At 32.5% G+C, this 102,045-nt stretch overlaps 6 protein-coding genes and 2 long non-coding RNA genes across 11 annotated transcripts; 5 read left to right on the plus strand and 3 right to left on the minus strand.

The window, feature by feature from the left end:
• The first annotated feature begins 8,936 nt into the window (after positions 1–8,936).
• Positions 8,937–9,986, plus strand: LOC146919741 (ethylene-responsive transcription factor ERF011-like). Its single transcript, XM_085713165.1, has one exon. The coding sequence runs from the start codon at positions 9,111–9,113 to the stop codon at positions 9,642–9,644; it is 534 nt and encodes a 177-aa protein (XP_085569291.1). The 5' UTR covers positions 8,937–9,110; the 3' UTR covers positions 9,645–9,986.
• A 2,197-nt stretch (positions 9,987–12,183) lies between these two features.
• LOC146919742 (CBS domain-containing protein CBSX1, chloroplastic-like) lies at positions 12,184–17,201 on the minus strand. Its single transcript, XM_085713161.1, has 8 exons — positions 16,829–17,201; positions 15,279–15,366; positions 15,093–15,157; positions 14,307–14,355; positions 14,068–14,120; positions 12,823–12,938; positions 12,584–12,641; positions 12,184–12,493 (listed from the first exon to the last, which is right to left on the minus strand). Exons 1-8 carry the CDS (start codon positions 16,997–16,999, stop codon positions 12,419–12,421), a joined length of 675 nt encoding a protein of 224 aa, XP_085569287.1. The 5' UTR covers positions 17,000–17,201; the 3' UTR covers positions 12,184–12,418.
• A 12,520-nt stretch (positions 17,202–29,721) lies between these two features.
• LOC146919743 (uncharacterized) lies at positions 29,722–30,048 on the minus strand. The gene has a single exon (XM_085711066.1). It carries the CDS (start codon positions 30,046–30,048, stop codon positions 29,722–29,724), a length of 327 nt encoding a protein of 108 aa, XP_085567192.1.
• A 14,897-nt stretch (positions 30,049–44,945) lies between these two features.
• AP2 (Integrase-type DNA-binding superfamily protein) lies at positions 44,946–48,527 on the plus strand. 2 transcript variants are annotated; one of them, XM_085713162.1, is made up of 10 exons: positions 44,946–45,748; positions 46,023–46,048; positions 46,241–46,271; positions 46,392–46,479; positions 46,582–46,727; positions 46,855–46,917; positions 47,028–47,116; positions 47,207–47,373; positions 47,471–47,698; positions 48,148–48,527. In XM_085713162.1, the coding sequence occupies exons 1-10, from the start codon at positions 45,237–45,239 to the stop codon at positions 48,352–48,354; spliced, it is 1,557 nt and encodes a 518-aa protein (XP_085569288.1). In that variant the 5' UTR covers positions 44,946–45,236; the 3' UTR covers positions 48,355–48,527. The 2 variants fall into 2 exon arrangements, with proteins under 2 accessions (XP_085569288.1, XP_085569290.1); XM_085713164.1 differs by having other exon boundaries at positions 46,873–46,917.
• A 5,400-nt stretch (positions 48,528–53,927) lies between these two features.
• Positions 53,928–56,929, minus strand: LOC146919745 (uncharacterized). The gene is made up of 8 exons (XR_015010686.1): positions 56,703–56,929; positions 56,017–56,087; positions 55,821–55,892; positions 55,223–55,415; positions 55,015–55,125; positions 54,574–54,841; positions 54,373–54,486; positions 53,928–54,217 (listed from the first exon to the last, which is right to left on the minus strand). It is a non-coding gene; the product is annotated as an uncharacterized LOC146919745 (long non-coding RNA).
• Positions 56,930–68,216: 11,287 nt separating this feature from the next.
• Positions 68,217–68,875, plus strand: LOC146919746 (uncharacterized). The gene is made up of 2 exons (XR_015011596.1): positions 68,217–68,268; positions 68,360–68,875. It is a non-coding gene; the product is annotated as an uncharacterized LOC146919746 (long non-coding RNA).
• Positions 68,876–74,424: 5,549 nt separating this feature from the next.
• On the plus strand, positions 74,425–78,255 carry LOC146919747 (filament-like plant protein 7). 2 transcript variants are annotated; one of them, XM_085713166.1, is made up of 6 exons: positions 74,425–74,637; positions 74,811–74,937; positions 75,106–75,250; positions 75,524–77,321; positions 77,431–77,488; positions 77,575–78,255. In XM_085713166.1, the coding sequence occupies exons 2-6, from the start codon at positions 74,842–74,844 to the stop codon at positions 78,028–78,030; spliced, it is 2,553 nt and encodes an 850-aa protein (XP_085569292.1). In that variant the 5' UTR covers positions 74,425–74,637; positions 74,811–74,841; the 3' UTR covers positions 78,031–78,255. The 2 variants fall into 2 exon arrangements, with proteins under 2 accessions (XP_085569292.1, XP_085569294.1); XM_085713168.1 differs by having other exon boundaries at positions 74,425–74,608.
• Positions 78,256–83,839: 5,584 nt separating this feature from the next.
• Positions 83,840–98,051, plus strand: CLF (SET domain-containing protein). Of its 2 annotated transcripts, none has more exons than XM_085713169.1 (18): positions 83,840–84,130; positions 85,021–85,122; positions 85,237–85,559; positions 88,528–88,689; positions 89,472–89,556; positions 89,723–89,878; positions 89,965–90,012; positions 90,081–90,152; positions 90,237–90,584; positions 90,739–90,929; positions 93,760–93,895; positions 93,996–94,219; positions 94,406–94,537; positions 95,394–95,487; positions 96,742–96,789; positions 96,894–97,022; positions 97,113–97,190; positions 97,287–98,051. In XM_085713169.1, the coding sequence occupies exons 1-18, from the start codon at positions 84,059–84,061 to the stop codon at positions 97,476–97,478; spliced, it is 2,592 nt and encodes an 863-aa protein (XP_085569295.1). In that variant the 5' UTR covers positions 83,840–84,058; the 3' UTR covers positions 97,479–98,051. The 2 variants fall into 2 exon arrangements, with proteins under 2 accessions (XP_085569295.1, XP_085569296.1); XM_085713170.1 differs by having other exon boundaries at positions 95,397–95,487.
• The last annotated feature ends 3,994 nt before the right edge of the window (positions 98,052–102,045 follow it).

Genomic DNA, 102,045 nt, shown 5'->3' on the forward strand with positions numbered 1-102,045 from the left:
CAAACGACAAGTTCGCTCTAAGAGAACAGTCTGCACTCTCCCACATGATGTGGTGATAATCCAACAAGCAAGTTCGATCCAAAGAAACAGCTTGTATCAACCCTTTTTGTCTATGCCTTCAGCCAAACAGCCAGTTCAATCCAAAGAACAGTTTGTGTCTGCCTATCTGTTTGTATCTCCAACCAAGTGTCAAGTTCGATCCAAAGAACAACTCGTATCTGCCTATGTGTCTATATGGACCTTTGATCATGACACATGTCAAGATCTTATTTTGACAGTTTTACCATTAAAAATGGCGTCTTTTCCAATATTAGAGAACGTGGCCCACTAACTAAGATTGTGGGGTCAGTATTTAAAGGAAATTTGAATTAGTTTTGAATTAAATACTGACATCATTCATTTCGATGGAGAATGTTAGTTATTTTTTTTCAAAAACGTCTTTTTCTTCTTCGGCGAAATCGAAAATGGCGTTTCTGGGGGGCAATTTGTTAGCCAATATATTTTACTAGCTGTAATAAATGTGGTCAAAGTATAGTTGACCTAGATTTAAAGAAGATTCGAACAGAGTGTTGTATTGAAAGCAAATTTAGGTTCGAAGATGGTAGAAGACTTCGACAGAGCAGTTTTCGAAGGTGGTTATCAACAGTTGTTATACCCTAATTTTGGACCTAAAAATATTAGCTCAATTCCTCTTTTCTTGCATTATAAGTCATTTGAACTGTCTCTGATCAATTGCATCTTTCTCTGTATTTCATTTCAATGTTATTTGCAAAATTTACATGCAAGGGTATTTTGGTCATTTCCTATGTCAAATCTCTCTCAGCCTTTCAAAATTTTGTTTGAGTCCTTTCAATTAGTGTGAATAAGTCCTCATTTCAATTCTATGTCAAAATCCATTTTAAAAATTGCATTTGAAGTCATTTTTGAGTCAGTTTTGCCCCTAGGGGCATTTTAGTCTTTTCATGTGTTAAAGCCCTGTTTAAATCCTAAAAATTGTCTCTGAGTCTTTTAATTTTGCTTGTATGAGTCTTTGATTCAATTTCTGTTAAAAATCCATTTTTTAAATTTCATCTGAGTCATTTTTAGTCGTTTTCAGCCCCAGGGGCATTTTGGTCATTTCACACGAAATTTCGGCAGAGAGGTACTTTAAAGTACCTCATTTAGGCCATTGGTTCATTTTAGTCCGTTTTGTCAAATTTTAATCGTTTCACTTTACGTTTTTTCCAATTTCCCAATTTTATTCAAATTTTATTATTATTTGCATTTCAGTCCCTCAAAATTTTAAAAATTACATTCAAGTCCCTTTAATTTTCTTTTTAGGCCTTTTAATTTTGTTATTTTGCAATATTAGTCCTCTTTTGTCCAAATCATCTATTATGTACACGTGTCAGGGTCTTAGTGGTCCACAGAAGTTTGTTACAAGGGTATGCCACATGTCAAAATCCCATTGGTCCAGTCCATACATGTGTCAGCTATAAAAGCCAACTCACCAGTCAAAGTCAGCAACCACCATTCATTTCTGTACACATCATCAAAAACAGAAATTCCATTCTCTCTCCACCACAAAAAGATCAAAACGCAGAAAAACTCAAGAACATGATGAACAAATTCATCATCTTCAAACCCTAATTCATCAAATTTCCCCAGAAATCATCACAATTCGTCACTAACATTCATCATCAACATGAATCACCATTGAACCGCAATCAAAAATTCCAGAGAAACAAACACCATTAGAGTTAGTTACGTATTGTAACAAACCCTAATTTGTCCAATTTTTCTGTCAAAATTCATGAGTCAAAACTCTAAGTTCAATCTAACCGATCAGAATCAATAGCAGCTCTCAGATACATCTTCATCATTGAGCAAGAATCACGCGAACGTTGCAATTCAAGTGCGAGTTCGTTACGGAGCGTGACAAACTCAAGCACCGATCACAGAAGGCGCGTGCGTGAGTCAGAGAAGAAGAGGAATCAAAGCGAAGGCGAACCGGTTCATCATACTCGTTGAAAACGAAGAACACGAAGAGAGAGAAGAGGAAGAACCTCCAAAGGTTGAACTCAGATACTTACCAGAAGCCAGGACGAGGCAACAACTTGCTCTATCGTCTTCCTTCGTCATAACCTCCAAATATTCATCAGGTAAACCTCTTTCTCTCTTTTATTCTTATTTCGTTTTTGTTCGAATCTGTTTCTTTAGATCTAGTAGGATCCAAGGCTCGTCTGAAAATTCTAAGGCCGGATTCGTCATCGCCACAAAAAAAGATTTCAGAAAACATGAAAATATTTCGAATCGGAGAAGTTTGAGTCACCGGCGCCGGAAACCGTCGTCGGTAACCGTCGCCGGAGTTCCTTCTCTCATCGGAGAAGATGACCGGCCTTAGAACAAAGAGGAAGAAGGAGAGTTGCAGACTCTCTCTCTCTAGATGGACTTAGAGAGAGAAGTTGGAATGGGAAATGTGAGTTGGACCGGTTCTGTGGATTTTATACTCCCCCTGAACCGGTTTAACCCACACCAAGCCCTAACCCGGTCCATTTCCTCCCTGGAGCCCATTCTGTCTGGCCTGTGCATATGCTGCTCTTTGCGCCCCCCATCCCTGCGTGTTTCTTGCTATTTCTGCTATTCGTACCCCCTGTTGTGTTAGATTTTCATGATAAGAGTCCTAAAATTTTTTACGTGTCTTTAATCATTTTTTCTTGACTTTTTTGCGACATTATTATGTGGTGAATCTTGATAAAAAGTATGTATAGCATTTTTCCTTATTTTTGTTAGAATTAGCAATTTTCTTGCACTTTTTGGTCCAAAAAACCTTTAAAAAATTTCTAAAAAAATTCATATAGGCTTCTTGATATTTTTGTAGCATTTTGCGATAATTTTCACATGTTAAAATTGGTTAAAGAATAAGGTGTTGATTTTCTTGCTATTTTTGTCATATTTTGTGCTAAAAATGAGTGAAAATTTGCTTGATTTCAATTCCAATCCTTGATAAATGTTTGTGGTTCATGATGGATGATTTTATGAGGGTTTTTACTACTGTTTGAATGTGTTTTTTACTGGACATGTGCATGTGATGATTGGTTGCTTGCTTGGCAAGTTTTGTTTTGTGAATAAATGGTGCAAATAAGTCTAAATTCACATAAAAATGCAAAGTTCGTAATGACACTTGGATCCTCATTTTAAGACCTGGATTTTTATGCCTTGAAAATATGTTGAATGGTGAGGGTTATAGGTCATACTCAAGCTTTGCATTGGTGTTGAGATTTTAGGCCTATTTCTCATTGTTTTTGCTTGTTTTTATCTTAATTTTCATTATTTTTGTTATGATAGCTTTGACTTGCTTTATATCTTGTGCTACTAACCATTTGTTCATTGTTTCATACATCATGAGCATTCCATACTTCATCATCTCATTCACTTTAATTTCTTGCACTTTAAGTTTCAATTCCATACAAAATTAGAATGTAAATACTTAGGAGTTTTTGTATATTACTTTTATGCACTTTTAATTCCTTGGCAAAGAGGCCATAGAATGTATCTAGGGTGTGATGTAAAGGACAATGGACTCTAATGATGTACACCGACACAAGCACCGACACACGCACACACATCACTATATAGTTAGAATATGCATGTTTAGATGTATGTTTAGGATTGTATGTTTAGATGAATGTTTAGGCTTTAGACTTAGAAAAAACCAATTTTCCAAAAAAATATGAACAAACTTCACTCAAACTATTTTCTTAATAAACCTTGGGGTCCAAAACCCCATTGAATTTTCCTTTTATTTTCTTAATCAAATTTCAATGAAAATAATCCTACTTTGACTTGTTTTTACAAATAACTAATCAAACCCCACTTTTTACAATCTCATGCCCTTGAGGCCTCTTTCTATTCTTCAAACTCCATTTTCAAACTTAAAATCAACCAACAAAAACAAAAAAACATTTTTTGGAAGAGAACTACGGTGGATTTGATCCCTTAAACGGGTACGTAGGCAAGGAACAAAATTCCTTCAATTCAACTAAAATAAAAATTTAAACACATTCTTCTCCCTCCAATTCTTCACTTAGAACATCCTTAGGTCTAATAAATACTTTTCAAATAGCATTTAAAAATAAAGCGTGCGCGTAGAAATTAAAGACGGTTCCTATAGGATACTATAGTCGTTATGGGTGCCTAACACCTTCCCGTAGCGAAAACAACTCCCGGACCTCGATTCTCAAGGGTTTTGCTTACTTTTTCCCTTCCCAAGAAAAAATAAGATATCACCGGTTTAAAAGGTTCAAACGTAATCAATGTTTGACACCCGAAAACCAAGATAAAACAACAGTTATTCTTTAAGTCAGTTTGTATTTTAAGTTTGTTTTCAAATAAGCAAAACTGTCGACTTGTGGCAGTTGTAGTTTGAATTTCAAAGAAGTGTAGTTATTTCTAGACTTAGTATAAATAGTAGTTTTTCATAGGAAAAACGGGTCACAATTCCATCATACAAACTTACACTCAAAGTATCCGTATGGAAGCGAGAAACGAGTCACAAGTTGCAATGTATGAATCTGTGTACCAACTTTTGTTTAATCAATACAATTTACCCTTTTTTTTTTAAGTGTTCTTGCACTTTACTTTATTAAGTTCGATTGAGTTCAAGTGGATTGAATTCGATTGTTTTTATCATATTTCTTATATTTTCGACACCAGAGACACAGAATTTCTAACAACAAGAACAAACACAATATGTCCTAAGATTTACTGGTTGATCTTGCAAGTTACCATTTGTAAACCAGCGGTTGTTTACGAAAATCCAACGTAAACAATATGTCAATATGACATTGGTCTTTAAGTGGACAACACATTATACCAGAGTTTCAACAAAGTCAAACTTCGACTTAACGTGACACCTAATAGACAAGATTCAATTTGCCTTAAAATTTTTAACTATCAATTTAATTTTTACAAAGCCTAACTTGATCCAACATATTTTCATCTTAGACTAGTAAGTTACTTTTTAATTCTCCTAAAAACCTTTCACCGTTTCTAAATACGTGTCGTATTTTTACAATGTACACTATTTACATAATTTAGTTAGACCATATTTTTTAACTACTATCTCCGTCCTTAATTATAGAGCCCTTTTGAAAAAATAACGGGAATTAAGAAAATTGATATTAGCGATAAATTGGTTTGTAATTACTACTATTATTTTTACAATTTTATGCTGATTGAAGAAAAAGATATAAAATAAATATGGGTATGTTGGTAAAGAATTAATTAATGTATTTGAAAATATTCTCAAAATAGACAATAAAAAATAAAAATATTTGAAGAAAAAGATATAAAATAAATATGGGTACGTTGGTAAAGGGGTCTTATAAAATAGACAAAAAATATTCTCAAAATAGTATTATATTTAGGGACGAAGGTAGTAGTATATAAATACAACTATTTCTCTAAAAAAATACATATATTCTCAAAATATGTTGTTTAAATGAATATTTTTCAAACACTATCAAAAGTTTATAATTTTTTTTTTAAAGATTAAAGAAGCTAAATAGCCCACCTAAATTAGCACCATAAAGATTAAAGAAGCTAAATAGTCCACCTAAATTAGCATCAGAGAGAATCTAAATTAGCACCGGAGAGAATCGAACCTAAGACCTTGCGAAGGAGCACACTCCCAAGACTCAAGCCAATACCACCAGGTCAATCAAAGTGGCTTTTATAATTTTTTTATTACAAAGAATAAAAAACATTAAAGGTCAAAGTTATATTTTGACATGTCTAAAATATAGCGTTGAATGTGACATGTATTTAGAAACGGAAGGAATAGTCTAATGAATAAATTTAATTTCAAATAATAAAGCTTGTGAATGAATAATTAAAGAGGCAAGCACACACTACTCTAATAATAGGAAATTTAACCGTCCATTAATATGATTAGCCGGGCAACAACTTTAGACCATATGGGCCATTGATATTTCCATATTTCATAAAACCCCTTATTATGCACATGACAACAAAAGTTTTTGAAGGAGAAAATTGGAAATATTGTCCTATCGTAATTGCGTGGAGGGAAAGTCAATTGCTAACGGTATCTATCCACCGACCACCGACCTACCTCTCTGCCCACTCAGAATTATTAAAAAAGTATCACATAATAATAATGAAAATGAAACAGATTATTTTATATTTTTAGTATATAGTTTTCTTTCCTCCTGATTAAATTATCTTTGAAATCTTTATTTGATTAACCAACAAAAGACATCAACGAACCCACTTAAACATCATACACCAGATTGGCATTCATTAAAATCTATTTTTTGTGCCACTAACACAGTAGCAACTTGTTTTTGTTTTTTAGAATCATGCCTGACGGCAACAACTCTTCTTTTTAAAACATAGATACAGATAGAATATCCATTAATTTATTCACTGTACTCACAAGATACATTAATCAACGATAAATATTTGATTAGACAAATTCGAAATAAAACATCTATATCCTCCATTAATACTGTTAAATGAACTTAACATCAACTGCAAAATTTAGCTCACGAGATTAAGGTGTTCAAGCACATGTAATATATAATTTATCGGTCCTAAAAATGTAAGGAAAAATGAGTCAATATAAGTTGATGTATTTGTTACAATTTTTGAACTAAATACATAATTTTTGTTGATCAATTTTTGCTTATATTATAGGACGGAATCTAAAAACTCAAAAACCTTAACAATACGGATCTTCAATACAACTTCGATATTTAACCTCACACTCAGCATGAAACTTGGTTTCAATCCCCACATTATTATATATTATCCATCCATCTATATAATATCATGTTAAATGAGTTGAATCTTATTTTAGGAGGTAAATAGACAAATTTTATATCCCTTATTTCATATAGTTTAACACCAAAGAGATAAAGATAATTTAGAGACTAATTGATAGTCTAGTCTTCAAACAACAAATAAGAAAGAATGATCTATGTGCAGTGTCTTCTACACATGAATCCAATCAAATCATGTTAAATTGATATTTTAGAAACTTATCTTTAATGATTATTATATCATAAAGTGATTTGATTTTATGCATGTGTAAAAAATACACTACCAATTAGGGATGGCAATGGGTACCCATGGGGTTGGGTACTATAGTACCCATCCCTATACCCGCATTTGTAAAAAATGCTCATACCCATGTCCGTACCCTCGTGGGCAACAATTTTAGTGCCCTTCCCCATACCCTATGGGTACTTAAGTGCCCATACCCGCACCCATTACCCGCATTTTAGCCATGAAAAGATAATAAAAAGCACTACAATTGAAATAAAACTATGATCCAATTTTTTTTAAATCAACTCACATAATAATATGAATCGTAGTATTTAGCCAAATAAAAAACATCCAAAATATTCTTGGAAAGAAAAAAAAAATAGACACCTTACATCAGTTATACGTTAAAAAGTTGTAGTTGCATGTTAAAGTCATAATAAATTGTTACTAAAGTTTTTATTAAGTTGTTTTAGGTTTAGGGTTAAACTTAAATAGATAAATAAATAAATTAATCGTACACCAAAAATAAATAAATTATTTATCATATTATATAAATACATATATGCGGGTTGCGGTGCTGGTTAGTACAGTTCCCATACCCATTCAAATTTGCGGGTAATTACACATACCCAACCCCAGACCCACGAAAGCGGGGTTTTACCCTACCCATAGCGGGTATTTTTTGCGGGTGCCCATAAGATCTGGGTCCAATTGTCATCCCTACTACCAATGTATAAAAATTAAATACAAAATAAAATACACATTTCATTGTATTGATAGAAGAAATTAATTTTTATACTTCAACGATGTAAGTATTTTTATAAATGTATTCAATTAAATCATATCAAATAAATATTTAAAAAGATATTTTAAAAACTGATTTAGAAAAGTGATACCACAATGTGATTTTAATTTATATACGTGCAAAAAAAATATACTCCCTCCGTCTCGTTTTATCTGAGCCAGTTTGGTTTTTCACACAGATTAAGAAAAATGTATAAATAAATGGGAAAGTGAAATATATTGTATTGAGAATGATGAAAGTAGTATTAATTAGAGTTATATTGTATTGAGAATGATGAAAGTTGTATTGAAAATTATTGAAATGACTCAGTTATTTTGGGACACTTTTTTTTAGAAAATGAGTCAGATATTCCGGAAAAATGTCTATGTATACAGTTTAAATCCTTAATGAAAAGTAGGAACTAAGAAAGTGATTAAAATAAGAAAGTAATTAATTAATAAACATAAGGAGGTGGACGCCATGCAATGCAAATGAAAGGAGGAAGCAAGCAATATTTTGCGCAACCTGCGTTTTAAAGGGACGGCTTCAAATTAAAATAAAAAATTCCAAAGATGAAAGGGACAGGTACTAATAAACAAAAACATGATATTTGTTTTTCTTTGAGAGAAAAAAAAGGCAAGAGTGACTTTGTCGGTGAATTAAATCCGTAAATAAAAATATAAATATATAGCCATTATCCTATTGGTAATTGATTTAGCATTAAAATATAAAATTTGAATAAGATGATAAAAGATCTTTCCCAGCTTAACTAAATGTTTTAATTCTAATATACGATAATGTTAACCAATGTCCTTAGAATATTAGAGCATCGATTAAAGAATTAAATATAATATTATTACATTAGAAATTATGCAATCAATGTCCCAAAAGTCTAAAAAGTATCAAATTTAAATTTTTCAAATTTCCTTAGCTAATGTCTCAGAGATACTTGTTAGTATGATCCAACTTAAAAAAAAAAAGTGTAATTTTATCAACGTAGAATATTAGTCTTTATGATTGCGCGTAGAAGATATCTAATGCATATGAAAAAATATAAAAAGGTTTGTGTTTATTTATAAGAAAAACCAAACCAACGTGGAGGCTTACCCAGATGACAAACTTGAGTGGGAGAGAGTCACAACATAATTATAAGAGTCTCTCTCTCCCAAAAAACCCAATAACATAACAGTTTCTTTTACTCTTTAGATTTTCATGAAGATTCACTCTCTCTCTCTATAACAAACTCAAACAACAAACAACGAGAGAGAGAGAGAGAAACATGGACGGTGGAAGAGGAAAAGGAGAGAGAAAGAGAAACGGTGGCGGTGGTGTTGATGGAGAGAGAAGATACAAAGGAATTCGTATGAGAAAGTGGGGAAAATGGGTAGCTGAAATTCGAGAACCAAACAAACGTTCTCGAATTTGGTTAGGTTCCTATTCTACCCCTATCGCCGCCGCTAGAGCTTACGACACCGCCGTTTTCTATCTCCGGGGACCATCAGCTCGTCTCAATTTCCCAGAGCTACTCGCCGGTGAAAACAACGCCGTCGTCGGTGGTGGTGGTGATATGTCGGCGGCTACTATTAGAAAGAAAGCTACTGAAGTTGGTGCTAGGGTTGATGCTCTTCAAGCAGATGTTAATCATCATCATAATCATAATCATCATCACCTTCAGCATAACCGGAACCATCATCATCGCGTGATGCCGGTTCCGGAGTTACTTGAAGGTGATGGTTCTGGTGATTTTGCTGAGAGAGTTGATTTGAATAAGATTCCTGAACCAGAGAGTTCTGATGAGTGGGATGTTAATTGATATTGGAAGAAAAAAAGTTTGAAGAATCGGAAAAAAAGTGATTCTTCTTCCTTTTTCGCGTTTTGGACTATGGTTGCTAACGTGCGCCGTGGAAGTTGTTTAACGGCTGAAGCAAAAATCTTCTTGTTGATGATGCCTTTGGTTGGTTGGTTGGTGGTATGGATTAGAGTACTGTTTTTTCTTTTATTTTTCTTTTCTTTTTTTAATTTTAATCTTTTTATTTTCTTTTGCTACTTTTTTTTTAATTTTACAGAAGAAATTTTGGCATTGTAAAAATGTTAAATGTAAATTAATTATGATTATTATTATGATTATTAATTAATAGTTAGTAGTGATGAGAAACTTTATGTTTCTTTTGTTTTTTTATCTATCTTTGGAATGGTTGAAAAAAAACTTTGTTTTTTATTTTCTTTTTTGAAGAATTTCGGTGGAAATTATGAATTTTGGAGGAACATGGGTTTATTATGAGTGAGGTGCGATACTTTTGAGAATGGAGATAAGAATGATGGGAAAGTAAAGGATTAGAAATGGGTAGGGACTTGTCTCATTAAAAAAAAAGTTGTGACATTAATATTGTGACACAATTCGCAAATATCTGAATTATGTTCGATCTTGATTGATGCGTACAAGAGTGTGTATTAAACATAACGCGACACAATTTCAAACATAATGCAACACAATTTCAGATAATTAGATAACTGCGTCATGCTTGATCGACAAACATGACCTAGGTCTGATCATCGACTTAATAAATGATGATAACAAATTTAACAAATAATGGTAACAAATTCATGTTCGATCCTTAATTGATGCATATAAAAGTGTCTAGTCAACAATGGTTCAACACAAATTGTTGATATGTAAATCATATTTGATCCTATCATACAAAATAGTGTCTAATATCTGAATTTGGAGGGATTAGTCTCTAATTTTTGAGGCAATATAAGAGAATTGGTGGGACATGAATGGCCTACGATGCCAAGTAGTTGGGTGCAAAGAAGAGAGTGAGCCATGCTAACCACTAAAGCAATAATATAAGTACTAAAAAGGTGATAAGATATAGAGTTAGGTATTTTTCTGGTTCTTCACTATTTCTTTCCATTCTTGATTATTATTGTATTCGTGAAGAGGAAAGAAATGGAAATGGAAATGGAAATGGGCCAGTAAGGAAAATGCTCTGTCCACTGCTTTCTTCTGTTTTGATAGTGATTGATAATGGGGTCGGTTTAATCGGTTTTGTCGTCTCGGATTATATATTAGTCAATCTATTCTCACACAACAATTGTATCGAAAACTATATACTAGTATATACATAAATAAATAACATAAAAAGAAGAGAAAATTAGAGAAAGATATGTTTCCATGTGAAGGCAAAATTACAGCTCTTAACAAATAATTTTTTTTCTTCCTTATTTGAGTCTGATATGAGCTGTACCCCATATAATATAACATATTTTTGATAGGTTCACTAGGAATAGGATTATCTATCTTGAGCCCTTCTATGTTGTAGCTAAGGAATAGGATTAATCCATCATTAGCGGAGAATTAGAGTATTTTAGTTGTGCTGGTAGTACTGTGGATTACATCGAGCTTAACGTAAGTGTGCCATTGTTTAATTAATTAATTCATGAAAAAGTTAATTTACCACGTTAATGAACAAAGATTTTAGATGCATGTAGGTGATTGAACAAGACAAAAGAGAGAAAACAAAAATTACAGAAAGGCAAGGATACGGTAAAAGACAAATGTCAAATTGAAAACTTGGTGAAATAGACAAGAAACGAAAGCTCGTTTATCAATAAGTTGTTTTTTTCTAAACTGAAAGGGTGCCTAAATGCAAATAACATGAATGGTCAAATTAGGTAGCAAACAAAGATCTTTTTGGAGGGTGAAAATTTTGAAATTACTACTATTGTCCTAAAAAAAATGATTTTTATTTAACTAAATTTGATGTATTTAATCTAAATTTTAAATCAAATTAATCAATTTTTATCGACCAAGTTTTCTCTTGTATTAAGAATATAAAAATAAATTGATTAGAAGTGTTTGAGTTTGAAACGTAGTTCAAATGATTGGTTGAACTTCCGACGTACTAGGCCTCCTTTCTCATACTAACGGGAGGATTAAAAACAAGAGACTCGCTAACGCATGGCGTAAGAGTCCTTTAAAAAAAATTGTGCTAAGAGCACATGCTAAAGAATTTAAAAGTAAAAATATATTAAAAAAACATATTTTAATTTTTTAACTTTTAAGTAGTTGAATGTACGAGATTTAAAATAATATTTCTATATTAAATTCTTTAAGATATCCCCTTGTAAAAGACAATGCAAAAACTAACCCTTAATTATCTTAGTTTATAAAATAAAAATAATAGACCCCAATCTGGTACTCTCAAACATGATGGGCCAAGACATGTCATTCGTTTCAGCTCAACCACATAAAAGATATATTGAACGGTTTTCTATTCTTACAAGTCAGTAGAGGGAATATTAATGCTAGTTGATATTTATGTCTTGAATTATCCTTAGCCCGTGGAACATGATTAATACAACAAATTCACATTTCAACATCATTATCACCAAGGTGGTCCTTATCAATGTGAACATTCGGAATAATAATTGTCTATTACATTTCTGTGATAACAATATAATATAAGATATACATGCCTAAGCCAAAATTTTACTTCTAATTCAAGCAAAGCTTGTGTGAACACTTCAATAGAATCAGTGCTTGAAATCAAACAACAAATCTTTGGAATGATCTTCTAAATCCTATCATGCTTTCTTTTGGCTGTCTCGTTTCATTTGAAGCGCAGCTCTTACAACATTTCCTCTAGTGATAATCCCAACCTTCATGTATCACATAAAAACATTAACCTTTACAAACATGAAAACAATGAAAGGAAAACCCAAAGATAACAGAAGAAAGGGGTTTCTTACCAATCTACCCTCAGCATCTACAACTGGAAGGCGTCGAAATTTTGTTTCCAGCAACAATCTGATGAAAAATATTCAACAAAGGTCAGTTTTTTCAGTGACAGTTAAAAAAACATTGATGACACGCATAAAATTCAACGGTTTGAGGAATTTTTGTACAACCTTAATTAAATAGTGAAAACAAAATGAATATAAAACATGTTTTCAAAATGAACAGACACCAAGGAAAAGGATAGAAGAACCTAGCAGCATCCTCAAGATTGGTGGTCTCGCGAACAACCATAGGAGCAGTGGTCATCAATTCACCGATCACCTTCCCGTTGGTCTTACTCAGCAATCTCTGAACTTCATTGAAAGTCTGCATGAAATTATGATATTAGACAAATCCACCTTTAAGACCTAGGTAGGGATTAATTCATTATTAGAGTCTATAATCAACGCAGAACATTAAGTTTAATGCAAGCAAGCATTACCATCTAAGAAACATAAACATTTACAACGAAAAGACTTTGTCCGTGCTGAACATGTTTCTATGATATGTTTGGTTAAATTAGTTATTAGAATAGCAGCTACAAGCAATGCAGAAAATCTAGTTTAACGTAAACATTACCATCTATGGAGCATGCAATTAATTTTTTTTCTTTCGTTTCCACCCATATTATTGAAGAGTGGGTTTTAGATTGTTCCAAATTAAATCATGGTAAATGAGGCAGCACGGGGAGGAGATGTGACATGCCTACACCAGCAATAGATAGTTTATAATTTGTCTTGGGACTTATCAACACACGTCCATCACGCTTAGGACTGGACAGCTGGAGTGTGACCTTGGGTTAGCCCTAACTCAACCCTACAAACCGATTTGTAAGGTGAGGTTTTCCCACAACTTGTGAACATATTCTCAAGCCATATCTTATCCAATGTGGGACTTCTCAACAGAAATGTCTAGCAGTCAGTTTAACACGAACCTTGAGAAGTTGCTTACAAGTTTTATGAAGGAACATGGTATATATTTGGATTGAAACACTGTCCCTTTGCAGTAAAATTCCTTTTACCAAAAAAGTAGCATAATTTCAAACCATAATGAGCAACCAAGTGGTAACTATTGTGAAAGAGGACTTCACACACATGCAACTTCATTTTCCTTCTACTTCAAAAATGCGTAATTAAATCACACTCATATAATATTTCATTGAAAAGATATACAAGCACTTGACTGAGCTTGTTGGAAGGGGGAGGGATAGGGATTGCGAACTGCAAAATTTCCTATAGTTGGGACACAGGTAAAACACCAAGATATGTATTGTTAGTGTACTAGGTCTGACTACCAAAACATCAGCTCAGTAAAACTCCTCTTGTTGGGTAATAATAAGTATTAACAACACAAAGTTCTGGTTCCTTAACGTAAATATGCAATGGAGTCCAGAAAGTATTATAACACAATACTAGTAAATATAAATTAGCTATTAGTTAAAGAAGCTTTAACATACTTTCCAAGTACTGTCAACATCTGGAAACAAGCTGTTATCTGTTTGCCCTTGACCTGAAACCAGCATTGCACATTTTATTTCGGCTTAGAACTCCAACTTTGGAATAGAAACAAATTAAAAATGCCAAAAAAAGGTTCATAGTATCCTCTGAAATGAAAATGCTGTAAATTTCTGAAGGTGGTGAAAATCAAGTTTCCAACAAATGAAAACAGATAAGATTTTTTTTTAAATCAATTTACCTGAAATGGAGTCCAGAGCTAACAGGTCGTAATCTGAAACAACACCAACCTACAAAGCATAAACAACCTTCAGAAATAATTTTCATGATAATTTATCCTGCAATATTGTGCTAACTGCATCAAATTTGTTTATCTAAATGAAGAACAGAACGAACTAAGTCATAAGCATTTGTGAAGACATTCAAAGGTTAAAATCGTCAGATTCAATTGTGGGAAGGATATATTGCCTCTAAACTATATTTGTTGAACTGATTAGCGGTTTTCCTCTAAATGAAAGTATAGCTCGAAATTAATGTGTCAAATAAATACTGTACTTTAGTTAATAAAACATGCAGTATGCATAGAGGATCTTTTGCTTAATTAAAATCAGCTTTAACAGAATCTTAGCCAGCGGCATTTACTGAAGTTTTGTTTCTGTTTTTTCACGTTGTCGGTTTCTTAAAACGGTATCTTCTTACTCAAATCAGAGTTAGGTCTTGAAAATTTTCCTTTGTTAAAAATCCAAAGCCGCATAATATAGCAGGTGTCTTGACAATAAAGGAATGAATTAAAGGACAGCAGATTTTGAATGAGGAAAAGTTACGCTGAGAGGCTCCCACCATCACAACATTGTTTAACTACATGTGTTAGTCATACTCTTATTTCACTTTATGATTTGTTTGACAAATGTTCATAAAGTGTATTTATATATTTAAGACAAACTGAATATGGAAAGAGCAATGATATATGGAAAACCACAAGTTTTATCAATAGATATACTAGAGAAAATGGATAGGCATAACTCACTAGCTTCCAGTTATCATCAATCACGGGAAAACCAGTTATTCTGTGCTCAACAAGAGAATCCAAAGCTGTTGCAAAATAAATGTTAGAAATTAAATATAGAATCTCATGTCCACCAAAACTAACTACCCAAAAGAAGGGAAGAAAAGATTGTCCCAAAATGAGACTTCAACAAGGTATGAAGCACACCTTCATCCACAGTTGTTGTGGGCTTCACTGTATGTAACTCATCTTTCTTTGTCATAAAGTCACCGACGGTGTAGACCCCATTTTTTGGCTGCACATTATGTCAAAACACATGTTGTGTCAAACTAGGGTTAATACATTTAACAAATGACAACACTAGACCAAATAATAATAAGAATACAAAATTAAATTGGTTTGATTTGGCTACCCCAAATAGGAACTACCTTCCTCAAATTGGTTTGATTTGGCTACCCCAAATAGGAACTACCTTCCTCTATTAGAAACAGTCGGATATAAATTGATGACGTTGTTTTTTGACTGTATGTCACTCCTCAAAGACTAAGGCTAAATATTGAACTTTTGAGTTAATAGGTAAAAGGAAGATAATAAGAGGTCCGAGTATTATTGATGATGGCCTAATAGTAGTGTGATACAAAAGACTCCGTACTAATCTCTATTTACAGGAATACACAAACTCAGTCCTAAATCAATAACAAATCAAAATAATAATAAATAATACAAATTCTGATCCTAAGAGTCAAGAGATACTGTAGATTAATATAAAAGATATTTTATAATATTCTTCTAACAGTTAGATAAAAAGTAGCAGATGGTGAATAAACTAGCAGGTAGCGTCGAACTAACAAACAAATATAAAATGATATAAAAAGGTATTTTAGTTGACATTTAAAAAATTTCAATTAAGTTAACAAGGGGAAAAATAGATATGTTATAAGCTATAAGCTCAAACACTACTTAAAATAACATCTCAAAAAGCACTATAGGGTCTGTTTGGTAAGGCATATTTTTTAGCTTACAGCTTATGTCTTATAAGCTCATTTGACTAAAAAAGACTTGTTTGATAACCATCAGTTCCTCACGAGCTTATAGCAATTTTTTATAGCTTTAAACTTATAGCTTACCATTATTTATCTCAACTTTACCCGATGCAATCTTGCTTGAGGAAAAAAAAAATTAAATATATAATTTTTAAGTCATTTCCTATTTATAAGTTAGTTCAACCGCTTACTTTACCAAACATTACAAAGATACTCCATCAGTTAGTTTATTTATCCGCTATCATCTAACTTATCAGCTCGTGGCATAAGAAGACTACCAAACAACTCTACTTTGACTGTATGAGCTTATATGTTGTAAGACATCTGCTATAAACTAGGGGTTCGGCTTTGCTAACTAGGGGTCCGGCCTTGCTAAACAGAGCCTAATTCTTTCTTCATATTTTGGGAAACAAATAAATAACTCTAAGTCTTGACAATCAATCAATACAAGCTATCGTCCCTTTGGGAGAATTGCAAAGTGAAGCATTTCAACCATTTTGGCACAAACACTCTACCTCCTCAACAAGCAACAATAGAATAAAGTATCTTAATAATCATAATTTAAAAGCACAGCGAAACAAATTTCCCAATTTTTTCAAGAAATTGCTAAGCAAGTAAAGTAAGCATAAATAAATAAATATATTTCAAATCCTAACTCCCAAGTTATCAACTACACCAAATTTATACGTGAGGATAAGAAAAGAAAAAACATACCGGAACGGAATTAGCGGTGAGAGTGTTAGCAGCAAAAAGCGGGGAGCCACGAAGCTTTGAAAAATGAGCGGAGGAGTGGAAGCATCGGAAAGCGACGGCGGCGCGTGGATTGAAAATAGGACGGGGAGTGGCGGAGGAGAGTGTAGGGAAAGGAAGAGTGAGCGAGTCCATAATAGCTTTCTAGTTGAATTGCGATTATGGACCAGAAAACAAAGGAAGAAGAAATTGAAGGGGGTTTTGGTGGGTTTTGTTTTGAGTTGAGTTGAGTTGTGTTGTTAAGACAAAGTATCTTCTCTTCTAATCCGCAGATATAGTTGTTGTTGTTCTTACCTCACTCTCCACTTGCCTGTGTTGTACCGCGACAAAGACAAACAACAGAAACTCAAGCTGCACCGTAACTTAACTTCTTCTTTTTTAAGTGAATAGACTATTTTATCCTCAAATTTGTATACACAGTCACAGATCAATTTTATCTTCCATTTTTTTTTCAATAATAAATACGCCCATGAATTTTATATCAATCAATTTAACCCATCCGTCAAGTATCATCGTTAACAAGGTTGACGTTGAGGTCCAAGTCAGCTTCAATGTGTGCATGACGAATTTGATAAAAAATTAAATTAAATTTTTTTTGACTTTTTTTAAAATGAAAGTCATTACAGATTGTTACACTATCAAATCGATTTCTGAATTATTCATTAAAAATCAAGTTGATTCGTGAATTATGTCACTCACTATAAAATCGATTCCTGAATATATTATATTATCTTCCAATTTATCTTTGATACCGTGAAATAAATGCTTAAAACTAACATAACGTGTTTGACTATTATTTATTACTTTTTGCATGTTTAAAATATTATGTGACCATTTAAAAAAATTGTGTTTGTGAAAATAGTTTAGAGTCTGAAGCATAGACAAAGTTCAGTTTTAAGTGCAACTGATAAATATAGAGAGAGAGAGAGAGAGAGAGAGAGAGAGAGAGAGAGAGAGAGAGAGAGAGAGAGAGAGAGAGAGAGAGAGAGAGAGAGAGAGAGAGAGAGAGAGAGAGAGAGAGAGGAGAAGAGAGAGAGAGAGAGAGAGAGAGAGAGAGAGAGAGAGAGAGAGAGAGAGAGAGAGAGAGAGAGAGAGAGAGAGAGAGAGAGAGAGAGAGAGAGAGAGAGAGAGAGCAATTATATTGGTTCCTCCCACAAACTGCAATTAGTCCATTCCTATTGCATTTCCAAGAGATTTCCACGGTTATCATTATAATTACAAATATCGCAAGCACACAAGCAAGATACTTCTTTTGCTCAAACACACAAACAAGAGGTTTCTACAGTCTGTCTTAATCAAATAAAAGATTGTTTGATTTTACACTTGATATAGAATCAAAGGTGTAATACAATAAAGTTCAAATGGACTTTAAGACTTATGAATTTTTAAGATATGAAAGTTTATAAGAAATTCTCTAAGTGTTTGTGCGCTATTGATTTTGACAAAGTAAAGGTACTTGTGAAAATTCAGAGTGTTATATCTTTTCTTCAAGTCCTTATATAATATAACTTTAAGCTTGAATTCAAAGACATTGAAATGTTTCTTAATCTGGTTAATGACGTTGAAAGTGTATTCAAATACCTTTGTTTCATTTGGAATTATCTATTTCATTCTTTTTGTCCTTGAATTTGTCTTTGCACGTCATTCAGGAAGAAGATAAATTGTACTATTAGAGGCAAAAAGCAACCCTTCTTGATAAGATGACAAACTAGTCAGAGACTTATGATGTTGATGTGGCTTCATAGTCATGACATTTTTATAGTCTTCTGACCTTCAGATGCTTGACCTCTTTAGAGTGTGTTCCAAATCTTCAGCTTCTCACTTGTTTCAAATGTGCTTCGGAACGTGCCGAACGTGACTTATACGTCACATATGTTATATTTCAGCGTGACTTAAGTAACGTTTGGTTTAACACCTGCGTGACTTAAATCACGTGGGGGTATTTAGGGTAGTTCAGTTGGGAGCAAAGCAATTTGAATTTTGCTCTGCACCCTGCACGTTTTGCTTGCACCCAGCAAGCCTACCAAAAATGCCCTTGCGCGAGTTAAGTCACGTAGCATGACTTAACTAACGCACGTTGTTTTTATGCGTGACTTAAGTCACGCACTACGCGAGTTAAGTCGCGCAAATAAGACTGATTTTTTACTTTTTTTTTAATGCCCTCTTGAGGTCAAAACTTATTTGATACCCTCTTCGGTATATGCCAAATAGCTCATGGTAAAAATAGCGACCAGTCCTGGGGAAAACGACATCAAGATGCCCTTTTCCCGACCGGACTGACCACTACTTCCCCCATAAGCCACTGGTATATACCTAAAGCAGTATAACCACCCTAGAAACTAATACGAAACAAAGAAGAAGAACAAGAAGAAGAGAAAGAGGGAGGAGAGTGGGATGAGAAAATGTGAGGAAAAGAGGAAGTATGTGAGGGTTTTTATAGGGGGTATTAGGTATATAGCAATTAATGAGTCAAAAAAACGTGGTCAAAACAAGTGGAAAACGTGTAAAAAACAGTCAAGACCATTGACTACCGTCCAAGAAACGTTTGTGCTTCAGTTTTTAGAACCGGCCAACTTACGCAAGTTAACTTGCGCAGAGTTTATAACGTGTGTGACTTAAGTCATGCACAACTTATAAGGTGCGTTAGTTAAGTCACGCAGCGTGACTTAATTAACACAATATATTTTTTATAATAAAGTAAAAAAATAAATTAGAAGAATAAAGTCAAATAAATATTGCGACAGCGTGAATTCAAATAAATATTGCGATAGCGTGAATTCAAATAAATATTGCGATAGCGTGAATTCGAATAAATATTGCGTATCGAATAAGTAAATTATAATATGTACACAACATTAATTCAAATAAAAATGGCGTATTGAATAAATAAATTCGATAAGTGCACAACATTAATTCTTAGACAATTTTATTTAGATATAATTTCATCTACGTTACAATACATTGTGGTATCATTACATTACATTACGTAAAAGACATGTACGTCAACTATCATTACATTACATTCGGAAATGTACCTTCCAACTACAACAATTATCTTACCTCTGAATGGGGTCAATTCAAACTAGCTAAAAAGCAGGACTCCGGCATTCGTCCATAAGTATTATTGTTCCAATCCATATGTTAAATTCTTGTTGGTCTTGGTTTTAAATGATAATATCTAAGTGCCACCGGAATGAGGTCCAGACCTTGACACTTTGATACCATCATTTAAACGAAGCCAACAAGAAATTAACATTTAGAATGGAACAAAAACACTCCCGGGCGAATGCCGCTGTCCTGCCATTTAACTAGTTTGAATTACCCCATCCAAAGGAAGACAATTGTTGTAGTTGGAATGTGCATTCCAACTACAACAATTGTCTTACCTCTGAAATGGGGTAAATTCAAACTTGCCAAACAACAGGACTCAAGCATTTCGCTCAACATTCATGCTTTCCTTTGAAAATAATAAATTTTTGTTAGGCTTGATTTAGATGAATGTATTCCAGTGTCACCGAAATGAGGTCCATTCCTTGACACTTAATACCTTCATCTAAACCAGCCAAACAAAAATTTAATCTTTTCAAAGGAAAAACATGAACGCTGAGCGAAATGCTTGAGTCATCGCCGTTTGGCAAGTTTGAATTACCCCATTTCAGAGGTGAGACAAATGTTGTAGTTTGAATGCACCTTACCCTAACTAATGACGATCTTCTGGCGGAATCAAGTTGTTGATGATATCTTCAGTTGATCTCAGCAACGTCACCCACATATCGATCCACTGGAACTTGGTGTGCTCCCAAAACATACTCGTCACGTTTTCGTCGTTCTTTAACTCCACCCAAGTGAATGATACACTCCCCTCGTCGAGCTTTGGACGTTTATATCGAACATTTTGCACCCTCCTTGTGTCTCTTGGGTTGACTCCTTGGTTGAATTCATTCAGTTGATCCTTGAGATCTCTTAGCGTTACATCAAGGCACCGAACCTTCAACCTCTGAGGTTCTCCGCCGTTGAATGTTGCATGAACGTCGATCCACCCGGCCATTATTTCAAATCTACACACATAGAAATTAAAAATAATCAATGAAAAACTCACTCAAACATTTAATCAAACACTTGGTGTGCATATTATACATAAACCCTAAAAATGATAACTACAATATGAACATGCAAACATCTAAATAATTAAGCAATATTACTCATTTGCATGTAACATTGTAGCATATCTTGCAAAAATAATCAAAATTTAAACAAACCCTAATTCTAAAAAAATTCTCTAAATAAATCTCAAAACTACAACATAAACATGCAAACATCTAAACATTTTAAGCAACACAAGTCATTTACATCCTAACATTGTATGATTTCCTTCCAAAAACACCAAAATTTAAACAAACTCTAAATCTAAAAAATTTCTAATTTAAGAGAAAAAATCTAACATGCAAACATAAAAGGTTAATGGTGTTTGATCATGAGAACTTACTTGTTATTGGAGTGTTGTTTGATTTGAACTTGAAGGAATTTTGGAGTTGGGTGATTTGAGAGAGATTTTTGAGATTTTAGATGAGAAATGAGGTGCTCTGCCTTGTATAAGAAAGCACGCAGCGTGAGTTAACTAACACTGCGCATGTTAACTCATGTAGCGTTAGTTAACTTGCGCAGAAATTAACACTTGCGCAAGGGCATTTTTGGTAGGCTTGCAGGGTGGAGAGCAAAATTCAAGCAATTTTCTTTTTTTTGGTGAATGAATAGGTACTTCAGCCCAAAGACATATATTTCTGCTGGGCCCAAATAGATTTTTTTTGAACACCCAAATAGATTGATTTTGAAAGTTGCTATTCTCACTTCAAAAATTGCTATGACACATGGAAATTACAAATATAACTCCAACTTCAGCTAATTACCGTTCGGATAGCGAACTGCCGTTGTGCCAACTAATGCAGGTTGCTCAACTGCACTTAAGTGCATTTCCTACTTACTGCTGATAATTGTTCATGTATTTGATCTCCCCTTGTACTAGTATTTTTCCAATAGGAAAAATTCCATATCTATTCATCCAATCCAATGATTATTTCCTGAAAAATCAGTTAGAATAGCTGATTTTTTTTCACTAGATTTCGTTCCTCTCTTTTTTATGTATTTGATTTGATGATGTTGGTTGTTTGTCATGTGACAAGTTTCAAAGGGGAGAATAATGTCTCTCTAAAGCTGGGAATGGGGGGATTGGTAATTAATGTTTTCTCCTCTTTTTGACAATCTTTTGTTGCTTCCTTACAACTATGAAAGTTAATTTATTCTGAGTTTTTTTTTGTAGAATAGGAATTCAAAAGAATTGAGAATTTTCATAATAATTTGTAGGCATTTTGCGATCTTATCACAATATGGCAATAGAATTTCAAATGATTTCTCTAATCAATTTGTTCTTGTTGTCGGGCCTTTCCTCTATAAATATTTGTTCAAGGTTTAATATCAATAACAACTCTATAACTTGTCTGCCTAAGAAATTACTACACATTTAGAGGGAAAAGGAAAAACAAACATGCATAGTTTCTCTAATATGTATGCACAATCTCGTTCCTCCCATTGTACATTAACCATAACGATGTTAGAAAAGAATGCACCTAATCCAAAGTAATCATCTAAAAAAACGAAAATAATATTTTTCCAATAAGAAAAATTTCATATCTATTCATCCAATCCCATGATTATTTCCTGAAAAATCAGTTAGTAGGAACTACACTTAACTACGACTGACTCAACTGCAGTTGGCACAATGGCAGTTAAATGTAGTTTCCTACCCGGACAGTTGGGGTTATATATGAAATTACCATGTGTGTCATAGCAATTTTTGATGTGAGAACATCAGTTTTCGTAGATATTTCAATGGCCCAAAACAATTATTTGATAATTCAGAAAACATTTAAAAATTATATTAATAGTTTCAATTAGAAAGTAAATGTTAATAAAAGTGTGATGGTCGATGGTAACCACTGGGAAATCATCGACAACGTACATCGGATCTTTGGAAACCCCACGGTGGTCCGCGACAGAGCTCCAATAGTCTATGGTGGTGCTGCGACGTTGATCGCTTAACTTTGATGTTGACCACCATCACCATTTTAACTTATTTTTATTATAATATTAAATCATAAACTAATTTAAATATTCACATCAATTTAGAAATCAGTTTTTCTTATGTTTAACTTTAACTTTTTTTATTTGAATATTGACCACGGCCGATCATCACCATTAGTTTTTTTCCTTAAAAAAACATTCATTTTATAATTTTATTTTCCGGTTTTTTTATAAATTATTTTTCTAGTTTTTAATACACTACTATTACAATTTCCTCAAAAAAAATATATTAATATTAAGTATTTAAATTAATTTAAAAAATAATAATATTAGTTTTTCTTCCCAATTTTTTTCAAGCTCTTTTTATATTACTATGTAAGTGAATTTATCTTAATCTTACACGAAAGATAAAGGTGTTCCATGGTTTCCTTTTCTCAAAAGGAAGGTGTTCTGTGGTAGAAATTGAGTGTGTATAATACTTTATTAGGGGGCGGCAAAGAAATTTATTTGTTCACATCTATCCAAATTCATCTACTACTATTGTCTTGAACGATAAAATTCTAGAAGTAGATTGGATATAAACATAAACCATTAACCATATAACATAAAGCAACTATAAGTAATCGTGACATTCAACGAAAGCAAAAAAAAAAAAAAAAATAGAATGTTTTTCTTCAACTTCTAGTGGCTCTTGAAACAAGTTGCATATAACATAGTGCCCATTTCTGCCTCAATCTTAAATTTTTTTTTTTCTGGTCAAACCTCAATCTCTCTATTCTATATGAATGAGCAAAATGTTATGCGGCATGCAATTGTGGCAACTAACCACAAGGTTGTTTTTTGCAAGTTGCTAGTTACTTGATTGAATGTACTCAATGTTGAGTTGACTGTGTTATTATATGTAGATCGATAATGATTAAATCCTTTTCGTACGTTTTGTTATATGTACCGACATATTATATATGTGTTCAATGGAGTCCCGAATGTATTGTATTGATTTCAATGGTTGACATTGATTGATTAACTACACTGTAAAGTAGATAATGTACTATTTCAGTCTCAAATATAATCAACAAAAAAAAAATTAAATAAAGTTATATATCTGATTCAAATTTAACCGGATGCATAAACTTTGTTTGACTTTTTTTTCTTTTATTTAAGACATGGGAGTATATATAAACACATAGGGAGGACACCATTTGTTATAGATTTAAATCACTTGTCAAATGTCAGTGTCTCAATGTCATTAGTGAAAATTTTCCTAGAGAAGGTCTTTACTTGAGCATGTACCATATAGGATCAAAGAGACCAATTCATAATATGTAGTCGAAGACTCTAGTTGCAAAAACAAAATAGTTATTATTGTTGGAATCTTACTCAAAGATTAACTCCTAATATATCCTTGATATTTGATCCTTAGATTCTTATTTTTATTCCACAATTTCATTGTTTTATGAAATTAACATACAATTACTCATTCTGTTTTTATTTTAATGAAAATGTCAACAACTTAGCAAAATCAACCCTTACAAAAAAACTAAAAAAAAGCATATATTAGATTGATTTTATTTTGATTATGTATCTTTAGTGCAATAAAAATAAACACTTCATTAAATTAATGATAAAAGTTTAATACTCAGTCATGGATCACTAGATACAAGTTATAGCATATATTAGTAATAAAAAAGGAAGAATAAATTGTGTACCTTTGAACTAGGTTGATGAAGGATAACCGCCGACAACTATGAGAGGGATGACTACCCTCATTCCGTTTAACTATTTAAACGTCATCCCATCAGACGGTTAAACATTATGAACATTCTAAACGGAATTAGGGTAGTTATCCCTCTCATGAAAGCAACATCAAAACAAAATTTCAAAATGATTTTCTTAAGTTGATTGCGAAAGAATATTGAATAATGAGGACCTTATTAATGGGAGACGGGTCCTTACTTTCAAAAATTTAATACCTAAATATTAGTGATAAAAAAAATCCATAATAGATTTATCCCTCAACTAAATATATTTTATCATATTGAAAGATGTTTTTTAATAAATAAAAATGATTGATATTAGAGAGTCGAAGGAGTACTTCAACCCATATATTGGAAGATATTTAGCAATTACAAATAAAATAGGATTTCCATCCATTTGAATAAACATAGTAACTATTTATTTTACTTTTATTACGGGTTGAATGTCTTGCTTAGAGGTGTTGACATATAATTATAAATACTCTAGAGGAAATCTTAATAAAAAAAAACTTGTTTGGATGATTTACAATATTACTATATACATAATTAAAAAAAATATATTTAAGTTGGTCGGGTGATATTAAATTGGACCTTAAAGTATCTCATTCTTCTAAATTTTCAACTTAACTAATTATCCTTTAAGGACATGTTTTTTAAAACAAAATTAATCATTGACAAATATAATATTAGCACTAACTCTATCAAATCACGTAATTTAGTGAGAGGCTTACAGAAATTTTATTTCAAAGAACAAAGGAATCATTAGTAGTTTATGGTTGAAAATCGTATCATATCTTCATGGTTCAAAAAACCCCAACAACAATCCAGTCTCTATGTGTGCCAATCAAAAGGGAACATGTATGATTCACATCGTGTCTTCTTGTGCTAATAAAAATTACAAAATGGGACCCAACCAAGTCAACAACCTGGATTTGATCACAGTAGGTAGGTGCATATATTTGCACCAAGATTTCAAAGGGGATGATGATGATCCATAATAGCCATAAGATGACTCATTGTAAACAAAGTTTGTTTAATTGGTGCCGACGTGAGATATATCTAGAAAAATTCTTAAATGCTTTTGAAAGTAAACGTGGTGTCTATTATCAACAAGAACAAAAAAAAAATGGCCTTTAGCAAAAAGTAGGGTTTCTAATCATTTCCAAAAGAAATGATGAGTTCTATTATTGAAGAAAATGTTGGAAATATTTGAGTAATCCGCAAGCACTAATGCAATGTAACTCTAAAGAAATTTCTTCACGACTTATAAGGTTATCTTTTATATGGAGTTTATTTCGCAATAACCTCAACATACACAAAGAGAAACCTTCAACAAAACTATTTTATCACACGCAAAATCATACAAAGGCGACATTTCAGTGTTCTATGGTGTGATAGATTTGAAAATCGCAAAATGAAGTTATTTTATGTGATAAGGTAAAAGATATATAGCAATTGGTGGATCAAATAACGTTCTGATCTTACTTTCTATGAGTGGGTTGTCGAACCCTATCTTTGCCTATTGAGATAGTTTCTCAGTGGTTCCCCTTGTTGATTGTGCTTGATTATCCTGTTTTGGAAGTTTTCTACTTTGTTGTCTCTATATTTCTTATATGACCCCCTTGGCGCTTGATTTTTCTTTTTAGTTGCATTTTGTTGCTCTTCCTATAGATTTGGGCTTAACCTAATTCTTGTTATCCTATGTATTCCTGTACTCCCATTTACTTTCATATACACACAATAAATCATGCTTTGCTATTAAAAAAGAAAACCAATCACCACTATTGTTATTTTTTTATAGTAAGAATCTAATACATTTCATTATTAAAGATAGAAGAAGCAATATAATGTGATAATTGATAAAATACCTGGAGATACCTTTTTTTTTTGGTGAATACCTGGACACTACCTTAAAACTAGTTAATATCTTCCAAAAATATTCTTATCATTTCTTCATTTGCATGAAGAAATAAAAAAATATTAAAATAAACAACAGAGATATCATAAAAATAATTTTAACAATAAATATATTAGTGGTCATATGTGAATTAATAATGTAAATGAGATTCACTCAAACTTGAGTGGTCATGTGTGAACCGGATCCATATTCTATGTCTTGTAGTGTAGATATTGGAAAGATTTCACAACTTGCATCCTCGTGTCTCATGAATCATCAAATCCTAACCTTAATTAACATGTGATGTGATGACTTTAAGAATCCAAAAGCATTAATATTTAAAAACTTTTTGTTTAACATTTTCCATATTTTTATCATTTTATATAGAGCAGTGATATTTCTTGCGAGGTAGAATATCACGAACTTACCACAAACCGTGTCTATCGTTAGATTCTCATTTGACATCATAAACGAGTGGCGGGTAGAGAATCTGTATTCTGCTAAAGTAACTCGTATATATGGATAAAACTACTCGTGATGACTTTGTGAAGAAAAAAATGTTTACAATAAGAAGCATTACTTATCGCAAATGTTTTTTTCACATAATTATCACAAATATTTATATTCATATATACGAGTCATCACGAGTAGTTATATCCATATATACAAGTTATTTTAGTCTAATACATATTCTCTATCCCACCACTCGTTTAGTTATGCTGCCAAATAAAAATCCAACGATAAACATTGTTCGTGATACTATAACTCACGAGAAATAACACTATTCTTTAACATATGTACTAAAAGTTGATGTTTAATATTTGTCAAATAAAATAAAGGCAGACACAATAAGGAGTAAAGATATGACAAAAGGGAATATTTATCATTTCATAGGATTCCCTGGTTGGTTGGTTGGTTTCTAAAACTGTACAAATTACACAAAGGTTGGAAAATTGCATAATTCCTATATACAGAAAATACACATGAAGCCATACAGCCATACCTAGCTACTACCTACCACTCCATTAATATTCGAATTCGTTAATGTCAATGAAAGAAAACGTTACTATACGAATATGTTCTTCTTCTTTTTTACTTTCTTACGCAAAAGTCATCTTTAAAGAAAAGATATATGCTAGCTACCAAGGCCAATGTATTTTCTCTTCCGTGTACATTAATAATATATTAAACATGTACCGAAAAATATATAATATATTAAACAATGAATCAATTATTATGCCTGATTCATAAAATAATTAAATTTTAGGTAAATACAATGAACTTTACAAATACCTTCTCCTCCTCCTTGTAAGTCACGTTGCTACTTTTTATAGTAATCTAGATTATGAATACTTGAACCTATATATGGTGTCTACATAAAAATTTATATTCAACTAATCATGCATTGCTATGACTTGTGATTTTAAAACTCTAAAATTTATATTTTTGTAGTAGTTTTACAAGCTAAATGAAAACATGCAAGAAATCCCAAAATGAAATAAGAAGTCGAGTTTTGACCTCAATTTCGTTGGGTTTAGGGTCTGTTTGGTAAGGCCACCAAAAGAGCTTATAGCTTATAGCTTATAAGCTCATTTGACAAAATAAGCTCTGTTTGGTAACTTTTTTTACAATGAGCTTATAGCTTATTTCACGAATTTCAACGAGCTTATAAGCTATTTTTCAGAAGCTATTCCAAGTAGCGTTTGAGCTTATAGCTTATAGCGTCTCACTTTTAATTCCAGTTTTACCCTTATTATTTTTATTAAAACCCACATATACCCTTTATGATTTATTTATGACCACACACATTCACTGAGTCCCGTACGATTTATTTAGTTTCATTAAGCAATCGTTACATTTTTTTCTTCACAAATAATTGCATTTATGTTCCTTATAACTGAATTTTATATGAATGTATGTGGTTGCTTCCGTTTTTTTTTTCTGGGTACAAATCTAGTTGCTTACATTAGTATGGCTTATGAAAAATATATATTTTTTATGTCATTTAGTTGCTTACATTAGTATGACTTATGAAAAATATATATTTTTTGTCATTTATGAAAGAATGTTCATCTACTTTAGGTAAACTGCATAATTTATTTTTTATACGTATAAAAATAAAAAACTGAAATGAAATGATTTTTTTTTAGGAATGAAATGAAATAAACTAAAAAAAAAACTTTACTGAAAAATTAATTTAATAATATATAAAATATATCTTCAATTAAAAATTTACTTATTAAATATTTAAAACATTAATTGATATAAAGTTTTTATGAATTAAAATGTCTTTTTATGTCATATTACATTTATCAGCTAGTTGAACCGCTAATTTTACCAAACACTCTAATTAGCTTATCAGCTATCAGCTAGCTTATCAGCTAAAAGCTATCAGCTAGCTTATCAGCTATCCGCTATTTTTACCAAACAGAGCCTTAATGAAATCAAAAACTTTTCTATAAATAAACTTATAAAGATTACGACGGGAGTGCAAAATTTGTTTTCAAGATCTCTTGGGATTGAGTACTCAACTAAACTAATTAATAGAAGATTTCATTGAATCACTTAATTACATATAAATACTCCCTCCGTCCCTTAATGTAACCCCTTTGCTTTTTTCACATTTCTTAAGAAAAGTTGTCAGTGTAATTAATGTGTCTGTTTTGTGTATTAATATTACCAATTTGACATTTGTTTGTATGTGTATTAAATTTGATTATTCATATTTCAAGACAAGTTAGTAGTATTAATTAGGGGTATGCTTAGGAAAAAAATAATAAATGCATCTAGTAATTTGAAAAGGAGTTTACATTTAGGGACAAAAATAAAATCAAATGGGTGTTTAGATATAGGGACAGAGGGAGTAGTAGTTAACTATTATTTTTTTCTCATTTTTTTTTTTTTGATAAGCAAGGAGATAAGGCAAGCATCAGGAAGCATCATCGACATCCCAACTAGGTTGGCACCCCGAGAGACCTCCATCCTATACCGCCCATCTCAACAAATTTTATTAAAAAAGGGAAAAATAATTACAAAAGGTGGGGGGACTAGGCCAAAACCCACCAGAGAAACAGAAACGAAAACAGAAAGAAAAAAAACAGAAAGAACACAAAAACTGCCCACAAAGGTTAAGGGAACCTATAATTAGGCAACCCACATCTGTCCCTAAAAAAATCAATCTTTAACTCTTCCGGGAGAATGTCAAGCCAAATGTCACCAACAATAGAGTGCCCCAAAGCAGCTAACCTGTCCGCACAACAATTACCTTTGCGGAAGATATGGGACGATATAACCTGAACACCAAGATTACGGGCATTATGCCATCTGTTACGCAATATGATCGGAACCAACGAAGGATTGGGGAAAACCCGAAGAGCACTGGTGGAGTCACTCTCCAGCCACAGGTTTCTCCAACCAAAAGTCGCAGCAAATTCAAGAGCCAAAATAATACCCATCACTTCCGCATAGAAAACAGAATGTTCACCGACATTGCTATAAAAAGCACCTCGGAAAGTACCTAAATTATCACGGAACAGCCCCCCGCAAGTGGCATTCCCACCTATCACCTAACCATCAGTATTTACCTTCATCTACGGAGGTGTCGGAGCCTTCCATAAAACCGTAACAATTTCCTTGACTTTACGACAATGCGGAGAAACCGCAAAAGAATCAAGGAAAGAGAAGTCAGAATGCAAACACTTACCAGTCGAAAGGTTCCCGGACAATGCAATATTAGAATGGATACGAACTTTGGCTGAATGCAAAGTCGGAGTAACATTTGTGAACCGTAAAGAGTTCCTAGCCCACCAAATAGTATGAAGTGTGTGTAATATAGCTGCCAAAAAAATGTCAGATACCTGTGAAGAGCACCGAACTGGCCTAGTAGAAAGGAGAGTATCAACTGAGGTGCAGTCAATAATACAATGTAATTTACCACTTATCCAATTCCAAAGATGCAATGCAAACGGACACCGAAGAAAAAGATGATCCGACGATTCATCCGCAGACAAACATAAACTACAAATTGATAGAACAATGCAGCCACGGGTACGAAGATTCTCATCAGTGGGCATCCTCCTATTATGTAACCTCCAAAAAATAAAAGAGTGAGAAGGAGGTACTGCTGGGCACCATATGCGGTCTGCCCATGGCAACAAAGTGGACGTAGGACGCAGAAAAGATAAAGCCATCTTCGACGTCAGCACACCATCAGAAGCATGGGACCACACAAACACATCCGGGAGCTGTTCGGGAGGAATATGAAGCGAATTCAAACGACTTTGGATGTCCCCAAAATTCCTTAAGGCCGAAGGCAAAAGCCAGCCCCCATTTACGATAACCTCAGAAACCTTTCCTTGAAGACGAGTATGATAGACGGGATCTAAGTGAAGTAAATCCACCAAAGTTTCCCCAAGCCAATTATCCGTCCAAAAATTAATTTTTTCACCATTGCCTACAATCCACAAGGAGTTCTCCATTACCGTCCCAATCTTGTCTTTGATACCCAACCAAACCGAAGATTTGAAATAATGAGTGATCGGTTTACCATTCTTGAAGTAACGCTTCTTGAAGAGAGATGACCATTGCGACTCTTTTGCCATTAGATTCCAAGCCAACTTCAGAATTAAAGCCTCATTTATCAAACGAGTATGTTTTAAATCCAGCCCCCCTTCAGACCAAGGGCGGCACATTACCTTCCAAGAAACCGTACAAACCTTCCTAGTTTGAACATCACCGCTCCAAAAAAAAATTTTCGGCCAAGAGTCTAGTAACTTCAGCAGCCGTCGAGGCCAAAGGTAAATATGAAATGAGTAGACAAGCATCCCATGGATGATAGACTTGACCAGCTGCACACGGCCCATTATTGAAAGAATAGAACCCTTCCACGTTGCCAATTTATTACGAATCTTGTCTGTAATCATTCTGAAATGAGTTACCTTTGGTTTCCCTTGAAAAATAGGACAGCCAAGATACATGAATGGAACTGATCCAACACTGAACCCCAACATATTTGCAATCACATTTGTCCGGGACACAGACATTGAACCTGTGAAGAAACGACTTTTATTTTTGTTCACAATCTGTCCGGAGACCGCAGAGTAATTGTTAAAAATACTAAGAAGCTCTCAAATGTTGCTTTTCAAACCAGTACAAAATATCATGATATCATCCGCATACAACACATGAGTTGGAAAAGCAGTACCCCGACAATAAGACATGGGTAGAAAAAAGTCACTCACCCGAAAGAGAATTTACAGTTTACTCTACATCAAACTTTATTCAAACTAATTAAATCATTGAGTTCAATGAGCTTCAATTTATGAGGAATTGTTCTAAAAAATTAGAAGTGTGAATCCAAATTGAATAATCATTCGATAAACTTTACTTATCTTCCAACCAAATTTAAGATTACTATAATCCCTTCCACTAAGACCAGGAAGGTTAAGGGAAAAAAAATCATGTCAAACCATATTATTTTGAAGGCTTAAATATGGTATTGGTCCCTGCAAAATAGGCCAGTTTTGGTTTTAGTCCCTGCAAATTTTTTTTATAGGTTTTGGTCCCTGCAAAAATAGGTCAGTTTTGGTTTTAGTCCCTGCAAAATATTTTTATAGTTTTTGGTCCCTGCAAAAATAGGCCAATTTTGGTTTTAGTCCCTGCAAAAAGTTTTTTTATAGTTTTTGATCCCTGCAAAAATTCAGGAAAAATGAAAAATTAATAAAAAAATTGAAAAAAATATTAAAAAATTCTGGAAAAATGAAAAATTAATAAAAAAATTAAAAAAATTCTGGAAAAATGAAAAATTAATAAAAAAATTGAAAAAAATATTTAAAAATTCTGGAAAATTGAAAAATTAATAAAAAATTGAAAAAAATATTAAAAAATTCTGGAAAATTGAAAAATTAATAAAAATGAAAAAAAAATTTAAAAAAATACGGAAAAAAATTAAAAATTCTGGAAAAATTAATAAAAATAAAAAACGATTAAAAAAATAATATAATCTAATAAAATGAAAAATAATGCTAAATTCTGAAAAAAAAAATAAAAAAGATTAGAAAATTCTGAAAAAATAAAATTTTGAAATTTTCTAAAAAAAATTAAAATTCTGGGAAAATTAAATTTTAACAAAAATTCTGGAAAAATTCTAAATAAAATTTTAATGAAAAATAAAAATTCTGAAAAAATTCTGGAAAATATCTAAAAAATTTCGAAAAAAATTAAAAAGATTAATCATTTTTAAACAAATGAAATTTTTCAAATTTTCATTAGTATTTTTCGAAATTTTGATTAGTATATATTCGAAATTTCCATTATTCTCGATTTATAAATACACAAAAGTTCCCGGTTTATAAATACACAAAAATTCCTAGAAAAAATACTAATGAAAATTTTGAAATTTCGAAAAATACACAAAAAACCTAAGCTCGGTTTATAAATACACATATTTTTTCCCTTATTCTCGGTTTATAAATACACAAAATTCCCGAAATTTTTTTTGGAAATAAATACACTGAAAAAACTTAAGCTCGACATATATACTAATGAAATTTTTCAGAATTTTTATTAAAACTTCGAAAATTTTAATTAAATTTCGAAAATTTCATTTTTCCAGAATTTTAATTTTTTTCAAAAAATTTCGAAATTTTATTTTTTCATAATTTTTTAATCTTTTTTATTTTTTTCAGATTTTATCATTATTTTTCATTTTATTAGATTATTTTATTTTTTAATCATTTTTTATTTTTATTAATTTTTCCAGAATTTTTAAATTTTTTCTTTATTTTTTTTATTTTTATTAATTTTTCAATTTTCCAAAATTTTTTAATAATTTTTTTCAATTTTTTATTAATTTTTCATTTTTCCGGAATTTTTTAATATTTTTTAAATTTTTCAATTTTCCAGAATTTTTTAATATTTTTTTCAATTTTTTTATTAATTTTTCAATTTTCCAGAATTTTTTAATATTTTTTTTCAATTTTTTTATTAATTTTTCATTTTTCCAGAATTTTTTAATATTTTGTTCAATTTTTTATTAATTTTTCATTTTTCCAGAATTTTTTAATTTTTTTTTTAATTTTTTTATTACATAATTGGGGTCAGGGACTATTTCCAAAAACAAAAATTTTGCAGGGACTAAAACCAAAACTGGCCTATTTTTGCAGGGACCAAAAACTATAAAAAAAATTTGCAGGGACTAAAACCAAAACTGACCTATTTTGCAGGGACCAATACCATATTTAAGCCTATTTTGAAAGAGAAAGGAAAAAAAAACAGATGTAGGTTTTACTTTTAGAAAACCTATTTAGTTTAAAGATTAGGCTACAAATCACCTATATAAGCTAAGCCACTTTTTTAGGCAACCTACAAAGGCACTTAAACCTAACAAAATGTTATACTTTAAATAAATAAATATTCATATATTCATATACATATATCACTAAAGGAATATATTTATACATGTTGTTATCATAATAAAATTTTCATAAATGCTAAAACCGCGTAGTGATTTATATTTATCAAGATTTAAGAATATTGACCTTACACAAAATGTTTAAGTCCTTGTCAAAAAAAATGTTTAAGTCAATGAAATTGGTTTGGAGTAAATGTAGATTCTATTTAAAGGTCCTATCGTAAACTTGCTTCTCAAAGACTATTCAAAGAAACTATTGTGAAATTTAGGATCAAAAGACTTTTATCGTGGCATGAAGTCTCAAGAGATACGATCAAATAAGTTTACAAGTGAGAACAACTCTCACCTTAATTTTGTAAGAGTTGAATTAGACGCAATCCAAAATTTTAATATGACATCAGAGTTTATTCAAAACTTATAGAACTATATGTTATAATATCGTTACTATTGAGTCACTCCTATCATGTTTTATATGTCTTGAGTGCGAAAGTGATGTGTTAAGAATCTCACGTTAGATAACTCATCATATTACAAGTAGATTTTGTAATAGTTGAATTAAATTCAACCAAAATTTTAATAAAGTCTAAATTTACTAGCTAAATATAGTTTCTAGGAAATTTTGGTCAATGTTAGTAAAAAAAAAAAAAAAAAAACTTGCCCAACATGAATTTATTTTAGGTTAGGCCATAACCCCTTGTGAGACAAGCTATGAATTCTCACCCCTACTTGCATTTCAAACGTGTCGTGCGTACAGTCCAGGGAGTTTCTACCTACGATGTAGACATAGATAAACATTAAATAATTTTTGTTTTATCTTGGTTTCATTCACGGTTTTCTCATAGAGAAAGTGATTTGTTCCGTAGGAGGACGTATTTGATCATTTCAATTTTCAACCTAACGATTATTCCAAACTATGGTTTGTCATGGACCAAGATATTTATTTAAATTTCATCATGTGTAACATAAACAAACACAAAAGAAAGCTGGCACATAAAATGTTTGTCCAAGTTATAATCATATATATGAACGGGAAGTTGAGGAGGCCCCCATAAAAGAAAGTAACCTAAATGATCCATTTTTGTTAGTACTAGTTTAGAGTTGTATAGTTTGCAGACACCGTTATGTGTGTTTTATGATCTTTGGTGCCAAAATAGTCAAACAAAAGTTAGGTGCGGTAATATATAAGTTTTTTAATGTTGGAACAGAAGTTAGGTCGAATACATAGGTAAAGGGGTTAAGGATAATAAAGCTAGTGGGCCTAGGTGGTACCAATTGCTGTTTGAGAGAGAAAGAAGTGGGCCTGGGCTTGAATAATTGAATGAGAATAGGGCCCACTATAATTGGTACTGTTTCCACTTAGGGAAAACAGCTCTTCAATAAATAGCCTCGTCCCACTTCCATTATGGGAAGGTTATTTTTTTTTTCTTTTGAATTCTTACTCTCCACTCATTAAGTGGTCTCATGAGAGAGACACAAGTGCTGTGAATGTGAATGTTGGACAGATTAGCATGTTTTGTAATTTTTTGAGGTTGGGAGTTTCTAGTCCGTTGTGACACGCCTTCCTCTTCACCACGTTTTCAATAAATAAGAATAAAAAATGCTAGATCTTTTTGCTCACCTTAATGCTACGGTTTTCAATAGATAAGCTGTGTTTGGTAAAAATAGTTGATAACTTATAAGCTAATTGATTGTTTATAGTTTATAGTTGTCAACTGATGACTGATACTTCCTCCGTCCCTTAATAGATGATCTAGTTGACTTCGACACACGTACCAATACATATGTTTTATCTTTGATATCTTCAATTCTCTACTAAAAAATATTCATCGAGACAAATCCAACAACATCTTACATGATATTATTTATCTTTGTGAATTAGTATAAAAATATGGTCAAAGTATGTTAAGTTGATGACTGTTAATATTGTCCAAACTTGTGCCTTAAGGGCACAAGTTAACATTTCCTATTAATATTTAATATATTTAAAATTTAGTAACTTAAATATAATAAGTTAACGTGTCTTTATATAATATTGTTAAATTAATTTTTATTTTAAAAAATCTTATTTTAAAACTATTTTATTTCAGTTTTTATAGTTAATAAAAATTAAATATAACATTTTTTCAAAAAAAATTCAATATAACATAGTGGCAAAAAAATTAATTTAAACTTGTTGAACGTAACACACTAACACCTCTAAAAAAAACTGACCTCAAAAAAGACCTGAACGTGACAACACTTCTTTCTTTCTTTAACCTAGTTGTTTTTTCTTCTTCCTAAACTAACATTTCTTATTAATTAAAACATACCTATTCAATCCAGAAGTCTTAGCTCAACTGGCAAAATGTCGAAATTGTTAGGCTGGATGCCATGACCCGGGTTCGAACCCCGGTACCTCCACTTATGTGTGTGAATTTATAATGGCTTTGTCATTTCGTCTATCGTCTATCTACCAAAAAAAAACATACCTATTCATTGGTACGTAATTTATTACAATTCTTGAAATTTGAAGTTTAGTTAAAACGTAACATTCATTTCTTAAATGTAATTATGTATTATAAAGGGTAAAATTGGGTTTTAGTTTAAATGACGAGGGTAAAAATGAGATAAGATAAGCTATAAGCTCAAACACTATTTGGAATAGCGTCGGAAATATAAGTTATAAGTTCATAAAATAAGTTATAAGTTTGTTCTAAAATGATTGTTACCAAACAGAGCTTTTTTTATCGGACGAACTTAAAAGATATAAGCTAGCTTATTGGCCTTGTCAAATAAAGGCCTTTCAATACATAGATAGACTATTACAAAAATCTTCCTCATAGCAAATCTAAAAGAAATAAAGAGTATCTAAATTTGTATCTTTTGATATTAGTTTGATTCCTTTTTTTTTTTTTTTTGTCTTTTTTAGGCATATAGTGACATATATTTTAAATAGTGAAAGCAGTATAGATTAAAATTTGAGTGAGATGATAAGAGATCTCTTACAACTTAATCAAAGGTCATGAATTTGAATCCAAACCTAGGAATGCAGAAGTCTTAAATATCCTGAGGGAGAACTTTGTCACTCATTGTTGTCCTATTAGGTTCAACGGAATAGTTTCCACAGTTGCACACAAATAATATCTGCTTCACAACAACAACAAAAATTAAAAAAAAGTTGGTCGAAATATTTCATATCCAAAACAAGAATATCTAACATTTTACCGAGCTCACAAGATTTTTTGAGTCACCGCCGGTGTACGGTACAGAACGGGAAGCCATTGTCGGTGGTTGTCGTTCTTTGGGTTGTTCGGGTCAACCCGAGACATAGAGTCCGAAACTTAACTGATGTGAATGGATTTGAGTCTCCATAGAAGCTTTGAAAGTTGAGAAGAGTGTGAAAGTTTTTATTGTTACACGATGTGAAGATCATTGGGAAATCTAACTTGTCTCTGGTGTTGGCTATCACGATGTCCAAATTGAAGTCGACTTCACATATATTTATTGGAATGTCATCACACTATTGCCACAGCTACTATAAGCATCATTAATTCCAACCAATACTCTATCACATTCACCATTATCTTTGGCAACGTTTCCTCTACTTGTACATGTGTTTATGGTAGCCCTAACCCATCCTTGCACAACAGTTTTTGGAACTGCCTAGCCAACCTCAACCAAACCATTATTGGATCATGGATGCTTATAGGTGACTTCAATGAGACTCTCCTTCCTAGACCAACGAGGAGGTATATTTCACCGCTATAAAGCTGATATTTTTGTCAATTTCATGGATAACTATAACAATCTGCTTGATATCTCTACTACAGATGGTTGATATACAATCTGCTTGACCTCTCTATTAAAATAATGAAAATGTTTATGATTATGAAGTTATAGTGACGACGACTTTTTTATAGTGACAAAGGTACGATCTTAATTATACTTTCTTAGTTTACATAATTATTGTATGTTAAATAGATGTCATAAATCCAACATCGTTAGTCAGTTTTGGGTATCCACATTAACGATAGAGGACTAAGTTCTATGAAATTAGATTATGAAGATTCTATGAGGATTGATTATGGAACCCAACTTCAAAGAATTCGTATATGAGACTCACACTATGTGTTTTTGCACATGACACTTCGACAAAAAATATCTCAGACAATGTTTTTTTTGTTGCCTTTTATAAGTGTTATATATTTAAGCACTGCTAAAATTATATAAAACATTTTGTATAAAGAAGAAAAAGTTTTTATATAGTTGTTTTAGATAGTTATTTTTAACATTAAGTGTTATTGAATGATGATTTTTTACACTTGTGGCCAAATCCTTACACTTGTAGACAAAGACCAAGACAAAAGAGAAGATGGTTCAAATTCCTGAGCAGGCTACGGTCAACGCATAGCCTACTAAACTACACAATTATGTCGGATACACTTTAGAATTCTAATTAATTTCCAATGATAGCCATTTAGGCTGTTATAAGTCACATTATAGCGCATAATACTCATCACTTTTCACTTGCGAACTTCATTTTCTCCCATTTTCATCTTATTCGTCGTTCTTGTAATTTACACATTTAAAAATCCAATTTTAATATTTTTCATATATTGTTTGGTGTTATTTTATTTCATCTACCACGATCATGAGTGAGCAAATTCTATAGTCTTGAGATTATGGAATAAATCCAATGATAGATTTTCCGTAATTCCATTTCTTTCTAAATTTTACGGGTTTCAAAATCTTTTAACTCAGTCTTGTTGTTCATCATGTGTTGTAGTTTTAGAACTGTGATTATTTAATCTTAGATATCAAGCGATGATATGAAAGGTGAAGCTTAATACCGACAAATAGAATTGGATAACATATGATAATTATCGACAAATATGAAAGGTGAAGTTTAATACCGACAAATAGGACTGAGGGGTGAAGGTTAATGCTGGACATATAATATTTGAAAGGTGAATCAAATATGAAAATAGTATATATTCTTTCGAGATGACATATGATAATTATTCTTAAGAGGTTTTGTCAACAATTTCTCTATGAAAATAGGATTTTTTTTTTATTGGTTCTAAACACATTTATGTACCTTGAAAGGAGCCATTAGTTTTTTTTTTATCAAGAAGAAATGATAAAAACAAAACCAAACTACAATCTCAAGCGAACAACTCCAAGAGCATCATCCAGAAGGGAACGATGCAGTTGAGGAGGGCAAACAATCCAAGACTTTAGAGCATCCGAAGAAGAAGCACCATGCTTAGCAAGCCAATCCGCACACTTATTACCTTAACGGAGGGTATGATGAAAATGAACATTCCAATCTCGATGTTGCAGTTGGACAATCTGACTAATCAGAGGAGCATGAGGATGATGAGATTCGACATCCGACATGATTAAATCAAGAGCCATCCTAGAATCTGATCCAAGAATAATGTTCTTGTGGCCCGCATCATACGCAATACGAAGGCCATGAAAAATGGCATACAATTCAGCCGCTAAGCAAGAAGTAATACCACAAAATTCAGAAAAACCCAGCAACCAATCACCATTACTGTTTCTAAAAAGACCTCCAAAACCTGATCTCCTAGGAATAGAAAGAGAATTACCGTCAACATTAACTTTGATAATATTATCCAAAGGAGGAATCCATTTAACCTGTCTAATGGGCTTCTGAGTTGCATCATTAGAAAGGTGCACCACCACATCTGAATGAAGAAAATAAATATGGCTAAGACAAACCCAATTTACCCAATCATTTCCATTAAAAACCTTATGATTTCGTGCCTTCCAGAAGACCCAACATGTAATAATGAAGATATTACCATTAGGAGCAAGGGCATAATGTTTGAACCACCAATTGAAATCTTGAGAATTGAAATTTGAATCTTTGTTGAACAACAAGGCATCCCATGTCGCCAATGAGAGAGGGCAATCTCTAAAGGTGTGAATAAGTGACTCAATATTAGCTCCGCATGTCTAGCATGATGAATTTGAGGTTAAATGTCTACTAGCCCGAAATGCATTCGTTGGAAAGTTACCATGCACAGCCAACCAAATAAAATGTTTCAGATTCTCTGGGAGGTTGAGCTTCCAAATCCATTGCCATGTTTCCTGCTGTGTCTGACCTGCAAAAGAAAGAGAGTTTGAAGTCAACCACTGATGACCACTTTTAACAGAGTACATACCTGATGGCGAATGAATCCAAATCTTGATGCCTTGGGAAGACTCATCGATGAAGATACTTTGAATTTGGAGTTGAATATTGAGAGGTATCTGAGTTGTGAGATGAGAGAAATTCCAGCGGTCGTGATGGTAAATGTCCCTCGGTCTCAAATTAGTTTCACTAATGTGGACATAAGGGACAAGATTACAAAGACAATCATCCTCTAACCATTTGTCATACCAAAGAGAAACCTCTCCTCTTCCAATTCTAGTCTTGAAGCCGGATTTTAAAACTTCAACTGTCTTGGTAATAGCCTTCCAAACACAAGAAGAACCCTGATAATCTGTTGCCTCTAAAATAGAGATACCATGAAGATATTTAGAAGAAGGAAGGTGTACTCAAAGCTTATCCGGATTATGGAGGAAATCCCAAACATGTTTGCCCATAATAGATATATTTGAAGCATGAGCTGTCTGAATTCCAAGACCCCCTCTAGACTTAGGTTATGTAATCATCTTCCAATTCACCCCATGACTATGCTTCCTTCCCCAAATAAATTGTCTGATAGAAGCATCTATTTGGTTACACACCCCTTCAGGAATCCATAAATTTTGCATAGAGTAGGTTGGAAGAGCAGAGACCACAGATTGGGCCAATGTCACCTTCCCTGCTCGGCTAAGGAGTTTTGTCTTCCAACCATCCAATCTGCTATTGACTCGATCCATGATATAAGCAAAGTCAGCATTTTTTATCCTACCGGATAACATAGGGAAACCAAGGTACTTGCCTAATTGCGTATGATGAGTAAAATGAACAATAGAAGAAAATTTATTCACTTTGCTTCTAGAGATATTAGTAGAAGACATGAATCTAGACTTTTGAATATTAACTTTCAACCCAGAAGCATGACAAAAAATTTCTAAGACCTCTTTCACTATTATAGCTTGAGAGGATTTAGCTTGAGTAAACAAAAGACAATCATCTGCAAAAAATAAATGTGAAATAGCTGGACCATTATTGGAGATTTTGATTGGATGTCATTCATTAGATTGAACCTTCTCCTGAATTAACATAGAAAGTTTTTCCATGCAAAGGACAAATAGATAAGGAGACATAGGATCCCCTTGCCTTAAGCCTCTTTGAGGAATTAAACTCTCTAGTTTTTCGTTGTTCGACTTCAAAGATAAAGTAGAAGAGGTTATACAGTTCATAATAAGAGTAATAATGGAAGTAGGGAAACCAAAATCATGTAAAGTAATACGAAGGGAATTCCAATCTACTCTATCATAAGCTTTTTCAAAATCAATTTTGAACAAAAGATTACCTTTTTTCCCTTTCTTCTTATTCATGCTATGAACTATTTCCTGTGCGATAATAGCATTATTAGCCGTGCCTCGTTTAGGAATAAAACTACTTTGAAGAGGGTTGATAAGGCTATTTAAATGAGGTCTAATCCTCCCCGCCAGCACCTTAGAAATAATTTTAAGCATAACATTGCAAAGGCTAATAGGCCTAAAATCTTTCAAAGACATAGGATCATCAATTTTAGGAATAGGAACAATAAGAGTCTCAGTCAATTTTGGATCGATGGTACCTGATTGAAAAGCAGTGGAAACCAAGTTATGAATTTATGAGGAAACAATATTCCAAAATGTTTTAAAGAAAATAGGTTGGAACCCATATGGACCAGGAGCCTTATAAGAATTCATCAAGAAAACAGCAGACTTGACCTCTTCAAGACTTGGGTTCAGGCAAAGAGAGTTATAAAGATCAATACTAACATGAGGAAAGTGAGAAAAGTGGAGGCTTGAAGGACTGGTTGATCCTCCCTCTTGAAATAAGCTCCTAAAGTAAGATAAAGCTTTCCTTCTTAAAGAATCTTCATATGTGCACCAAATACCATTAATATTCAAGCCAACCACCTTATTTCTCCTTCGACGAATGACGATTTGGACATGAAAAAATTTTGTATTTTTATTTCCAAATTTAATCCAATTCTCTCTAGACTTTTAATACCACAACATCTTCTCTTGAGCCAAGACCTTGTTATACTCATTTTGCAAATGCCTTTCAAAATTGATTAGATCAGAGGATTGAAAAAAATCAAGTTGTTGATGCACTCCTTTGATCCTTGCTTCCAATTGTCTTTTATTTTTAAAAATGTTACCAAAGATATCAGAATTAAATCTCTCTGAAGACTTTTGGACCGCTTGGAGCTTAGAGATCACATTACCACCAGTGTCATTCCAAGTAGATTGAACTAAAGGAGACATTAGTTACATCAATTGATCTCATCTTTAAAAATTTGATTCTCGTATCATAAAATGAGAATAAGGGTTCCAGCTCTTATGATTGCGATGAACCACAATCCTAGGGCATTTTTATCATTATATTGCCGAACACCATTTCTCAAACAGTCATTCTTTTAGCTAATCAAAATAGTAAAATAAATTGATACTTGAACAAAATCTTTGCAAATCGACATTTTTAATATGCGACAGAACCCTGCACTCCTAACCTATATTAATATTTACATCCATAAAATATATTGTAGTAAACTTCACCTTATTGTTTTGTGTTGTCTACTGTCTACCAAACACCGTATAAAATCAAAAAGTTGTCAAATACCTTAAAAGCTTATCATGTGGTGTTCTATTAACTACTCAACTTTCGCAAATCAAACAAACTTAAAAGAAACTTTGTCTAATATGCTCAAACAAATTAGTATTGCACCATACATACGTTCCTTTTCCTATCATTAAATCATTAATATCTTTTCATATTTCATTTGATTTAATAGTAATATTTATTGATTTAATGATTAAAACAAGGGGAATTAGTCACTTTAGTCCCTGAATGGGAGAGGATTCGTCAATTTAGTCCCTGAATGAAGAGAAATTGCAAAACAGTCCCTGCATGGTCAATTTCAGGGACTAAAGTGACTAACGGAGTCTACATTTAGGGACTAAATTGACTAACGAAGTTTGCATTCAGGGACTAAATTGACTAACAAAGTCTACATTCAGGGACTATTTTGCAATTTATCTGCATTCAGGGACTAAAGTGACGAATCCCTTCCGATTCAGGGACTAAAGTGACTAATTCCCCTTAAAACAATTGTATACATAATAATACAAAGGGTTATGCTAATCAGTTTCCCAAGGGCACTGGTTAAAGAAACAAAAAATGGTAAGTTTGCATTGAATTCAACAATTTTCTACTTTTAAAAAGTCAAATCTATCATCACTTTTCACCATTTCTCAATACAACATTTCTAAATTTTTCCTATTAACCAATGTCATAAGGGCACTCTTTAACATTTACCAAATATACAAAACATATGTTCATTGTTCACGCAAAATCTTATGACCGACCTTAATGATAGATATACCAAAAAGAATGTAAAAGAATCTATACTATATATAAAGAAAACTACATCTTTCAGCACTTTTGGGCTGAATTTTTCTTTCCAAAAATATCCTCAATTTTCAATACAAATAACACATGTAACAAATAGATAAGAATAAATTTAAATATTAAAACAAATGTAACAAATACGATATAAATATATATATATATATATATATATATATATATATATATATATATTTACCATTTAAAAAATGTAACAAACTAGATGAATATATTTATACTTACTTTTTCATCATTCCAATTATACCATTAAACAACTTTTCGTATAATAAAATTGTTGTTAGTGTCATTAAAAAAAGAATTTAGATTATATTATTTGTTATATTGTATTATTGTCGGTGTCGTTGAAATAAATAATCATGATTAGTTTGATTTTTTATAACTTGAAAGAAACAAACATTTATATTTTATTTTAGTTTTAATCAAAATCAAAATTTTATACAAAAAAAATATCGTTCATAATTTTCAAACGTTAGAGTAATAAAAAGAGCTGTGAGTGCCCGTTTTTTCGCCAATAAGAATAGCAAAATAGGTGTTGGAACTACACGCGCAGTTTGAAGAGTGGTATAGTATGAAAAGCTCATAAATACGAGGTACAGCGTAAGAAGGGTATTGGTCGCTTGAGAAACTAAAGAGGCAAAGGTGGCCCTCTTCCCGTACTCTTGGATTGGACTTTTGTGGAAATAGTTTCCTTTTACTTCTCATTATTCTCATTTCCTTTTTCTCACACCAAACTCTCTCTCTTACTCCATTAATTACTATTTCCCTCCCCAAAATACCCTCTTTCACCCTTCCTAATTACATTCCTCTTTTGTCCCCTGTAGCATCCACATGGTAAAACTTAGTCATAATCCTAAAAAGATAAAAATACTTGGAGGAAAAAGTAGTGAGAGTTATTTATTTATATGATGCAAATCATTAAGTTAACAAAAGGTAATTTATATTACTACCAATAATGGTTAATATAATTTTATAGAGAGAGAGAGAGAGAGAGAAAGAAAAATGTGATGAGAGAGAAAGGACAGGTGAGATAGATAGATATACTAAGATGCTTTTTCGATTTGGTTAACGTGGGAAAGTTGTTCAAGAAAGAGATGGTTCTTTCTTTCCCTATATTTACCACTTGTTATTTAAATTCATTCAATAAACATATAAAAATGGAAATAAATACATTATACTAAGAAAACAGTACAGTTGAGTCTGAAAAATAATAAATTATGTAACGCAATAAAAGAAAAAGACTTTCCTCTGTTAGAAGCAAAACAACAAAAGTAGATAAATATTCATTGTTCAATTTTTTCAGTGAATGAATCAAGTGATAAAAAAAGATAAATAGATAGATACATAGAAAGAGAAACAAGTGGTGTATGTATGTGTCTATGGTTTCTAGAGAGAGAAAGAGTGAGAGAGAACATTGAAGGTTTGCTTTCTGTTTTGCTTGCTCAAACTTGCCTCGTCTATGCTCTATTGGGCAGTTTAGGGTTCTCTCTTAGATTTTTCAACATTTCTCTTTCTTCTATTACCTTCTTTTCTTCTTCTTCTTCTTCTTGCTAAGTTAATGCTTTTGAACCTTTCTTCTTCTTCTTCTTCTTCATATTATTGTTCATCTTGTTAAGGTTAGATACATATTTGAGTTGAGATAGAGAAGAATGTGGGATCTGAATGACTCACCTGATCAGAGGAAAAACTATGAATCAGAAGGGTGTTCAATGGAAGGTGATGAAGTTGAAGTTGATGTTGATGAAAAAGGAAAAGGTGTTGGATCTGTTTCAAATTCAAGTTCATCAGCAATAGTTATAGAAGATGGATCGGAAGAAGAAGATGGTAACATGATGAAGAAAAAGAGTAGTAAGATATTTGGATTTTCAATGGATGATAGTAGTGAGTGTCCACCTGTCACTAGACAGTTTTTTCCTGTAGAGGATTCTGAGATGATAACAACGGTGGTGGATTCTTCTTCCGGTGGTGGTGGTGGTGGAAGTTCTTCTTTTCCAAGAGCTCATTGGGTTGGTGTAAAATTTTGTCAATCAGAAACCGGTGGTAAAATAGTTGAAGCTTCACAACCGATGAAGAAGAGTCGTAGAGGACCAAGGTCCAGAAGTTCTCAGTATAGAGGTGTTACTTTTTACAGAAGAACAGGTCGATGGGAGTCTCATATATGGTTAGTATATTTTTTCCATATTACCTCTGAAGCACGAATACCTCTAAGATCAGACGTGTCTATGTGTCAGACACACTTGATGTCTGAATTCATTTTTTCAGATTATCACGTGAGATATATCCATGTTAGGATTGTGTCTGATGTTCGTGTTTGTGCTTCATAATAGTTAATAAATTATTAATCAATCTATAAAATTTAAAAAATAACTAGCTATTTATTATTTGGTAATGAAAATATGAATTTGAATGTTTTTTTGGTTGTGTTTGTGATGCAGGGATTGTGGAAAACAAGTGTATTTGGGTAAGTATTAATATTTTGATGTAAGATCAGTTACATATGAGGTAGTTAAAAGTGGCTAAATTTTTTTTTTTTAATAATAAAAATTGATTTGGGAGGGAGACAGGAAGTAGTATATATATAAATTAATATATATTGTGAAGAAGATTTAAGGGATAACTGATGAGATGGTTTTGTCTGGGTAAATTTGTGTAGGTGGATTTGACACAGCACATGCAGCTGCTCGGTGAGTCATCATTAATTTGATTCATATAAAATTTCATTCATTCTTTTATGGTAAAAATATACATACCTACATACATATATTTAGTATATATAATAAATTTTTTGGTGTTTCTATACTCAGTGCATATGATAGAGCTGCAATTAAGTTTAGAGGAGTAGAGGCTGATATAAATTTCAATATTGAAGATTATGAAGAGGATTTGAAGCAGGTGAGTTATGGGGAAGAATATTTTGAAAAATGTTTATTTATATCCTATAGTTTTTAATTAATTATTACTAATTTTTTTGTATCTTGAATTTTTGTGATTTAGATGAGCAATTTAACAAAGGAAGAATTTGTGCATGTACTACGACGACAAAGCACTGGATTTCCAAGAGGAAGTTCTAAATATAGAGGTGTGACTTTGCATAAATGTGGAAGATGGGAAGCTCGAATGGGTCAATTCTTAGGAAAAAAGTATACATTTATATATCTTCTACTATAATTCTCATTTATTATATACTGTATTATTTTCTAAATGTTTGTTCATGCTGTTTTTATGTACCTATAAATGAAATAGATAATAAAAATTTAATTAGATTAGTTTGATTCAATTTACCAGGTATGTTTATCTGGGTTTGTTTGACACTGAGATTGAAGCTGCAAGGTATTATTGCTTTACTTTATTACCAATTTAATTTGTTGTTTTCCCTTTCAATTAATAATATATAAAGTGCATGCTAGGGTTTTAAATTTTTGTGGCTCATTTTGTTTAAGGGCATATGATAAAGCAGCAATTAAATGCAATGGCAAAGAGGCTGTCACCAATTTTGATCCCAGCATATATGATAATGAACTTAATTCTGGTAAGCACTTTCTAATTGTTTACATTTTAATTTTAATTATTCAAATTCACTTATACTTAGTTAATAATTAAATGCATTATTAAATGACAGAATCATCAGGTAACGCTGCAGACCACAATTTGGATTTGAGTTTGGGGAATTCAAGTTCTAAATGTAGCAATAATAATCAAGCATTTGGGAATCAAAACACAAATGTCACCACTGATCAATACATGGCACCTGAATCAAATTGGCGGAATGGTGGAATCAGACCTAAGGTAAATGTAATGTAATTTAATTTAATATAGTCCAACCTTATTCTATTGATTAATTTTTCTTAATTAATCACAATTTAAATTTTACCTTGAAATTCAGCCTGTGAATATACTACCTAAACCATGTGGTATAAGTAACATGGATGGCTTTGTAAGGGATGGATATGGAGAGAATGAAGCCTTGAGGATGCTAAGCCAAACTCACCTTCATCAATCTTCAGTTGCCACTAATGAAATGCATAGATTTGGTCCCTATAGGTTACCTATGATTGAACAACACCCTCAAATGCTTCACAATTTTCCACATCTTCACCCCTCAAATTTTCATGTGAGTACTTTTCTTCAATTACTTTCTCTTTTAGCTCATTGGTACTTGTTTTTTTTTACTCAAGTTCAGTTAGTACTTAAAATTGTACTTGTATGGTTGTGCAATTTAATTTTGTTTATTAATGCAATTTCAAATGATCATGATATTACTCAATGATCCTTTCAATATCTTGAAATTGTCTCCAAAGGACTAATGTAATGAATATGTTCAATTTTAAAGGTTAAATAGTAAATTTGAACACTAAAACATGTTTGGATTCCAGGTATATTTTAAAGAATCGCAGTGAGCTAAAGACTATTCTTTAGGACTATAGGAATTTTAACAAAAATCAGTCATTGAAATTTTGTCAAATTCATCGTGATTTCAAACCTGCATTGCATTGGCAAGATTGAATTATTTTGTTAATTATGTGAATTGTTTTAATTTGTTGAATTGAAATGATTATGAAGGTTTCGAGCAGCAGCAGCAATGGAGGCCGAATCGGAAGTGATTTAACATTATCAATGTCTGATCAACAAAAGTGGCAATCAGGGCCTCCTCCACATTTGTTAGCAACTGCTGCAGCATCATCAGGATTCCCACCTCAAATAAGACCCTCTTCTTCTCAAGGTTGGCTGCAGAAAAATGGGTTCCACACCCTCATGAGACCCTCTTGAACAACAACATTAATTAATATTTCTTCATTTTCAACCTTGCCATTTTAAATTCACATTTAAATAATCTTATTTATTCTTGAGCATGTACAAATGAATGCGGTTTAAATTAGTACAAAACCATAACTTTACCATTGAGGTGAAAGAAGTGATAAAAGTAAGCCAAATTGGGAACACTCATTGGTCTTTTTTCTGAGTCAGTCAAACTAACAAACGGACGAAATCTTTAACTAGATACTCTATGATATGATCTACTACATAGATACTCCCTCCGTCCCATATTACTTGACCTATTTAGAATATTTGCACTATTCATGTACCATGCTTTGACTCTATTTTTCTACTAATATATAAAAACAAAATATAGCATATAAGATGTTGTTAGATTCGTCTCGATTAATATTTTCAAAATATCAAATTTTCGTAATTTTTTCTACTAGATTATTAAAGAAATTTAAGTTTAAAATTGTGCATTGGCATACGTGACAGAGTCAACTAGGTCAAGTAATATGGGACGGAGGGAGTATTATTCTGGCTTCTGACTAAAATATTTCTGATTTTAATTTATTATATGATTTATTACATTACATTACATTGTAGTATTTTTTTTGTGTTATGTTATGGTATTTATGACAGCACCTATTCGTTTCTTAATTTGGGATGTATTGCTATCACATACACGTGGTTGTCAATTTGTTCCCTATTTTTTGTTGGTATTGAAATTGGCCTTAAAAACTTTACCAAGGAAAGATGCTAGGTTTGATTCCTTAATAAGGTAACACAGGTTTTGTGTTAGCTTTGCAAAAAACACATTGAGACAAATATCTAGCTAGTAAAAAATAAATATAATAAGGGATACAAAGTGAGGTTTGATTATTTATTTTTGTGGTGTGTCTTGGAAATATCAGTGGATGGTGATGAATAGTCTCAATCAACGGTGTCCTTTGAATCAGTTCTCTTGGCTAAAAGCAGTCAGACAATGGCTATAATGACGAGAGGGACCTATCATTGTTCGTCTAAAGCTTCAAAAGGACACTGATACAATGTGTGTGAGAGAGAAAATTATGCCACCAAAAGGGTATAAATTGTGAAGGGATTTCAATATTTCATGGCTTGAGAGTTTAGGACCCTGTCACGGTTTTAACTTTTACCAAAAATCAAAATGGCAAATTCTCGTATGGAACACTTTAATATAACTATCTATACTTAGTATAAACACCGGATACTTCAAAATTAAAAAAAGATAAAAAAAAAAGAAACTTTTAAATATTTTATTGGATATGTATAAGATATTTCACAAAAACATGTGATTATGCATTTTATCAAAGATGAAGGTATACGAATTGTGAGACAAGGTTGCAAGCTAATGTCAAATGATTCAATTGAAGTTCTTGAATTATATTGACAAATGTCTCATAATGAATCAGCTTTAGAAGTTACACTTTTTATATAATGAAATTGTGATCATTATCAATGAAGAATGATCAATATATTTTTCTTTACAAGTATTTTGTACATAAAAATGTTAGCGTATCTAAGCCGTATTATATCCTAAATTTCTCATGTATCATTATCATGTTCGTATTGCATTGACCCAAATTTATACCATGTGTTCGGACTTCATAAAAATCTTTTGAAATTATAGAGGTAGAAAAAATAAGTAAAAGTTAAAATATTCTTTATTTTTACAAGAAAATAACTTGGTTGATGTCGTTTTGACAAATATAATTAAAAAAAAAGAAATGTTAACTCGTACCCTAAATATAAAAATATGATATTGAAAATTATGCATGCAATATCTTAACATAAATCAATTTTTAATTTTTTTAGTTCTTTTACTTATACCCTAAGGTTTTGTTTGCGAGTTTGGAGGGGAAGGGAAGGGAAGGCTTGGGAAAAAAGGAATGAGCAAGTAGAAGAAATAAAGGAAAATGGGAAGGAGGGCTTTGGGGGGTTAACTTTTCTTCATAATACAAAACCCTCCTCATTTGGAGGAACTAAAAAATTGTATTGGAGGAGGGTTTTGGAGGGATAATAAGAATTCTTCAAATTTAATCTATGTTGTTATAATATTTTTAAAATTAAAAATAAAGTAAACATATGCATTAATTTATCATTCTCTAAAAAACTACTCTTTTAAAAAATTTGAAAAATTTCTCCATTTTTCCTCATATTTTGCACCCCTCAAAGTCTTTCCTTTCCTACCCCTCCAAACTCCCAAACAAAGCCTAAGGGTCCCAAAAAGAACTTATGCCCTAAGTAATTAGCATGACTCTTAAAAAAAATATAAGTACTTTAAAATTTAATTGTTACCAATATTCATTTGTTTTTTTTTTCTTTTCAAATTGACATTGATCAAATTATCATTTCAAGTGTAAGTACGAGGATGATCATAAGCTTTGTCTCCTATATCTAAATACATTGTGCATATTTGGAGAACAACAGAACTGAAAAATGACATTGTCATCGTAATTTTGCGAAGCTACAAAATCTCACCTTTCATCCAAACATGCATATTACTTATGGTTAGGGTTTCTAAGGAATTTTATTAACCAATGTGCTCCTCCAAAATAAAAGTGTTGTACTACTCCGAAATAAAGCGTTGTACTACTATGTGGTAACATAACAATGTTAATTAAACTGGGGAAACAAAGTTGGGTCATTATTTAATGGATAGTGTTAACTTGTGCCCTTAGGGCACATGTTAAGAACTTCAAAAGAAGAAATACGCTATAAAATTTTATGCATTGAATTCATTAAAAAGTTAAAGATTAAATGAAATGGACACATTCCAATACATTATTTCTATATTCAATTTCTTAACTTATACCTTAAGGGCACAAGTTAACATTTTCCTTATTTAATTATGGGATGTACCTTTATGGGAGCAGTAGCAGAGAGTCATTGGTTAGTGTATTGGTTTGGTTGGCTTTGGTTCAATGATTCTAGACTTGTGAGTATGCCAGGGAACAGCATCTGAGCTGGTAATAAAACAAGACTCGTTATTTGATGATAAACTTCTGTCGTTTGGAATTTATACATGAATGATGATTTTAAAATTTAATTTTCTTTAAGATCATATTAACTTGTGCCCTTAGGACACATGTTAAGCAATCTAAATAGAACAATTTTGCATTGAAAAACACAATATAACAACTTTTAAGAAGTTGAATGCACGCCTTTTAATAAGTGTATTTCTATAATGAGTATCTTAACATGTGTCTTGAGGGCACAAGTTAACATTAGTCTTTTCTTTAATACTAGAACTTAGATGTTTTTTTTGGAAATGTTAACTTGTGCCCTTGAGGCACAAGTTTAGAAACTAAATATAGAAATGTTTTCTTGAAAATTGTACATTCAATGTATTAAAGTTTTAAAATTTTATCTTTTCAATACAGAAGTTATACTATTTTAATTCATTTTTTAGCTTCTTAACTTGTACCCTAAGGGCACAAGTTAACATGACCTTTTTTTAATGTACAAGTTGGTGGGTTTATTTATTGAAAAATCAGTTAACCTAGTTGAGATTTTATTTATAGAAAAATACTAATGTGAAGCATATACTGTAACACCTTTCAATTGACCAACGAAATCATAGTGTTGTCTGTAACTGTACTAGGATAATGGATGAATAAAGATCCAACCCATTTGTTTATTAATTTTGTTGTTGTTAGTTGGGTTAATCAATTAAAAACATGAATAAAAAAAAGTAATACATGCGTGCATCCGTCATCACCAGCGTCATACTAGATATTTCTGGAAAGGTGGTCCCAAAATTCATCCTTGGAGAAGAATTGAAATTGCACGTTTAACATTTTACTTATCTTTTGTTTCACGATGTTTAAGGTTACATATGGACTCTCTTTGGTAAAAATGTAGTCGGTAACGTTGACAGCGGATGGATATATAATACATAAAGAAAAAATTATGTGAAAGTTGATAGTAGATAAGTTATTGGTCTAAATTTATTGTGTTTGGTAAAATTAATTGTTGAATTAGTTTTCATATCGACACAATATATAACTGCATGTTTATGTTACCTCGTTAAGAGTTTTTTTATAACAAAAAATGTAGACGGGTAAAGTCTTTGAGACTTGCAAGTTCAAGATAAACTATAAGATTTAGAGAATTTAACTATGAACGGGTAGATTATCCATCATTTCCGAACTATGAGTCAACTTCATAACAACTATATCGGCCTCATTGAGAGTTTCAAATGGTAATGTAATAGAAGAAACTAGAAAGAAAAGAAAAAAAAATTCAACAAACAAACGTATCTTGAGATGCAATATTATTTCGATTGTGGCCAAACAAGGAAATTTATTAATAATAGTTGATTTGTTTTATTTAGCTTACCTACCAAAAGAGGGGCCTGAAAGAGTGTTTATAATTAAAAATTGATCATACCACGGAAGCCAGGATAGGTTAACAAACAAGGTGCAGTGGTGGTCCAAAATATTGATGCGTAAATTGCAGGATTTTGGAGTACAAAGTGGGACTATGTTATTCACTACTGCAGGTTAAAGGGTTCTCAATAGATTTTTTATTTTTAGGAAGAGCTTTCAATAGATATTTACATGCATTTACTTTAAATCGGATCTACGGAACACTTCAAAACGATCATCTTTAATAAGGAATCTCATCCTTTTAAGACTTAGTATCTATTTGGTATTTTCATTAGGGAAAAAAGGGTGAGATCCACCCTAATATTTTATACTTCCCCAAAGTTCAAGCAATCATATATGTATATTTAAAGGGAAATAGAGAGGGGTGTAATAATGAGAAGCAAAAAATGTAGAAAAAAAGAAGTAACAGTACATCATAACTAAATGATATTCAACTTGGAAGAGTCGGTAACATGATCTTTTTAAAAAAATACATGAATTCAATTGTTAAAATCGTTCATAATAATTTTAAAGAAAGTGAGCAATTGAAATACCTTGTATGTGTGTGTATATATATATATCCAAAAAGTTATTTTTTTTTGTTACAAATGAAGAAAAAAGAGAGGATAAAAGATAAAAAGAAAACAGGAAGAAGGGTAAAAGAGACGTCTAAAGCATCATCAAGCAATAAAAAGATAAAATCAGAGGGCTGCAACTGAATACCATTAGGTTACACAAGTGGTAGCCGACTACTTTTTTATTTCACAAGTGTTTCACTACTACAAAAATGAGCTTATATAGCGCTTTTTTTTTTGCTTTAGATAGCGCTTTTGAAGCGCTACTGTAAATGGCGCTGGTAAAAGTAATATAGCGCTTTTTTTTATGTATAAAGCGCTAGCTAAAGCATGATTTATATAGCGCTTTATGTCAAAAAGCGCTAGCAAAGGGTCTCCTTAGATAGCGCTTTCAAAAAAAAAACGTCATCTAAGACAGGTTTAAAGACAGCGTTTTAGTTTTAAAAGCACTATGTAACATTATGTTTAGATAACGCTTTATAAAGGAAAAAAAGCGCTAGGAGAAGCATTTATTTAGTTTTTTTTGTCAATTTTTTTTCCTTTGCAGATAGCGTGTTTTTATCAATTTAAAGTAAAATATATATAAAGTCAGAAATTTAAAGGGAAATATATATAATTTTGGCACATTATAATTGGGACTATTATTTATCAAATAAAACTTAATTATATCATAAAAAATGTATGTATATATAGCATAAAAGTCAGAAATGTATAGCCTATAATATGGTAACATAGATATCTCTAGGAGTTACAACTAAATAGTTAACATAAACATCAAAATCTTCTATGGTATCATGCAGTCTTCATCCATCTTCTTGATCTTCTAAACATTTTTATCCAAAACAAGCAGGCAAATAATCATTCATTTCCAAATTTCGTTCACTCTCCTCCACTTGAATCCTCCACCTGAATATATACCAGAAAACACCATTAAGCAATAATACTATATTATATTAAAGATAAATTCAAAGTACTACTGATCATGAGTATAAATTAAAGCAAGATTATAAATTAAAACAACTACCACTTCTAGCAAATATATTGAGAAACATGAAACCCACCTTATCATAAAAATATCATATAACTTTTAGGTTGAGCATGAAATGACACCATTCTTCTTGGATTTCTCTTAGTTTATCTTTTGAGTATGTCACACACTTGAAATCATCAATGTACTGCATATATTATAACAAAAAATAACCATGTTACTTAATAAACTTAATTATATACAAATATTATACTTTAATATAAAAATAACATACCAGCTTTGGAATCTCGTTTAGTTTTGAAATGAGAATCTCTTTCATAAACCTCATCACAAAGTACCTGCAATCTATACCATTTTCTTGGCGAGGACACTACAAAAAATAAAATAAGTTTGTATCAATCAAATTATTTATATTATTCATACACTAATTTTTTAAGGTTGTTATGTTATATTACTAAATCTGTACTTGGACCCATGATATGTTGTTAAATTTATTCTTTGATACTTGAGTGTCCCTTGCAGAGCGAAATACCTGTAGAACTCTACAAAATATAAATGTAAACTTAGATTACATACAACTAATCATATATATATATATATATATATATATATATATATATATATATGTATGTATGTATGTATATATGTATATATATGTATATATATATATATATTGTTTTCATATACATCAATATATAAATTTATATATACTTACGTGTCAAACATATTCTTCATTTTTGGGTAATTCATATAGTCATTGAGTAATGGATCCAAATAATATATGATTTCCGATATGGGATCAATGACAACTAACACCCAATGTCCACTACACAAATGTCAAAGTTAATTAGAAAATCTTCTATAAACTATGGTAACAAGTTAGGAAAAAATAATCAAAAACAAAATTTCAAGGAAAATCTTACATAGACTTATGTATATAAAATGGTAGAATAAATAACTTGCGCTCATCTTTATATTTCAAGAATTCCTTAACCATGTATGCTTTGACCAATTCTTGTTCTGCTTCAATTAACACCAATGATATTCGATGGGGGGGATAAGAAGGAGTACTTCCTTGCGAAATCAGTGCCGCGCACAAATTTTTCATACAAGTACCTAGAATGAAAATATAATATTAGATATTTTTAAATGTTATACAATTAAAATAATTTGCAAATCTAGGTTTTTTTTCCTAACATGATTGCATCATAAGCTTAACTTATCTCAACCTAGAGAGTATCCAATAAAAAAAATTATTCATATTTAAAAAGTTTCCACCAATACTCCTCTGATACATCTTCACTACTTCTTAACAACTACAGACACAAAATTGTACGTCTTTTATGACACTTATAGACATATAGTAAAAACTAGGGCAAATTGAGTAATCTCTTGCATGTCTACGAGTCGAGTTTGCATTCCAATCAAACACGGGCAAATTGAGTTTACCTAGAATCTCAAGTTTGAAACTTTTGAACAGGAACTATATTAATTTCACAATACCAAAAACAAAAAATTTACCTTAAGCATTTCTTTATTTTCATTATCTATGATTTCATTTGTCGCTTCTGCATCAGGCCTACCCATTGTGTTCTTCAACAGGGAAAAACCAAGAATCAGCTAAAACTTTCAATTGCCAATGCAGATATAGAGACATGCACATTCTTGATTCCCTACATAATTCTTATATAGTTATAGTATATGAAGGAAGCCTTACTTGCTTGGTTGCAGGAATGCCTACAAATCTTTGATGTCTCTGTGTTCCGTATGAAGTCTTTCGCCATTTGTCTGCACAAGATGCACCCTCGTTAAGTACTCTAAATGTCACCATAAGACTAGGACAAGTAAAATTGACTCATACAAGAACTTGTAACTACTAACCAGAGCTATATTAATGTCAAAACTAACTTAACATCAAAACTGTGTTACTGTGTTTAATTTCATTCATACTAGTTTAATTTCAAGTCTTGTTACTGTGTTACACTTTAATACTAACTAGCAAATCAAGTGATTTGTAACTAACTAGCAACATTACTCATTTACTCTAATATTCAAATTTGATAACTAACAATACATTATACATGATTAATGATTTGTAACTATTTCCAAAACCAAATAACAGTGTTGTAATATCAACTACTAAAGTCTAACTAGCAACACAAACACAATTTCGATTCCCTACTCAAACTCTGCAATATTTCCAAAATCAAATTTGATTCCCTATCATCAAAACAGTTTCAATTTCAATTTTGTAATTCAGTTTTGCTTTCCCCCCTTTTGTTTTGACTAGGGTTATGGAAAATTGAAGGTGAAACCAAATAAAAAACCAAATTCAACACCAAACAAGACAGTAGGATTCGAAAATCAAAGTGAAAATATGAAATTAGTAGGATTTTCACTTACAATTGTCAATTAGGGTTTGTGCCTTTGTGGAGAGATGGAGTCGGAGAAGGACGAAATTGATACTCAGAGATGAATTTGAGTGAACCGTGAGCGACGGAAGGATCAGTATGTCTTTGAAACCATGTGTATTGTGTTGTGTCCAAGGTGATCGATGTCGTAGCTAGCAGGAGATGTTCTTGTTGTCGCTTTGTACGTTTCACTGAGTTTTTTTCTCTCTCTCTCTCTCTCTCTCTCTGTCGTGTGATTTTGTTTCAATTTGGGATTGGAAAATTGTTTTATTAGCATTAAGATGAATTTATAATTAAGTGTGGGCCACTATTGACTACTACACTTCCATTCAATTATTAAGAGTGTATGGGGTATTTTAATTTTTTTTTTGCGAGGATATGATTTATTTATGGAAAAGTAGGATTTAGTGGGATTTGGAAATTTTGATTTGTTTTTTTAGATTTGTTTTGTTAGTTTGGATTTGTTTTTTGGAAAAAGTTTGGATTTGTTTTTTTGGAAAAGTTTGGATTTAGTTTGTTTTTTTTTTTTGAAGAAAAGTTTGTTATATATTTGATTTGTTTTTTTAGTTTGGATTTGTTTTTTGGAAAAAAGTTTGAATTTGTTTTTTTGAAAAAGTTTGGATTTAGTTTGTTATATATATATATAACATATATATGACAAAAATATTAAAAAAAAGGTGTGTGCTTTTTTTTATATTAAGAAAAAGGTGTGTGCTTTGTTACCGCAATCCATTTTTCATTAAAATTAAAAAAAAATTGAAATATGCTATGCAGGGGATCGAACAGGGGACCTGTTAGTTAATATAGATTAAATCACTTTATAAAATGGCGCTTTTTTTAACCTATAAGCGCTATCTTTCTCAAGCATACAGTAGCGCTTTTTTTTAACTTATAAGCGCTATTTAAGGTTGATTTATATATAGCGCTTTTCATAAAAAGCGCCATATACGATTAATCATGTTTTTTATTTAAATATCTATTATTTTTATTTAACCTATACTGACGCTTTCAATACAAAGCGCTATATATACTTCAAAGGATAGATAGTGCTTTTTCAAAAAAGCGCTAGCTAAGACCTCCGTGTTTTAATTTATAGCGCTTTAGTGTTAAAAGCGCTATTTATGAGGCGCTATATTTTCCCAATTTTGTAGTAGTGTTTCCATATATGAGATTTATTGAACCGTTGGAAAAACTATTGACGCTGCTTTAATTTCATTTTAATAAAAATAACGATTTATGTCCCCGTGAGCTTAGCTCAATTGGCACGGACATTGCATAATTTATGCAGGGGCTGAGTTCGAACCCCGGACACCCCACTTCTCCACATTTAATTGTGTGAGATCTAGCCACTAGGCTACTAGATAAAAAAATAATAATGATTTATTATTGTGGTGGATTCTAGGGTGAGGGTCCAATTAAGTCCCTCACCGGTGTACCACTTTAATCGACCATTGGATTAAACAAGTCTATACGATCTCATTAGTCATAACCACACTTGATCATATCTCCCCTCTCTCCAACCTCGTTTTTTCTCTAGTCCTAGCAAATCTCACTTTGTGCTGCACAAGGACCATGGCAGAGCTTCATCTCCATTTGTTCCACCACTACATATCAGTGGCGCTCTCCCACCTAAAAAACCTAGCAAATTCAGAAAACGGTGGCATCTTATGTTCGAGATTTCAAATCCCATTTCAATTTGTTTACCCCTTTCAACATTCAGGGTGCAAATGTGGCGTCTTATTATACTCTCCTTCATCGAATAGTTCAACAAAGTTTCTTGTTGGCAGTTTGGTTACGTTGTTCTGGTAAATTATATCAAACAATAACATATATTGGACAAATACCCAACAATTAAACCAAAAGAAAAGTCTAGCAAATTCTAACGAAAGTTGGTGTATTTAAGTAAAAATCCATCAACAAAAGCACAAGATTGTATAAATAATCATAGAATTCAATCTCTTCTCTCTTTACTTTCTTTTTATTATATTTCCAATTTCCACAATCACTTTTGTTGGATTAGATTGTGTGATACTGCTATGTAATATGTTATGAGTTTTTCTAATAAAACTGATTGATATGTGATCTTTATCATTACCAACGTTACATTCGTAGAGATTACGAATTTAAATATCGAAGAGGGATAAAAGAGGAAGAGGGGAGAGAGGAAAAAGATAAGTGTGATTCGGTGTATATGGTGTATAATAAAATATATGAACTCAATTAATCTAACGACTCTTATTGTTATTCATAGTGGTTCACCGGTGAGGGACTTAATTGGACCCTCACCCTAGAATCCACCTATTATTGTATTTTGAGTTAAATATATTTTTAATTTCAATAAAATCATGAGCCAAAAAATTTATGCAAATTTATGGAAGTATTTCCGATGATCCTTTTCTCTTTCACGTTGCTTCGAGTGAGCCTAAAAAGTATAAATGAACAGTTGTTACCTCCGGTGACCCGATGCTTTGTTGAATTTTTGGATTCTAGATGTGTTATACTCTCTCCGTTCCGGGAGAGGATTGTCTCCCGTGAGATTTTCTCCTGTTTTTCTCCAGTGAACAATCTTAACCCTTCATTTATTTAATGATAGATCAACGGCCAATAATAGAAACTATTAAATGATTTGTCGTTTTAGTTCTTTCCTGTTTTCCTCAAAAACTCATCTCAGTAAATCTCCTTGTTCATGAGATCAAATCATGTCCATGCTAATAACCAATTCTCATTGAATTACAAGCAAATTTCAAGCAAATTTAAATCTCCTTGGATCAAATCATGCTAATAACCAATTATGTCATTAAATTTGCTTGGAAGGACTTGAACACTTTGTATTAGATTGTTGTTGTTAGTACATCAATGTAAAATTATGGTTATACTTGTAAATTGGAATTGAGTCTGATAAATGGTTTCTTAGATAAATTAATTTTCAAGTAAAAAATTGAACCTCTTAAATTGTGATCAATGGAACCTATATCTCACCAAATTACAGACCAATCCACCAAAATAACAGTCGAATACACAAAAGTTGAGATAACAGATTCAGATAGAGAGACGATGTCAACCACAACGGCCGGAAACCACGACGACGAAAAACATAGCACACGATGACAACGTCATTAATTGAAGATCACACAACAGTAACTTCAACAGGTAGCACGCGACAACAACTAGCTAGTCAATATAGATAGTGTTCACTGTGTTGTTGTTGTTATTGAAGAAGGTGAAGGATTTCAATACTTTTCCAGGACGAAGAGACATGAAAAAGGACGGAAATGAAATTGAAAAAACACATGTAATTTAATTGTTTTATTGATGGCCGTTGATCTATTTTAAACAAATGAAGGGCTAAGATTGTTTACTGGAGAAAAACAGGAGAAAATCCCACGGGAGACAATCCTCTCCCCTCCGTTCCTTTATAACTGTCACTTTTACAGAATTTTTGTTTCTAATTAATTGTCACTTTCAAAGTTCAATGTAACATTAAATGTTGTTTTTTCTATTATGCCCTTAGTAATTTATTGGAGAGAGAGAAATATATGAAATATGATTAAGGATATTATAGGAAAAACATAAGTTATTGTATCAAAAGTAGTGAAATACATTTAGTGTCTTGGTTTGTGTAAAAAGTTAAAATATGACAATTAAAAAGGAACAGAGGGAGTAAAGTTTAGTGATGTCCTCAAATGTCAACTTCATCCTTCTAACATGAAGAATTATTTCAATAAGGCCATTGATTCAATTTTTACCTTTCCCAATTTGAAATCTTGTGTCTAACATGTTTTTATGTTGCAGATAGAACAACACCAAAATTGAACAAGACGAAGTTGGCCAAATTGGTGGTCGAGGTGGGGTTATCAAGTGAAGTTCCCTCAACCCTAAAAGATTGAAGGAATGAGAAACCCACCTCCTCGCTTGTTTTTTAGGCAAAGAAAAGGAAGAGAGATGCTCCAGTTGGTACCTTGCAACATATTTTTTGAGTGTACACTTATGGGAGAAAATTGACGACGTCGATTTATGTTCGTAACACCTCTTCCGTTGCAACGGCTACAATCATGGCTCGTAGTTCGTCCAACTTCGCTTTTATTGTTGTGCCTACCTGAAAATTTCAAATCCTTTTCTTGATGATGATTTTACCAGAAAACAACGTGGTGTTCGAGGTGGAAACGACGTAGAGGTGCTCAATTCGGATGATTGGATCAAGCACCTCCTTGAGTATGCCAATAAATGTGCTAAACTTTTTTTATTTTAATTTCAAAGAAAAATGACGTCATGTGATTTGAGTGTTGGTAGATAAATGACGTCACTTCAACATAAACTCGAAAGAAATTAGGAGGGATCTAACAGACCACAAAAGAATAAAACCGATTAGAACAAATGTGACGATTAAAATCGCATAATCACAATATTTAAGGCCTAAAATTGTAATTAAATTTAATATTAATATAACATAAATTTAGTATAGAGATGGATGATAGATTTAGTATAGGGATGGATGATGGTGAGTGACTGAGTGGGAGTGAGGGTGGCATTTGTGCAAGGAGGCATTGGTCTTTTCCTTTCAACACACATTGTGCTCTCTAATTGTTAGATCACTATCATCATTCACTAAGACAAACTACTCTTTTGGTTTCCCTTTAAGGGACGCTTCTCTAGCACCTCTCTTTCTCCTCTCCAATTAAAGTTTCACTTTATTTATTTACAACCACAATACTGTATGTGGCTATGCTTTAATTTCCTTTTCTTTCTATAATGTTACATATATATAATTTCCTTTTCTGGTAATGTTTCTGTGTTTGATATTGTATTCATATGTGTCTCTTTGCATTTTTCTATCGACCTAGCCTTTTCTTAATTCTGAGATCTAGCTAGCTTGACTATTCATGTGTTACTTGAGCAGTCACTCTTCTCACAGTCTGTCCTATGTCCCACTCCAATCTTTATCATTGTATATGATACATATTTTTTGTTTTAACTTTGGTTATATAAATATTTTTTGTAGTTTTATTACTTTTTACCTCTTGTGTGGGCCTGGAGAGTAATGTTAAAGATTGCTTTGTCATTAAATGGAAAAATATGATTTGCCAAAAAAAAAACTTCAACAAGTAAATTACCTCATAAAAGGATACTACATAGTATAACTTTTTTAAAGTTTTATCGGATTATTTATAGTAATATGGAATCCCTTATATATGTAAATTTTTATGCATCAAAATATTTTAATTACACAAAGTAATGATAAAGGAAAAAAAGAAAAAGAGGAAAGTATGAGGAAAATCTACAGTGAATCTAAAGTTGAGACATTAAAAGAATACGGGTCCATTAATTTGTGCAGTTGGTATATAAGATTAGATGTTTCAGCATATTTACTATGTATCAGGAAAGCTCATTCATTAGTGTTTTGTTTTCGTACATCCTAAGTTAGGAAACAGGACCACAAATTAATTTGTAGAGTCTCCTTAATTAAGAACGCAATACCTACATATGGAATTATGGTTTCAACCTTCAAGACCCCCCCCCCCCCCCCCCCCCCTATGTTCCTCTTTAGAATACAAACTGTACAAATTAAGATAGGTTGTATATGAATGCGTTTAATTCCTCACCAACTATTAATTAACTTTCGTTTTCTCATGTATAAATCATATAGATTCAACCAATTGTTATTCACTAATTAAGTTTTATTTTGGACTGGTTTTTCATGTCTAAAGGAACAGAATAATAATTGATGAATGAGAATGAGAATTGGAGAAAAGGTTTTCTTTTTTGTTTTAATGAAAATATGGAGAAAAGTTTATAGAGAGATCCAACACATAATAGTAACATTTTAGGTGGACATGGGGTAAAAAAGAAACATTTTAGGTGGACATATACCAACACCTTATTTTTAGAAACAACTAGTCAAATTTTAATGAAAATTTGGAGAAAAGTTTATAGAGAGATCCAACACATAATAGTAACATTTTAGGTGGACATATACCAAACACCTTATTTTTAGAAACAACTAGTCAAAGTAATTATAACATTTTTTTAAGATTGTCCATAGAAAAATTGTGGGTAATTTAATTACTCAACAACTAAATCAGTCACATAAATAAATATGCAAATGAAGTGAAAATTAATTTGTATGTACTATTTGCAAATTTACTTTTGTGTGGTTAATTCTCGTTTAAATAAATTACATAGAATTCTTCAAATGTACTATAATTTATGTCTCACTTAATTATAAATATTAAAATAAAATAAAAATAGTCAACCTTAATTTTGTTTTTGAAAATTTCAACATACAAGATATACTTTCTTTCAAAAAAAATAAAAAAAATACAAGATAGACTTCATTTTTCTCCTTTTTTTTAACTGATTGTCTTCCTCGACCTTGTGTGCAATAAAGTATGATTGGAATTTTAGGTACATATTGGAGAGATTGAAAATTTCTCTGTCTGCCAGGAAAACACTAGATTAACAATATAATTTTCTGACAGAGGGATTAACAAGATAGAAATAATTTTTTTTTTCCTTCAAGAAAAAAGATAGAAATATTTTTTCGTTAACCCTTTTGGATTTTCAGGAAAAAGGGGCATTGCTAATTCGGAGTTTTGTTGTGAAGTAAAAATAGCCTCACAAAAAATTGTTCTACCTAAAAATCGAACTTGAATTCTCCCAAACAATTTATCATTGATGAAACTCATTAACCACTTGAGATCATTTATTTGATTAATCGGATAAAAATATTCGAAAGTGGGATATTTCTTGTTAGAAGTGGCTTTCATTAATTACCCTGAATGCATTTTTTATATAGAAATAATGAAAGGAAATTTAAAGTAAATCACAATCATATTTTGTTAATTAATATCTATAGTCAAAGTTTCAGTCTAGATCTGCACGTTCAATCAAATTTATTTTTCCTTTTACAGTCGTTAAGGTTGGGTTGGTCACATGACTACGTTACTATGATTTTGATTTCACATCAATTTATTTTTGAACACATTAGTGATCACGCAAAAAGCTTTTCCTATAATTGCAATAAGAAAATACAATGTATACTTTAAAGAAAACGAAATTGTCTCCAAATTTGTATATATTAGTGATCATAATCAATTATTGATCACAATGAACCCAGCTAGTAAATGCTCCCTTCACAAACAAGTTCTCAACAATTATTTATGTTTTCACACTTCTCAAATCAAAAGGAAGGACCTAGATTTTCTGCTGTAACTGCTTCACGCAGTTACACGTATTAGTTAATTTCAGTCGTAGAAAAGTGATACAACGATTTAGATTTGTTTGGTCAGTTTCATATAGTTTAATGTCAACCATCAATTAGAGATCGGACGGCTGAGATTTGTTACAGCAGGATGCTAAAACAACACCAAATTCTGTCTACAAAAGGAACACTTATGAATTGGTTTTCTTGAAGGGTAATTTGCAAGTACATTACATTTTTATTATTTAATCAAATCAAAAGTTTTTTTTGAAATAATTTTATTTTTGAAACAACTAATGTTAATATTGTTAGCATTATAACGAAAGTAGGAACTAAACGCTTGATATCTTAATCATTCCACCTGGTAACTATGTGACTGCACCTACCAAAACAACATATATCTCATTTTTTTAAATCAGAAAAATGCTATCGTGGTCAAACACGAAATTGGATATTATACGGCTACCGAGTTAAGATCCTCTTCATTTTCTAAAAGAAATTGAGCTATCTATTACAATAGTTTTGAAATAAATAAATAATATAAATGTACATATTTCTAAAATTTATTACATCAATTAATTGGACATTTATAATTTAAAACTATGGTAATGGATATCTACGTTTCTTTTGAGAAATTGAGATGATCTCAACTCACGGCTACCTTATCATACTATAACCATTGAGGATTCGATTCCGATAAAGGCCCGGACCGGGGTTGGGGCCGGCGCTGCAGCACTTGTCAAAGTTGCCTAATATTGAAGAGCAAACATGTTTTATTTCCATTTGGGCCAATGCCAAACTGAGAGGGTTAAGAGCTACTAATAATGGGAATAGGAAGAATCTTGCTCAATTTTGTAACCGATTATAATCGCCAAAAAAGAAAGAAGTTGGTGTCTTGTCAAGGACTCTTATCTTAGTGAGGCCTAAATAATGATAGAGAGACTCAGAGAGATTGAAACCTACTTTATACAAAACAAGTACTCCCTCCGTCCCGGAATAACTGACCCATTTTCTAAAAAAAAGTGTCCCAAAATAACTGACCAATTTCAATTTTCAATACAACTTTCATCATTCCCAATACAATATAACACTAAATAATACTACTTTTATCATTCCCAATACAATATATTCTACTTTCCCCTTTATTTATACATTTTTCTTAATATGTGTGAAAAACAAAATTGTGTCAATTAAATTGGGACGGAGGTAGTAAGAATTTGTGTGGTGATAAATATTTCACGAGGTTATTTCTTTATTAAGGTTTGATGTTGAATGTGATGGACTTTTTGGGTACATTGTTTTTCCTTAATTGGAATGAGTTTAGGGTTCCAACGCTAACTCTTTACCAACTTGTCAATCGTGCTGTTTGCGTTGTTGTGACTACGATAAATACCTATGTTGCTAAAATAAGCATGTCTACAGGATTGAACAGCTCATATTCATTTAATTTTGCATGCATTTTGAGTTTCCCTTGAACACTTTAGGGCATGTTTGAAGTCAATGTGGATTTGTCAAAATTACAACGAGACACCACAGTTAACAAATAGTCTTTTCAAAATTATGGTGGTTCAACGTGATTTTAATAAATTTTCCATGATATTAAATATAAACCGGCAATTGAGTGAAAGAAATGCAATCGATATTTTAAACTTTTTCAAAATCACGGTTGGTATGAACAATGCATAAAATATGTAAGGTTGGGGTTCAATCCCCGGCCACCACAAAAAAAAAAGATGATTGGTTTTAGTATTTTGAAACCGGACAAAAAAAAAACCTCGTAGATTTTGTAACAATTGCCGCTTCAATGATGGTAATGAATAATGATAGAAATAGTTGATGATAGATTACACAATAACAAATGAGATTTTTTTTTTTCTTTTTAGATGAACAAATGAAATACTTGATAATTTGAGTGAGCATAGAAAGAAAACAAAAATAGTGAGAATAAAAATCACTCGTGGATTAGCAGGTATATAAAGAAAAATGAAATGAATGATGAAGCATGACTTATCCAACAAAAAAAAAACATGGGCTTAAATTGGTTCAGGATGAACAAGCTCAACTTGGGCTTATGATTTTATGTCATCAACAAGAAAATTGATCAATACACCCCTTTATTTGCTCATAATACCAAAAATATCCCTCTCGGGGAGTTACAATCCGAACCTCTTGGTCCGTATCTCCCGCTCACTCAAGTTTGAAGGTTACGACCTGAACTGTTTTTTACTTATATATCAAGCAACCAGACTTGTGCTACACAACATACCCTACGCTCTACCTTCCTATTTGCAAAAAAGTAAAAATAATAATAAAATTGGGGGTTCCAATTTTTTATTTTGCAAAATGAGTTTCTCAAATCATCATTAAAAGATTTCTACGCTCATTTGTCGTCTAAGAACATATATTACATATTTTGAACCGATTGCATTGTTGCTTTGTGCTTTTTTTTAACCGGAGTTGTTTTTTATTAAAAGTTAACACATAAACCTATCGTGATCAAACTCCCGAACCATTTAGGAATGAACGACTCAATTTAATTGCAATATTTTGATGTTTCTATATTATATTTTTTATTTTATTTTGTTATGTGCTTCATTTATGGTGGTTGAACATCCTATTGATCCAAAGAGAAACAAAGTTGAAGCTTTTGTCGATTTGAAACCAAACATTGTTAAGACTTTCAATGACTTGAAACCAGATATTTTGTAGGATTTCATTGATTTAAAACCAAACATTGCTGAGGTTTCCGTTGATTTGGAAACAATATTTTATTCTAAAGAGAACACTGTTAAGCTTGGTATTTTTAAACCTGTTGATAATGAAGTTGATATGACGGAATACTTTTTTACAAATATGAAATATAAAGTTATGGATGATATGATTAATTGGATTCGTCATCAAGCATCAACAACGAAATTTACCTTATTATAGAAAAATCTCATCATGGTGGTGGATGAAGAGCGCCAAAGTTAGTCTTCGATTGTGAAAGGTGTGGTGTGTTCCAAGGAACTAAGAAGAAATTGAAACCAGAAGACACAAGGTAAATAAATTGTGAATGTTTGTTTAGGTAGCATGATTATTTATTAAAATTATATGAATGGTCGCTAAGTATTGTTAATGGAGTACATAACCATATGATGGAATGAAAGTTAAACGACCACTTTCTTGTTGATGGTATAAATGTGGAAAAGAATGGGATTGTTGAAGATGTGACAAGGAATATGGTCTAACCAAAGAATATATTAATGACTTTGAAGGATAAAAGAAAAGACAATGAAACAGTAATAAAGCAAGTTTACAACGTACATCAAAGGTACAAAATGTCCATAAGAACATGTTGACTAAAAATTTTCAGATAGCCATTTGTCGCAAACAAAGCAGTCGTTGCCTAAAAAAAAGGTGCACGTGTTGGTAATCCATCGCCAACCTAGTTTCACGACCAAACATTCCTCATATTGATAAAATGTGTTTATGCATTCATATATTAAAAAAAACTGTGGAAGTCAGATGTGATGGTGATTGTGGATTTGACGTTGTAGCTGAGCATCTTGGTCTTTATGAATATAGTCATAGTTTAATTGATCTTGCATTTCTTAGAGCACTAAATCTGCATAAGAGTGATTATATGCCAATCTTCGACCACGAGGAAGATTTTAAATATATCAGAGATGGATTGTACCCTCCCAAATTGAAGAGTGGAATTGCAATGATAGAGAAATGATTGACGTTCCCATATATGAGTCATATTAATTGAAACTTGCTAGAAAAGAATTCTAGTTGAGTTGTCAAGACATCAAATGGAGTTTATAAATCCTTTTTCCCAATTTTAGATCATCCACCACATAATCCATCTTCACACATCATGTGCATTAGATTAATTCCAAATTATCTTGTTCATGTTTTTCTGAAGGACGGGTGTCTGCTACATCCCACGTGTCTAGAGTGGAAACGTTACAAAAAAGATGAAGTTGAAACATGGGATGATCAATTTATGGAGAGACAATATTTGTTTGAAGAACTCGTGAAAATTGAAAAAGGTGACTGACCACCCAAAGTAACCAATTTCGATTGATAGTGATGATGAAGAAGCAGTTTGACTAGTAGGATATGACTTGTATAAGATATAATTTTATTGTGCATTGACAACTTTTTTGTGGTCCTTAGTGCATCACAATTTTTTATTTTTTTTATTTTTTGCGGTTCATAGTGCACTCACACTTCTTGGTGGTCCATAATTCACCGACATTTTTTGGTGACCAATATTCCACAAACACTTATATAAATATATATCTTTACATATTATGAAGTGGATTATGCACCGACAATTTATGTGGTACATATTCCACTGGGTCTTACACAAGTATATGTCTTTGCCTTTCTTTCATATCCATATATCATAAACTTTCATTTTATTTTCTTCTGATAATTTTTCCTGTCTCTACATTTCTCAGGCATGCCTCCAGCCAAAGTTCATATCTGATTTGAAGCTTTGAAGAAAATGGTTCAAATGTATTTAGCCCCCAATGACAAGTTGACTGAGTTGGAGAGGCAACTTAACCATTTCATTCATTATGCTTGTGAAAATCAAATTGTGTCTTAAGGTATTGTGGTTCATTATCCAGATATTCTTAAGGATGATATGACGTACACACCATGTTTCCCTAGATGGTGTCTGAAGATGGATTGTTATATTTGTCTCTTTGTATGACGTTTTTTTGTTGAAGAAGCTAAATTATCCCACTTAAATTGGCACTAGAGAGAATCAAACTCGAGACCTTGATGAGGAGCACACTTCAAAGTTCTAAGACAACACTACCAGGACAACCCAAATGGGTCGTGTGATGTTTGTTCAATCTCTAATTATATTGAATTATGAGTTTTGGTGTATTGTTGTTGAGTTATGATTGTTGGATTATGAGTGTTGTTAACTTTTAAACCAAGGTTAAATGGAATTGAGGATTTATCGAGTCTTAACTTCTGAATTAGAATAATCTCGAGTTAGGATCTGAGAGGAGAATTTTAGAAAATTCGATGAACTTATGAGTATTTTCAAGTGTCAATTGAGCGACTTTTCATTAACAATGTGTAAGCCCAAATGGTGTTTTATGATTACATGCTTATAGTCAAACTTATCGTATTTATGTTCGTTAATTGGTCAATTTAAATTTGATAAACATTTCTCACTTCCAATATGAATACCTTTTTTAGGTCAAAGTGAATATAGGAGGATAAACAAAATGATTTTTACATAAACATATCAAGGTTTTCTCAAACATGGAGAGGTATATGAGGATGGTGGTGAAACGGCAACGTGGGATGCAAAATAGTGGATGAATTGTCTAAGATAACACGAGGAAGGTGGTGGCAATGGGGTGGTATAAAAATGATGTTTTATTTTAGCTGCCAATACATACCAATTATGTATCACTAACCAATTTTTTTTATTGATATTGATAGTTGACAATTTCTCATGTTTCTCACGGTATATTCAAATCAAATGAATTGAATCCAACGAAAGAGGTTAAATTTTCACAATGCATGTGATAAACCATAGTTTTTATTTGAACCAAAAGAGATACCTAAATTTATTGCAGATAAGTCTAGAACATGATTAATTTTGGTAGAGAAAAAATTTACCCAAAAAAAAAAATCAGTAGAGAAAATCTATAAAAATAAAATAAAGGGTTAATTAAGTTTTTAGTCCCTATAAATATTCACAGTTTTGCTTTTAGTCCATACAAAATAAAATTACACTTTTTAGTCCCTGTGACATTTTCCTTAAGCATTTTAGGGACTAAAAATGTTGTTGAATTTTTTTTATAGGGACTAAAAATGATGTTGCAAAATTTTAATAAGGACTAAAAAATGTTGATGGAAAATTTTATAGGGACTAAAAAGTGTGATTTTATTTTATAGGGATTAAAAACAAAATTATGAATATTTATAGGGACCATTTACTTAAGGGTCTTGTTAACGAGTGCCCCGGGGCACTCTTTAAGCATTCCTAATAAGGAAATTATTCTTTAAAAAAAGTAAAGATTTCGATTTCCAAAACAATAAATGCACAAACTTTCATAAAATCTTACTACTTTAAGTGCTTAAAGAGTGCCCCGGAAGCACTCGTTAACATTTCCCTTTACTTAATTAACCCTAAAATAAAATTCAAAAGCATAGTTTCTTGTGGCAAGCGTTAAAAAAACTATGAACCAAAGGCGAGTTTTAGCATGGGACAATTGAGAAATTTCCCCATCTTAGGCTTATTTGTTTCTTACCGGCTGTTACCTGTAATTTCGGAAAATACTTCCATGACATAGCTTGTGTGCCATTGGTGCCATTGTGAAAATCCTTGCCATTGATGTGTGTGGATGTGTGTGGGGATGTGTGTGTGGTGGAGATGCAATGGTACACAAGCTATGATACCAATGACACACAAGCTATGACACCAAAGTGGAGTCCTGTAATTCCAATTGAAAGAAAATACGGCTTATTTGTTTTGGGTTCTGTGATGTCAACAACAAAGAAGGGTTCTATATTTTATTTTAAAAATGAACCTATTTGTCAATCTGAACAATTTATTTCACCTGTAAATGATTTACACCAGATTTTGTCAAAGAACCAAAAGCAAATTTATAGAACAAATAAATTTTAAAAACAATCTATTACTTTAAAATTATTTAGAATATTATCTACACTATATTCAAGTATTTTTTTTAAAAAAAAACTCGGTATCAACCCAAGAATAGATTAATTCATAAGATACATCTAAGTAATAATATTACATAATTTGTCCTTTAACTTATGTTTTTCTACGATTTTATTATTTATGTTATAACATGTCAATATTGTATCTTTTTTTATGAGATTTTTTTCAATAAAATTTGGGTTTCTAAGTTTGTATAATGAATCCCCTAAAAAAAAAGTTTGTATGATGAAGATTTGATGTTTTTTTTATGAACTTTAGATGATTTTTTTAGAATGATAACGATGTTGATATTTTATAATATAAATGATTAAATCAATAAAAAATGACGAAGTATGACCTGCTGTGAAGCACAAAACTTCAAAATTGAGGACACACATGTATCTGATACGTATCATGCAACGATACGTGCTCGATACACCCAGATACGTATCAGGAGAGTATACAGTAATTAAATTTTATTTAAAAAAACAATTGTCGATACATTAAAAGTATTATTCTTTCTCTTTTAATTTTATAATTTTTTTAATCGGTGTGAAATCATCAAATATTTTTGTTATAGTCATAGGAAAAGGAAAAGGAAATTACATTTATGAAGTATATAATGAAAAATTCTGAAAAAAAATAAGTACAATAAAAAATACCAGTTCCCTCAAATTGGTTCAGTTAGTGTTCCATTTTACTTTTTAAAAATCCATGTAGTCAAGTTGATGAGCCGTATAAGTTGGGTGGCACTTTGGTGACATTAATGTCACGGTGACATTAAATCTGAACCACACATTGCCATTGCATCTGGGCCACACAACACATCTAATGTCACCCAATGTGTGGCCCAGATTTAATGTCACCGTGACATTAATGTCACACAAGTATTTCCCGTATAAGTTGCTGGTAAAAAAGATCATAGGATCTCAACCGTCCTCATTATTTTATATTAAATCAATGATTCAATTTAGATGAGCCTAAGATGGGGAAGTTTTACAATTGCCCCATGCTAAACGTGGCCTGAACCAAAATCAAACAAAAACTGTCAATAATATGGTGGGGTACAAGATTTTATGGCAGGGATCTTGCAAGTCTTTATTCAGCAAACAAAAGTGTAGGCCTCAATCCAATTTTCAATGCAACAATTCCAATAAGTAGACCAACATAAGATACGATCTGCTCAATATTCCAATAAGTGATGTTGTAGAGTCGAGGTGGTGGTGACTCAGGCTCTGTTTGGTAAGCCACCAAATGAGCTTATAGCTTATAGCTTATAGCTTATAAGCTCGTTTGACAAAAAAAGCTCTGTTTGGTAACGATCTTTTACCACGAGCTTATAGCTTATTTCACGAATTTCCACGAGCTTATAAGCTATTTTTCAGAAGCTACTTCAAGTAGCGTTTGAGCTTATAGCTTATAGCTTATTGTATTTTATTCCACTTTTGCCCTTGCTATTTTATCTAAAATCCCTTTTTACCCTTTATAATTTATTACAATCTGAAATATTTTTACGTTAATGCTGAATTATTGTAAGGCACATGTTTTAACACGCAGTATTCATGCAGGGAGAATTGATTTGCAAGATACTGCCATTCCAGAAAGTGAACCGAAGCCAGAAACTTGAATCAAAACTGCTTGTTTTGCATTTTACTGGATCATGTATTCTATTAATTTAAGCTTGGCATGTGAAGATTGTAGACAACTATATGCTAGAAGCAAGCATATTAAAAATTCAATGCAGGCAGGACTGGAGTAAGGTCATGAATCTTGGGGGAGTTAATGCCGGGGGGGGCTCATTTCCTGTGCTTTTCAATCCCATTTTTTTGTCACATGATTTTTCAATCTGAAGTATTTTATTCCACATGATTTTTCTAAAATCCCATTTTTGTCGCCTACAACATATGGATTCGATTTTTCTTTTTGTTTTTAAAATAAAAAGAAATTAAGTATTTTGACCAAAAAATAAAATATTAATTTATTAATCTATAAAATATATATATATTAAATTGATTAATTTAAATTATTAAATATCTTAAATATTAATTTATAGTAGTATAAATTTTATATGAATTAATAATGTCCTTTTATGTAATTTTACATTTATCAGCTAGTTCAACCGCTATTTTTACCAAACACTTTAATTAGCTTATCAGCTATAAGCTATCAGCTAAAAGCTATCAGCTAGCTTATCAGCTAAAAGCTATCAGCTAGCTTATCAGCTAGCTTATAAGCTATCCGCTATTTTTACCAAACAGAGCCTCACATGTAACTCCCCATTCAATATCAACTCTTATATTTGAATACTCCTGAGTCCTAATATCAGTATCAGTATCTCTTACTTTTTTATCTTTTGCATGTGGATTTTAAGTTGTTAATTGGGAGTATACGGTTACTTATTTAAATGAAACTAGTACTGACAGTATCATTAAATTTTAAGCATGTGATGGTTGCGTAGTTACTTAAGGTCCAGGGTACATATACTGGTGGTAGATGAGTGTGTTGTGTTTACTTGGTCAAATGACACATGTTGTTGATTCAAACACAACACAACACAGTAGTATGATGCTAATACAGCCAAACCGACACCTTCCCCTCCCTATCTCTCCCCCTTTTCTCGTTCTCTTGAAAAATTATATATATTATTATTTGCAGATTAGTATTAAGTTTATGATGAACAGAACATATTAAAATTTTAATAACGTTTAGATGAATCTCTTCAAACTTAAATGAGGTCTTGGTTTCCAAGTTAGTTTTTGGCATACCGTTAACACTATCTTAGGCATCTTGAATGGGAAGTGTTTTAGCTAATAGGGTCCAAACCCATTAGGCAGTAGGCACCTCCTCCATCTAATAATAGCCATCAATGTTTGTATAGTACTCCTACTTTCTTTCTCATCTCTTACGCCTAGATCCCACCTTTTTCAATGTACTACTACTAAAAATGTAGACCGTAGAGTTATTAGTGAGATCAATTTGATAATTTTTAGAGATGCTGAATTAGATATATTGAGTGTAAGTACTTTCATTAAAAAAATATATATAAATAAGTGATTTGTATATGTGAGTTTCATCTTAAGAACATTTAAGAGTTTTTTTAAATTGATTGTCTTTGTGGATGTTCTTAGAAGTATTTAATATTTACCATTCATTAGAGTGTAAAAATATTTGAAAAATTACTCTCTACAATGTTATTAGCAAATACACCTAGTTTACATTAAAAAGATCATACTTCTTGACCAAAGCGCATATTAAACTTGCTATTTCAATGACTAGTTAACAATATTACCCATCACATTTTCTTTTGTCTTACTTTCTCTTTTCCCTTATATATATATATATATAAAATCGGTGTTTTTGTCAAACTTAAAGGATTAAAATAGACATTTTACCCTAATATTACTTATTTTTTTCTTGATTTAGTAATAAAAATATGATTCTATTATACACCCTATCATTTCTCAACCAATATTACATGAGGTAGAGGGAAACATAATTCAAATCACTTAAGGTATCAAATTCGAATCAAATATGGTTAATAGGAGAACCTCCACTAAAAATGACGAGTTAGATTCTTCTACAAAAGATTGATCATAAAAAGCATATTAACAAATGTATCATTTCTCTTCTATTAATTTTCTAAGAAGATTTATGAAAAAGTGTATATATATATATATATATATATATATATATATATATATATATATATATTAGAAAAGAGAACATTAAATAAGTTAGTTAAAATATCTTTATAAGATTACTTTATTAGTAGTTTGTAAACCAAATCCAATCTTTTGAAGTTATTATAATAAAGAGAAAGCAGAGATAGTTGTTAGTTGAGGAGTGTGAGTCATTTTCCTTGAACTCAGAGCGTCGGTGAGATATCAAACACAACACGTTATCATATTCATTGTTCTGCTCCTTTATCACCCTCTTCACTTTCTCAACTTCAAAGTTCTAACTAACCATTTCTTGCACCTAAACTTATGAACCTTCAACTTCATTCTTAGAAGGTCATGTAAGTATGGAATAAATTATTTTGTTAAGGTAAATATTTTCCTTGTGATTATAGTTCCATTGTAATATTTATTTGATTACATGATTTAATTATTATATGGTTAAAGTTGTTATTGTATTTGTAGTCATGATCAAACTATTTGGTATTTTAGACTTTAGTAGTATATAATATAATTTTTTCCTTGACCAAAATATGCATGCAGAATCAGCATAATTTGAAGACTAATTTTCCTAATGGATCAAAAGCAGTGGGAGTGGGGGAAAAAGACAAGGGAGAAAACAATTTTAGAAACAGACAAAGCAAATCTTACTTCAAATGAAAATGAGGAGGTAGGTAATTTTAACCTTTTCTAACATCTATTATTTTTGTTCTGAATTAATTAATTTTATTTATATATTGGACAAAATAATTCTAAATGTAACTATTTGTTAGAGATCTAGATTCTAAAATGCAACTAATTGGTATTTTTTTTGTCTTGTTTTATTTTTCTGTTTTAGGTGCATGCACTTCTGGCTGATAAAGAAAAATTGGAGAAAGAATTAAAAAGATTAAATGATAAGCTTGTTTTTACACTCTCTGAATGTAATGCTAAAGATGATTATATGAAGAAACAAACAAAAATTGTTCAAGAAGCAGTGTCAGGTAATGTTCATGAATTTCTAGTTTTAAGTAGTAACTCGCAACATTATTATCGAGTTTAATTTTCGCACACATTCGGTGTAAAAAGTTTTACATTGTTAGCACATCAGTCATCACAACTAATCATGCCTTTGACTATAGAAGTGGTTATGATAAGGGTCAAACGTTTAATGATCCGTCGGTTATGATTGATTGAGAGTGTAAGAATTAAAATCAATAATGCATAATTTTTTTAAGAGCAGTTATATTGGTGTCTTATAAAAGTTTCATTTGAAGGATGGGAGAAAGCAGAAGCTGAAATGTTGTCAATGAAGGAACATCTCGAGGAATCTATACACCAGGAACTAATTTATGAAGAAAGAGTCGCACATTTGGATCGTACTCTCAAGGAATGTATGCGGCAGTTACATTTTGTTAGAGAGGAACAAGAGCAAAGGATTTATGATGCTGTAATGAAGGTTTCTGTAGAATTCGATCAAGCTCGCGTTGTTTTAGAGGAGAAGCTATCAGAGAAAAGTAAAAGGCTTGCTAAAACTGTGATTGAAAATTCTTATCTTAACAAATCTATTATCGCGAAAGACAATTTGATTGATGATCTGAGAAGACAATTGAATCAAGCAGACGTGGATCGTAATGCATTGATGATTGGATTAGAGTCTGTTGAGAAAGATAATACTTCTCTGATGTATGAGGCTCAAGTGCTTCAAAAGGAACTTGATATTCGAAATGAAGTTCAATTTTCAAGAGTAATGCTTTCGCGAACTGCTTCTAAACTGTTGCAACTTGAGTCTGAGATTGAATCCAAAAACCAAGTAGCATCAGAGCAGACTAGAAGTAATGTTCCATTGCAAGAGTTATCTTTGGCATCAATGTCTTACATTGGCAGTGATGACAATGTTAGCTGTGGGGAATCCTCGGCTTCTGCATTGATTTCAGAATCGGAGCGGTTTAAAAGTCCAAAACATTTGGGATCATTGTCATGCCAAAGTTTTGGACCTTCAGATATAAACCTTATGGATGATTTCATTGAAATGGAAAAGTTAGCAGTGGTTTCTGTCGAAAAAGCCACTGAAATTTCTCATGCTTCCGTAGAAGCAAATAATGAAATAATTGGCTTCTCGGAGACTATACTAGATGAGATCAGTCCATTGTCTGATTCTGATAATATCTCGGAATTCGCTGCATCGAATCCGGAAACATGTTTCAATGACATATTAAAGGGTAATATTCCTGGTTGGTTTCAAGATGTAGTTAAAGTGGTATTGGAACAAAATTGTGTTACTGATTTTAACCCTGATGATGTACTTGAGGATATTAAATTGGCTATAAAGCACCTGAATAATCCAGATCAATGCACATTAGATTCAGGCAAAGATTCTTGTCAATTTGATGCATCTAATGCTGAGACTTCATTGATAAAGAGAACTAGAACACAACGTCAAAGAGATCTGAATAAATCAATAGGCAAAATGATTGAGCTTATTGAAGGGATCAGCATGCCTGTTGACGATAACGACAATTCAAATCCCTTCATGGTCCGTACTTTTCAGTGGAAAACATCCGATTTCAGGGATGTCTTACAGAAGTTTCTCAATATGTGTTACAGTTTCCTGGATGGCAAGGCTGATCATGAAAGATTTGCCACGGGACTAACTACAGCCATGGAATGGATTATCAATCACTGCTTTTCGCTTTGGGATGTTTCAAGTATGGAGGATGCCATCAAAAAGAAATTTGATTGGGATGAGACACAAAGTGAAAATGAAGCTAAAATTGGAATGTTCACAGATTCAGAAGAGTTGCAAACAGATACGAGTCGATTTCAGGAATTAGAGAATACTATTGCCAACTTACGATCGGAGTTGCAGACATTAAAAGAATCCAACAGAAGACTTGAAGATCAAATACAAAATGAAAGATCCTTAAGTAGATATCTTGACACTCAGCTTACAGAAACTGAATTAAAAGAGGCTTATCACAAGATTTTAGCATTAGAAGTGGAATTGGAGAGCAAGAACCACTTTTGTGAAGAATTAGACACAAAATGTGTTGAACTTCAGCTTCAGCTTGAAAGGTGTGAAGTAATTCTAATCCTTCAATATATATATTAGTTATGTGTGCAATACTGTAATATGATTTTGGAACATTTTAGCTTATACTGACGTATAATTTTATCTTCTCAGCACGAAAAGGGCACGCTCAAATGGTTACGTTAATCAGAAAAATGAGCCGGTGCGAAATGTAAGTTCATCTGTTTTATTCCTTAGCAGGAAAATCTATTTCTGCTGGAATATTGTGTTGAGGTTGTTTGTTTACATATCCTGCAGGAATGGGAGATAACAGCTGCTTCGGAGAAATTGGCAGAGTGTCAAGAAACCATCCTTAACCTTGAGAAGCAGTTGAAGGCAATTGCTGCAACAACAGATGTATCGATTTTCGACAACATTATTGCCGCTCATCGTCGTCCTATAGTTACAAACACAACTAGTGTTAGTGTTCCCTTAAAAGACATGAAGGTGAAAAATCGACCGTCCCTATTGGATCAGATGCTTGCTGAAGATGAAGCAAAAGCCAAGTTTTGTAAAACAAGCGAAAAAAGTTTTATACTGCCACTTGAAAAGATTGTAGTTTTGAAAGGATTAAAAGGCTGCGATGACGATGTTAATGTCAATTCTTTGGCCATTTTACCTGCCAAAAAATATGGACGACTAAGCTTGTGGAAAAGGATGTTAGGGACAAGAAGAAAGCCGAAACGAAAACAAGTGTATCAGTTTAACAAGTGAAATGCAGTGTGAGTGTAGTTGAATACTTTCTGAGAGGGAAAAACACTTGCATCTAACATTGCTGTAATTTGTAATGGAGAGAAGTGAGGGATGTTTGTGTGTTTTTCTCTTCACTCTGGTGTATACGGCTGAATAAACTAATGAAAAATAAAATTCATGTTATTAATAATGTAATGCAATGCAACATTGTTGTTCTTAGATATATACTTCTTATTACTGAGCAAATGTAAGTGCAAGTAGATAAGATTAATTGGAACAAAAGTTCAAGTAAGTGCAAGTAGATAAGATTAATTGGAACAAAAGTTCAATGTCTGTTTAGAAAGGGAAACAAAATTTAGAGTATTTTTCTGCCTAATGTTTAAATAATTTGTCTTCTAGATAACCATGTTTTGGATTAACTCTTGCACAGCATAAATAAGGACTTTATAGTTCTAGTTCAACTGACAAAAATGTCACTATGCCAAGATTGGGATTCTAATCCAGACTTCTCCACTTGTCTGTGTGAGTTTTTAATAACTATTGTTATTTCCTCTGTCTACCACAAAGAATATATTATTCTGAACAAGATTTTGAGTTCAAATCCTCGCGGGACCGTTGTAAAATGATCATTAGTGTCACTTTAATTAATAAAAAAAAAAATTCATTCTCCAATTTTTTGTAAAATGATAATTGGTCCTCGTATTTTGACAAAACTGCAATTTTGATCCTCATATTTCTAATTGCACAATTTTTGTCCTCCATTTCAAAAAAATTGACCAATCCATAATTTTGACCATTCAATTTGATAATACGACAATAAATACTTCAATCACATCCACTTGTATTATTTCAATTGATGTTATTTTAACTTTGTATGTTTTGTCACAACTTAATTTAACATCCATTTTTTAAGACTTTCAAGTTTCAACAATTATATCATTTGTTTTCATTTTAGATAACCTAATATACTGCCACGTCTTCAAATTAGAATATAAAAATCTTGTCCGATTTTTTTAAAATAGAAGACCAAATTTGTGCAATTAAAAATAGGAGTATCAAAATTATGATTTTATCAAAATAGATGAAATTGTGTATATTCATCGACCAAGCTTGTTAACACCCCATGTATCTTAGCTCATGATGCATTTGAACAAATACTCCCTTCGTTTCAAAATGAGTGTCGCTTTATCCAATTGCCAATTGCACTTGTATTAAGGAATGGAATAAAATAGTCAAATGTGATAGCAATTTTACTAAATTATCCTAATCAACTATTGGTTTGTTTTTCATTAAAGAAAAAAATACTTTGGAAGTAGTGTAATATAGTATTAATTGAAGGATACAATTGAAACGAAAAAGTTATTATTGCATTGAAAACTGAAAGTGACATTTATTTTGAAACAATTTTTTTTGGCTAAAACGACACTCATTTTTGAAACGGAAGGATAAATAGATAAATATGCTTGAAGAATCGAAAAGCAACCCCAACCAACACTTGTTTAAAAGATTATCACATTCAACAACCATCAATTATTATTTTTTTGTTGGAAACATATGAGTGCAGGATCGAAAATAAAATAAAATACTGTAAATGAATTAATTAGTCCACATCTAATGAAATTTCCAAAAACAGAAATCACCACTTTAATTAATTAAGAGAAGTTCATTAAAACCATTCTCATTCTATAGAAGCAATCTAAATCAATCCAATCATTTTATTGTCACGTTATTATCTTTTATATCAAGGAAAAGTAAAAAAACAATCAATTAATTAAGAGATGCTCACAAAGAAGTACAAAAAATCATGTTCGTTCTATAAAACGAAATTAATTCACTCTAAATATACTCCCTCCATAAGCAAAAAACAATTTTTTTCAGGTTCATGGAATAATTAATGTATGTGGTCACATTTATAGACTAAATACATTAATTATTCAATGAACCTAAAAAGTTGTGTTTTGCTTATAAATATGATCAGATGGAGTATTGAATAACTAATGTATCTAACCTATATATAGACCGAATACATTCAATTAATCTAAAAAATTGTTTTTTGTTTGTATATGTGACGGGAGTGAGTAGCGTGTATGATTGTTTATCGATGTATAAGGATGGAAAAGGTCAAACCAGTCTACATGAGTATACGACCTTGCTACTACAAACTCAAGTCATGATTTTTTATTTTAAATAGAGAAGACTTGTGCTTTTTTTAGAAGTCTACTTTGGTAAAATAGCCAAACCACATGCCATAGAAAAATCATTTTAGTCCCCAAACTAAAGTAGAGAAGACTTGTGACTTATATTATTTATTACTAATATTATTATATTATAATTTTCACTTTTAATTTAATTAGGAATTTGTTAACATTTTCAGTAAGTTAAGCATATTAATTTACATTATTTTATTTTTTTTCATATTTAAATCTATTATTATAACTTAGAATTGAAATATGATATCATATATAGTAAAATTCTCTAAAAATTCATGTTAAATATCAGAAAGAGAATTTAATCCATTTATCTTTTTATTCATTAGTCTATTTTAAAATTAAATCAAATTACTCATTCAAATACAGTCATATGAATAGGTCTGAACATGGTAGCAGATCGTATCCGACATTCAAAAGGCCAGACTTAGGACTCAAATTACTCATTTCTACCAATGCAATGAACTGATATAAAAAAAAAAAAAAAAGAACATTAAACCCCAAAAAATATTGAATATAGTAGCAACACAAACAACCATCAAAGAAATTCTATGACTATTTAAGCAACCAAATTCACTCAAATAATGCATGTCTCTTAATAATATCAACACAATCAAATTTGTTGGCATAATGCTAACTTACATTAGATGTATTGAATATTCGAATTCCATGTGGTAAGTGCGTAGTTTCAACATGTTATTTCATAGAGACATGTTGTATTCGTCACCATCATTGGTTGGAAGTGTTATAATGAGAAGGCAAATGTAAACTCATAAGAATAAAAAGTAGTTTAGTGAAAATTACGTAACAAAGGAAAATGATACGGTTCTGCGAGTTTGTTTAAAAAACAAAAATTATACAAGTGAAAAGCGTTGAAAGTTTGTTTATCCTACAAAAGACAGTAATCAACCAACTTTTAAACTAAGCAAAGCACTTGAAATCCACTGTTGTTGTATGCCATTATGTAGTTTTGCAGTTTTGAAATCAATGGTTTGAGCATAACAACTTCCCTTATACAAGCTGTAAATGGGTTTGATGTTCACAATGCTCATCTATTTATATCGTATAATTTATACCGTAAGAAAGAATCATTAAAGGCTATGTGTATACCCTAGAGCCGTGCAATGAACATGCTATATTAAAACCATGGAGCCATTTTTAGGACACATTAGTCAATAATTGCTTGTCATTTATAATGCACATCATTTAAATTGGGTATTATATCATGTTGTTATTATATTTAAGCGGACTAAGGTTTCCTTGTGAAGAGAAAAATCAATTTGTCGGGCTAGGGTTGCATGCAATACTGCCTTCCATTTATATTTATCAAGACAAGACGAGATAAGATATCCCATTTTAATCGACCCCTCATCATTATGTTCCCTCTTTATTCTGTTACATACTACGCACATAAAAAAAAATCTCATTTTTTAGATGACAAATAAAATATATAGATAAAAACAAAATAAGCTACAAAAAGGAGTCATCAATCGAAGTTCAATGGACCAAAATACAAATTAGAAAAACAATACACCAAAAGAGAGTACATACGATACTCAACAACAACGAAAAAGCGTCAACTAGGCAAGAAACATCAGAAAAGCTCCCATCCTCAAGACACCACCTCTTAAATCACCCCACCTACTTGCAAAAGAAAGAGAAGTGAGCATTTTTTTGGCTTTTCCATACAAGTAAAACACACCACTATCGGGAACTTTCAAGAACCATTCCTTCAATATGAATCGAAACGATATTTAAGAGGTTCACTTTTAATTTCACTCGTATTATATTACTTAAAATGAATATTTTGATATAAAAAAAATGTACGTCTAAATTGATGGTGAAATTGATATAAACATGAAAACAAGAGAAATTTAGGCATGGCAATAAAACCCATACCCGTGGTTACCCGCCCGAACCAAACCCAATTTGACGGGTTTTCCCCGTTTTGACCGGGTTTTGGTATGAGTTTGGGTTTTCCCCGATTTCAAAACACGGGTATGGGACGGGTAACAGGTATATAGGTACCCACCCCGAACCCATACCCAAACCCGTCCCGAATGCAGAAAATTATTTTATGTTGATATGTCATGTTATTTTGTTTGATAATTGGCGTGTTATAAAAACTACCATTGATATTTAAATGAGCAGCTAAATCAATCGATGTAACAAATGTTAAAGTGAGCATATTGCTGGATAATACATTACATTATTTCTCTAGGGGTTGCAAAAAAACTTATATTTTTTTATTAAAAAGAATTATTCAATGCGGGGACGGGGATACCCGAACCCATCGGGGACGGGGATACCCGAACCCATCGGGGACGGGGATGAGGTTCAACTTCTAATTCCCGTTGGATATGGGTAGGGTAACGGGTAAGTATATGAAAATTAGGTATGAGGACGGGGAATGTAAAACCCGTCCCCACCCCGCCTCATTGCCATGCCTAGAAATATTACTACTATTTAGAGAGAAACATGATGTACGTTGGATACACATTTTCTCATCACCACCATCGTATGATTATCATACGATTGCATGCCATCTCACTGTAAACAAGAGGTTCACATTTAATTTCACTCATATCATAATACTTTTTTTAGAGTTCATATCACAATACTTAAAATGAAGATTTTGATAGAAAAAAATTGTATATGGTGAATTTGACAAAATCAAATTGATCGACACATTTATTGAAATTTTAAAATGCCACTTTTGTCCAAATCGCAATGACTGTCTGTGATTCAAATGGTCCCTTTGCTAAAGGACATTTTGGTTGAAAAAAATGAAAAAGGGAATAGGCTAGGCCGAGCTAAGCGTTGCAAGTCATAAGCGTGGCCTGTCAAAAATTTTAAGGCCTAAGCCTGGTTTGTGACATGTTATAGACTTACTTTTTAGGTCTGAGTCTGACTTTCTGATAAGCTGATTAGACTTGTTAGCCTGTTTAGAGACATATTTCATATGAATATCTTTAAATAAGTAAGGTGATCCAATGTTAAATAGACTAGCAAACTAATAAATCAATGATATTAAATTATCTTTCAATATTTAACATGAAGTTTTAGAGAACTTTACTATATATTATATCATTATTCATATTTACCTAAGTAGCCGTCTAATAGACTTAACGTTTTTTTTAATAGCCTCTAGCATGATGTTTTAAACTAAATAGACTTCTAAAAAAGCCTAAATCTTCTCTATTTAAAAAAAAAAACAAGGTAGACCTGACCTGTCGTAGGTTAGACCGTATGCCCATGTAAGCCGACTTGACATATTCTCATCCCTGTCCAAACATTATAAAATGAATTCTACAACCTCTAAAATCACTTACGACCTTATAATTGAAACCAAACGGATGCTATGTCTATGTTGATACACATTTTTTCACCACCAAAGTACAATTGCATGCCTTCCAACAGTAAAAACCAAAAACTACCGTCTGTAACTTCAACGTAAATTTTTACTGTGATTTCAGAACCACATTCACCTCGTATCCAACACATGGAGGAGTAAAGAGTAAAGAAAGTAATTGAAGAAGATGACAAACAAACAAGATAAGCCATTTTTTGTTTGCTTCTACAACAGTCCACATATAAATTCAAAACCATGACTCTTCCCCCCCATTCCCTGTCACTTTACCCAACAAATTAAAACAACACAGTCAAAGTCTTTATCTAAAGCGGCGCAAAAAAATAAATTAATATATATATTTTTTAAGGATTTTCAGAAATGAATTAGGGTTTCACAATCGCAATTGAATCTGCATGAATCGGATTCAGATCCGATTCCGCATTTCCAAATCGGGTTTCGATAATTTTCTCCACCGTCATTGCCACCTACCATGGCGTCAAACTCTCCGCCTCCGCCTTCTCCGTCTTCTTCTTCCAGATCCGACCCTCCGCTCGATCCTTCCGTATACTTTCTCTTTCTCTTTAATTTCTCATTCTCAGTTCCTATTTTTTTTTTTTAATAATTTTTTATTTACTTTTCAGCCTCGATCTGTTTTTAATTTCTATTTTAACTTGCATTTTTTTGAGTGAAATTTTTAATCCAATCGTGTATAAAATAACTATGCTGCATTTTTTTAGCTACATTGTACGGTATTGTTTGGATAAACAACTTATTTGCAGCTCAAAGAAAGTGCTTATCATGATAAGCACTTATGTATAAGCTATTTTTATAACTAAAGATAAAAATGAAGTTAAATTGTTTTCGTACAAGTTATAAGCTGTTTTCATAAGCTATCTTGGAGAACTTACATAAATGAGCTGAAAACAGATTATGAACAAGGTTATAAGCTGTTTTCGTAAGTACTTCCAAAAAATCTCACAAAACTTATGCCAGTAGTTAAGTTCAAATACGTCAATTCAAACAGGGAAGCTTATTAGGATGTGTTTGTTTCAATGTTTGGAATTACATTCCCTGGAATGATACTTCTAGTAATAATATTTCCAGGAATAATATTCTACTCACTTGTTTGGTAAAAAATTAGATTTTCTAGGAACATTTTTAAAATTTGTTTGATTTAATAATTTCAAAAATAAAAGTTATCTAGGAATAATTTTTTTAAAACTTGAAACAAACATTGGAATGCTGCATTCCAAATGTCGCATTCCAAGGAATAACATTAGAATCCTTGAAACAAACAAACTCTTACTTATTAGGGGTGTGTTTCGGTCATTTGATAACCTGTTTGGTTTCACTACATGCTGAGTGTGGCTGTTTTGTTGAGTTATAATTTAGTAATGATAATGTAATTATAATTTGTAAGTGTGATGGTTTTATTGTTTGTTTACAATGCAGACAAAGAAAGTGGAGGAAACAAGTCCTGCAGTTAAAGACGTGTTAGCGGTTATTGAATCTTTGAAGAAGCAAGTTGCTGCGAAACGAATTGTTACGGTTAAGGTATAATAGCTTAACCTCTGATTGTAATTTGTTGTTGCTTTTGTATATGGGTTTTTCGATAGTTTGTTATAACATGTTGTGGCGCGTTAAACGCGCGTGCATTTGGAATAACAGAATAGAGTGGAGGAAAATAGACAGAAGCTGATTGCTATAACTAACCAGATATGGAAATCGTCGGCGGAGAGGACGTGTGGCATTGCCGATACAGATAGAGGTCTGGATTTGCTGAGTAAGAGGCAAAAAGAAGCAATTGACATGCATAATGGTGTTCGTGCCGGTAATGATGATGGGGAGAGCAATGGTTATAATGGAGATGACCATGGTTCTACGGCAGTACTTCTAGGATCTAATTATGCTGTAAAGAATGCTGTTCGGCCTATTAAATTACCTGAAGTAAAAAGATTGCCTCCTTACACTACATGGATTTTTCTGGACAGGTTCGTTTTGCCGTAATTGATGTTTTTCTTTACGAGTTTTAAAGTTTGTGTGGTGTATTGTAGTTAATGTTAGATGGTAAAAAGCCAACGAGATTATAAACTCAGTATTGTAAGGACGAGTTGATTTGATATGTTGAGACTTGAGAGCCCCACATCACCTAGATATATGACCTAGGTGGTGCTTATGAGGCTTTGGGCAATCCTCACCTTAATAGCCAATTTTGTAAGGTTGAGTCAGACCTAAGCTTACATTCTAAGCCATCTTAGATCTGTTACTGGACCAATATCTCTCTTATTCCACTTGCATTTGTGGCCTCACTCCAGGTGTGCAGTTTTGAGACTGAGGGCGTGTTGAAATCCTGTTATTCCACCCATATTAGTCATCCTTTCAAATGTCCAGTCTTATCGTGAGGGAGAGTGTTGAGAGTTCCACATCGCCTAGTGAGATGACATAAGCGGGTTGGACAATCCTCATTTTACAACCCAAATTTGCAAGGTTGAGCTAGATTCTAAGCCCAAATTCTATGTAGACACCCAAGACAAGATAGATAGTGTTAGGAACCCAAGAATTGAATTCCCAAGAAACAAACATATTGATAGAAAAGATAAGGATACACGAGAAGATACTCTCCTTATACTGGTTTGAAACCGGTCAAAACAATATTTTTCATACAGATAGTAAGGCAAAGTCTGACATAACATAGACCACCTTCATAGGTGGTCCATGGTGAACCACAAATTATAGCCATTTGATTTGATTTGATGTATTTGTACGCACGATATTACGATGTACTCCCTTCACTGAACATTTTATTTCTTTTTTTATTTTCCCTCTCTCTGACCAACCCCATCCCCACATTTGTTGGGGTCTACACCATCTTCACTACCTCCCTATAATTCCACCTTCATCGCTTCCTTGCCGTGTTCTGGTTGTTGTTAGTAGCCTGCAGAACCATCACTGGTATTTTCTTTGAAATATAAGGACATTTTTAAGACACTTGCTGCGGAGTAAAAAACCAGCTTGTTTTGTTGAAACTTGGAAGTCAAATATATCATATTATCATCCGAGGTCATATGGGGATTTTTAGCGATCATCACTATTATTTTTTAAGTCAATCTGGTTTTCAGTGAAGAAACTTAAAGGACATTTTTAGGATACTTGCTACGGAGTAAAAAACCAGTTTGTTTTGTTGGAACTTGGAAGTCAAATATATCATATTATCATCAGAGGTCATATGGGGATTTTTAGCGATCATCACTAATATTTTTTAAGTCAATCTGGTTTTCAGTGAAGAAACTTAAAGGACATTTTTAGGACACTTGCTGCGGAGTAAAAAACCATTGTTTCGTTGGAATTTGGAAGTCAAATATATCATATTATCATCAGAGGTCATTCGGGATTTTAGCGATCATCACTAATATTTTTTAAGTCAATCTGGTTCTGGTTTTCAGTGAAGAAATTTAAGGGGATTGCCTGGTTTGAGATGTTTGTTCCGTGGTCTGTTTTGCATGCTGTATTCTAGAAGTTGAAACCTTGAATGTATTATCCACCAGTGTCACATCCTTCCCGCCGAACCAATTTGGTGAAAGAAAAGATAAATAGTCATGTGTGAAGTGTACTGTATTAGTGTGCGTACAGATAAATCCAATGGCTATTATGTCATTCTTGATTCCTTGTGAACCACCTATAAAAGGCAGTCTATGCCACTTCTAGTGGAATTTTTTCTAAAAATGATGTCATTTGATTCTTGCAACTAACTCCATCTAGTGGAAAAAGTTTTTGATTGTTGTTGGCTTCCATATTCCAGCCCTTTATGTAATTTCTTTTAACAAATGGTTAATTGTGCTGTGTGATACCCTAAACTTTGATTCATACCATCTGTTTGTCAGTTCAACCTGAGGTCTTTGGTGTATGTATCATATCATGCATAAAAATGAAAGAAATCAAAGGCAGAGGAAGGAGCATTTAAAGCATTCTATACTTTTTTTTGTCGTTTCTTTCTCAGGCATTCACGGCTCTTACTTTTACCTATTTTTTATGGGAACCCCTAATATGGACCCTAATTTTTGTGTTCCACCCATGGTCCTCTTTATCTAACTGCATATAGCAGGTCACCCTTTAAGTTGGAAAAAAAAGAAAAAAAACGTCACGCTGGAGGCTTTCAAGTTTTTAACTTTGTTGGGTTCCAAGGAAGAGACTTGAATATAGAGTAGTTACTCATGACACATGCTGATAGTGATAGTGATATTGCTCTTGGACTCCTTGCTGAGGAACGATAGACATGGCTAAAGTGTCATCCCCATGTTCTTATCATTCTCTCTACGTTTTTATTTTCCTTTATTCCTCAATTTGGGATTAGAGAATCTATTTTCTCTTTGTCTGTATATTGTTGATCAAATAAATTTTGAAGATATTAGCAGAAAATTTCTTTAATTTGATTGCAAGGATGAATCAATGTTAGAAATTTGCAGATCTCAGGGAATTTGCAGATCTGATATTTTTAGATCCAACAAATCCGACGGGAAACTCATAGAACAATTAGGATTGGGAATAAAAGTACATTTACTTTGCAATAGGATTGGAAATTGGCAAATCAATGCACTAAAGCTGAAGAGATGCGATCTACAGATAAGAGAAGAAGATAAAATGTGACATTTTATTTATTTTACTTTTTTATGCAAATCAAAAAAGAAAAGAGAAATATAAAAGCGTGGCTTTTATTTTTCCACTCAAAAGGTAACCTGCTGTAGGCAGTTAGATAAAGAGGACCATGGGTGGAACACAAAAATTAAGGTCCATATTAGGGGTGTCCATTTTTGATTTACCATTGCATACGAGACTGATCACTCTTATTTTATTTTATTTTATTGTGGTTTCACCTTTTTAATTTCCAGCTCTCTAGTTTTCTTGTGTTTCGAAGTACAAAAATCTTATTGTTTGAAGATCCTTGTGATCATTTGTGTGCAGAAATCAAAGAATGACAGAGGATCAATCAGTATTAGGTCGGAGGCGAATTTATTATGATCAAAATGGTGGTGAAGCACTTATTTGCAGTGACAGTGAGGAGGAACTAATTGACGAAGAAGAGGAAAAAAGAGAATTTGTAGAATCAGAAGATTTTATACTTCGGTTGGTATAACTTAGCAAACTATTATTTGATGCTTTCATTGTTTCCTTTTCTCTGTTAGATGTTCTTTGTTGGCATGTAAAATAATATTGCAATATATATTTGACTGTTCTGTGTTATGTTAATCAGATTAAGTTTTGAGTAGGAACATAATGAAATCATATTTTGTGTGTATGTAATATGTATGATGTAACTAAAAGTTATTTATGCACTTCAGACCTGTACTTGATTGAACTGTCTATGAAATACTTCATAAGTTTTTTTTTCTTTTGATTATTTTAGTTTTAGATTGCAGCATACTTGAACGTGTGTGTCTCGCGTACCATTGTCTTTTTGTTGACTCTAAGTGGGTTCCGCAAGATGTTTTTGATAGCTGTTTTCTTGTTATATTCTCTATATAAAGAAGGACCCAAAAGAAGATACTTGATCAGTTATTTGCATAACTAATTTCTTTTTGTGACAAAACAATTTAGTTTTTATGCATATTTTGCACTTTCATTTGATATCTTTGCATTTTTCTGTAGAAAGAATTGCCTTGGTTAAATTTATATGAAAATATGTGGACAATTAATTATATGCTTGGTTTATCCTGTCAATTCTGCTGCTTCCATTATGGGATAATGAAACCATGCTATTATTATGTATCCTTCTGCTGTGATTTTATCTTTACATTATATTATATTATATATATTTTTTATTTATTTATTTTGTTTTGTTTTGTTTTGTTTTGTTTTGCACTTGAGTCAGTTTTGGGGATTATGTAATGTCTGGTTTGATTTTACAGCATGACTATCAGAGAATTTGGTTTATCTGATGTTGTTTTGGAGATCCTGGCTCAGTGCTTTTCTAGAAAAACTAGTGACATTAAGGTATATTTTTTTTCATTTATTGACTTCAATGTATTTTCCACTTCTGCCATCTCTCTCAATTGTTCTGATGAAAACTGGTCGTAGTTTAAGCTTTCGTCCAGCTGTTTCCCATTTGCTTTGTGCTGGCTTTACAGAAATATGAAACATCGTCGAACATCTTATACAGGCCAGATATGAAACTTTTTGCAATGAAGACAATAGTGGCGAGGATTCTAAAAATGGAGATGCACAAGATAATTCCCAAATTGACGATTCTTTTCTGGAAAAGGATCTTGAAGCGGCTCTTGACTCTTTTGACAACCTATTTTGTCGCCGATGTCGTGTAAGATTCTTTCCCCATGAAGGCACTGAATAGCATGCAGTTTCTTTGTTTTATATCTCATTTGTTTCTGTATTTTCACTTTGCAGGTTTTCGATTGCAGATTACATGGATGCTCTCAGGATCTTGTCTTCCCGGTAGGTTCTACTTATGAGTTATTTCTTATGAAGTTGTCTACATGTATCTTAACTTGGTTCATGAATAGGCTGAGAGGCAACCTTTGTGGACTCCTCCTAACACTGAAGATGTACCATGTGGGCCAAATTGTTTCCGAACGGTAAGTACTGGTCTATTCTTCAGGGGCTATCGATAGAGTTTCTGTAACAATATACTCAAGTTGCTCATGCTTGCCGACTTATAGGTACTCAAGGCAGAAAAAATGGCCAAAGTCACATCTACTCAGACTGATGTTGAAGACAAATCCTCTGGTGGTGCTCTATCTAGGAAAAAGTCTTCCGGTAGAAGGCGTATAAAATGCAGCCAAAGTGAAAGTGCTTCATCTAATGCTAGGATCATATCTGAGAGTAGTGACTCGGAGAATGGTCCTGGACGGGATGCTGCTTCAGGCTCCCACTCAGCCCCACCTAAAACTAAACCAGTGGGGAAAAGTGGAATTGGTAAGAGAAACAGTAAGCGAGTGGCAGAACGCGTTCTAGTTTGCATGCAGAAACGGCAGAAGAAAACAGTAGCTTCTGATTCTGATTCCATTGTAAGTAGTATTCTTTGTTCAAGTGACATGCATTTAAGTTCAATTATTACCAAGATAATAAAGAAACAATTATTTTATTACACAAATGTGTCAAATTTCTTAATATTAAAAGATCCAAAAGGAATTGATTTGTGATAATCTGTACATAATGCAGAGTGAAGCTCCTGACCGCTCATTGAATGATATGGTTTCTGACCCACATGTTATGAGTGGGGAAGACAACACGAGGAAAGAAGAATTTGTGGATGAAAGCATTTCAAAACAAGAATTGGCTGATAATAAATCTTGGAAAACTCTTGAAAAAGGGCTTTTAGAAAAAGGAATGGAGATTTTTGGCAAAAACAGGTCAGATATGTTTGAATTGGAGATGTGTTTTTCTGTCTTTATTGACCAGATAATATGATAGATTGCATGAATGTTGTAATTAGTATTGAGGTGAGATATGAAAATGTACTGGTTGGATCACTAGTCCAAGTGTTTATTTCATGATAAAAGCTTGTCTTCATTCATTTTTCATGGAAAATGGATTGTTACAATTTGGAAGTAATGAGTTCAACCTTGTTTGTAATTGGTCTGAATCAAATGCTGAGATTGATTTGGTTAATAGGAGTCCATATTTTCAATATCTTATTCTTATATATATATATATATATATATATATATATATATATATATATATATATATATATATATATATATATATATATATTTGCACTGGAAGGCCCAAATGGTCAAGGTCTGGCATTTCTCTAGGAAGGAATTAGTAAAAGGAGCCAAGAGAGAGAGGATATGGGAAAGAAAGGAATAAGGAAAGGCATGCAGATTGTATTGTTACTAGTTGGAGCCTAGAGAACTTGCCCTTGCTTGGGGGCTTGACCCTTATTCCTTCTATTCCTACATTTGGAGTACCGTTAGAATTCCCATCTTCCTACATTTGGAGTACCATAGGAATTCCCATCAATTGGTGCTCTCATTGAGAGTGTTTGCATGTGAGAATGTCACCACAATGCCTTTGTTCTTGGGGAGACACAATTTCGTTGATTCAAATCTCGGAAACCAAAAAGCATTATTCAAGGTTAAGTGGTAACAATATGAATTCAACTTCGACCATACAACCAATAGCTGTGAACCCCTCAGGGTTTACGCCCATAGGCTCAAATGTCCAAGTCCTAGGATACCTCTAGGTGGTAATTAGTAGGAGGGGAGGTTAGTCATAGATAGACCAAATTCCCTTCTTTATATAGGGGTGTGGGGTGGGGGGAGTGAATACGGAAACGCCTGCTGAGTGAATTGTTGTTAGTTAGAGTCTAGAGAACTCGCTCTGGCTTGGAGGCTTGGTCCTCTCTTCTATTTTGTTCATTTTACATTGATATTTTACTGTACATACAAAGTTCAATAGGAATTCCTATCGTATTGCTTACTTAAAATCTCTGTTGTCAATAGCGGCTGCTACAACTGATATAGCGGTGCGGAGCGGTTCAGATGGGTGATGCAGCCGCTTTGGTCGAGATATCCCAGCGCTGATCCACCACGATATCATCCGCTCCCACCACATCACACATGTAAACATGCTACGTTGCTGAAACGGATCAATTTTTAAGAAAAAACCAGTTTTTAATTGGCGACAAAGAGGAATAGCTTAGATCAGGGAAGATGAAACACAGTAGTAAGGGAAAATGTTCAGATAACCCTTTATTACTGGTTTAGGAGTGAAGAAAAAGAGCAGGAGAGGAAAAAGGCATGAAACGGTGCTGCTGAAGCAAGAGAAGACGAGCATGTTGCTATTGTTACGTGACAAATCTAGGGTTATTGAATTATTGGGCTTATGTTTTTTAACATGGGCCTCTTAAGACTGTCTTTTTTGTTTGAAAGGGGATTTTTAAGACGAGAAAATAATTTTGATAAAAAAAATAACACATTAAATAATAGTAAAAATAGTATATTATTTCAATATATATATATATATATAGGCTAAAATATGGTATTGGTCCCTGCAAAATAGGCCAGTTTTGGTTTTAGTCCCTGCAAATTTTTTTTATAGTTTTTGGTCCCTGCAAAAATAGGCCAGTTTTGGTTTTAGTCCCTGCAAAAACTTTTTTTTATAGTTTTTGATTCCTGCAAAATTTCTTTTTTTGGAAATAGTCCCTGACCCCAATTATGTGATGATTTGTCACTTTTGTGCATATGTGGCATATGTGCTTACTTAATAAAAAGAATATTATTTTTAATAATTTATATAACAATAATTATTTTTTAATTAAAAAATAATAATAAAACATATACAATAATTATTTTTTAATTTATAAAAGTGACAAATCATCACATAACTGGGGTCAGGGACTATTTCCAAAAACAAAATTTTTTGCAGGGACCAAAAACTATAAAAAAAAATTGCAGGGACTAAAACCAAAACTGGCCTATTTTTGCAGGGACCAAAAACTATAAATTTTTTTTGCAGGGACCAAAACCAAAACTGGCCTATTTTGCAGGGACCAATACCATATTTTAGCCATATATATATATATATATATATATATATATATTGTGGTGAAATATAATATACTGTTTTAGTTCATGTATGATAGTTTTATGCTTGTGTTGTGTAAATGTATATATATTAGTGTCTGCTCCCGTGCCACACCATTTTTTGGGTTGGCCGCGCCACAATCCCGCATTGATAACCATGGTTAAAATAAGCACGTCTGCAAGGGTGTTTAAGGATTACTGATCATTATTTTATTTTTTTTTTGGATAAATTACATATTACCATACCATGCAAATTTTGTCGATTCAACGTAAGTTTTATTACAGGTAGTTTTGGATGTCCCGCTTATGACTTGTCCGATGCCTCCTTTCATTTTGAAATTGTCACTTCTTTAAACTATGATGAATTATGCTAGCTACACACTTTCTAACACGCTCTTCCCAACACATTCTCTCGAATTGGTTGGATTTTAAATGTGTTCCACTAAATTTATATGGGGGCCTAGATGATTTAGTGGAATCCATTTGAATTTCAACCAATTAGAGACAATGTGTTAGAGTGTGTTAGATAGTGTGTTGCTGGCACTCCTCATATATGATAGAGATAGACCAGGATAATGATCTCCACAATACCTTAAGGCAAGAATTGCTGATGGTTAATCACCTAATAAGTAACTGATTTTTATTGCAGCTGCCTAATAGCCAGGAATCTCTTAAATGGTCTAAAGACATGTTGGGATGTTTTCCAGTACATAAATTGTGAAGAAGGGAAGTTGTCTGGTTCTACTGGGGATGCTACAAATTCTCTCGTGGAAGGCTATTCCAAGGTTGATTTTGATGCAACTATATGTAGTGCAATATTTTCTTTGCTCCTTGTTACTTGCATATAGTGCTTAACTGAACAAGTTTTGGTCAAATGAATATAAGGGTAATAATGAAGTGAGAAGAAGGTCAAAATTTTTACGTAGAAGAGGAAGAGTCCGTCGTTTAAAGTATACCTGGAAATCTGCTGCCTATCATTCAATCAGGAAAAGGATTACAGAGAGAAAGGATCAGCCCTGCCGACAGTACAATCCATGTGGATGCCAATCAGCTTGTGGAAAGGAGTGTCCTTGTCTTCTAAATGGAACCTGCTGTGAGAAGTACTGTGGGTAAGCTTTTAACTTACCCAAATAGTGTTTTGCTCAATTGTCTTGTCTCGTGCCTAGATGGTTTTAGAAATTCCGACGGTTATTATACGATTAGCTTAAATAGATATATTGTATTGTGGCATGCATACATGCTTGCTCATGCAGCTAACATCCATTAACTTGTGTGATAATTGTTTTGATCTGAAGATGCCCCAAGAGTTGTAAAAATCGATTTCGAGGCTGTCATTGTGCGAAGAGTCAATGCCGAAGTCGTCAATGTCCATGCTTTGCTGCAGATAGGGAATGTGATCCAGATGTTTGTAGGAACTGTTGGGTCAGGTGAGCATTACCTGTTTATGGTTGTGTATGTATAGCGCTGCCTCTGTCATTTGTTAGTTATATTCATTGGACATATAATTATATTTCAAACATGCATTTGTCGATTTAAGTAACCAAGTAAAAATGTAAGGGGATGAAAAGAAAAACAAGTAGAGGTGTTAGATACTCTGTAGTGGAAAACACAGTTGGATATAGTCCTGATCAAGAATGGCAAAAAATAATCTAGCCGGCGTATGATTTAAGCTGATTAACATTGTTCGTTTGCAATTATTTTCAAAAGAAAGTGGAATGAAATGCTTGATTTTGGGTGGAAAACTACAATCTTCCATTTGAAGGAAAGAGAGATGCTTTCAATTTTCTTTCCCTTTTTTTCCCTCTCTATCCAAACAATCATAACAATCCTCCCACTCTTACTTCTACTCTCTTCATTTTCTTTCCTGATCCATACAAAGTTCGACTGTGTAGAGCTGATTGGGATGAAAGGCAATCTGATATGAACTTTTAATTGCGAAGTCCTTTTCATGTAATAAAAGAGAAGAGTATTTGTCTGTATGTATTGCTTATATATCTTCTTTAAATGTGATCTTGAATCCGCCTCATCATTGTGTTTAGTCTTAATATGATCTATTGAATTGGTTATTTGGTCTGCCAATGTTAACTGATGGTCCATTAATTTTTTTTCATTTCCTCCTATTAACGATGATAACATATTAAAGCTTTAGGAAAATATTTGGTTTTATGTCTTTTTCCTGAACTTATCTGCCTCCTTTATATGTCAATGAAACATTATTGTTTGTTACTTCTCTAGTCACTATTTGCCTTGTTAATTTATGCTGTTTGAGCTAAATTATTGTAGCAGCTGTGGCGATGGCACTCTTGGGATTCCTAGTCAAAGAGGGGATAATTATGAATGTAGAAACATGAAGCTTCTTCTCAAACAGCAGCAAAAGGTATTTATTTTCCTTGACTGCCTTTTTCAATCCTACCTCCTTTTGGAATCTTCAGATAGACACCCATTTCTTTTCATTCCAGAATTTTAACTCTTATCAAAATAATGCATTCAAAACCTATTTGTTTTATTTTTGTGGAGAAATTTTTTCAGAAAAATAACACATTGAGACCTATAATTTATTATGACGGAGCGAAATGTAAGGGTACCTATTGAGAAATATAACTACGTGTAGGCATACATTACATTTTCATATTGAGAAACAAGGTAATTAAAACCGGACCGGACCGGCCGGTTCAACCGGTGGCCGGACCTGTGTCCGGTCACTGCTAGAAACCGCCAAGTACAGGAACCGGTCAAAAACCGGAAAATTGGTCAAAAACTGGGATAAAACTGGAAAACCGGCGGTTTGGCTGGTTGTATGGGTTGAACCACAATATAATTTTTGTAGAGAAAAGAAGGAAAATAATCGGCGTCGAAGGAAGAAAGATACTAGATTTCATGTTCTTCCTTCTAATATAGCAGAGATACGAAAATTGGAAGAAGAAACATTGTTATTTCTTGCTTATTCTTTGATCTTTTGCTGACAAAAGTTAGAATGAAGACGCAGCACAGTGAATAAGAGATAGGCAGCCGCACAACAATATGGGATTAGGGTTATGTATTATGAATATGAGAGATTTGGATTTGGGCATATTTGACCCGTTATAATAGGTTTTAATGAGATGGGCTTGGGCTATTGTTATGTGTGTTGCATTTCATGAGTTCCATTTAGTGTCTTATCTTGTTTTTTTTTTTTTTTTTTGATAATCCATTTAGTGTCTTATCACTTATGCTTCATATAAAAAAAAAAGTTTATGCCTCGTAGTTTTTAAATTTTCAAAGAGCTAATAAGAATCTAATAATTTATATAATTATTAATAAGCATCTTTTATATACTTATTTTTATAATTTTAATTTTTAAATCATCTCTTAAACTTGAGTGATGTTTAAATTTTAGTAGTATAAAAATAGGAATATTTTTTTTTTTTTTTGTGTGTATAATAGTTTGATATAAAAATGAAAAACATGTATTTAATTATTATCGGTTGAACCCTGGTCCGACCTCTAAACCTTGAACCCATGAGTTCACCGGTTCAATGTCTGGTCCGGTTTTGATTACCTTGAATATAAGAGTTTATATCCTTTTAAATGATGTTCCTTGCTTTTTTTTTTTGTTTGCCATGATGGCAACTTACATTTAATATGCCTTCAGGTTCTTCTTGGACGGTCTGATGTGTCTGGCTGGGGAGCCTTCTTAAAGGTATTTACCAAATTGATGATTCAATTTGTTTCTTCTTCAAAAAAAAGAAATGATTTGACTTGTTTAGATGTGTTTTTTCCTAATGCTATTTGGTTGAACTCCAGAATAGCGTTTGTAAGCATGAATACCTTGGAGAGTATACCGGAGAGTTGATTTCTCACCGGGAAGCAGATAAGCGAGGAAAGATATATGACCGTGAAAATTCATCTTTTCTCTTTAATCTGAATGATCAGGCAAGATTTTACTACCATAAATTTTTGTTGGAGAAGGGTTTTTTTACATTGCATTACACATATCACATGTAAGATGAATCTTGTTTGCAGTTTGTTCTTGATGCTTATCGAAAGGGTGATAAATTGAAGTTTGCAAACCACTCTCCTGTTCCAAATTGTTACGCGAAGGTATTCAGTTCTTCCCACTCTTATGTTTCACATTGCATTTTGAGCATTCATGTGTTTTTGACGTCGTTTACAATCTTTCTCTGCTTAAAATGGCAGGTTATTATGGTTGATGGAGATCATAGGGTCGGAATATTTGCTAAGGAACGGATTAATGCTGGCGAGGAGCTGTTTTATGATTACCGTTATGAGCCCGACAGAGCTCCTGCTTGGGCTCGAAAGCCAGATGCCCCTGGATCGAAAAAAGAAGACGGTGCTCCTTCAAGTGGTCGTGCAAAGAAGCTTGCTTAATGAGAGTTTGTTTAAAAATTAAAAATCCATTCTTTTAGGTATTCTTTAATCAACACATAGAGGGAGCAGTTTCATTCATAGCTGAAAGAAGTATTTGTTGAGTTCTTTTGTTCGTAGCAAGGCCATACAATTGTTACAGCATAGGTAAAATTACATTTAAACATTCATTTTGGCATTAGCTATCCCAGATGGATATTACAAGCTTATTGAATCAAAATTCCGTGTAATCCTTTTTCCCGAAGGGGAATGAGCAAATGCATATCAGTGGAAGACAGTTTTCAAATCTTACAAAAAATATTATGATTATTTGAATCATCTTAATTACAAATTTTACAGGTCAAATTTTCGATAGTTTATCTTGATATTTTTGCTTATTTGAAAAAAAAAATATTACATTGAATAAAATGTTTTTGGAATGTTAACTCGCCTCAGACTAATCTAAATTACCAAAATTATATACAAGTGTTGTTGGTCTGATGCGAATTTGTGATGCTACAAATGGGAAGTGTTTGGAATTGAGAAAATTGAATGATTTTTTTGAAACAAGAGAACAAAATGTGTTATTTTTTTTTGGTTACATGAGAAAAAAAAGGGAAAAAAAAGGAGAAAAAAGGAGAAAAAAAAACTAAGCATGAGAGTGTCAAACTCCCATGGCATCCGCCAGAAGGGCCAACTGAAGTTCATTCGGAGGATTGTTGAGAATCACCAAGTTACTAGTAGCTCTAGCGCCAAGTTTAGCGAGAACATCTGCACTCATATTACCTTCTCGAAAAATATGATAAAGTCGCACGGTCCAATCCTTGGACAAGAATTGACGAATTATCTCAATCTCGTTTCCATAATGATGATATCTAGCATCTGCCGTTTGGACCAAGCAAATGGCTTGAAGGGAATCTGAATAACATATTATGTCTTTGAACCCTGCTTCCCAACAGAGCTGAATGCCGTGAAACAAAGCCATGATCTCTGCATGAAGAATGTAACCGGTGCTACCATAATAACCCTTGATAAATTTGCCATTATGATCCCTTATTAACCCTCCAAATCCAGCTACACCCGGGTTTGTTAAAGCACTTCCACCCACATTCAATATGATAGACCCAATATGCCCTTTGGGCCAAACTACATCTTGAGGCGCCTTTGAGGGACTAGACTGAGTAGGGGAACCATAAGCACGGAGGACATACATATGAAGAGAATGAACTTTGGCTAAAAGACCATGGATAAAAGAGTTACAGTCCTCAAAAAGTTTTTTATTCCTCGCACACCAGATAACCCACATAATGATGGGGATTATTATGCCAAGCTTGTCAATAGCATCATGAGACCATTGAAGAAGAGAAGTATCTCCCATGGGTAGAACAAGGTTAGAGTCCACTGCGAGACGCCAAACAAAATGTGTTATTTAAGCACATATCTAATAGAAACCAAGTGCAATTTTAAGCTTTAAATAATAAAACAACCATTCAAAGGTAAGAATAAAAGAATTAACGCATTTTCCTTGAACTACTGTCAAGAAAAACAGAGATACTAATTGTACGGTTGTACACAAGGCATGAAAAATATGCTCATCAAATTGTATGTTCATCAAGTTGTATCAAGTTGTATGTTCATCAAGGCTTGTCAAAGGAAAAGTAGGAATTGGGTGGATGTCATTTATGATGAGTATGGAGAAAAAATTTCAGAAGAAGAAGACATCGCTAGAATTTTTACTGAATTTTTCCAAAATTTATTTAACTCTTCTGAGCCGTCTAGGATTGATGAAGCTGTGAATGTTGTGCAAGGCAGAGTAACTGAACGAATGAGAGGGATTCTAAACCAGACTTTTTCCCGAGAAGAGGTTTTTGTTGCTCTAAAATCAATGAAACCTACAGCAGCTCCAGGCTCGGATGGCATGCCAGCAATCTTTTATCAAAATTGGCACATCGTGGGAGATGAGATCTCCTTTTTGGTACTAAACGTGCTAAATAATGGCGGAGACTTGAGCAATTTGAATCACACTTTCCTTTGTCTCATTCCTAAAAAGAAGAAGCCAACTCTGACAAGTGAGTTCAGACCAATTTCTCTCTGTAATGTTATTTACAAAGTTATAACAAAAGTGATAGCTAATCGACTGAAATTAATCCTACCTGACATTATTGATACATCCCAAAGTGCTTTTGTTCCTGGTCGATTGATTACAGATAATGCACTTATTGCTTTTGAAGCATTTCATTATATGAGGAAAAAAACTACGGGTCGTAAAGGTTATGTGGGTATGAAATTGGATATGTCCAAAGCTTATGACAGAATTGAATGGCCTTTTCTCAAGGAAGTTTTGAATAGCATGGGTTTTCCCTAACATTGGATTTCCCTTATCATGAATTGTGTTTCAACTGTATCATTTTCAGTTCTCTTGAATGGTGGTCCGTGTCAATCCTTCTTGGCCCACAGAGGTTTGAGACAAGGGGATCCATTATCTCCTTACCTATTTATTTTATGTGCTGAGGTTTTTTCAGGGCTTATTTCAAGAGCTATTGAGAGGAACACCCTTCATGGTATCCAAATTGCAAGAGGAGCCCCAGTCCTTTCTCATTTGTTCTTTGCAGATGACTCTCTCATTTTTTGCAGAGCTAATCAATCAAATGCTGCCAGTATCCAAAGTATTCTCCAACTATACCAAGATTCTTCTGGACAACTTGTGAACTTGGATAAATCAGAGATCTCTTATAGCCGAAATGTTCCGAATGAGAAAAAAATTGAATTCCAAAGATGGATCCCTTTTAAGGCTGTGGAGACACAATCAAAATACTTGGGGCTTCCCTCCTATGTCGGGAGATCGAAAAAACAAGTATTTGATTTTATCCAAGAACGGGTATGGAAGAAGTTGAAAGGTTGGAAGGAGAAATTTCTTTCATCAGCAGGTCGAGAAGTTTTGATCAAATCAGTGGTTCAGTCTATCCCAACCTATATCATGAGTTGTTTCCTCCTCCCAATAGGGTTATGCGAGCATATTGAATCTATGATCAAACAGTTCTGGTGGGGCTACAGTAAAGGGGAGAAGAAAAAGTTTCATTGGATTAATTGGAATAAATGTTGTCAACCCAAAAAGAGTGGAGGCATGGGTTTTAGAAATATCAAAGATTTCAACCTTGCTCTGCTTGCTAAGCAAGGCTGGCGTATATTATCAAATCCTGATTCTTTGCTTGCAAGGTGTTTAAAGGCTCGATATTTTCCAAGTGGAAATTTATTGAAAGCGAGTCTTGGACATATTCCAAGCTATACTTGGCGAAGTATCCAAGGAGCTTTATGGATTTTGAATCGTGGATGTCTTTGGAGAGTGGGAACGGGACATTTCATCAACATTTGGGAAGATAATTGGCTCCCTCTTCAAAATGGCTACAAAGTGTGGTCTCCAAAGCCCCCCAATTCTGAACTTTCTCAGGTGTCTCAACTTATTCATCATGATCTTGGAATTTGGAATGCATCGTTGGTAAATGCAACTTTCTTGCCTTTTGAAGCCATGCAAATCTTCCAACTCCCTTTGCCAACATCAACACATATGGATTCTCAAATTTGGGGACCTAACAAAAATGGCATTTTCTCAGTTAAAAGTGCATATCACTCCATTCGAAAGTGGGAGGAATTTAACATTTCTCAAACTTCTACTCGTGGTGCCAATTCTGAGTGTTGGTCAAAGCTTTGGAACATTCGCACCATCCCAAAACATATCCACCTTGCTTGGAGGATTTTTCATGATAGCCTCCCCACTAAAAAGAAGTTGATCCATAGAGGAATGTTGATTGACCCTCTTTGATCTCGTTGTGGTAATGCTGACGAAGATCTGGATCATGTCTTTAAAGGGTGCATCTGGGCGAAAAAGGTGTGGTTTCACTCTCCTTTGGGTGTTCGAATAGAGGATTCTCCCCTCTCTTTCATTTCTTGGCTTGATCATGTCATTTCACATTCACCATCAGATGTCATCTCATATGTTCTTTCTTTATGCTATGGTATTTGGTTTGCTCGCAATAAGTCATGTTTTGATGGGAAACAAAATCTTGTGGAAGATATTGTTCGTAAGGCTTGGGCTATAGTGGATGACTATAATTTAATGCTGAACACACATGTATCATCTGATAATCCGGAGCCTTCCAACTCCCCCATTTCTTGGAACCCCCCTCCTCCAAACTGTTATAAAGTTAATGTTGATGCTGCTGGTCCAACTAACAATATGTGGGGTATTGGCGTTGTTATTAGAGATTCATATGGAGATGTTGCAGCAGCAGCTACTTGGATTGTTGAAGCCATTCCAGATCCTGATGTTGGCGAGGCATTGGGTGTAAGGCTAGCGATTCAGTTTGCTCTCGATATGGGGTTTTTCCAGGTGATGTTTGAAAGCGACTCTCTTAACGTGGTCCGTGGTTTTCACAAACTTTCAAATAATCAATCTTACCTTGGTATGGTGGTTGCTGATTGTAATCGTCTTAGTTCCCGTTTTAATTCCTTTTCATTGAGTCATATTAAACGTAGTGCTAATATGGCAGCTCATTCTTTAGCTAATTTTGCTTTAACTTCCTCTGATACTGTT

The sequence above is a fragment of the Medicago sativa genome, chromosome 5, assembly GCF_051527215.1.
Source record: "Medicago sativa cultivar Bolivia chromosome 5, Bolivia_mono, whole genome shotgun sequence".
NCBI classification, from domain to species: domain Eukaryota; kingdom Viridiplantae; phylum Streptophyta; class Magnoliopsida; order Fabales; family Fabaceae; genus Medicago; species Medicago sativa.

Coding starts and splice junctions, on each gene's coding strand:
- LOC146919741 (XM_085713165.1), top strand. CDS start 9,111: ATGGACGGTGGAAGAGGAAAAGGAGAGAGAAAGAGAAACGGTGGCGGT.
- LOC146919742 (XM_085713161.1), bottom strand. CDS start 16,999: ATGGACTCGCTCACTCTTCCTTTCCCTACACTCTCCTCCGCCACTCCC. Junction 12,939..14,067: donor ATGTTGACAGTACTTGGAAA/GTATGTTAAAGC, acceptor AATTTCATGCAG/ACTTTCAATGAAGTTCAGAG. Junction 12,494..12,583: donor TAGATGCTGAGGGTAGATTG/GTAAGAAACCCC, acceptor TGATACATGAAG/GTTGGGATTATCACTAGAGG.
- LOC146919743 (XM_085711066.1), bottom strand. CDS start 30,048: ATGGGTATTATTTTGGCTCTTGAATTTGCTGCGACTTTTGGTTGGAGA.
- AP2 (XM_085713162.1), top strand. CDS start 45,237: ATGTGGGATCTGAATGACTCACCTGATCAGAGGAAAAACTATGAATCA. Junction 45,749..46,022: donor CGATGGGAGTCTCATATATG/GTTAGTATATTT, acceptor TTTGTGATGCAG/GGATTGTGGAAAACAAGTGT. Junction 47,117..47,206: donor TGATAATGAACTTAATTCTG/GTAAGCACTTTC, acceptor ATTAAATGACAG/AATCATCAGGTAACGCTGCA.
- LOC146919747 (XM_085713166.1), top strand. CDS start 74,842: ATGGATCAAAAGCAGTGGGAGTGGGGGAAAAAGACAAGGGAGAAAACA. Junction 75,251..75,523: donor TGTTCAAGAAGCAGTGTCAG/GTAATGTTCATG, acceptor TTTCATTTGAAG/GATGGGAGAAAGCAGAAGCT. Junction 77,322..77,430: donor CTTCAGCTTCAGCTTGAAAG/GTGTGAAGTAAT, acceptor TTATCTTCTCAG/CACGAAAAGGGCACGCTCAA.
- CLF (XM_085713169.1), top strand. CDS start 84,059: ATGGCGTCAAACTCTCCGCCTCCGCCTTCTCCGTCTTCTTCTTCCAGA. Junction 90,013..90,080: donor CTCAGGATCTTGTCTTCCCG/GTAGGTTCTACT, acceptor GTTCATGAATAG/GCTGAGAGGCAACCTTTGTG. Junction 97,191..97,286: donor TTCCAAATTGTTACGCGAAG/GTATTCAGTTCT, acceptor TTAAAATGGCAG/GTTATTATGGTTGATGGAGA.